Source organism: Leptopilina boulardi, unplaced genomic scaffold (genome assembly GCF_019393585.1).
Source record: "Leptopilina boulardi isolate dan_hultmark-lab unplaced genomic scaffold, ZJU_Lbou_2.1 LbouV2_325, whole genome shotgun sequence".
Lineage (NCBI taxonomy): Eukaryota > Metazoa > Arthropoda > Insecta > Hymenoptera > Figitidae > Leptopilina > Leptopilina boulardi.
Window position 1 is genome coordinate 751,919 of NW_026137891.1, and position 108,761 is coordinate 860,679.

Genomic DNA, 108,761 nt, shown 5'->3' on the forward strand with positions numbered 1-108,761 from the left:
TATATATATATAATGTGGCCCGCACGCTGATGAATCTTGTTCTGTAACGGTCAAATGTGACCTTGGTAACGAGAGGATAAAAACCTTATCTCAAAAACGAACTTTATTTCTCTCATTGTACTCTCATTTGACAAAATCAAATCTTTGTAAATTTTGCTGATATATACTTTATTTATTTATAATTTATTTTATTTTTACGATGTTATTGAATGTCTAAAATTATCGTTATTAACAAATGAATTTTACAGTTAGAAATTGTTTATAAAATTTTTTTAAAAACTTGCATAATTTTCACTAAGGTAAATTTTTTTCTTAACGCCTTTTTTGATAATATTCTAAAATAAAAATATAGTATTTTCTTGTCTATATGTCAGTTATTTGTCTTGAAAGAATATAATTTACTTGTGTGGGAATAAAATAAAAAGAATAGGAGGGAACACACTCACCTAATGTTTCTTATAGGCAAGGATGCTACGAGCTTTAATTATTTAATTTACTTTAATTGGAAATAATAAAAGAGAGGTCAATTTCCTTCAAATTCAGTTCTCTCTTTTTTTTTACCAAATTAAAGGAACTTCAATCCTCTCTAAATTTATCTGTATAGTTTTTTTTTTTTTTTAATTATTTGGAAAACTCTAAAAAAAAGTGTTTTAAAGTTAAAAAGTCTATAAATTTTTAATTAAAGGTTAACCGTTTTTTTTTTATTTTTTAATAGCAAATATACTTAAAGTAATATTAAAATTAACGCAAAAGAAGGTTTTTGTAAATAAAAAACAAAGAAAAATTATGTTCATCATTTTTTAATAAACTTTATACTAAACAATAGCGTTGAATTTTCTTACGTGTGTTAGTTCTTTTAGACTCTCTTACAATTATTATAAATCTATACATATACAATTAATGTTGTTATGCACTGCTACAAAGAGTGATTCACTGGGCGTTCTGCTCTCCCCATTTTAAATTTTCAATTCATCTTGCACTCTTTCAATCATTTTTCTCATACGAATATACATTCTCTCTTGCATACATATACAAACGCTTCACATATATAGCTGTATATATTTTTTATTTATATATATAACTCTGTTATACCAAACGACTGCTCTACAACGCACTATTTTTTTTTTTTTTTTGTTAATTCTAATTACAATTTAAAAAGTACAGGCTAAATTATGTTTACTGAGATCATACTAATACATCACAGGGTTACATTGACAATATTTTTACTTTTTTTTTTACTTTTTTTTTATTTTTTTTTTTTTTGCTATTTTTTTTTTCATTCCCTATAGACAGTCAGCACAAATACGGTTTGCAACGAAATAGGTGTTACAATTTTTCTAAGTTTCATCGGTGTCTCGTTCTTTTTTTTTTTTTTAATCACATCCATTTCGTTCCGAAATTCATTAATGACAAAAAAAACATAGCCGGTGGTTGATTGTACATTTTTCAAAAAAAAATTAATTTTTTTTTCTACAATTTTAGCTGTTTCAATTTATATTTTCACTGGTAAAAAAAAATTTTAACCTATTTAATCTACTACAATTTTGAAATATTTTGAAATGATATATTTATACTCTTGTGGTTCAAGAGTTTTTTTTTTGACCTTCCAAAGTAACCTCCACATCGGCTATATTTTTTTCGTTCTGCATTTTGTACGGTCCGCCGTGGGAGACGATCCTGAAAAAATAGCTTGTAACCACCAGTCGTATTTTTTGAACTATAATCTCAAAACAAAAATTAAAAAAAAAACCTAGCGCAACACAGGGAAATAACTTCAGAATTCTAAATAGAATTAAAACAATTAGACCGTGGGATATACACACACGAAAAAAAATTAAATCAACTATTTTTTTTTTAATTAAAATCATAAGACATTATTACTATTAATGCACTGGAATTTTATTTAGATCAAAAATTGTATATTTCATTATATAAAAAAAAAACAATTAATAATTTGTACAAAATTGCGGTTTTCTCTGCTCGCGCAAAATATTTTTCTTGTAAATCTATAATAAAAAACAGAGGAAAATGTATTCTTTTTTTTTAACGACATTATGGTTCATACATCTCGACTCACATTCAAACAAAGTCTTTTTTTTTCTTATTCAAAAAAAAAAAAGAAACAACAAAATAATATACACGGAAACGGGGGTAAAATTAATCTATAAACATACAATTTAATTGTTTTTTAATTTATATTATTATATATAGTTATATATAGTCAAATTTTAAAATTCATTTTTTTTTTGCCCAAAAATATTTATTAATATTTTCAGATTTTTTTTTCCAATGAAATTAATTTCATTAGGTATTTTATTTAAAAAAAAATAAATTTCTTTTGTGAAATTGTCTGTGAATTAAATTTTTATTAATTACTAAGAATGGGAGACAAGAAAAAGAGTGACGTCTATGACTCTACTGTTTTTCTTATCTCTCACACCATTTTTCCGACAATTTCATTTTAAAGTGGTGTTTTCCTTGAAATTCACAAATTATCACAATTTGAAAACTTCAAGGGAAAAAAAAAAATATATATTATCTTCGCGTCAACTACAAGATTTATAATGTCGTTGATGACGCGAAAATGTATAATTTCGTCTCGATGATGATTCAAGGAAATAAACATCGAATACGTCATCGAGACTTGAGAAAATAATAAAAAAAAAAAAAATTTTTTTTTTGCCTCCCCCGTTACCGCGTAAATGTCTCTCTCCATTTGCCTTTTTTAGAAGGCATTCGGACAAATAAAAATAAATGATCACTGCTCTCGACCACTTCCCAAGGCCTGTTGTAGAAGCGATAAAAATACAATATACTCTTTGCCTTAACTTATTTCAATTACTTGATCTAATCTATGTTCGCACGTTCGTCTCCTCAGCGTTGATGATATACTCTCTTTCTCGGCGCGCGTGCTTACAATTTACGAGTCAGATGCATTTTTTTTTTTTTTGCATTATCAGACAATTCAAAAAAAAAAAAAAGAAAATAATAATTTTTTGATGACTTAAGTCTAAAACCATTTCCATAAAAAAAAAGAAAAACAAATCTCTATGACGACCATTGGGATTTTTAAATCTAAAGCTTTTTTTCTCTCTCATTTACTCACATTTCTCTCTCTCTCTTTCTTCTTCTCTTTTAAAAAAAAAATTACCAAAATTAACGAAAATAACATAATTTTTAAATTTACACATTGTGCAATTAGAAATCGATTATTTACCTCAATGAAGTCCACGATTGAAAAAAAAAAATTATATTTTTCATTAGGAAAATAATTAATTTTCTGTCTAAAAAATTTTCTTTTTAAAAATTTGTTGATAGAGAAATTTTTTTAATCAAAAAATTATAATAATTTGCATGGAAAGATATTTTTTTCTTCTAAATTGTTGATCATAAATGTGAACTTCAAATTATTTCGAAAATTTATTATAAATTGAAAGAGAATAATATTGATGCATTCTCATTTTTCACACAGTCACTCCATTTTCCTCTCTCTCTCTCTCTCTCTCTTTTTTTTTTATCTCGCTACGCTACGTGAATGGCACAGCCAAAGGACCTTGCGCTTCTGTCCCATCTTGCTTTTGCCTCCTCTTGTTGAGTCGAAGAAGTGTGGGCGAATTGCGCGTGCGCGTTTGTTTGTCTCTTCGACGCAGAGAAGATGAGGAGAATCAAAAAAAGGAAAAAAAAAAAAAAAATAGAAAATAAAACCGAACAGAAGAACAAGAGGAGATGGAACACTGAGCGCCGCTTAGCTGCGTATTTGACCCGCGTTGCGAGCAACTTTCTCTGGTGGCTCCACCATACTCTTTGTGATCCCATTTATCGTGCGTTTGCGACTCTTCATAAAATCTGAAACAAACAAATATACAAATTTTTAATTCAAGAAAATTCAAAATATATATATTTTTTCTAAAATTACGAAAATTATATTAAAAAAAGGGAAACTTTTTAATAATATTTTAATAATAATAATATTATTATTAAAAATATTTAGTTTTTGATACCCATTTTTTTCGCTCTAAAAATTTCCCTTTTGTATACAGTAAATTTTTTATTTCGCCTATAATAAAAAAAAAACCGTTAATTTAACGTTTGTCCACTCTTAAAAGTAATCAAAGTCTGATTACAAATGGATGAGCCTCTGACATTTGTGACATCGATTCGCCATCAATATCATTCTCGAGTTGCATATTCATAAATAATTTATCTGCGTCATCGATCAACGGCAAAAAAAAAATTTTATTTTTCCTCAACGACTGTTTTCAAACAAAAATATAAAAATATTATGCACCCTATTGCAACGATAACATTCCTTGATGAATTTCAACATCTGTTATATTTTTCTAACCCTTATGTTTAGAGAGCACGCGCGACAACTTGAGGAGGAAAAAAAAAAAAGATGACCCTTAGAGATGCGAATCCCCCCCAAAAATTTGAACCCGCATGTAAATTCAAATTTTTACCCCTCCCCTTTAACCGAAAGTCATTCATCTTATTTCAATACGTGTTTATTAAAGTTTACATCAGAAAATGAAGAGATTTGAAAATTTTTTGAAAAAAACGAATTTTATAAATTAAAGGAGAAAAAATTTTGGAAAATTTATTTTCCTTTTTTTTTATAAATAATAAATAAATAAGGAGAGAAAAATAAAATTAATAATAAATAATTTGGAGAAAATTAAATTAATAATAAAATGTAAATAATAAACGGCAAAAAAAAAACGTTGATCAGTCCCTGAATAAAAATTTTTTTTTTGTCTTCATTTGATTATGCATTCCGAAAAAAAAGACAAGATACGGACTAGTGAGTGTATAAATTTGAATTTTTTTTTTATCATTAGACGCATCTTTATTATTACAAGGTTGCAACTAATGCCACTGGCTACACTAGACATAGTGTCAGCGCAGACGGTACCTTTAATACTCCCCCCTGATTTTAAATGCCATTCTGTCCAAAATGCTCACATATATATATATTTGTACACTATCACCCCAAACGAAGACTCAACTTATATAGAAACAGCTGATACCCCCATGTTCGTTGGGTGCAGGAGGGGGAGTCCGTCACGGGGGTGCAAAAGTGCGAGGGCAGCAACCCCATATGGATAGTAACAGCTGACGTCCTTCTCATTAATAAAAATACGTTACGAAAAATTCTCTACCCGACCCCTATCCATCTGAGAAAGTATTTTTGGTACGCGTAATTTACGTTCGTTCAAGAGACGCGACTGATTTGCCAGAATCATTTTCACTATTATTCTCTCGCACCCTCTTGAAACTCATAGACCACTCTCCTCAATTTTCAGCACGAGTTTTCCCTTTCTTTTTTTTTCATTTTATTATATATTTCTACTCGATTGAATTTGAAAACTAAAAGTGACATAATTTTCAAACGCTTTTGATGTCTAATTAGGTAATATTGTGTGAATTTCAAAAAAATACTCCCCATATATATTTCAGTTTTGAAACACCCTTAATTGGTAAAATGTCAATATTTTTTTGTATTATGGATTTGTGTATCATTTTTTTTTGGGGGGGGGGGGGAAGAATCGTTTTTTATATTTTCTTCTAAATTTGGATTAGGATTTATTTTTTATTTATTTTCTAGATGGCTAAGTGCATCCGGCAAATTGGAGAGGATGCACTTTTCTTTTTTTTTTTGCTAAGAGGGTTGTTTCAGACGTTAAAATGTAAACACAGGCATCGCGTGTTGATCATCGCCTGATGTATATGTATATAAGTAAATAAAGTTCAGGATTTATACAGACTCTTGAAAGCGGGATGCTCGCCATGTCATGAACAGAAATAGTCGAGTCGCGTGGGTGGTGTGCACGCGGAATAATAATAAACGAAATGAAAGACTTGGGGGGGGGTGGTAGTTGCAGATTAGTAGAACCAAATTCTATAATAATGACTAATAATTCCAATAAATAAACATGAAACAAATAAAAGCAAACAATCAATGATATTGCAAAATTTATAGACATTCATTTTTTATTCCGATTATTGAAATAAGAAATCAAGCGCGAAATCTAAATTTATAATATGCAAACTGAAGATAGTCGTTTTTTTTTATGATTTCAGCTCTCCCCCAACTGGAATTTATGGCAATTTATACACACTTTTAACAAAACATCAAGTTTTAAACATATGGAATGTTTGGCCTTCGATTAAGAGATCAACAGAAAGTGAGGTAGGACGAGAATCTTAAAATATCGCTATTTTTTTTTTTAATTTTAAAACCTTTTAACGTTATCGCCAATTATTTTGCAAATAGCTTCTCTGAATATTGATCGTTTTCAGAAAATCCAGTAAATCGTTTTTTTTTAATCAATTCTAATTGGAATTTTTTAAATTGAAAAATTCATTATTCTTTGCGAAATATATATATATTTTTTTAATAATTATCTCCTATGTATTTTGGCAGTAATGTTTTTTTCAAGTCAATATCTTTATAATATAGTCGTTGCAACAGTAAATCTCAGATTTGCAGTAATTAACTTATAAAAATGTGTGTGAGATTACAATGGAAAGAATACATTGAAATATTGAGAGATATGACAATGCATTATACTGAAAAAAAAGAGATATTACAGTTGCAAGGCATATATTAGTTTATACTTTAATAATCGAATCTCTTGCATTACATATGAGATATACACTTAGTCGAATGACCATTCGATAATATTTTATTTTTTGAACCCTGACTTTCTCTCAAAAGATATATATTGAATCAAAGTAGAATTAAAAGAAAAATTAATTTTAGCGAATATTAAATTTTACCCCAAAATTGAAACGCAAAAATGATTTTTTTTTCAATTTTTACAATATTCTACATTTTTTGCTCATTTAAAACCATTTTTTCAAAGTTCTCTTTTTTCTTGGTTAATTTTATACCATTTTTCACCACACTGATAAGACAAATGACGATATAATTTTCTTTTAAAGCATTATAATTGTTTTCAATAGTAACTTTTACTTAAAATTATCAATAAAAACAACTTAAATAGTTTTAATGAGTTTAAATATAGATTCGCTAATGTCTAATTAAACTAAGCTTATATTAAACTAATCGTTTTAATGTAAAAAAAAAAGAAAATTTTATATTCGTCAACTTTTTAATGTTTAGACAATCATTTTTTTCGAAATTAATACAATCATAAATTGATTAATGAATACGTAAATCGTTTTAAACGTATTTAAAAAAAAATAATTAAAGCATTTTTCAATAAAAACAAGTTCGAGAATAACAAAGAAATGTTTCTTTCATTAGATTATTCTCGAACAATTTTTATTATTGAAAATTGTTCAAATATTTTTTCTTTAATATTTTCAAATTTGGAGCAATTATAAAATAATTTAGATTCAATCAGCAATGAAACGTTTTTTACATTATAATTATCAATTAATTTTTTTATTCTCTTATTAATAACATTTGACAAAACAAATAAAAATAATGCATAATACTAATTGTGAATACAAAACTTTATAATCATTTTTTACAGTAAATTAAAATTGCAAATTCTAAAGATAAATTAATTTTGAATACAACGAATTAATCTGTGACTAATTACATGAATTAATTAAAAACAAGATATGAAATTAGTCCATTTTTCTCTTTAGATATCGAAATATTTTGACAAGTTGAGAAACATATATATATATATATTTATTTATATTGGACGAAATTTACATAGTGAAGTAAAAGCAAATATAATTTAATTTGCAAAAGTGAGTAAGCATCGTTTCTGGCAAATAAATAAAATTTAAATATTTAAACAGTACAGGTCGGTTTTAAATAAATTTGACAAAAAAAAACAGGAAAATTTATTCTTACCGGTAATGGAACTCTGTTTCCTTGAGGTGGTAGAAAGTGTTGGTGTGATTGGTTCCTTAATGCATTCATTTTTGTAGCATATTTCAGTGATTGTTGTGACATGAGTGACTTCTTCTAATGTCGTATCACCAATATCTGGTACTCTTGGTTCCTGAGGTGGTGTTCTCTCAGCATTTTCAGAAAAATTCGCAATAGGTGTTGACGAGATGAAACTTCTCGACTCCTGGCGAACAGTTCTTGGAGAAGCATGTTTTCTTGGAGTCGCCGGCGCATGTTTACGCAAGTAGGGCATGCCCCGAAGCGCATAAGGTTCCGGGACCACTTCTTGAGAGGAGATTGTTTCCCATTCGTAACGATCATTATCCTTGGGTATTTCTAGACGAAAGTCAAAACCCCATCTCTCGGCATCGAGAATCGATTGTGCTCGAAGCTCTTTCTCGGCAAGTGCCCTGGCTGCTGCATGATCAACTGGACCAAACAAGTCCCTCCTAACGCGGGCCAATGCTGCTCTACTTGGTGATGCACGTGCACCACCAAGATTACGACCCACTTCCGTCATCATTGCCGGATTTAACACTCGCGCGCTCATATTTATCACTGAGAAAAAAAAATTTACTTTTTTTTTTTATCTCGTAGTACCAAAAAAACGTTAATTAACGTTAAAGTTTTTTTTTTATTAAAAATTCTTTAAATTTCGGTGTAAATAAATATTTTCCCACTGCATTTGAATCAAATTAACAAATAAAATTTTCTGCAGACAAAATAGCCCTTAGAAAATGTGCTCTATGATTGTAGCGTCTCTTAAAAAATTCAACACGATTTCATAAGATTAAAAATGGCGGGAATCGCTTTTTCGACTGAATAAACGAGGTCTTTGAGAGATGGAAGATTCATGGAAAGTCTTTAAGAACCGCGGTTGTGAAGGACGGCAACACTGTCGACCTTTCATCAGCGTGGAGTCTTGTTTTTTTAACACTTGTTATCTCCTTTGATGCGATCAAAGAAAAAACCGCTCAATAAAACACTAAAAATTAATTTTTTTTTTCCAAAAATCCACATTTAATTGCGCACAAATAAACATACACTCCACTTGTGATACGTGTTTATTTCACTAATTGTGAAATTATAAAACTCGTCACTTAGATCTGGCAACGCCGCCCGCACTTGCGTGTATATGAGAAAGATGGAGTGATGTGTGTATATGATTCAAATTCAAAGGCGCATAAACGCGGGGTTCCAAAGTCGTCACAATGACGAAGCACAAGTTCTTATTAAACTTTTCCAAAAATTAATCACAAATAAAGTTTTCACTGGTTTTCCCACGATTATTGCACACGGCCCAAAACCAACAATATGCTGTGAAACTCTCACCACACGAGGTTGTAGGGAGGTGGCCGCGCACAACATAAAATTCCAATTAACTTTTTCAATAAATCAATGAATTTTCATTGATAATTGTAATGTTTTATAGACATCCAAGTTTTCCCGGGCTTAATTGTGTATGTTTATAAACGTTTGAACTACCGATTGCGCAGTTACGTGTGCGTGATAAGCACAACGAAAAAGAGCGTGAATATCACGTTAATCACGTGCTAAGCGCTCACAAGCGACTGAAGCCTGCGCAGGAAAACAGCGAGCGTCCAAGCCTCCAAACATTTCGGTTAGAATCGTCATTGTTCGGTAAGTTACGTTCTCCCACTATTCAAAGATACAAAATAACCGCCACTTTTTGTGTATACACTCGGTTCAACATGAGAGCATGTGGTTCACGCGAAATCAGAGCAGCCTCGGCATCAGCCACTTTGACGCCCTCGTTTTATACATATATATATATATAATATGAGAAACTAATTTTTTTATTTGTTATCTTATCTCATTTAATCATTTTATGACATTTGTTGACAATATGGAGAGAGAGAGAGAATAGTGTGTTCAGGATGGGATTCCAATTTTCAATCTTGCTTCTGAGATTTTCCGATGTTTTTTTTTATCTTTATTTATTATAGCTGATGATGACTTCTGAGCAAAAAAAAAATTCTTCCACAAGTTTAAATTAGAAATTTTATTTGAATTTGATTTCTTTTTATTCATTAATTTCTTTGTTTCGATAAAGTTTTATCTATTATATAAATATTGAGACTTAGTTATTTGACTTCTAATTTCTTTCAGTGTGATTGTGCAAAAAATATCAGTTATTAAAATTTTTGTATTTCGCAAAATTCAAATAAAATAGAAAATTTTTGGTGTGAATGCACATAATGGTGCATGAAGCAAATTAGCAGGTTAGCCAAGTATATGTCGACCAATCAAAAAAGAGTATTTTGTATTTGCCGCGAGAGACTAAATTTTGATTGGCTGACGTTTATTCTGCTAATTTGTCCTATGTGAACAAAGCCAACTTCAATCAGTGAAATAGTCACGTGACGCGAGAGTAGCGCTCCTGACGTTCACTATGGATAATACAGCTAATACTAACGGTCGAACATCGTCAAATGGCTTCTGTTTTGTTGGATATTTTTATAAGTGTCAAGTGCATTAGTTTCATTGAAGAAGTTATTTCATTTAAGAAGGAAAAGTTATTATTGTGTGTGGCAATTTCGAAGACCATTTTATTGTTAGTTCATCAATTATTATTTCCAAGATTTTGTAAGTACACACACGTTACCGGTGCCGTGCCGGTATACACGTGTTTAATTATCCAGATATTTTAGAATCGTTTTTCTATTGAAAGTATAAGTTCATTTTGTGTGTTGTTGTTTAAAATATTGACATATAATATTTATATTCTTTTTTTTCTTATAATTATTAGTTTCGAACTATAAATTTCTAACCTCAAAGTTAATTCTGTCAAAATAAATATTTGTTTTCTTCCAAATGGAACGAAATTTTTTATTTATCATTGACGTTGATAAAATAAATTTTTTTTTACAATTTTCTGACAATGAAAAAAATAACATAACCTAAAATCTTTAATCTCTCATATATTTTCTATTGATGAGAAAAATTGTTCCTTTTTTCAAATTAAATTTTTATAAAGCAGTGAGAAATTAATAATTATTTTTGCATTATATTTATTATGCTTTAAAATCTAACGAAAATTCTAAAAATAAATAATTTCATCATGAAAATACATATGTACTTGTTTACATATTGTCGATTGATTAATTTGTGAAAGATTATTTTATGAATCTATACTTAAAAATAAAACGCGATGTTTTTAAATGGTAATCAAAAAATTGATAATGTCATTCTGGGTGTGAGACGAAAATATATAAATGAAATCAATTTCAGTTAAATAACATCATCATTCAATTATTCAAGGTTTTTGACAATTTTTTTTTTTTTGACAACACATTTGTATCTTATCGGAATCCCCCCATACGCATATTACATATATATAATAATGTGTTCCTTCAATTTTAATATATATTTTTTTTTAATGCACATTATAATTTACATTTACTGATTATTTTATTTTTTTGCCAATGATTTATATATAACAAAATTTATTTGATACAAATAATCAATTATTTAATGAGAAAAAAATTTTATTTTCATTTTCTCATTGTTCTTTTCTTCTGTATTTCATAACAATTGATTTGATTAATGCAAATAGTTTGATCTGAAATATATTTTTAGGATACTTTTTTTTTGCAATGATTTGATAAGATAAAGATGTCTGCCATCAATTATCATATTTTTATAATGATGTTGTTTTGTTATTGTTCATTAATACTTGTTTTTAATACCCACATAATTCATTGTAATAAATTTTTTTAATTTCGTAATAAACAAAATAAGAATATAGATAAAATATTTTTAATAATAACAGGAATATAAATAATAATAATAATACAATTTTTGTAAAAATTTTCTGTATTAATTACATATAACAACAATAACAATAATAATTGTGGCAATAAATTTATTTCAAATTTGGCAAAAATTAGTAAAAACAGAAATATATTGCAGACATATGAGTAAGTTTAATTTAAAAATTGTAATAATTTCTGAATTACTTGACGATGAGAAATTTAACTATAAATTGCAGAATATAATTCTTTAATTGATGACATAAAATTAATAAGACAAATTAAAACTATTAATTGATAATTAACAATTTACATATTTCGTTGATGTTCAAGTTTTATTATCTTGAACTATGAGAAAATTGTCGCGCGCGCAACGATCACGCGAGTAAACAACCAAACATGAGACAACTCTCGTCGAATGTACTGTAGATAATTTCTTAAACAAGACCAATGAAATCGACGCATTAGAATCTCACTCTCCTCCCTGGTCACATTGGTTCGTGATTCAAAACTAAACGATTGCCCACTATATAGAAGGCACAACTGACTGAGTAATTAAATCTAAAAAAAAATACGCGTCTTAATTTTTATATAATTATCAAAAAAAAAAAAAAATTAATTAAAATATTATGCACTGAAAAAAAATTATTCTATTCAAAATTATCGATTAGTGGAAAATAATATAATCAAATAAATATTTACTTGAATTAAATAATTTTTATTTGAATTATTTTTCATTAATTGATCATTTAATAAAACAAAATTATTTACTAAAATTTCTATCAATCATTAAAATTTTTTGTTTGTTTAATCCATTGTAACTTTGTGATCTGTATATTTTAATTTTTTAGACTTTATCGTATATAAAATTTTTTTGATTTTTTAAAACTTATATTTTTGAAACACTTTTTTTTTATTAGAATGTTAAAGTAATAAAATTTTAATTCTTTTTATAAAATTAACAGAAATATTTCAATATAGATTATTATAAGAAACGTTTGAATTTAACAAATTTTTGTTAAGACAAAGAATTTTTCTTCCATTAATAATATAATAAAATAATTTAATATTTAAACCATAGAAAAAATTGTTTGATATTAATTTATTCCTCGACTATTATCAAATAAATATTTTATTTAAATCAAATAAAAGTGTATTTAAATTAATAATTTAAAAATAAATATATATTTAAATAGTCGAGTAACGGATATTTATTTGAATAAAATAAATTTTATTTTATTGTATAATATTTAATACCAAAAAAAAATCGATTAGTAATTTTCATTAATTAAAAAAAAAAAAATCTGATTAATCATGATTATGTCATATTGCACTTGAAATTTTGTGGTCAACAAGTGGAGTTGTGTTCCCAGGTTTTTTTCGCGGTTTGAATTCGTAAATCTCACGCGATATTCCAAGGAAGTTATGGGGGTGGTACCGGATGTCTTGTGCGAGATGAATGAAATCCCATAAAAACAATTGGTTCTGTTCCCCATGTCTGACACCTCTTTTCACAGTCTCGCTCTATACATATATATATTTTTTTTTATTCTTAAAACGTAAAAATCCGTTTAATTAAAATTTATAACCGTTTCTTAATCTAATGGAATTTTTGTTCATTTTGCTTTTATTTACTGAATTTTTTTTTTTTCATATAAAAATGCTAAAAAAAACAGGTGTTTCTTTGTGAAAACATAAAAATTTTAAAGTAGGATAAGAACTTCGGTGAAGTTATGATCAACGATTCAAAAAAAAAAATATTTTCCACTCAAAAAATAATAACTAATTTTTTGCCTACAAATTTTTTTCAAATAATTGTTGATCAAGAAAAGTTGCAAAAAAATTTTGTAGATCAAAAATAATAATAATTTGCATAGGAAAATATTTTTTCTTAATCGTTGATAATAAATGTTGTGAACTTCACCGAGGTGGATAAGAAATAATAAAAATACTAATGTAATGATAGTAAAAATGACAACAAATTTGAATTTGGAAAAAGATTATTTTTGATTTAAAAAGTGTAATTTAAACGATTAAAATTTCAATTTTTCAAGGGCAGGAAGAACCTTCTTTTGTGCTAATGCAAATGAAGTATTTTCTAAAAGTTACCTGTTCAGAAAACCGGAAGAGGCTTTAGACATCTGCATATATATACACTTTTTACTTCCAAAAAAAGAAGCACCTGTTTTATAACTCAAAAAATACACCTTTTGTGTATATGTAACTTAAATCTATTCTTTATTGTCTTCTTATAAAATACAGATAAAGTCAAAGAAATCAGGTGTAGATAGATTATAAATATTACGCACTTTTGGACTTTGAAACAAAATATTTGGTTTTGATTTTCTTTCGTTTGATGATAATAAGGTTATCTATATATTAGCTCGAGATTTTCGAAAAAAAGTGGTTTAAATGACAGAAAAAATAGTTTTCTTAAAACATTTTTTTTTTTCAAATTAAATTATTATTCCCTCGAATATTTATTAGACAGAATTCTTTTCTACACTCAGAGAAATGGTATATTTGTCTCCGAGCCTACTAACTCATTTATTTGTTGCAAATATATTTCATTTCATTGAAATAAAAAATTTATTTGAGCCAAAGAAAAATTTATTTCTGACAAGTAAAATTTTTATTTACGCCAAATAAATAAGTTAGTAGGCTCTGAGACAAATATACGTTTATTTAACTCAAATATATTTTATTTGGTTCAAATAAATCATTTCTCTGGGTGTAGTCGAATTTTCATTTGTTCGAATTTCATTTAATCGAAAATTTAAAAAAAAATGAATTCGGCTAAAAGAAAATTCTATCTGATTGAAATCTATATATTAAATAAAAATTCTAGCCATTGATTTTTGATGTGAAATTTATGTTCTTTAAGGAAGGATTCCATTCTTGTTTTTTCTTTAATGTAATAATTTAATATTGAAATTTGGGATATTCGAATTTTTTTTTTTTTTTTGTTTACGCCCACATCCACCTTACCTCTCGCGGAAGCAACGATCGTTATTTTGCAGAGCAGGACAATGATTGCGAACTGAGGTGTATACAGCCGGTGTGGTACATAAGCAAAAATCCCTTTGTCGTTCTCGTACGATTGTACGACTTCCGTGGGAATTCGCAGAACGGAAGTGCAATTTTTGCCAATAAGACGTTAGTACCTCTTCGGTGTAAGGAGGCTGTATAAAGCAATGCTTTAAAAAACGCCAGGTGCGCACCTCTTTTGCGCGCTTTGCATGCCACTTCTTTTAATTTCGAAACTATATATAAAAGAGAGAGAGAGAGAAAGAGCCAGGATTTAATCAAACGAAAAAAAATTTTTATAAATAAATTTTTTTAAAAATTATTAAAAAGAAATTTATCCAAAAATAGAAATGAATAGGAAAATAATTTAGGAATTATTAAAAATAAAAGAATACAATTTTTAAGAATCATCATATATATATTATAAAAATCTTGTAATAAATATATAAATTACGCAATGCTTTACACATATATTGCACTAATAATAATTAGAGAATTGATTATAAATAAAAAAAAAAATTTACCAATTGTAATATCCAAATTTTATAATATCACGTGAGAAATTAATTTCAAATTTTACACTTTGTTTCTTTATATAGTATAAGTTTTTTTTTTTTTGCATAAATAATATCCTCGTTTTGACTAGAAAGAATCTTGGTTTTTACATTTAGTTTCAAATGCATAAATATTTATATATACATCAGTTTCTCAGCCTTCTCGTTCAGTTCAATTTTAAACACATTTCGCGAAAAATTGCACCCTTAAATTTCGCTTTTTTCCATCAATTCTATTTATAAATTTCACAATAGATAAAAGTTATGAATTTAAAAAGTAGTAAAAAAAAAGCTTTAGATTTTATAGTCGATTCGTTTAATCTTCTTGTTTTTTTAATTTAATTTCTTCTTTTTCTTCCTCTTTTGATGTGTTCTTTTCAGCATTGACTTTTGTCCATTCATAATTGCCTGGTAATGGTTCTTCTTTTTCAAAATCAAAATTCCACTTTTCTTTCGCTTGTTGCAAATGAAGTTTTCTTTCTTCAGCTACTAAATTAATATTATTGTTTTTATTTGTTTCTTGTTTGTCTTCGTCATCAACAAATAATTTTCTTCGAACATTTCTTATTCTAATTGCTTCTTTGGCGTCATCGCAGGACATTGCAAGGCGTGCTCTGAAACAAATTTTCAATAATTCTTAATAATGAATTAAAATATGAAAAATCATTTATTCTTTTAGTTTGAAAATATTTTATAAAATAGGGACAATATTTAGGTTACGAGAATTTATTTGGTATAGAAAATTAAAAATTTAGTAGAATTCGTTTAATATTAGAAAAGTTCCATTTTAAAATGGAAATTTTTTTACAATTACAATAATTTTATTGTTTAAAAAAAAAATATGTTAAACGTGAATAGAAGGACTGTGATGATAAGTTGAGGTTTGTCGGTGATTGTGCCGTTAGTTTAAATGCACGTGGAATGCGTACACTGCACAACTTCCGGAGTACCTTGGCATTAACACAAGAAAGCGTTTATTTCACAATTTTTTCCTTTGTACATTTATACATATTGTACTTTCATATATATATATATAAATCACTTTAGTTGCATATTACAATAAATATATTATAAATATTATATAATTTCAGAATAACGTTATGTTATTTGAATGATGAAACAAAAATGCTGACATAAAGCAAATTATTGACAAAACGACTTGGTAACTTAATTAAATTTGAGTATCATCAAAAAAAAATTTTTTAAATAATATTTACGAATATTAAAAAAACATAACTCATATTTCCTGAAAGTTATATTTTTTTCCGTGAAAATTAATATTTTTTTTTCAATCAAATTAAAAAAAAAAAACTAAAAAATATTTAACTCTATAAATTTGTGCAAAACAAGTAAATAATAATATTTATACAATCAATTTGTCTTTAAATAATTAAGTTATATTCACCTATGCAATTACTTAATTTAGGTTGGTTAATTAAATATATATCGATAAACTCGAGAATAATAATAGTTGTCACACTAAAAATGCTTTTCTTTGAATAAAAACACTTTCAATGCGTTACCTTGAGGCTTTATAACAAAAGTACAAATGCAACTGCACATATATACACGTATCAGATAACATGAACAATAAAACTTCTCCTTGAAAACATAATTTCTAAAAATATTTTTTCTTTCGAATTCAAACGCATTTTAACAACAACAAAGTAAAATAAAAACAATATGACAATGTTAAAAAAAGCGTCGCGTGAGGTTCACATTTATAAAATCGACAATTTAGAAGAAAAAAATATTTTTCTAAATTAATTCTAATTTTTCTGGCTTTGTCAAAAAAATTTTCTTAACAAAAAATTAGTTATTTTTCAAATGAAAAATATTTTTTTTTCATAATTGAGAACTTCAGCGTTGCAAAAATATTAAAGTGTGAAGAATAAATTATTAAAAAATTAAATTAAAAGTACTTACGAAATAGGCAAATCTCGCATATTATTTGTCGAAATAAAATTTTTTAATTTACACAAAAATTTATTTAGAATGAGTTTTCACACAACTTGAAGGTTAGGAAACTTTGACATTTGTTTTTGTTTTTCTTTACCGTTAGGTACAAGTTAAAAATTTAGAAATTTGATTTATCGAGTTTTAGAAATTATTTAAATATCAAGGTTTTTTTTTGTTGTTTATAATAAAGTGTTAGTTATACTTTTTTATAAAAAAAGATTTTGAAATATTTTTGACACAAGAGACCGAAACTTGGCGTCACCGGTACGGTGGTGAAACGGAGACGAAACGAATGTTTGAGATCGATAATTTCAGTCATACGAGGGGGTGGCCTATTCATAAGGGTAGAAAAGTTGCGCGCGCAAACTCGTACAACGTGCGCCGGTACACAATATCCCTTTAATATTTTTTTTTTAAATCTCCATTTCGCGTGGATTTAAATATCTCGCAGCCTCCTGCTATTCCATTTTATTTAATTATTATCCGAGATAGTAAACTCTAAAATTAATTTATTAAAATTTTCATTTTTGGTAGAATTTTTATTTATTCGAAATTACAAATTATTATTTAAATTTTATTTAAATGAAATTGAATTTTTGTTAAATAATAATATGCAAACAAAAATTATTTTAAATTAAAATTTTAGATAATGAAATTCTGTCAAATGAAAATCTTATATCAAATTAATTTCAGAGCTTATTCATGCGTGTCGTTTATCGCTTTTACTTCCAATCAATTATTATTAATGACGTTCTGATAAAAAAAAAAAAATTGTACTCTTTAACAAACAATTTTTTTTTTAATTATTATAATTTAATAATTTTTTAAATTTGTAAAATTTTGTTTATTGAATTTTAGTTTAGATAAATGAAATTATCAAAATAAAAAATCGGATCGAAATTTTTTATTACTATTATAATCTTTTAATTACTTTGTTTTCCCCTTATTTACCAATTTCACGATTGGACTGACAATATAATTGTAGATCGATCTTTTGAACCCCTTAAAATTGCATTTCCCTTTTGCAAGGCGCTTAAAAGAAATTAATGTGAACACCTCGTGGGAGACGAAGATTCCCACTCGCGTGATTACCGCAGCTCAAGGGCGGTAAACTTTACTCTTGTGGGAATCTCTCATGTCTTTCACTTGATGTGTATACATTATTATTTTTTATTAAACGCAAAAAAAAAAATTTGTTTTCTACATTAAAATTATTTAATATTATTAATTAATACTAATATAATTAGTAATTAATATCAATAGAATTATTAATTAATATTAATATTAATAATTAAATAATAAATAATTAAATTAATTTATATTTTATAATATTTGAACTTAAATTAGTAAAATTTTTTTTTTTATTTGAACATTTCCGATTTTATATACGGAAGATATACTAAATTTTTATAGGAAGACTAACCTCTATTGTTGAATTTTGTAATCCTGTGTATATTTTGCGCGACGGTGTGGCAATATTATGTGGCGAGTTGCAACTAACAGATCGCGAGCAAAGCTGAAATACAACTGACCTAACTCAAACACACGTCTAGTTGAAGAGATCCTTTGATTTCACTTTCTTTACCAAGTCTTTTACTCTCAGTCTTTGGTACATAGCAAGATATGCTTCATACGCATCATATACCCCCCACTTTCTTCATAAAATCTTGGTTGGTAATATTTTTTTGCATTTCTCAGTTGCACTGCAATGTAGCCTATATTTTGTTTAAGAGACAGAGAGAGACATATTATATACTCTTCTGCTTGTTGGCTTATTTGCGAGAGTAACGGCCGACCGGTTATTTTATTATGCGGCCATTCATCCCGCCACGATTGCCATATTAGTGTTAAGTGTGTTATGTACTCTTCTCTCTGTCTCTCTTTTCCCTTTTAATAACAAACAATCCGTTAGTGTGCATTTTATTATTTTTTATTTATAATTGTAATTTGATTTTGATTTTTCAAATCTTGAACACAATTTTCTCCCTTAATGTTAATGATTTGTAATTTGAATTTTAAAATAATTAAAAAAACTTTTTGGTAATATTTCTTTTTGTAGACATCATTATAGAAAAAGTAGGTCACTATTTTTCCTAGTAGAAACTTTAATTTGCTGTACAATAAATCCTTGTCTAAAAAAAAGTCGTTAGAAGATATATAATTATATTAGAACTATTCTTTGAAATTGACCAAAAGTATTTATATATAGAAAATTTTTAGTTTGTGAGGAAAATAATTTAGTCATAGGGTGAATATCCTGTTACGGTTTTCGTTAGAGGTGAATGCCCACCAAATTTACAATATATATATAGTTGTGACTTGTAGAATTCATGATTAATAGTAGTACGTATATATTCTCGATTCATAATATTCTAAAGCATAATATGTCCACTTCTATTGCAAACCTCAAGTCCTCAATACATAAATTTTCTCCTCAAAAAGATGAAGAAACTTTTTTTCATAACTCAATGTCTACTTTGACGTTTCATTTTTTTTGAGAGGAACTTAATTTTCCTCTTCGAAACTCTGCCAACCAATCAAAATTTATCAACAAAATTATATGATTGGTTAATTTTTAAATTGGAGTCTAAATTTTTTTGCTAGATGTTAGAACAAATAAAAATTTCGAAGAAATTAATTTTATATATAGCTTATTCATGCGTCTTTTGTGAAAATTTATACATTTCACAAAGTAATGTTTATCAATTTTTTGCTCATGAGGTTTTATAAGTATAGAATTAATATACAATATGGAATTATATGCGTGCAAGGTTACACTTTTTTTTTTTTTTTTTTTTTGATCGGTGAACCAAAAAACTCTTGTTCCTCACGATCATGTTTTGCAGATCTGCGCTCGATCGTGAGAGTAAAGAGGGCGCACAATGACTGAATGGGAAGCAAGATAAAATAAATTTCTCACATGCACCTTCAAGAGCCTGTTTTTCAGGAAACCTGCTATGATTACAGGAAATGCATGCGGGAGATAAGAAATGGGACACATTTTTGGTTTATTTTCATTTTATGCATAAACTTGACTCTATAATATCTATACGTATAGGTTTAATGGAAACAAAGAACTGTACACAATCTCTTTTACTTCTATAATTTAAATATCGCGAGAAAACAATTAAATTTTTTAATCTTTATCCGAGTGCAAATTTTCATAATTTTAAAGTATTAAATAAAATTCTTATGTTTTATTATATAAATCAATAATTAAATTGAAATACCTTTTTTAAAAAATTTATATTGAAAAAGTAGCGACAATTGATTGTGATCTTAACACAAACGTGGCAAAGCGAAGACTGCAATATTGTATAATCATACGTGCATTGACAAGTACATACATGTTATGCAATCGTCAACGCAGTTTCCGCAACGTGATGATATATTTATAAATAATTTCTCATCACAATATATTGTCACCGGAAACTATCTCTTAACTCATTTATTGTTTTATTTTAATGTATGCGCCTTTTTAAACAAAAAAATAATTAAAATTTTAATTATTACACAATGCATAAACAATTGCAAGATTAAATATTAATTTTTATTTATGAAATAAAAATGAAATTAAATTTTTTCAAAAATTTAAAAATGATTTTTAATTTTGTTAAAATTAATTTTTTCATAGTCTTTTATGCGCATTATTTCTCTATTATATCTAGTGAAAAGTTTACGGATAATTAACTGAATTAATTAAAAAGTATCCGTGGAATAAAAAAGAAATCACGATAAAAATGATAGATCTGTTAAAGTTTATCTTTTCGGGTAATTTAAGTGATCCAGTGTAAACTAACTGAAAGGGAATGCAAAAGATGCCTTTGCTAATGTAAAATTAAATCAAAGATACAATGATAAGATGTATATGTAAAGAAGGAATAATTTGCATTTATACGAAAGACCGCGATGATAATGATGAGTAAAACCATAAAACAGTGCAGAATAGGAATTGACCCAAGTTGTTTTTTTTTCTCAAAGTGTATTATTTATTTCCCAAGTGTCGGAGCTTCAATTGTAATAAGTATAATTTCCGTTCAACAAGATATAACTCATTTTATATATTATATGACTATTCTAATTTGTTTAGAGAAATTTATTTACAGATTTTTAATTATTAATGTTTACAAAATTTTTGTGCGCATATTATATGTGTATAATATACACCAAAGTTCATATATGCACATTTCTCATAATGCACGCGAAATATGAGAAGTTTCTCATATCGTGCTTCGTTGCATTCAAAATATATAGAGCCTCTCATCTTCAACGAAACTAATTGTAATTAGTGATTAAAGATTGTGCCTTCTTCGACTAATTGTTCTCATTCCAAGCCGGTGCTAATAATATTAATCACTTTCATATGCCGCGCTCAAAAAAAAAAAACTCGATTTATACCATTATAATTGTGCACTCATACATTTGCAATATATATTATACATTATTCAACTTTATTTGGAAGAATTTCATTATAAAAATTATTTATTCTTTAATTTCCTGGAAGCGATAGAGGTTTTTACTTCAATTAGGCAATTTTTATAAATTAACGTGAAATATTCACGTGACACGAAGGTAGCGCCCCTAGCGTTCACTATCGGTATTACAAAACGTCGTACAGTCTTCTACTTGGCCAAATATTTTTCTACTACATTCGTTTAATTATTTTTATAATGAAATTATAAAATAATTATATTATTAAATATATAATTATAAAATTAATTAAAAGAACGGTTTTAACAAAAAGCAAATATTACATTATTCGTTTAAATTGTATTAATAAATCAGATTAAGAAAGTTATATATCTTCATATATATAGTGAATCGTTGAAAGCATTAAAATATTGAAATCTTTCCAAAGTCATAATACACATTAGTCATTAATAAATCGTTATTGAGTGTAATGAACTTATAGGGTGGTGCCGTGAATGGAATGTATATATTCATTCATTTCTCCACGGTCCGTAACATTTGGACGCGTTATATGCATTTCCTCCTCGATTTCCTCAGACATATAAACTCACACATATACAACATATGCTAAATCTGAGAGCAACTGTTGTTTCCTGCATGTAATCCACGAACCTTGAAATATATTCCCAAGAAATTCAAGAATGGTCACGGTGTTAGATGAAAAAAGAGAAAAAAAAACAGCGAGACGATCCAAAAAAGGTTGCAAGACTACTTTAGCTGCCCCTTTTGTGAATTTCGATGCAACCCCCTTATCTTCAAAAGACTACCTTATTTTACCTTCACTATGTAATTAGACGCGCTTACCTCCTGCAACTTGGAGAAAAAGAAAGAAAAAAAAAAAAGATACGCACAAGTGGCAAGAGCAATGCTCTCCAACACAGTAGAAATTACTTTTGTTGTCAAGCGGATGAGCTTCTACTCTTATCCTTTTTTATAAATCTGCTTTCTTCAACGAAATTTTGGCTGTTTCATTTATTATTTATATGAAAATTAAAAATATTGTTATGTGAAAATTAATTAATTTTACAGCTAGAGAAAAAATGAGTCAAATATTTACAGTATTACATTATTTTAATTTTTCTTTTTGCAGATTCCTATCCTGGATGGCTTGGAGTGTCACGTACGATAAGGACACAAAATTCACACAGACTTTTTAAAACTCGGTCTATTTTTACGGTTATTTTTCACATTTTCTGAATGGAAATTTAACTTGAAAGTAGGGATCTCCGAGGGCTATTTAGTTTGAAACAATCTTCTTGAAGCTGAAAATTCGCTATTAAGGTAAATATTTTAATTTATTGGAAAAGGCTGCCGAAACTGTCATTTTGTTTTGTTTTCGTGTCGTTATTTCGTTATGAAAATTTTTAAATTTGTTTGGAAATTATTCAGTTTATTTTAATTTTATGCACTGAAAAAAATCGGTTATTATGTCCACTTTGCCCCACTCTCCCCTAATATCTAATTACTTTTATATACATTAGATTTATCCGCAGCTGAAAAAAAATATTTTCCTTACAACTTAACGTGAAAATATGCAAATTAAAATACAACACCTGTATTTAACAGATATCAAAAATCATTTCCAAAAAAAAAAGATAATTATATTTTTTCTAAAAATAGACCACAATGACGTTTGGGTGAAAAATATAATGACCTCCCCCCCGAATATATAATCATAAAAATGTTATATTTTTCTACGGGGGAACCGGAAGGAAATGATTTTACAAATAGTTACCACCCTGTGATATATGAATATTTTTTTTTTTTTTTATAATATTGATTGCAATAAATGAGAGTATAGACTGTTCTTATATATATTTGGGATTCTCCCCTTTTTCTCTCCGGTGTATCCTATAAATGTATATATGGACTTTTAAAACGTTACTACACGAGTTCCCCTCGATTTAAAAGGCCCCTCAACCTCAGCATTTCCTGTAGGAGAGGAGACCTCTTTCCATCCGGGGTGACAAAACTCGTATATGCATAGGAAATCGGGGAAAAGTCAACGGACTCTCATCACGTGCAGCTAATCTAACTTTAGGGCCCGTGCCTAAATTAAAAAATATATATGTAACCTCGAGGCATGCATAATAATCATCTTATAACGAAATAGAGATTCGTTACGCGATCCTACTTTCACGCCAAACCCACATTTGTTTAATCCTTTTCTAATTGATAGGCAACATGAGAAATTTAATCCTCCAATTGACAGCTAAATATAAAAATGTCTTCATCCCTTATTGTAATTTCATGTTTCAATGTTGACATTTTAGCTTTTTTTTCATGCGGGTACTGATTTGTATTTTGGATTAGAAATGTACTTTATTCTTTTGATTATGGAAATTCAAATTATTTAAAATAACCGAAATTATTCACATCGAATTTTTTTGTACGGATTATTCATGCGTCTCGAATTATAGTTTTTCTTGAAATTTTTTATTTTTATTTATACACTGTAAAAAAATTAAGGAGTTAACGGCACCAGGAGTTGGGAGTTAAAAATCAACTCAACAAGGGAGTTAATAATTAAATTAACTCCTTAAAACTAACTCCCTAGGCATAAAATTAACTCGCAAAGCATTAACTTCCTACGCTTCAATTCCAAAAGGAGTTTTATAGCATCCCCTAGGGAGTTGAAATTCAACTCCTTTTTTTTACAGTGTATAATTTTTATAATTATGGAATTTTTTCAACTTTTTGAGGCGGGAATTAATTCAAAAGGAATTTTTTGTTTTTAATATTTGTGTTGTGTAGATGAATCATGAACTTGCTATTTCGTGTGCCGAACCACGGTTGCTTATTGCGCACTTGGGCGAGGTCAGTTTAACGAGACTTCAGACGTACACGTATTAGCTATATACATACCAGAGACAAGAGTTTACGTTTGGCCCGCATATATTTTAACCGCGATGACTCTGATATAAGCAATTAAAATTCGTATGCTCCATTTTTTTAATTTCAAGTTCATGATACATTCGCTATATACATTTATACGCTGACAATATATTAGCTTTCAAGTCGCATGTGGTATTCTTATACACATTATTTCATATGCTCGAGAAATTTAAGAACAGATGACAAAAAAAAATAAAAAGTATTAATAATTTTGAAGGCGAAAGAAATGTTTCTGAAAGTAATAATATTTCAAGGCTCTTGTAACTCTTTCTGGATTCGGGGGTCACTTGTCAACATTTAGAATTCTATTTTTCATATTCAAAAAAGAAAAAATATTTCTGTTTTTATGAATATTTTCACGTAAGTGAAAGATGAGATTCATTCTCTTTGTATGGTGAGGGGAAAAAAATTGAGAGGTATTTAAATTTTAAAAACACTTTACATTATAAGAATTTTGAGATCGTGTTTTAAATGTAATATCAAGTTTTGTATTATGTGTCAAGTTTGTCCTTGGAGATGAGATTCAGTTGATACAGTGTTCGTAAATTACAAAAAGAATGAGAAAAAAAAAATAGAATGGATCTTATAATATGTGGGCGCATTCACCATAGAATTTAAAACCCCATATAACTATATAAAGAAGCGCTAAGCGCTACGCGATGCGCTGCCCCGAGAAACCCAAGCCTTATTTCGTGACGCAGGAAGAGCGCAAATTAAATCCCGTATGAAATGCTATAGTTGGTGGAGAGTGTGTACTCTTGGTGTTACCGGATGGAGTAACCACAAACAGGACAAGAGGTACCCGTCATCGTATATCCCCTAACACTTTTCTCCTCTATATATGCATGTTACACAAAAAGTGTCTATGTATTTTCGGTAACTTATATATTGTACCGCATATTATATACGTTATTCAACTATACATGTTTCAACATAAAGAAACCTCTAAAAAAAAAACTATAAATTTTCAGTTCCTTTCGAGTTGTTTCAAAACGGAAGTAGGTTTTGTTTTTTCGTTTAGACGTTAAGAATGCAAATGTTCAAACCTTTCTTCTTTTGTAGAAAAAAAAAATTAACCTCTGCTATATTTAAGAAAAAATTCTGATTATTTTTCCAATGAAAATCAATACACCAAAGAACAAAACATTTAATTTAAACTATTGTTTTTTTTTCTAGGTATACGATTCGCTACAAGTAGAACAATTCTGGGTCAAATTCCGTTGATAGGAATAAATTTTCCAAATTCTCATCATCATCATTATGGGTATGTTAATTGTTTTCTTTTTTTACTTTTAAATTATTTTGCATGTACTGAGAAAATACAAAACATTTGAATCAATTCAGAGTACACAAAATAAATGTGCCGAAAAAATATTCACTGAAAATTTTACTGAAATTTAAAAATTCTTGAATTAAAATTAGTAAATTGGTTATACAATGTTAATAATATTTTAAATGAGGTTATATTCATAATAATTTTGTTCACCTGTGTCGAGCGGCAAGCATTTTTAAAAAAAAATCCTCTCCTTTTTTTCGGCACACCAATCAGTTAAGATGTAAACAGAAAATTTTTGCGGTATACACGCGAACAAAGATGATATGATGTAGTTATATATGAACCTTCGACAGTCAAATCAAAAAAGGAAGGTTAATAGTCATACCACTGACCCGCTCTTGAGAAGATTATCGCGGTAACTGAACCTATAACTGCACTATACTCTAAACGTTCTTGCGGCTTTCACAAGCCTTTAAAACTCATGTACTAAACTGCATTCCCCTTTTGATGTGCATCCATGTTAAAACTATATTTATACACACGAACAGCTACTGCTGCTTCTCTCCTCCAGTTAAGATTCCAAATGCCAGTTTCACTTTCTCGAATATTGTATGGCGAAAAAAAAAAAAAATTCATATACTTCCTCTATAGTTACATATATTTAAAATAAACATTATCATTCAAGAGATCATTGCTTTTTCTATGCTCATCTATTTTAATCTCTCTCATTAATGAAAACACGGAATTTTTGCCAATTTTTTGCTAACTTTTCTCATTAATATAGAAGCAGTAAATAAATTTGCTGTGGTTGCAAAAAAAAAAATAATTCCCTATCACATTATTAGTTGCCCTAGCAAAAATTTCTGCTGTAAATTTTAACTGCAAATATCAGTTTAATTAATTTCGATACTCATGAATAATGCCTAAAATTTTAGAATTTTCATTTCTTAAAATTTTATTTAATAGAATTTTCGGGTCCGAATTTTCTTTTAGCCGAATTTATATTTGTTCGAATTTGTATATAACCAAAAATTCAGTCACAGAATTTTTATTTGTCCGAATTTTTATTAGGTATAGAATTTTATTTTGCATAGAATTAGTTTCTTTCCGTGAAGATTGGGTTTTTCTTTTCATAGTGCGCTTTTGATTTTGAATTTTGTGAGGAAAAAAAGGAAAATACGATAATGATCCCAATCAAAAATTTACTACTGGCGCAGTACTGGCGCAGTACTGGTACCAAGTATTGGCGCCAGAGTTGGCGTAACTTTGGGATGATAACATTTTACCAGTATTGGCTATCAGAGTTGGCACCAGTACTGGTAACCACTGCTGGTTCAGTACTGGCCGAGTACTGGCAGTTTTGTAATTTCTTGTATACGAAAAGAAACTTTAACTGTAACAGAGATAAGTTTCACTGCAATAGTGAAATCTCTGCTCCAGGTAATACGTTTTTTTTAGGAAAAAGTGTGTGAAATTTTTAGTAACCCAACACAAATTAAATATTACAGTAAAACCCCGTTTATTCGAGCTCGCTTTATCCGAGGTCTCGATTATCCGAGGTGGTGTCACAGTAGGAAATTCTGCATTATCCGAGTCTAGTCCGCGTCATCCGAGTTATTTTTAATTTTAGTTTTTTATAAATATGAGTATATTTTTAATAAATTCAAATTGTTTAAATTATTATGGAATATTTACAATATTATTTTCCCGTTTGTATTAAATAATAATTGTTTAAACAATAATAATGTTAAATTGTAATAAATATTTAACAATTCGGATTATTCGAGTTTTCGCCTTATCCGAGGTAGGTCCTGTCCACATTAGCTCGGATAACCGGAGTCCTACTGTAATTAAATTAGTCAACTAACTAATTAATATTTTATTATATAAAATCGAAAACACCAAGAATTTTTATTCTTTATTATAATATATATATTGCAAATTATTATTTTAAAAAATCAAAAAATAAATATAAAAATATGTTTATTGTAAAACTAAAGTTCTGAGAAAAAAAAGTATACGTAATTTTTTGTAGCATTATAAATTTTCGGGTAAAAATTTTTAAGTTTTTTTCAAAAGTATATAATATATATTTTTAATCACATATATATTTGCATTAAAATGAATTTTTGAAAAACTTTTTTAAGAAAATAAAAGTTGTTTTTTGATCTATAACAAGTGTTATCAAGAAAATTTTTTAAAATTTTTATTTAAAAAAATATAAATTTTTTATAAACAAATTTATTTATCTTTAGTTTGATCGCTTAAAAATTTTTTCTGGTTTATTGCATATCTGAAAACAATAAGAAAATCTTGCAAAATGTTTTAGACTTGGTCTCAGGAAATTTTTTGTTTGAATAATTTTATCCACAGAAAAGCAAAATAAAGTACATTTTAATTTTGAAAATTAAAATCAAGGTGAAAAAATTTTTATAAACAAAATATTTAAACAAAAAGATTCATCAGGTTCACTCTAGAACTTTTTGTAAACTAGTATTAATCAAAAAGAAAATCTATTTGATCCAGTACTGGCCCAATATTGGCTCAGTACTGGTTTTCCAGTACTAGCAGGGTGGTACTGCACCAGTACAGATACAATGAAAATACCAGTACTGGTTCAGTACAGACTGCCCAGTCTCGGCAGCCAATACTGAACCAGTACTGCGCCAATAGTGAACTATGGTATAATACTGAAATTTTTGGTTGGGATGTATTTTGAGTATGGAAAATAATCTTTGCATCAAAAAGCGACTCTCTCGTGTCCTTTTCAGTTGATTTTATTTATAGGTTTAGTTTCGCCCCTTATGTTAGAGGGAGAGCAGACGCAGGACCCTTTTTTTAAAAAAAAAGTTTTGTACACACGCGACAGGAGTGGAATTTTGTGTGTGACATATACATGAACAGATGGAAAAAGTCTATTTTTGACGAAAACGAAAGCATAAGGAAGTCTTACTTTATTTTTGTTAATTCTTGTTCCTATAATTGGTGTGACAGTTCCTTGCTAAGTTGATTGTATTTGGTTCGTCACGTCGTGTTGTAAAATACTTTTAGGTATATATATATATATATAGGGCTTCCAGGACAATAGTCCGTTTCAGATTACTTCTCGAGATTATAGCGATTATAACTTTTTAAAAAAACTTTTTTTTAAATCTTTTTAAATGCACTTTAAAATTCGTTAAACATCAATTTTAAACATTTATATTTTATCTTTTCTTTTCAAAATCAATTATACTGTAAAAGGAGGGGCATCTTATGAGATATAGTCATTTTTAAGTTATTTTCAAAAAATTATCCAAAAATATTTTAAAGTACATTAGTAAGATTGAAAATGAAAAAAATTAGATACATATTGTAAATGTTTAAAATGTGACTATTTTAAAAATTTTGTTTTTGCACTAAAGAATTCCATTTTCTCAACATTTAGAAGGAATTCTTTTTAATTAAATCTAAAACTATAAACAATTTTTGAGCTGATATTTGTTCAGAAAATTGTAAAATAAAAATTTTCTTAACTAATTTATACAGACATATGCAGCCTCTGAAAATTAAGATTGCAGATTTTAATGTCACCCGTAATTGTATAAAACTTCAGTTGATATTTTCTAAGAATTAAAACAGAAATTTCTATTATTACAATTTTAAAAAAAAATAATTAATCAGATTGTGCAGTAGGGTAATTTAATTTAAAGATTTTATTTTTGATCCTTGGAGAAATAATTTTTAATGAAATAAAAGATATATATGGGATGTAATTACAGGCAGATATTTGTAATTGAGAAGCTTAAGTGATTTGATGTATAAGGTTAAAAAAAATCTTTGGGTGGTTGCGGTTTTGTTCGGTGACTCGAATGAAGTAAATTGAAACTGAGAAGAGTTGTATGTATATATAAAAGAGAAGATGAGGAAAGCGAGAGATGTTAAAATATATATGCGCGTTGATTTTTGAAATCGTTTTTTGGAAGCACTGAATCGGAACAACTGAAACAAACAGAGAGAGAGAGAGAGTGCCATTTTCGTTCTTTTTATTCACGCTGGAAATGATTTCACGGTTCGTAGGACTTCTTCAGACAGGATCTAGGCGAGGCATCCTGTCAGTCCTTTTTTTTAAACATTCATCCTGATCAATGTTTTCTTTGTTTATCCAAATCAAAATTCATTTCTAAAGTTAGGAAAATCACACTAACTTTTCTTACTCTGCGCGCATGTCAATCAAAAATATATATTTACTCCTTGATATTTTTCATAATCCCCCAAAATGATTTTGATTTTATTTTTGAAATTAAATTCCATTTGGTAATTTTTGTTGCAATCAGTAAAATCAAATGGAATCATTAGTGTATATACTTTCAATTTCTCGCACGCGGTTTATTTCGAAAAAAAAATCATTTTCTCTTTCTCATTAAATTGTATATATATAATTGAGGATTATTAAAAGAAAGTCAAGAAACTAAGATCTTGCAGGTCTAGACGTGTTTCTAGACGGTGTTGCGAACCGAGTTTCTTGAACTTTAATCGAGAGTATATAATATATATTCCTGACGATTTTAATATGTGCTAGCTGGACATCCGGGATTATTAACGGTTACTGTGAACCGCGACGACGAAGCAAAAATTCAGTTTCAATGTCTGAATTCACACTCGTGTATTTCTATATATGGTGTTATTATAATTATAAAAACTCGCATAGCAACAGAACGACTAGAAAAACAAAATACCTGGCGCGCTCTCGTGATTTCCTGCAATGTCATTATCCCCGCGCGCGAACTTATAATAATTGTAATATCATCATCATCATCATCATCATACCTGTAAGGATCATGTGTCGTTGGTGAAATTTGCTTCAGCAAAAAATTTGACCCCTCGAATTTAATGCGAAATTTGATTTTATAGAATTTAAAAACTATTGTTTCTCTGTTGCCAAGTGCTTTTTTTTCTTTTGTCAATTATCTGACATTTCATATATTTATAAATTATATAAAATTTGGCACTTTTTTTTTTACAAAATCTAATTTTAATTTTAACAAAATTTGTATTTGATATATTGAGAGAACAAAATAGTTGAGGCAACTAATAAAATGGTTATACTAATACCATTTCGGTTAGTAAACTATACTGCTGCTAATTCGATAGTCAGGGATACCATTTATAATAGTAAAAAGATAAATAGTTACCGTTACCATTTTATTAGTAAGGGGAACTTACTTTAGTTAGTACCAACTACTAATAAATATTGTAACTATTCAAAACTATTTACATTCACTGAAAAAAAAATTTATTTGGATCAAATAAAAAGTATTTGATCCAAATACATCATTTACTTGTCTATTATCCAATAAATATGTATTTGAACCAAATACACATTTACTAAACCTAAGTATTTTATTTTATCGTATCAAATAAATAGTTATTTGAATCAAATACAAAATATTCAAATCAAATAAATGGAATATTCAAAGCTAATAAATAATTATTTAAATCAATTGTGAAAATTATTTCATTCAATACTGCATGTTTTTTGATTCAAATAAATATTTATTTGCATTAATAAAATATTTTTCTTGAAACAACTAAAAATTTTCTTGAATCAAATATTCGATTATTTATATCATAAGTAATTGTTTTAATTGAAACTAAAACCTCTTTAATTGCGGCAATTATTATTTTATTTGATCCAAATACATAATTTATTTGCATAAAATGTAAGAATTTTTTGATTCAAATAAATCAAAATTTGAATTGAATAAATAACATATTTATTTACTAATTCTTCTATTTCTTAATTAAATTCTTACTCAAATAAAAAAATGTGATTTCTACATACTACGATCGGATATTTTCATTTTTCAACTAATTCATACATAGAATTAATGATTAAACGCAAACCTGAGAAATAAATAAATCTAACGCATGGGGGGAATCGAACCTACCTACGCATTATTTATATTAAATAATTTAATTAATTAGAATTAATAAATTTATTGTATCAAATACTTTTTATTTTTATCAAAAAAATGAAATATTTGAGTGAAATAAATAAATTAATAGTTGGAAGTAACTCATTATTTTCGTTTCAAATAAACATTTAATTGATTAAAATATTTTTTTATTTGTCTTGATAAAATAGTGTATTAGTATTAAATAATGAATTATTTGTATTAAATAATTCAATTTATTTGAATCAATTACATAAATTTATTGTGTCAAATACTTTTTATTTGTATCAAATAAACGAAATATTTGAGTTAAATAAATGAATGAATAGTTTCAAGTAACTCATTATTTGTATTAAATAAATTCATTTATTTAATTCAATTAATTATTTAATTGAACCAAATACGATTTATTTGGTTCAAATAAATGCGATTCAAATAATTCAAGTTATTTGAATCAAATACATATTTTTTTAATCCAAATAAAAAGTATTTGAACCAAAATTAATAGATTTCGTAAATAAAAATGAAATTCAAATTGTTTATAATATATATATATATATATATATATAGAGTAGGGATGATTCTTGGACGTGAATATCGTGAGACAGACGGTGTTGTATGTACCAGGTAGTGGTTGTCGGTCTGTTTTTGTGGTATCGTGGTCCAGTGATCACAACTCGTGAGATTTACCCCTCAGTGAATCACACACGTCACTTTATACTTGTACTTTTAACCATCTTCGCATAAACGAAATAAGACTCGGAAATTTATTCTTAAGTTTTGAAATTAATCCACGTTTCAAAACACACTCGCTGTAATGTGATCAGATAAGAATAAAAAATTATATTTCACTTTTACTCTCACTTTATATATAAATATAATATTGTAGAAAAAAAAAATTCTGCAAGGATAAAATTTTTTGAAATTTTTATTTAAATTTATTATTTGTTAGAATAATAATTAATTTTTAATTATTCATAGTTTTAAATTATTAGGATAATTTATTGTTTGTTATTCTGTGTTTTAATTATCTCCATTTTTTGTTGAGATTAATGTTTTTCTGGGAAGAAAAGATTTTTTGTAGCAAAGATTGATAGTTTTTTTTTTTTTTTTTTTGTGAATAATTTTATTTAAATCTGTGAAAAAGTGCAGAAATGAAATGAGAAAATAGAATTGCAAAAATTTTTGTACGAATAACCCAGCTGCACATAACTGTTTACATTTATAGACACGTATATACATTTTGCTCGCACGTGTCCCCTGTTTCTCTTTCTTTTAAGTTTCTTTCCTCGCAGACTCCATCAGCAAATATGCACCTTCTTGCACTCGTATCCGGTCTGCAGATTCCGCACGTTCGCTTTTTTTTCATCACTTCGCGCGGCACACGACTAATTTTAGATTGCGTAAAAATTCAAAGTTAAAGCCCAACTGTGAAGTACTGCAAAAATAATTCCCCTTTTTCAAATATTATCGTTCTTCCTTTTCACGCGAGAATAAAATTTTTAAATCATTTTTTTTTTTTTTTCATGAAAAAACAATTTTTCCAAGAAAATGTACATCTGCCTTTTGAAAAGGGTAAAATTTTCACCCGTTTCATGATAAAAAAAAAAAAAGTAGTTGCAAGAAAGGTTTTTTGATCGATGAATAAAGACGTGATGATTTTTTTACGGTAGTCTTAGAAAGGGCGGAATGCGTAAAAAATTAGCATGACGTTGATCATCATCGCAGTGTTCTCCTATATGGCTTAGTATTTTAACGATCGACTCCCTTTTGCGAATGGTCGATCGGTTTGCGATCGATCATATTTTTTTTCGCGCCCAAATGAAGATTGATCGTCCCCGCAACTTTGAACCACATGATATTATATGCGCGCATAGATTAGTAAAGGGCCATATACAGCGTTATACATTATGAGTGTGATTATGTATCGATTTTTTTTTTCTTTAACTGACAACAAATGTCATTTATACCTGAAAAATTTACTCCCCTCTTAAAAAAAAAATTTATATATAATGAATAAAAAGACTCATGCATATATATATATATATAGAATACACAGATGATACTTAATTATTAATTAAACAAAATTACATTTTAAATTAATTGTTTTTCATTCTCATTTTCATTTCCCATTTCATTTTTTTTTATATTAGAAATGGAAATTATGTCAAATAATAATTCGAATAAATAGAAATTCGGCTAAAAATAAAATTCTGTCAAAAAATAATTTGAACAAATAAAAGTTCTGACAAATGAAAATTTGAAGAAATATAAATTCGGGTAAAGAAAATTCTAGGTGAAATTAAATTCTATCTAATAAAAATTCGGACAAATGAAAATTCGAAAAAATAGAAATTCTGTGAATGAATTTTTGGTTATATAAAAATTTCGTAAATATATAGAAAATTGTTTTAATGAAAATTCGGTGAAAAAATAATTCTAACAAATATAAATTCGGGCAAATGAAAAGTCGAAAAAATAAAAATTCTGTGAATGAATTTTTGGTTATATAAAAATTTCGTAAATATATAGAAAATTGTTTTAATGGAAATTCGGTGAAAAAATAATTCTAACAAATATAAATTCGGGCAATGAAAATTTAACGTAAAATTAAATTCTACCTAATAAAAATTCGGACAAATGAAAAGTCGAAAAAATAAAAATTCTGTGAATGAATTTTTGGTTATATAAAAATTTCGTAAATATAGAAAATTGTTTTAATGGAAATTCGGTCAAAAAATAATTCGAACAAATAAAAGTTCTGATAAATGAAAATTTGAAGAAATATAAATTCGGGTAAAGAAAATTCTACATGAAATTAAATTCTATCTAATAAAAATTCGTACAAATGAAAATTCGAAAAAATAAAAATTCTGTGAATGAATTTTTGCTTATATAAAAATTTCGTAAATATATAGAAAATTGTTTTAATGGAAATTCAGTGAAAAAATAATTCTAACAAATATAAATTCGGACAATGAAAATTTTACGTGAAATTAAATTCTACCTAATAAAAATTCGGACAAATGAAAAGTCGAAAAAATAAAAATTCTGTGAATGAATTTTTGGTTATATAAAAATTTTGTAAATATAAAAATCGGTTTAATGAAAATTCGGTTAAAAAATAATTCGAAGATTTATAAATTTGGATAAAGAAAATTGTATTGTAAAATTAAATTCTACTTAATAAAAATGCGGACAAATGAAAATTTCTAATAAATATTCGTAGTAATAAAAATTCTGTTAGTGAATTTTTAGCGCAATTATAAAAATTCTGCAATATAGAAAATCGATTAGATTGGAAATTCTATCAAAAAATAATTGGAATATAAATTCAGCTAAAAGGAAAATTCTATTAAATAAAAATTGGAAGAAATTAATTTTAGACATTATTCATATCTAAAGAAAGGATTAGGGTCAATCGAACCAGTTTTTTTTTAAATAGAATACATGTATAGAGCAGGACATATTAGACGATTGGGAGATAATAAAAATTTTTGCGCTAAAAATGTAGTCGTGAATGCTGCCTTAATTGAAGTGTCGGTTGAACCCTCAGTTGCTATTACCCCATGGTCCGAAGTATATTATAAACGCGCGTGCATCGTACATATATGATGTTTTGGGGTATTAGGTAATTTACATAACTAATGTGACATGCAACGCAACGCGATTTTTTTTTTTTTTTGACAAGAAAGATGGGCGCGTGTTCAGCGGTTTCCGTTGCGAAAATGCCACTTGGCGAGTTCATTAGAGGAATGATAATGGCATTGTGTACGCAGCTTGTGGCCACTGATATTTACCCCCCTTTCAAAAAGCTTCCAGGCTACGCGTTATTATTTATTGCACGTGGTCGACTATATATGAAGGAGCCGCGGGCAGGGTCCAGCAAAAATTTTTTTTACTCTCCTTTTTTTTTGGCCAAGTTCATTAACGACTATACTTTTGCCTCGCTTGGCTTCTTTTTTTTTTTTTTTCTTTGCCAAGAAGCGTTGCGCCCAGTAGCAAACATTTTAGTGTCTGTATCAAATCGAAATTTATGATTAGGTCGAAAAGGTCATTTCAATGTTTTAGTCGTTCCTATATTATATATGCCGCTTCGAGAGAATTTATTTTGCTTCAACTTTTTCACTCATTTCTTGTGGAATTCTTTATTTCATTTTTGTTCTTTATGATCATCAGTATATATACCCAGGTGCGAATTTCGGTCGGCCGCCAGAGTTGGTTCGTCGGCCCATGGTCGGCCCAACTCTGGCTGCCGACCGGTCGGCAGCCAGAGTTGGGCCGACCATGGTAAATATTTGCACCCAAAGTTGGGCCGACTATGGCTGCCGACGTCGGCAGTCACAGTTGGGCCGACCATTGCAGCCATAGTTGGGCCGACTATGGGGGATTATGGTCGGCACAACCTTGGCAGCCATAGTTGGGCCAACCTTGGCTGCCATAGTTGGGCCGACCAGGGGGGGTAAAGGTCGGTCCAACTATGGCAGCCACAGTTGGGCCAACCATGGCTGCCATAGTTGGGCCGACCATGGGGGTAATGGTCGGCACAACCTTGGCAGCCATGGTTGGCCCAACTGTGGCTGCCATAGTTGGGCCGACCATTCTTCCCCATAGTCGGTCCAACTATGGCAGCCACAGTTGGGCCGACTAAGGGGAAAATGGTTGGCACAACCTTGGCAGCCATAGTTGGGCCAACCTTGGCTGCCATAGTTGGGCCGACCATGGGGGACAATGGTCGGTACGACCTTGGCAGCCAAGGTCGGTCCAACCTTGGCTGCCATAGTTGGGCCGACCATTCTTCCCCATAGTCGGCCAAACTATGGCAGCCACAGTTGGGCCGACTAGGGGGAGAATGGTCGGCATGACTTTGAAAACCGCAGTTGGGCCGACTACGGGGAATGTAGTCAGCATGACTGGCAGCCGAGTATATCGATGGTCGGTATATCAAGGATTACAGAATTATTTTTCTCAAAAGAAACATATAATATAATTTTTATTTATTTTGAAATTAAAAGTTTTATATAAATAATTTTCTTATCTAAATTGTTTTATTTTTAGATTAATTTTTTTTTCATTATTATAATTAACATTTTATTTTTATTTCAATTTTCTGAAGAGACAGTCGGCCCGTCCAAGGCCCATAGTTGGGCCGACCATCATAAAGTAAATTTCTCTCCTACCATTGACAAATGTAAAATGTTTTTGTTAATTTACTTGTAATTGATTAATTTAAAAAGAAAAAAGGTTATATGTGATTAATTTATTATTTTGAATTACTAACTTTAATTTTTTTCAAGCTGTAGCTTATAACATTTATTTTTCTCCGTGACTCATATGTCATTGCGTAGTGTAGTGGTTAGCGTATTAGACTGCGGTGCGTTAGGTTGCGAGTTCGATCCCTGCGAGCGTTAAAAATTTTAATTTGTATATATGTATGTTTACGATTGCGTTTAGTGTTTAAGTATATAAAATAAATGTATAATGAATTTAAAATGATTACTAATATATGTTATTTGTATAACAAATTTTTATATTTTAATGTTTATGGTCGGCAAAATTTTAGCTGCCAAGGTTGGCCCAACCATGGCAGCCATAGTCGGGCCGACTATGGCTGCCGACCGTCAAGTTGGATGGTCGGCAGCCAAGGTCGGCCCAACTATGGTACCCATAGTTGGCCCGACTTAGTCGACCATAGGTCGGCCGACGTTATCAATTCGCTAGTTGGCCCGACCATCGGCAGCCATAGTCGGGCCGACCAAGGCTGCCATAGTTGGGCCGACTATCATAGCCGACGGTCGGCAGCCATAGTCGGGCCGACCATGGCAGCCATAGTTGGGCCGACCTCGGCTGCCTTAGTCGGGCCGACTATGGCTGCCGACCGTCAAGTTGGATGGTCGGCAGCCAAGGTTGGCCCAACTATGGCTGCCATGGTCGGCCCGACTATGGCTGCCGACCGTCGGCAAGGATGGTCGGCCCAACTAGGGCAGCCTTGGTCGGCCCGACTATGGTACCCATAGTCGGTCCAACTTAGTCGACCATAGGTCGGCCGACGTTATCAATTCGCTAGTTGGCCCGACCTCTGGCTGCCCGAGGTGGGCCGACCATGCACATGGTCGGCCCGACCATGGGCCGACCGACAATTCGCACCTGGGTAAAGGTTGAGTGATAATATTTTTTTTGGTTTTAATATAATTTTTATTTTAATGAAATTAATTGATTTTAATTATACTGGTTTATTGGTATTATAAAGTATATATGCAAAATTTAAATATTAATACTTTTTTGGTTAATTAAAAAAAAAACCATTAGGCCACAAATTGTAAAACATCTTTAATCATTAACTTTATTTTTGAATTATACACAAGATGTGAATTTGTATTTAAAAATAATTGTTTTTTTTTTTTAATATTTGTATTTTTTAATTTGTATTCTCCGATAATAATAATTTCCTTTTTGTTTAATTAAAAAAAAAGTTTTAGAAATTGATTTTCAAGATAAAAATTGTTTTTTTTACTTAACATTTTTTTTCTGTCAATTTTATTTGGGAATTTTTAAATTCAAGTTTGAACATGTTTCTATATGAATTTTAAAATTTTTATAAAAAAATGTTTTTTTTTGCATTAAATTTAGAAGGTGTAAATCGTACAGCTGCTGATTATGATGATAACATATATTTCTTTGGAAATCGTAACGCACATACGTATATATATAAATATGTGGCACGCGACTAAAAAAATACGAGGAGATAATATGATGATGAGCAATTATGCATTATCTATTCATATATAGTAAACGTATTTAATATCTCGGGGGAAAAAAATATATATATCTATTCATTATACAAATTTCAATCTGCTAATTAATTATTTTATTTAATTTTATTAATTTCAAACAATTATTTTTATTTACAAAATCATCAAACAATTTGTGTACTAAAATAAGATGTAACTATTATTAAATTATTAAAAAATTTAAAAAAAAAATTAAATTTAAAACAGTAAAAAATGACTTAAATTATTGAAATTAAAGAAAATCTTAAAAATTTTGTTAAACGAAAATTAAATATTGAATTTCATTTTGCGTTTTTGTAATAACACAGAAAATTATATAAGGTATTAAAATAAGCTGCAACGCTTATTATTTTAATCCAATTTTGCTTATTTTAATACCAAAAGGCATTAAAATAATAAGCGTTGCAGCTTATTTTAATGCCTTTTAATTTTCTGTAAAATTCGTGACTTTGTTTTATTTTTCATTTGCAACAAAAACGTAATTAATTTGCTTTAAAAAAAAACAAGTCCCTGATATTTTTGTTTTAAATCAAGTTTTTTTTTTTTTCTTGATGAAATGAATATTTTTTTGCCTTTGCGCGGTGATCATTCATCATCCAACCCTTATTATACTCTCTTTAGTTGATACATGTAATTAAAAGGGTATACAGTTAAACATGAGTCAATCTATCAATTTTGAACAAACCCATAATTATATAATCTAAAGTAAAAAAAGAAATCCCTTTTCAAAAATGATTCCATTGTTCTTGCGCATTGAAATAAAGCTATTGAAAAAGTAACACCATAGCAAGGTAATATATTTTTTACCCTTTGCTTTAATTTGAAAATGCGTTTAAAGAAATAAAAATTGTTAATTACCTATACACTGAAAAAAAAATTCTGGTTAGGCTATATTTAACATTACTTTCTAGTTATGTTAACCAGAATTCTAGTTGAATTAACTAGAATTCTCGTTAAAATAACCAGAATTCTGGTTAACCTAACCAGAATCAAAATGTTAAATATACCCTAACCAGAATTCTGGCTATTCTAACTAGAATTCTGGTTATTCTAACTAGAATTTTTTTTCAGTGTATCAATTTATTTATTTTTACATACGTTTCTTATAACTACAGAGGCAATTATATATTTACAAACCATTTATAAAAATATATAAATATTTCAAAGAATAAACCATAAATATATAGTTCAATGAACTTGAATTCAAAGAAATTGAATCAAAGTTAAATCCCATAAACACAATCAAACCACAGTATATATAAAAGCACATAAAATCTGTCGTAATGTTTGCTTGACACTCAAGTATACACAATTTTTGCTTATATACTCTCAATTCTTTTTCTCATGTGAATCGTTTTTGCCAAAAGGGTTTTGAAAAATAGACAAAAAATATACCGAGAATTATATTTGTCTTTTTTTTAAATAACATTTATTTAATTATTAATAAATATTTGAAATAAATAATTTATAATTATTATTATGAGGTGCATGAATATAATTTTCATAATAATTAACAAAATAATCGACTTGTTTTCGTCATATTAAATTTTTTAAAATACAAAATAATATGTATTTGAAAGACTAAAAATTGTATTCTTTAATGAAATTTCCCCCTGAGGGTTTAGAAAAAATAGCGTGCAACATTTTTGAATAATAAAGAAGAAATGCCGTGTTAATAATTTAGCGCACGCTTTTATTATATTGGAGAAACTGACACAATGTAATTTTCTTTTGGTTGGTATTTTTTTTTTTACCAAACAATGTATATATATTATAATATCGTGTGTGTTCTTCATCACTTTGCCGCGCGTGTTTTTAACCTGTCGTTCATGTTCTTTAATCTTAATCATCGTGTAATTTATATATATATATAATATACATAACTTCGAAGAGAAAAATTTTGTTTTCAGTTTCGTTAAAATGTTAAACTTGAAGAATTGAGTTTTTTGCGCTAAATTTAAAATTTAAAGTATGAATTTTTTTTATGTATTTTTTTCAATTTGATTATTGTGCGCAGTTCTTTTAAAACGTAAAATTCTTTGAAATGAAAATTCTACATGGAAAGAAAATAAATATATCAAATTTTATAAAAGCATTTACAAATTTTGTAAAAGTATTTTCAAGTCATGGAAAATATTGTAAAAAGCGAAATTTTCATATAAGAAATCAGGGTGTCTATATAACAAGGATTGAGAAAAAAATTCCTTGATTTTTCCCTGACTCCTCTCTGACATTTTTTGATTTTTCCCTGACTTTTTAATAACCTTATTTCTGCTTTCTTTGGACAAAAATATGGTTACTGATATATTTAACAATAAATTAATTTCTAATGCTAGTAACAAATTGTAATAAAAACCATTCAAGTTTTTTTAGATTAAAAAATTTTTTATAATTCTTAAAAAATTTTAATTTTTGTAGAAATTTACAGAAATTTCCCTGACTTTGAATGAAATATTCTGAAATTCCCTGACTTTTCCCTGACATTTCCCTGACCAACAAAATTCCCTGACGTTTCCCTGACTTCCCTAACTTTCTCTGACCGTTAGACACCCTGGAAATACTAATCTTTAATAAACTTTTATGAAATTTACAATAGTTATAATAAAATTTGGTAGAACGTATTTTGATTAATTATTAAAATGATAGTAAATTTTATTAAATCCTGTATAAAGTTTATAAAAGTTTATTAAAAACTAGCAAAATTAAACGCGCGCAAGCACGCCAAATTAGGTATGTAATTGTTTGTTATAAACAAATTAAAATGAATATTATCACTAATAATTTAAATTTATTAGAAAATTAATACATATTAAATTATAATAATAAAAATTATGTTTATATAATTAATATTTACACTGAAAAAAAAGTTCTGGTTAAAGTTACTAGATGCGTTTGGTTAAAAAATTTCTAGTTATTTTAACAAGAAAATATAGTTAAAAAGACTAAACAGTTCTAGTTAAATAAGTATGGTTAAATTATTCTGGTTAAAATAATTCTGGTTAAAAACGCGCGTTCGCGGACACTGCATAGCGTCTGTTGTTCTTTTTCGAATAGTTTATCGTGCGGATCGCAAGAATGGATGAAAAAGTTAACCAAGCTCTGGAAAATTGGGGTTTGGGAGAATTAAAAGATCTGTTTAAAGGTTGGTTAATTAATTTTATAATATAAGTGAAAAAATTGTTGACGAACGGCAAACCCGTTCGTGTGGAAAATAGTTTGAAGGTTATGTTGAAAACGTGCTCGACACATTTTATCAGAATTTTAGTTCTGAATAATCATATTTAAATAAACATTATTAAGAGAATTGCAGTGTAAAGGTGTTATTGTTTGATTGCATTTATATGTACATAATACAAATTTTTTTAATTCATATTTTATAATATTTTATAATATAATATAATAATAATAAATTTAATTAATTCTCTGATTAACTAGAATTTCTGGTAAGATCAACCAGAAATTTTTTTACCAAAAATTTTTAACTAGAAAAATTCTAGTAAGATTAACTTGAAATTCTGGTTAAATTAACCAGAATTTTTTAACCAAATTTTCTAGTACTTTTAACCAGAAAAAGTAGTAAGGGTATATATAACTTTTTATTCTGGTTAGATTAACCAGAATTCTGGTTATTTTAACCAGACTTTTTTTTCAGTGTAATAGAAAATATTTAATAGAATTGAAACGAAACTAAAGTACGCAACGTTTATCAACAAAAACATATTTTTTTTAATTTAGATATTACGTCTAAATTACATATATGAGGCGCCGGATATTATAACGATACATAAAATTTCTACAGCGGTATTCGTTGGCCCCTGGCACCTTAAAAATCAATTTTTAAAAATCAATTTTTTCAAATTACTATTTTGTACGAAATTTCCTGGCGCATCTTTTTTCTTTTCATAAATTTTTCTGTATTTGTAACAATTTTTGAGAAAAAAGCAAAAAAAACTAAATTTTTCTAATATGTATCACTTTTAATTAAAAATTTCATTTTAATTCGTTATAAAATGTTAAATTCTGAATACTTTTGCATACAATTTACAGGATTTATAGTTTAAACTATTCTTTGAATGATCCTTAATAAAAATTCATTTTTAATTTCAAAAAAAAATTATTGTTTTTGCTGCTCAGTGCTGCAAGGCTTTATATTTTTCAAAAGCTTCATTTATCTAGGGAATTTTCACTGAGGATAAATTTCCTCTAAATAAAATGTTTATTGATAATAAAAAAATGCTTATTAAAATAAAAATTTACAAATATCTTTATTGTGTATCAATAAACATTTTATTCAGAGGAAATTTGTCTTCAAGGAAAATTCCCTACATATAACCGTTTGAAAAATATAAAGCCCTATTCTAACACTGAGCAACAAAAAAATTAATAATTTTTTTTCTAATTAAAAAATGAAGAATTATTATTAAGGATCATTTAAAGGATAGTTTAAACTATAACTCCTGTAAATTGTTTGCAAAAATATTTAGAACTTTTCATTTTAGAACAAATTAAAGTAAAAATACCGCTGTAAAAATTTTATTGTGTCGTTATAATATCTGGTGGCTCATATTTAACATAGGCGGAATATTTATCTGAAAAATGCTTTAAATATTCCGCCTACAATAAATATATATGTAATTTAGGCTCAATATACAACTTTAAAAAAAATTTTCGTTGATAAACGTTGTGTACTTCAGCTTCGTGAATTGAATATTTGAATTTGAATTTGAATTTGGAATTTTAAAGAAACTAATTCCGAAATTCGGAAACTTGGCAACTTTGGCAAAAATGAGAAAAATAATTGTCAAAATTTGACACAAATTTGATACGTCATAACATTACAATTCAAAAAACACGTGAAATCAGTAGACCAACTTCAAGTTAGGGCAGAAGGACAGACCAAGCATTTTATTATTATATAATTAGTATTTTTTATATGGAAATTTCGCTTTTTACAATACTTTCCACAACTTGAAAATACTTTTACAAAATTTGAAAATGCTTTTATAAAATTTGATATATTTATTTTCTTTCCGTGTAACTAATGAATTTTATAGAATGTTCATATTGCACCCCTACTTTAATTCCCTTGAAAGGAATATTCAATCAGCAGAACATTCAATTTTCTAAACTGGCAAAATTAGTTGGAATTATCGAAATTAATATTTAGATGACAAGCATTAGAGAGAGAGGAATAAACCGCAGCTGCGCTCATGAGGGAGTTTTTTTTTTTTTTTAATCTTTAATGTTGAGCGCGGCATATTATAATTAACTGTGCCATGTACAATCCACCCCCATGTTCGATTTAGAAGAAAAAAAAATTCATGAAACTAAAGGTAGTGACCCATGGATGGATGGGTATATGTACATACACGAAATAAACATGTATATATATACGTATATATACCCCCATGTCAGACCCCCATGGCACGCGTCCAGGTGGATCCGTCCGTTATATATATATATATAGAAAGTGATCCATCGCGAGTTACACTATTTTTCAGCTGCCTAATTTTCGGCGATTTCGTTCTGATCCACGTGACGATTACTGGCAAAAGGGATGCCTAACCACCCTTAGCTATACGGAATATCATTAATGAAATAACATCCATATATATATGTACTCAATGACAACTTCAGCAGGGTATATATATACTTGGATAGCACACATCACGTCACGGTGCGTGATTATTAGTTATTTGTCTGGCCATTTATCATGGCTTCCGGTTTTTTCGATTTTTTTTTTTTTATATTTTCCTTTCGCATATTTTAAACTTTTAATCTCGCTTTTAATTTTATTTACACCGAAAAAATGTAACTCTATAAATTTAAAAATACACTGAGAAAAATGTTTAGTCAGAGCAACCAAAATTTGGTTGGGCCAACAAAAAAATTTTGTTGGTATTTAAGCAACCAAACGAAACTAAACTACCCATCCTTGTGAGAGATTTAAGCTAACTATTCTCTTAAGCTATGAGCTGAGAGCGAATCAAATTATTTGGTTGTTGCAACCAAATTTTGGTTAGGACAACAAACGATCATTTGGTTTTTTAGACCAAACTGTTTTGTTGTGTTAACCAAATTATTTTGTTGTCGTAACTAAATTTTGGTTGGCCTAACCAAATGTTTGGTTGAGATAACTCTACGACTTTGTTTCAGCCAACCAAAATTTGGTTACAATAACCAAAATTGCCTAACCAAACAATTTTGTTGCAAACACTAAATTTTTTTTCTCAGTGTATCCACCTAAAGAAATGATGTATTTGTCTCGATATAAATAATTATTTGTTGCAAATAAATATTTATTTGATTTAAATAAAAAATTTTTTATGACAAATAAAAGTTTTATTTACAGCAAATAAATGGAATAATATAGGTTCTGAGACAAATATACGTTTATTTAACTCAAGTATATTGTATTTGTAATAATTTGTTATATTAATAATAGTAATAATAAATATTATTATTATTATTATTATTATTAATATTAATAAATATTTTATTTTAAAATAATTGTTTACTTGACTACTATCAAATAAATATTTTTTTGGAACAAATAATTTTTTATTTGAATTAAAAAAAAACTGTATTTGAATCAATAATTTCTGTATTTTAAACAAGGGGCCGTCCATAAATTACGTAAGACTTTTAGGGGCGAGGGGGGTTCAAGTATTTCTTACGACCAATAGGAAAAATGGCGCTAATGCATGTAAAAAATCTTACATAGGGGAGGGGGGGGGGTTCAAATGACCAGAAAAAAGTCTTACGTAATTTATGGACGACCCCCAATTACCATTTTATTGACACAAATAATAATTATTTAATAGAAATAAATATTTATTTGCTCTTTAATTAAAAAAAAAAAATTCTAATAGATATTTTTATAAAATCTTAGTACGGGTGTTTAATAAATAATTATAGTAAAAATGGTTACAAATACGAATTTATTAGAGTCATTTAATTCTTAATAATCTGATAACAAAACAGTTATTTACATTTTTTTTTTTTTTGTTTGATTTTATGAACTTGTTAAACGATAATCATAAAAGGTTATAGCAAAGGAATTTAAGCTTCAGTTACAAAGAATAATACAATGATATTATTGTTATCAATACTTAGAAATTGAGAAGTAATTCTTTATCTAGTTCGAGTTCAGAAATAAAATTGATCCTTTGAATCGTTGGAACTACTATAAGTATAAAATATATATATATATGATTTTAAAAATGATAAAAAAATTTTTTTTTACTATTTAAAATTTAATTAATTATTTATTAGAATAAATATATTTGATATAATTATTTCTGTAGGAATATATAGACTTAACGTTTTCATTGTGAAATCAGAACGAAGATTTGACTCCTTAGATAGGCAACCAGCCATACGTGTCGGATTGAAAAATTGTGCCCTTTAAAAAATTCCTTCTTAACTATAAATATATTATTAATAATTTATTTATATCAAAGTAAAATTAACTTTATTAAAATTTTTTAAGTTATTTTATTTAAATAATTATTATTATATAGTAATTGTTATCTAAAAAAAAATTTTAATTATTTTTATTATTTCTTTTATTCGATTTTTTCTATTAAAATAAAATTAAAGGTTTTTTTGAAATTGGAAAAGGATTTAATCTCAAGGAATAAAAATAATAATATAATACAATTTTTTTTTGATGAAATAGAAATCATTTATTATTCTTAATTATCTAGATGACTAGAAATTTCCTTAATGTCTAAATTCAGATATACATAGGACTTGCTTCGATTCGCTTCTTTTTGAATTCGAAGACTTAATTTCATTTATAATAATTAAGTTACTCTTTGGAGGCGCTGCATCGTTGTTCCTCTAAGAACCAACAGTTTCAGGCTTTTGGTGGAACATCGTGGCATAATTCGTCTCAAAAAGAATTCAAAAAAAAAAATACACTCAAATTTTTGATTACCACAAAAGAATTATAATATTGTCTCGTGATAATCAAAAATAATATTTTATTTCATTTCTTAAACGTTTCTCATTCACTAGCCTTGTAGTGAGGAAAATCGAAAAATTAATTAACGTAATTAAAATGTGACATAAATCAGTTTTATTCTTTGAAAAAAGAAAAACTGTTTCTATTATTATTTGTTGTAAAGTTAAAATATGTAATAAATTAGAAATTACACTTTTTTTATGGAGTTAGCATTAAAAATAAAATTTGGTTTTTTTTTCATTTACAATAAAGATTTCGAGAAACGTTTTGACGTCCTAAGTTTCACGAAGGTCCACCCAAACCTCCATTAATCACCGTGAAAATTATTTACAAAATAGTACAATAATTCGACATTAGTACACCACTACCAGAAGCTTTAAATGTTGCAAAATAATCAAAAAAAAATTAATAGAAACGCTATATTACAATGTGTTAAAAATGTGAAAATAAATATACAAGATTTTTTTTTTGTTTCTTATAGTGTAAACGTGATCCACGAATTCTTTGGAAGAAAAAAATCCGTTGACACTAATAAAAATATATCTCTCGATTTTCCTATTGATATTTCAGTTCAATGATGACGGCTTATTTTCCGTATTTTGCTGCTTATTGCAATTGGAGTTTTCCAAATTATTCGATGATTTTTTGCCTACTTCGCTGAGTTTGCGAGATTTCCAATAATCTGTAATCAGAAAGAAAAAGAAATTGCATTTAATAAATATGAAATCAATTATTATTAAAATTTTATTTAAAAAAATTATTTTGTCATTTTCGTTGTAATTATCGATTTTGAAAGACAGAAAAAAAACCACTTAAAATTCTATGCGGTTTCTGCGATGTGACTTGAAGAATCAGAAACTAGATCAAAACAAGGAAGGGTTAAAAACAAGGTCAAGATTCAGACAATAAGGCATGTGCTGTTCAGTAAATGGGGTGCCAACTGAATTGAGAATGAATGGCAAGGTCACTAAAGACGTAAAAGTCGTTAGATGCCCCTTTACTTCAACCGTCAAAACTTGATCGAAATCGCCTAAAGCAAAAAAAAAAAAAAAATCTTAAGAATTTTCGATGTCAATTTTTATATTTTTCATATTATCATAAACTAATATTTTTTCAATTTTAAAAATGTATTATTTTCCAAACATATTTTTGTTTTTTTTTAAAATTATTTTTACATTGATTTATTTTCTGCATTCTTAGTTTTAACAGGGTGTCTACTAGTCCTGAAAGTCGTGGAAGTCCTGGAATTTGAATTTTTGTCCTTGAATTTTTTATATTTTACTTTTAAATTTTCAAAAATTTATAATTTTGTCAATCAAGTTAAAAAAAATTCATTAAATAAGTAAAATGAAAATTTACTTAAGTAATTAATTAATTTTTTTATAATTTCTGAAAACAATAGTTAAACTAAAAATTTTTTTTATTCCTTAAGGTCATACAATTTAATGTCCTGGAAAAATAAGTTTGTCCGGGAAAGTCCTGAAAAAGTCCTGGAATTTTAATTCAGATTTTTAGTAGACACCCTGTTTAAGACAATTGTTAAGACAAGTGATAAGTGAGCTGAAATGAACATAACCTATAAAATTATAAAGTACGATTGGACGAATCAAAATTATTTCAAATAAGCGCGCGCTTCTTCGTCCAATCGAAACGACTTTAATCGATTTTGAAGGTTATGTTACGTCACAAGTGCCTTTTTCCTCTAATGAGATTTATCATAGCGCATGCGCAGTTGCATTATAGATTATTTATTTATTTATATAATTCTCAATTATTCTAAAAGATTATAAAAGGTTAACACAATATTAATTCTGTTTACAAATTATTTGTTTCAGATAGAAAAGGTGATTGGAAATTTAGCAGCGTTACTTAACTTAACCGCGAATAGCTTCGGGAGTGTTCGAATTTTCTAAAATCGCGATCGATTATAATAATTAGTGTAAAAATTTTTTTTTTTTCGTTTTGAAAGTGATTTCAAGTGGGTTCGTCCTTGAGGATCTGTTCCATCAACGGGGGAAATTCATATCGGTGAGTCTATTTTGATTTTCTGTAAAAACTTATGTTCTTTGTTAAGGAATGTATAAAAATTTCGATTTTTAAAAACCAAATTTTTGTTTTTTTAAAAAATATTTTTCTGAAAATATTTTGAATATTTTGAGAACGTGAATTTTTCTACATATGACAAGGTCATTGTAATAAAAAGGTAGATTATTTTATTGCGTAGTATAGGTAACCTGACAAAACTATATTATTATATATAAAATCTCCACAACAAAGGGTCGCCCCACAAAACTACGTCGTCTTTGAGATGGTAGTAGGGTTCCACCCCTATTTTTGGTCAGGTAGCACCTGAGACCTTCCCTTCCTTTTTCTTTGCTTCGGTTTCTCCTCTTTTTTTGTCCCCACTCTTCTTCTTCTTCTTCTTCTTCTTCTTGGCTCTCTCTCTCCCCTATTTTGCCTTTTATTTTCAAAACAACACGTGGCAGGTGCAGTTCACAATTTTGCCAAAGGCAATCTCTTGCTGCAGATTTCGCGTTCTCCAATCGCTACAATACCTTCAAAAACCGGTCGTCGTCGTCTGCAATTCGTGTATATAGCGAAAAAGGGTTTAAAAAGAAAATTAACAAACCGCAATTAAATTAAACTGAAAATTTCAAAATTACTTTAACGTAATTTAAGAAAAAAAATTTATCCAGAAAAATTAATTTAAAAAATAAAAATTTTTTCGTTATTCCTCTTTTGAAAATTTTTTGTTCTGAAAAGAAAACTATTTTTCGAAACATGTTTTTGCAAAGATTTACCAATACCATATGTTGGATAAAAAAAAAAAAAAAAATTTCCTTTATTTTGTCTCATCGCGAGTTTGTTAACGGTCAACGCCATATGGCGCGCGAACTATTTTTCCTTTTTTAAAAGATCCGTTGAGAGAACAGAGAGATTTCTTCAACATCTGTTTTTTTTTTCTTATTCCTTCTGCGCATCTTCATTTTAAAAAATGTTTATAAATTTTTCCGCAATTGACTTTAAAAAAACAATCATTGATTTTGATATTCAAATTGAATTTTTATTTTCTAACGACTTTTTTTTCAGGCGCGCAAAATTTTCTTTTTCTTTCCCCCCCAAAAAAAAGAATAAATTCAATTTTTCATCCGTGAAAAAAAAAAAAATCCAGATGCAAGTCTAGGACAAAGAACGATCTGAAAAGTGCGTCTACCTGTGCGCGCGTGTGTGGATGAAAATCCCATGTGAGATTTTATATAAAGAAAAGACGCGTTCACCTAAAACTTTTCTTCGTTGAGTTTCTTTGTCCAAAAAGTGTATATATCGCGAGACTCGAACTACCACCACTACTTACGAATTTCTTTTACATTTTTTTTTCTATATATATATGATTTTTGTCTGGAAAGTCTTGCCAACGGACTTTTACCACTACAAGCAAAAAACTCCTCATATATATACATATATACACAAGGGATTTTTCCTTACGCCTTATGTGTCTCCAAGACAACAATGATCGTCTTCTTTATATATACATATATATATAAGAAACGATAGCGTGAATTCAGGTCGTCAGAATTTCCTTTATTCACCCGCGATTTACACACATAAGTCGTTTGGGTATTATAGGGGCTCAAGATAAAGAAGTATCAAAGTTCGATATAAAATTCACTATTCTTTTCAAAAAAAAAAGAAAGAAAGAAAGAAAAAGAAAACTACCAAACTTTTCTTGAAGTCACGCATTATAAACGCGTGAAGTCGATGAAACACCGAAACAAAATTTATTTACGACTTTTGACCGGAATTTATCGACTCGGAACTAAATATGTATACTAATTATCATAAATATTCATTTTCTTTAAATTTTTAAAAAACTGAAGGTTTTTTCATTGAGGAAAACAATATTAAAATACTGAGAAAAATTAATCTCTAAAGATATTTAATTTGAAATTTATGCATAAACTTAACTAATTAATTAGAAAGGGATTTTTTTAAATTCCACTCTATAAATAATAAATTATAATATTAATAATAATAATAATAATAATAATAATAACAAATAATTTTAAAACAAATAAATATTCGCTAAAACCAATAAAAAAACATTTATTTTTATGTTTGTTACAATTTTTTTTAATCCAAATTAATTTTATTCAATTATTTTGAGATTAATTGTCTATAGAAATATTTTTTATTCTTTTAAATTTCAGTCTATAAATAATAATAATAAATAATTTTTAAACAAATAAATATTCGCTATTTTCATTCTTGATTTTCTTTTATTTAAATTACAGAAAATTTTCATTGAATTATTAATGAATAATAATTATATTATATTATTATAACAAACTTAAAATAATTAATAAAAATTAATTTTGTTTTAAAAATATTACACTCAGAGAAATGGTATATTTGTCTCCGAGCCTACTAACTCATTTATTTGTTGCAAATATATTTCATTTCATTGAAATAAAAAACTTATTTGGGCCAAAGAAAAATTTATTTCTGACAAATAAAATTTTTATTTACGCCAAATAAATAAGTTAGTAGGCTCTGAGACAAATATACGTTTATTTAACTCAAATATATTTTATTTGGTTCAAATAAATCATTTCTCTGGGTGTATAACTAAACATAATATACTTATTTTTATTATTATTATTTATAAATTTAATTTATGTTAAAAAAAATTTTCCGTGATAATTCGTTTATGTTACTTTCTTTTTTAATTTAAAAGTTGATTTTTATACAGAAAAAAATGTCATTTTAACAGTTAATAGAATATTTCTATGGACAATTACTCTCAAAATAATTGATAAAAATAAATTTTAATGAGCCAAAAGTTTTGAACGTTCAAATGAATAAAATATTTTTGTTTAATCTATAAAGTATTAAAAATTATAATGTCAATGTAAAATAAAACAGTAAATTAAATAACTTTTTTTTTTAGATATTTAAAACAATATTTTGTAATAAAATTCGTACTTAAAGAAGTTGCAAAAAAATTTTGTTCATTTGAACGTTCAAAATTTTTGGCTTATAATTTTAATCAAAAAACATTGTAACAAATATAAAAATAAATTTTTCTTATTGTTTTTTTTTTAATTTTATTATAATAAAACCGAATTAAAACAACGAAGCTGTAGTACGCAACGTTTATATAATAAACGATTTTTAAAGAAATAATTTTTAAAATGAAAAATTCTCTAATTTTTTGCCTAAAAAATATTTTTTTTATAATTTGTTGATTAATGAAAACTACAAGATATATTTTTTAGGCAAAAAATTAGAGAATTTTTTTATTTTAAAAAATTTTTTCTTTAAAAATCGTTTATCATAAACGTTGCGTACTTCACCTTCGTATTAAAGCATTTTAAATAAAAGCGCCTATTTCTACCAATGATAGATTTATAGTAGCGCAAGCGCAGTTTTAATTTTCTTCCGTGATTATTAGAAAATTGATTTGATATTTAGTACAATAAAAATAATTATCGATTAAATCACTAAAACACATCAAATTGATGAAAAGAGTCTTAAAATATAACAACAGATATTATAATGAAAAAAAAAAAATACAACTTTTTCATTCTTCGAATTCGCATAAAGTTTTAACCTTTTTCTTTTACGACTTCTGACCCATTGAAAGAATGCACTTGAAGAAATCGTAATCTTGTTTCATAGTGCTTGGAACGATCTGCGTGAAACGATCGCGCATCGAACATTTTTAACACACGTGCGAGATGAGAGAAAGAGAGTGCGTATTACCCCGTCACAACTGCTTGACCATAATCGAAAGAAAAGATTGTTTAGAGGCACATATATACCCCGAGGAAGAGTCATTATAAACGCTTTTTTTGCCAACCCCCTCCCATAAAGTCCAACCACATTAAAAACACGATAAAAATGCTTTCAACAAAATATTGGCGTGTGTAAATTTTTTTTTTTCTTTTTACAAAACCATATTCTCAAATTGCCCTTTAGGCGAACATATAACGTAGACATTTTTATGTTATGAAAAAAGTATATCATAAAATAATTTCATTTTTATTGTTCAATTTTGACAAAAAATTTTATACGGGCTATGATTTTTTTTTTTTGGTACAATGCGAGAGAAGCTACTCAAAAAATTTCGGAGTAATTTATTTTGATTCCGTGATGCTTCTAAAAAAATTCATTAATTATGAGTAGAATTATTTTTTTGTCGAATTTTTAATTTTTCAAATTAGTATTTCATTTCTATTTAACTAAAATTCTATAGAATTTAATTGTACTTGACTAAACTTTCATAGAAAATATTTTTCCGATTCTCTATAGTTTACTAAATTTTTATAACTGAATTTTTAAAAACTAGAATTAAATAAATAAAAAGAATAAAAAATTATTATTGAAAGAAATTTTCAAAAATTTTTCCCACCGCAAACAAAAGTCAATTTTTCTCAAATAAGAATTTTTCATGTAATAAAAGCAAAATTTCTAAAGTGAGAGTGAGAAAGGTTAACTTTTATGATAGTGAATAAATTATGCGACTAGCCCCTTAGGGGGTTCGGGAAACATGAGCGAATGAAAATTGAGAACAGCGGGAAAATTCGAGGGGTCGTCGCGCTGAGTCGCATAATTTTTCCCACCAAGTTTTGTTTTGTTGGGAAAAGAAAAATAAACCCTGGGAATATATTTGAAAGAAATTTTTTATTAAATAAAAATTATTTTTTTTTATTTAAAAAATATATTTACAAAATCAAAAAATTTTTTTTTTATTTAAAAAATATATTTACAAAATCAAAATTATTATTTTCGTATCAGTATTAAAATGGGTTAATTTTTAATATTTATTTCGAAAGTTGGCTTATGAGAAAAAGTAGATATTTCCGCATCGACCTTGAGAAAAATTGAACCCCGCATAATAAATATAAAGAAAAGATTTCTCTGTCCTCGGAAAAAGGGATGCGAAAATGGGTTGACAATATTTTGAGCATTAATATTTTAGTGTCCCCAAGGTTCTTGACAGGTGTTAAACGTCCTTCTAAAGGTCCTGGACTAATATCGCGTGTGTTCATGTTCACAGTGTGCCTGATTTAATCGTGGGAAAAGACGTTCGAGCGAGTCTAAGTAAAGGGCAAAACAGGTGTCGCGAAAGTGCTCGTGCATTGTTTCGGTCGGTTGATTTTTCAAGGGTCCCTACACAACAAACAACACTGGGAATATTTTTCACTTGGTCAATGTGCATAGAAATTCGCTCTCCTCTCCTCGTGGGAGTAAACTATCCGGAAAGTAGGGAAACCAGTTCACTTGTTCATTTTTCCTGTCCGTTACCGTAAAGTTGAGTCATTTATCACTCATTTAGATAGCCGTGATTATATATATATATTGTCCGTTATAAAATTTTTTTTTTAATTTTTGCATTTTTTTCTATTTTTTTTTTTTATTTAATGATTCGAAATTTGAAAATTATTATTAGATTATTAACCTTTAAACTGCTATAGGTGCTAAAAAGTTACTTTTTACCCGGTCTGTCAGACCTATTCCTTTTTTACATTTTTCCAGTGATTTTAAATAATAATAGTAATAATAATAATAGTAGTAGTAATAATAATGATAATAATAATAATAATAATAATATTAATAATAATAGTAATAATAATTATTATTATTACCCTACCAAAAATTACCAGAGTTCACTACTGGCCCGGTACTGGTAACAATATCACGCCACTACTGGTAGTACTGGCGCTGTACTGCCCCAGTAGTTAATTTTTGATAGGGTAACTGTCGTGTATATTTTTTTTTTGTTTTTGTTTACATAATCACGAATGAGAAATTTTAAAATAAAATTTGAATTTTAAATTTTTAAACAAAATTGTCACCTAATAGTTTTTTTTTTTTAATTAAATGTGAAGTTTATATTTTCTAGTTTAAAAAAAAATAATAAAGAAAAACTATAGCAGTTTATAAAGATTTAAAAAAAAAAATTGAACGAAAATTAATTAAATATTCATAAATCTGAAAAAGGGTTCCCACAGATTGTTATTTAAAAAACGAATTATACAGGATAACTCTAATTTAAAGATGCGTCGCGTCGGTTGGGGGAACTTTTTGATTTTTATCAAGACGGATAGCCTATATATCGCCCTTTGAAATCTTGAGACAAGGAAATAACCGTTGCGGGTATAGAATAAGGGCGCGAGAATCAAAATCCAAGAAACTTGAGAATCTTGTAAAATATGTAATCATAGTTTTTAGATTTGCAAAATTATTGTAAAATATGCGTGGAATGTGAGTTTCACTCCCATATAGAAAATGATCCTTCGACAAAAGGTGAATCAGATCCTTTCAAATGTAAAACATTGGAATGCAACTTGCAAGTCAAAGCGCGTCTATATATATATATATATACATTTTTTCGCATGATTCATGGAATGTGAGTCATTTTTTAAACTCATTTTATATTTATGGCTGTTCAATGTGCTTGTGCTTCTAGATCATCGTTTTTTAAATATATTGGAATAAATTTTTTTCTTTGAAAAAATACTTTCTAAATTTTTGAAATAGTTGGAATTTAGCAGCTGATAAACATTTCAGTAAGATTTTCATTGAAATTCAGTTATATTTTATATTGAAAACGAGTAAAATTCTTCATGCAAAAAATTTTTTTATCTGAAACAGCGATATTTTTCTCTACAATAGCTAATACTTTCGCTGTTTTAGTGAAACATATCGCTATTTCTATTGAAACTTATCGCTATTCTAGTGAAACTTATTGCTGTTTCAGGTAAAGATTTTTTTTTCGTGAACTACTGGTTTAAACAGATATGTATGTTTTATCACACTGAAAAAAAATTTATTTGATTCAAATACTCGATTACTTGAGTATTATCAAATAAATATTTATTTGAAACAAATAATTTTTATTTGAAACAAATAATTTTTATTTGAATTAAATAAATTGTATTTGAACCAATAATTTCTGTACTTGAAACAAATACCATTTAATTGACTCAAATAATAATTATTTCATACAAATAAATATTTATTTGATAATAGTCAAGTAATCGAGTATTTGAATCAAATAAATTTTTTTTTCAGTGCAGTAGTCGGTACAACAGATTTTACTGTTCAAATTAGTGATAATTCTACTTGTTTTCAGTGGAGTATAACTGAATTTCAGTGAAAATATTATATTAAAGTTCTACAGTTACTAAATTTTAACTATTTTTTTTTTAGTAAAAAATTATAGAATGTTTAGAGAGTTTAGTGATAGTTAAAATTGTAACAGTATTGTTTATTAGAAAATTTCTTAAAAATTTTCTTCTTCTAAATAAGGCCTTTTCTGATAAATTTTACTAGTTACGTAAATATTGCAAACTATATTTTATAAATCGATTTGTTTATTTATTATTTTTATTTATTTACTATTTATTTATTAATTATTTACATTCTAAAAAGATTTTTCAGTTCCTAATGTTTAAAAATTTACAAGTCTATTCTATGGAATTATTTTGTTATTATTTATTTATTAAAAAAACATTAATTTTTTTCCATTTTCGGATTAAAAAAAGAAAAAAAGAAAAACAATGCTGTTACCATTACAACACTATCTATAGGAAATTAAATAGTAATTTTTTTTCCATTTTTGGAAAAGTATTCCTCCAGTGCTTTTCATTATGAAATGGGTCAGAAAAAAAATGTGGTCTCGTGTCTTTTGAGTGAGAGAAGTATGAAGTTTTTTTTTTCTTTTTTTTTTTTTTAAAGAAACGCGGTAGCTACTTGACTGGACTTGAGAATGATGCGTAAGACGAGAAGTAAAAGTGAAGGCTCACAAAGAGAGAAAAGAGAAATCATGGGAGGGGTAAAGAAGGTTGTCAAAAGAGACAGAAAAGGGGGATATTGAAAAGGAAAGAGAGAAAGACAGAGAAAAAGATAGAGGGGACAAAGGTATATATACGCAAAGAAAAACAGGTTCGAGCCACGCGACTCGCTTAATACGCCTCTGCGCCTGTGTAACTGCTTTCCCGTCAAACCTAGGAACACTGCCGATTATTTCCCGCCAAAACGTGTTCAGTTGGCGGGCGTAGGCAATATATATATATATACATTAAAAGTTTCAATGTGCGACCACCATTGGCTTCAATAATTGGTATCGCCCACGGAACCTCGGGAACGAAAATTTTTCCCTATTTAGGACCTCAAACGGTTTTGGTTTTGTCAATAGAATTTGTGTGGGTTGAAATAGTTTGAAAACAGTATAAAAAGTCAAGGTTTTCTTTTTTTTTTTTGGGAAAATTTAGATCTGAGAAGATAGGTAAAATTTTATGGTGGATTTTTGTTGATATTAATCTTACAAATTTTAATCTTCTAACAAAAAGCAATTTTTTTTTTCTTTTCAAATTTGTTAGGCAATTTTTTATTTTCGATTTTTGAACTAATTTTAATTTTTCGAATTCTAATTTTAATAATTTAATTTTTATATTATCAATTTTGTTTTTAATTAGTAGGGTCGAAAAACAGTTACTATTAATTTATGTATCAATTTTTTAATTAGAAATTGTTTTTACAATTAAAAATTGAATTTTTTTTAGACAAATTTTTATTTTATTTTCTTTTTGATTATTTGATTCTAAATAAAATCTTTTATATTTTTTTTTATATTTATTTTTAAAGTAAAGAAAATTCAAAATTTTTGGATAATTTTCGATATTTGAAGACTTTTCTCAGAATAAATAGAAAATAGTTTCTTATGTTGATATATATATGTATATATGTTGAATATCATGCGAGACAGGAAGAGGAAATTTCCATTTAGCAGCTTGGCTTTTTGCGTCTATATTCAAATTTCGAAAGAACCAAGAAGCCACTACAATTTTAAATTGCAATTCTTTCAATTCGAACCCAAAAATTTAAAATAAAAATCTATTTTTACAATTATCGTATTTTACATTATCATAAAAAAACAAAAAAACAATTTTCCCAAAATTAATTTTACACCAAAATAATTTTTTTTGTAATTTTTTTTTAATATTTATTATTAATTTTTAAAAATTAATAATTTTCTGAAAAAAAAATTATATATTTTTTAAAATTTATTTGTGTACACACACACGATAATATTTAGAATTAATTTCATCACATAAAATTTCAAAAATATGGAAAAAATTATTAATAAATAAATAAAATAAATAGAAATAAATTATTTGCCATGAAAAATTATTAAATTTACTGATTAGAAAAGGGAGAAAATTGATTTTTTCTCTCAAACATACATACATACACACACACACACGGTGAGAAAAATGCCACGCCGACAGAATTTGTAGGCGGGAACGACGACGACGATCGAGCCACGTGGTTTTCATGCGAGTAAAGAAACTTACGGATTTTATTAAAAAAAAAATAACGTATTGTTATTTTTCGAATAGTTCCAAAAAAATGAAATAAATTTAAGATAAAATAAAAAAATTTTTTTTTTTTTTTTTGAAATTAAAAAAAAAAACTTACCATGAATATTAGTTTGCCTCGAGTATGGACTGCATCTTTTTCGTGGTGATCTCTCAACTTTCTCAAACCTTGGAAGAATATTTTCCTTATCATTCTCTGATCTAGGATCAACTCCCCATTTACTGGCAAATCTTGTTCTCTCAATGTCCAAAGCATCTTGAAGAAGATCCATCGTATCCTTGGTGCTTGGACTGCCAAACAAACAGCGTGGCACCCTCGAATTTATCGTTGGGGGTAACACAGTAAAATGCAACTCCCGGCAAAATGATGCCGCCAACATTTTCTCTTTTTCCTGAATTTTTAAATTTTTATAAAAAAATCCTTTTTTATATGAGAGAGAAAAACGAAAACAAAATTTGAGTCACTACTCAATAATTCACTGTAACAAATTTTTTTTTTTTGTTTTTTGTTCAAATGTTTTTTACTCCGAAAATTATTTTTTTTTTCCGTTCACGTTTAATGGATACGATTTGAGAAAAAAAGGAACGAGATTTGACACGTATTTTTTTTGTTGTTGTTTAGAGTGATGATGAAAGTCTATTTCGAAATAGATGTAATGTCAAAGGCACTATTCGTTAGAACCTCATCAGAGGAAAGACGGGAGAGTTCTGCTTCGATCATAACGCTCAAGAGTCCGTTCGAAACCACGAGGTCGTCCCTTCCCATAGATTTTAAGTTTAAATTCTATTGGTGCGCTGGAAATATGCGCTGTTAAAACGCGCGCCAATTTTATCTATAGCCAACGTATTATGCTAATAAGCATAGAATCCAGGGCCGTCTATATTCTTTTTTTTTATTGTTTTTCAAACATTCCTATTTTGCTATATTCTGATCAACGAGACAAAAATATCTCTCCCCATACGTAATATTTTGTTTTTTTTTAATTCTTCTGTTTAAAAAAACAAAAAATAGTAAACTATGAAAAAACTAGTAAATCACAAAAAATAGAAAATAAAAAATTAATATAGTAATAAAAATATTGCTAAAATAGTATAATAGGTAAAATAGTGTAATACTAAAATAGTACTATAAATAACTATAATAGTAAATAATAGTTATTATTACTATTTTCGGTATTTAAAATTTTTTTATTTTATACATTTATTTCTTTTTGACAATGTGAAAAAATTTAAATTTTAAATTTTCACGAAATTGAGTTATTAAAATTGTTTTTTGAAATCAATACAATAAACTAATTATGAATTTTGTAAAAAATAGAAAAAATTAACAGAAAATAAAAAGTGAATTGGTTTCTAAAAAATAGTACTACACTCCTGAATAGAGGATTGACGAAGAGAGATAAGGGTGTCTCACTCTAATTTTTTTTTTGCCTCTCTTTCTTTAAGTAGCATGCCTTATAGAACGATCACGAATTGAATTGTGTCTCGGCAATATTGAATCATGAATATCTTTAGTTTATAGATATTTTTTCACTTGAGATAGAGAGAAAAGGAAAATAAAAATCCTATGGATTTTGATTTAGAATTATAATATGTATCATATAGTATAAAAAAAAAAATTCGACGCTCATATATAGCGTGATTGTAGTGACCGTTGATGCCGGTGTTCAAAATAAATAAGCCAATCAGAAATAAGCTCGTGTGGCGCATGTATGAGGCGGTAAAATTTTTCGCGGGACAAATGACATTTAAATGAATAGACTTGGCGCGATTATTTTCTATAAACACAAAACTATAATCATTTGAAATTTTTATTTATTTTTTTTTAAATTTGCTATTTTATCACTGGTGGAGAAATAAACAATTTTAAATAGTAGAAAAAATATATTTTATCTCAGGAAATAAATTAATATTTAGTTGTAAAAAAATATTTATTTGTTTTACATTTTTTGATTTGGTACAAATATAAATTTTATTTAGTTGAAAATAAAAATGCCATTTGTAGGAAACAAAACATTTTTATAATATTAATATTTTTAATTTAAATAAATTATTATTATTATTATTATTATTATTATTATTATTATTATTATTATTATTATTATTATTAACGTAACGTAAAGTAACGTAACGTAAAAATTGATTATTAAATTTTAAACAACTTCAGAAAATAATATTTATTTGATCAATATACGAATTTGGATGAAATGTTTCATTGGTGAAAAACAGGTGTTATTTAGATGCACTAAATAATTTAATATGCAATTTTTACAATGTAAATAGTGGTACCATCATATGCAAGGGGATATAAAAAACCTTGAATGAAACGAGTTACTTGGTTCAGTTGTTTAGTGGGTTTGTAGGTAAAAGTTTGAGTCTTCAGTATAAATACATTCATCGTTTATTTCATTCAAGACACAATTTTTACTTCTTGCTTCTATATATTTCCGGTTATACTGTTTATATACATTTTATATTACATTTTATTATTTTTATTTATTTATTTTTTATTTTATTTATTATTTATTTTAATTTTATTTATTTATTACTGTTTATTCTATTTTTTATTTATTTTACAATTTTTGATTTTTAATCTCATTTTTTGAAATAATAACTGTTATTTTAATCTATCAAATGGAAAATATTTTTCATTGACAATAAAATATTTGGTTAATATTTGTGCAATGTAATTTTTTTTTTTTTTGTTAAGACAGCAAAAAACTTTTTGTTTGTTGCGTCAAGTATAAAATTTAAAATACTGACATCACATTTAATGTATAAAAACTTTTGTCAGAAAATTAAAAGGCATTAAAATAAGCTGCAACGCTTATTTTAATGCCTTTTAATTTTCTGTGAGACTATATATAACCAAAATTTATAGTTAATACAAGAAAAAATGTTATCGTTTGTACAATAAAAAGAATTTTATTGTACAAATATCGACCAAATGTTCTATTGTCAAAATCAACTATATTTTTCCTCAAAAATGGTTTCTATGAAATGAATAAATAATAATAATAATAATAATAATATAATTTTCTTTTCAAATATATATAGAAATAAAAATTTCTTTAAAAGAAATTAACATTAAATATTTTTTTTTTGTATTTTATTTCTGTTAACCATATTTTATATATAAATATATTTAAAATTAATTAATATTTAGAAAAAAAAATTTGATAAGATATTTTAAATATCGAATTCTCTAAAAAAAAAAAAATTATCGTACACAATATGTTATATTGTTTCAACATACACAACTTATCCATTTCTTTGAAACAAAAGTAACATATATAATAAAATGCTGATTGAGCGCAAGTTTATTTTTCAAAACAATTCAAGCGTGCGTGTTCCATTTAAATTTTACCTACCAACATTTCTTTTCATTAGGTTTTATTAAATAGAATATATCGCTGAATCGAAATTATCCAAACATATGTATATATATATATATGTTCAGGTAAATTGCGATTGTACAATATATATAATATATATATATATATATTGTTCATTGTTATATATATGAAGTACACCTTGCAGCTTCACTATATTATATTCGTTTAAACAAGGGCTCGAAAAATATATGCTTTGCCGACTATATCACAGAAACTCATATGGGGGTAAATTTGACCGTTACAGAAAAAGCTTTCAGCTTTGTAAACGCATCATGCGGGTAGATAATGCATGTATGCTCACAACCATATGCACAGGTGGACGTTTCGTGACTATATACTATATATATATATGACCGAAAAGCGGAACGATGAGGCTTGTCCTAAATCCTATATGGTATATAACGTCATTCACGGGATTTTTTTTTTTTTAATTTTTTTATCCAGGGAAAGCATAAAATTAGATTCAAATTTTAATTAGGAGAAAATTTTAGTACTGGTAATATACAAATTAAAAAAAAAAAAATCGTTCTATTTTATTTTTTTAACGCTACGGTTCTCAAAAAGGGATAAAATATTTTTGATTTGATGAAAATTGTGATTGATCAATTTTAAAATTCGCGCCAAAATCTTTCGTTTGGTTCTTTATTCGGTAATTTTCAATTTCGGTCAAAATAAAATTCGTCGTTTTAAAAATTCTATCAAATAACAATTTGGACAAATGAAAATTTGAATTTCTGTCATTCAAAAATTCAAATCACTTAAAATTATATAAATCTTGATTGAAAATTCGGTTATTATTTTTTTATCCAGGGAAAGCAAAAAATTAGATTCAAATTTTAATTAGGAGAAAATTTTAGTACTGGTAATATAACAAATTAAAAAAAAAAACAAAATCGTTTTCTGATAATTTTATTTTTTTAACGCTACGGTTCTCAAAAAGGGATAAAATATTTTTGATTTGATGAAAATTGTGATTGATCAATTTTAAAATTCCCGCCAAATTCTTTCGGTTGGTTCTTTATTCGGTAATTTTCAATTTCGGTCAAAATAAAATTCGTCGTTTTAAAAATTCTATCAAATAACAATTTGGACAAATGAAAATTTGGATTTCTGCAAAAATTCAAATCACTTAAAATTATATAAATCTTGATTAAAAATTCGGTTATTAATTTTTTTTTTTTTTAAATAAACAATAATTAATCAAATGGCAAACATGATTGAGGATGAGAATAACTTTTAAATTTCCGGGTAAAAGAGTTGTGCGTGTGTGACTCAACCTCCGTCTGAATCATCATGAGGATTCGATCGCGTCGCAAAAACATCAAAGGAATCCCATATATATACTTTAAAAAAATGACCAAAAAGATAAAATGACAGAAAAGGAAGTTGAGACAAATTCCAATTTCTTCATTCGTCGCCTAAAATATTATTATTGTTCTCAGGCTCGATTGAGCAGAAATCGTTCGCAGTTACACAACATAAAAATTTAGTCGCATATGTGTGATTTATTAGTGCTTAGAAAAACCCCTTTCAACACATTCTGAAATAATGTCGTAGTCCCTCTTCAAAAATGTAATTAACAAGGTTAAAAATTTTTTTTTAAATAATACACTACATTTTAAAATCCTTAGCCTTACCCTATGAAAATTCACCTATTTTTGAAAAAATTTGCAAAGAAAACTGTTTCTTATTAACAATTGGAAAAAAAATTTTATTTTATCATTTTTTCATAAACTACCCGAGTCTTAATATTCAGTTATAGGCAAAAGATTTCCATGTTTAAGTGGCTGTGCGGACTGCGTATACAGTTTGCGTCCCAAGGGTCCTGGGTTCGATCCCCCATGCGTGGGAGATTTTTCTAAATTATTCTCAAGTATTTTTATATTCTTAATAAATTAGATAAATAAATTCATAATTAATTAAATAAAAACAGTTCTTCTGGTTTTCTTGCAAAAAATAAAATCCCCCAACTTGTTGTGGAGATTTTGCAAACCGCCATTAAGTGTTTAAAAAACCAATACATATAGATATCCGTTGGAAAATTGAAAAAAAAAAATTCACCAATCAAGTGCCCTTGTTCTCGTTGATTTCCGGTACCGATCCTCTAGACCGGAACTCAATCTTTTAGAGGGGATGTGACGTCACGTGACCCACGAATCAGGAGGATTCACTTTGCGGGGGGTTCCACCAGGATGTAGTTAATGTTTGGCCAGTTTTTGACCCCCTGAAGACGATTACCGTGATAATTTTCCATGTTCTGAACAATATAATGAGGATTTCGCAGGTGTTTCATAGACCACTGCACCTATATTGACGAGGTTCAATTTCCGCCTCTATATTTCCTTTTTTTTTTTTTTTTTTTTTTTTTTGTCTAAAGCAGAAAAGTGAGTAGTTAATTGACCACCAGTAAAGGGTTTTAACTGTCATGAGCTTTGATATGGGAATATTAATTTTTAGGGTGGGTAACAGTCATTTATTTTTGATTAATAACTATTTGTATTTTGCAAATTTTTCAACTCTCTTCCTGTATTATAAATTATTGATTTCCTTTTTTTTATGACTAAATTTATCATAAAAAGTATTTTATTTTTTTGTAATTCTATTATTTTTTGATTTCTATTTCTACAGACTTTTATCGATTTTTTATGTTTAAACAAATTTTATTACATCCCGTTTCAATTAAAATAAAATTATTTATAATTTATAAATTTATTATTAAATTATTGTAAATAATTTCTAAATAATTATTATAATAATTTTTCCTCTACAAATTCACACAGTTAGAAAATTAAACCATACATTAATTTTTATTGTAAATTAGGATGCACTTGAAGAGGATTTTAATTATTGTAAATTTTAATTTTATGCCAATATTATAGATTTCAAAATTAATTTAATTTAAGACTTATATCGCCTTATTTGGAAGCTATATAATATGAAGGTATCTTGGAATATCATAACACTCATTAGCCACGATGTTGAAAATTTAACGATTCGTTTTAGTTTTTTTTTTATTTTATATATCCAGATGTACATTAATATTATATGTTTGAGAAAACATGGGAGAATCTGAGTTTATCGTGACACTGGTATCTTGTATATGATGTTTTGGTATAAGTACTTGTAATTATTATTATTATTGTCAATCATTTTTAAACACTCGTCTTCCTTCGATTACGATTTTTTCGAATTTTGCAAAATAAGTGAGAATAAGCAAAATTATATAATATTCATTTTATTTAAATAGTTTTTTTTTGAAAATATTTCGAAAAATAATTTTTAATGTTTTAACAATTATATGTTAATTTTATTAATAAAAACTGTTTGTTTTTTGTTCCAGGTCAAGCTGAGGCATGGAATGCAGGAAATATTTAAAACTACGCAACAAATATGGTAAGTTTGTCTTATTTTTTTTCTCCAAAATTGCCTGAAATATAAAAAAAAAAAAAAATTGAGAATTCAAATCCGGATGTAGAAAGTTCGAAATATATATTTTCCTTTCAATCATTTTATATATAATTCGAATCGATTCGTTTGAATTGAAAATAAATTGATTCTGACACTTTCATTGGGGCTTATTTTGAAAATTTCGGTAAAAAAACCAGCCCCCAGCTTTCTTAATTAAACAATAATATATAGGATTTTCATGATGAAAAGAGGAATATTTTCCTTTACCACTTTCTTGAACAATAAGATTGACTTCAAAAGTGAAAATCAGAGAAAGACCTTTAAATCATTGAGCAATAAAATGTACATCTGCATTCGAGGCAGATGTTGCTTCGTCATCGAAAAGAGTTTATCTGTATGTGTATAAACTGGACCTTAGAGTACTTCTACCCTTTTGCCAAAAAGAAGCTTACTGACTAAAGCTGTCCAATTTTCTACGTTCCGGTATATATATATATATATCTTTACAGCTATATGTTTCTTCAGATTTGAATGTGTATAGTTATTTTAAATCACAGTATCTTTTCCAATGTTGCTTCCATAGTCTAATATGCGACTATACTTTATATACGGGTTACACAAATGTTGAGAGAGCAAAAAAAAAAGGGTTTACATCTACAAGCACAAGTTTCTATCTCACGCATCTGTCTATATATAGCTAGTGGTCTTTAAAAGCACGTACACGTCCCAGGTGCGTAGGTGCGATATTTTCAACGGTTTTTGCAGGTAAGAAAGCATTTCCTGCGGCCGCAACGTTCACCTTTTTTGGGTGAAGAGAAGTCTCTTTCTCTCTCTCTGGTACCAACCGGATGGTGCGTGCTCAAACATATATATATATATATTTTCTAGAAACTTGATAAAAAAAATTTCTTCATTAATTGGAAATGTATTTCGTCTAGAATTATTTTCATTAGTCCGAATTATTCAGTCCAAATTTCACTTGACATAAATATTTGCCATAAATTTCTCTCTGACATGAAACTTTTGTTTAGGAGAACAAATTGTTGAAAGTTCGAAAGTTTATTTGAGCAAATTTTTCAAAAATTCGAATTTTCATTTTATTGAAAGGACAGCAAAAGGTGAAAATTAAGAACATTTAGAAATTCGATCTCTCTCCTCTTTCTCGATAAGTTATTATTTCTTGTTCTCACGCTGTATAAATATATTTTTTTGCATTATAAAATAATAAATTTTTTTATTACTTTCTGCATTGCAATTGCAAATGTGTTCTTCTCTCGATATCAAGGAAATTTTATCATCTGTAATTATATCGTGGCATAGAATCGGTCTCGATATCGCATAAATGAAAATCAAATCAGGTGCTGAAATATTTTGACGAAGAATTTCATTTTCTTTTATACTGCAATTATGGTGTTTGTGCGCTTTAGCCTCGCGGAATTTAATAATTTTTTTTTTTTTTTTTTTTTTTTTTTTAGTGCCCATATACTTTACATGCCTCGATGAACAGGTGGCACACAGAATGAGATTCGCATTCTTGAAATGAGTGCATTTTATCCTGCGCTGAATTCCCCTTCGCGTTGAATGAATATACTGCGATTTTTATGTGTATAAATAATAATATTCCACTGAATTAGATTTTATGATAAAATGAAATATCATTTAGATAATTATTCTTCTAAAGGAAAATTGTAATAACGCGAAATTTTGATTTAACGGAATTTTTTTATTCAAACAACGTAATTAATCAGTGACAGATTATTGACTATCCAAAAAAAGAGCATATTTATTTATTTGCGAGTAGCACACACACTGAGACCTGGGATTTCATAGTTGTAAAATAATTGCACGGAAAAATATATAGTTAAAGTAATTTTATTCCTATTTTCTATTTCTCTCTGTATGGTAATGGATTTTTAGTAGTAATTTTTTGCATGTAGATTTTAGTTAGTTGTTACCAATGGTTGTAGAAATCATTAGTAACTTTGCATGTAGTTTTAGTTGTAGTTAGTTGTTACCGATCGTTGTAGAAATCATTGGTCATTTTTGCATGTAGTTTTAGTTGTAGTTAGTAATTACCAATGGTTGTAGAAATCATTGGTAACTTTGCACGTAGTTTTAGTTGTAGTTAGTAGTTACCAATGGTTGTAGAAATCATTGGTAACTTTGCTTGTAGTTTTAGTTGTAGTTATAGTTGTTACCAATGGTTGTAGAAATCATTGGTAATTTTTGCATGTAGTTTTAGTTGTAGTTAGTAGTTACCAATGGTTGTAAAAATTATTGGTAACTTTGCTTGTAGTTTTAGTGGTTAACAATGGTTGTAGAAATCATTGGTAACTTTTGCTTGTAGTTTTTGTGGTTACCAATGGTTGTAGAAATCGTTGGTAACTTTGCTTGTAGTTTTAGTTGTAGTTAGTAGTTACCAATGGTTGTAGAAATCATTGGTAACTTTGCTTGTAGTTTTAGTTGTAGTTAGTAGTTACCAATGGTTGTAAAAATCATTGGTAATTTTTGCATGTAGTTTTAATGGTTACTAATGGTTGTAGAAATCATTGGTAACTTTGCTTGTAGTTTTAGTTGTAGTTTTAGTGGTTACCAATGGTTGTAGAAATCATTGGTAATTTTTGCATGTAGTTTTAGTTGTAGTTAGTAGTTACCAATGGTTGTAAAAATCATTGGTAACTTTTGCTTGTAGTTTTTGTGGTTACCAATGGTTGTAGAAATCGTTGGTAACTTTGCTTGTAGTTTTAGTTGTAGTTAGTAGTTACCAATGGTTGTAGAAATCATTGGTAACTTTGCTTGTAGTTTTAGTTGTAGTTAGTAGTTACCAATGGTTGTAAAAATCATTGGTAATTTTTGCATGTAGTTTTAATGGTTACTAATGGTTGTAGAAATCATTGGTAACTTTGCTTGTAGTTTTAGTTGTAGTTTTAGTGGTTACCAATGGTTGTAGAAATCATTGGTAATTTTTGCATGTAGTTTTAGTTGTAGTTAGTAGTTACCAATGGTTGTAAAAATAATTGGTAACTTTTGCTTGTAGTTTTAGTGGTTACCAATGGTTGTAGAAATCGTTGGTAACTTTGCTTGTAGTTTTAGTTGTAGTTAGTAGTTACCAATGGTTGTAGAAATCATTGGTAATTTTTGCTTGTAGTTTTAGTGGTTACCAATGGTTGTAGAAATCGTTGGTAACTTTGCTTGTAGTTTTAGTTGTAGTTAGTAGTTACCAATGGTTGTAAAAATAATTGGTAACTTTTGCTTGTAGTTTTAGTGGTTACCAATGGTTGTAGAAATCGTTGGTAACTTTGCTTGTAGTTTTAGTTGTAGTTAGTAGTTACCAATGGTTGTAGAAATCATTGGTAATTTTTGCTTGTAGTTTTAGTGGTTACCAATGGTTGTAGAAATCGTTGGTAACTTTGCTTGTAGTTTTAGTTGTAGTTAGTAGTTACCAATGGTTGTAGAAATCATTGGTAACTTTTGCTTGTAGTTTTAGTGGTTACCAATGGTTGTAGAAATCGTTGGTAACTTTGCTTGTAGTTTTAGTTGTAGTTAGTAGTTACCAATGGTTGTAGAAATCATTGGTAATTTTTGCTTGTAGTTTTAGTGGTTACCAATGGTTGTAGAAATCGTTGGTAACTTTGCTTGTAGTTTTAGTTGTAGTTAGTAGTTACCAATGGTTGTAGAAATCATTGGTAACTTTTGCTTGTAGTTTTAGTGGTTACCAATGGTTGTAGAAATCGTTGGTAACTTTGCTTGTAGTTTTAGTTGTAGTTAGTAGTTACCAAAGGTTGTAGAAATCATTGGTAATTTTTGCATGTAGTTTTAATGGTTACTAATGGTTGTAGAAATCATTGGTAATTTTTTGCATGTAGTTCTTAGTTAGTTGTTACTAATTGTAGTTTCCAATGGTGGCGGGCATGTAATGCTTAATTTTCCTCTAAATTTCTATTTGTATATATCCTAAATAATTTTCTCAAATCTATAGAATCCCAGAGGTTTCAGTGCGTGTACAACTCGGACTTGTCCAATTTTTTCATTATTTATCTCAAATACAATTAATTGTGCTTTGCTATCAATATAACCTTCTAAATTGATAAAATATATTATTTCCCTTTTTATAATTAAAAAACAAATAATTTAAATTCAGTTTAAAAAAAAGTTTTACTTCTGTGTAAGCAAAACTCCAAGAACAGTGTTTTGATTGAATCTGTCGAATTGCAAATTTTCACGTGGTATATCTGATGTTAAATGTGAATAGCAATTTACCGCCCAGAAGGTTTTTTATGCGAATAAGAGAGAGAGAGAAAGAGTAAGAAAGAGAGGAGTAAAGAGTGCCGACAGAATCGTCTTTGGCGGTAGTTTCATTACTTTGAATGGTTGAACTCAAAGAGAGGCCGCTAAGATTGTAGATCATCTTCATTTTCAAGTCTCCTATTTTCTAGAGTCCTCTTCTTTCACTCAATCTCAGAACTTTGTGAATGTAATGGTTTAAAAGAACAATGGAGAATTACGCTTTTCGTTTGCTGCTATGTATATAAGCAGATGCTGCCAGGTGCTTGTGGACTCGATTGCCTAAAGGGTAAAGTTTCAATTTTTATTTTCTCTCTTTGACTCTCGTTTATACTTTCTTTCGTCCTCTTCTTTTTTCGTCTTCGTCTTCTTCTTCTTCTTATTTTCTCGCGACATATCTTGCAATGCATTTTTCAGCTGCCGATTTTCGATATTGAACATTAATACTGTAAAATTAAAAGTACAGTTTACGAAATTTTGAATGCCTAATAAAAGATGCAAATTTTTGCACAAACCTATATATATCTTCTTTAGCGTTTATATAAGTTTAGAATATATAATTATTTGTTTAAAAAAATATATTTTATGAAAACATGTAATGTTTATCGCTTATTAAGTGACAGGCTATTGAGATTTATTATAAATGTTTGATAGACAATTTTTTTCCGTTTAGAAAGCATTAATGTGACGTGAAGAAAATTTATGATCAACTTTGTATGGAAATGAGAAAGCAGAATCATGTATATTTTTGAAATATATAAGTGTTGAATTAATAGTACATATATACGAACATTTTTCATTCTGTTAGTAAGATGAAATTATAGTGCAATTAACCCTTCACTCCCACAGTGTCTTTGATGTATATTGCAATTACTCGGAATACACATAGCGCACATAAAATTTACTTTAAAAATTAATAATACATACTTTTATCATCATATATATATTTTTCACTAAATATATTTGATGATTCAATTACTTTACAAGAATTTAATATTAAATGTTTTTTTCGAATTATTTAATCAAAAAATGAATTTTTTTTTATTTATTTCTTATTGATATAAGAAAAATAAGGGACAAAAAATATTTATCCATATAACAAATGTTCGTTATTATTGTACTTTTACAAAAAAAAAAATTGTACAACCCTAAATATTTTTTTTTTATATATATGGGGCGAAACATATGAATAATATTTTTAGAAGGGCGAAACATATGAATAAAAAAAAACACCTCTCGTTTATTCGATTCAAAAAGGGAAGGCAAAGAAAATGGATAGCAAATGAAGGCAAAATATTATATCTATTAAATATAGGTCGTAAATAAAATTTTCAAAAAAAAAGTATATAACTTTAGGGCAAACAGCATATTGAAAATGGATATACTCTTTAAAAAAAAAAAATGAACAAAAAAGATTTACGATCACACTTTCGTTTGAAAATTCTCCCTATAAAAGGATCGCATATGGAGTAGTTTAGAACAAAGAAATCTTTCTTTCAGAGAATTATGTCAAATAATATTTATGTCAAGTGGAATTTGGTTTACCTATAATCTACTCTTTTTCAATCCCCCTTATTTTAATATATATAGGCTTATTTAGATCTACAAATCTAAAAGGATTTGTAAAGATTAAATTAAAAAAAAAAAAAAATTTGCTAAACTAGAACTTGTAAAAAAAACATTCCTATTTGAAATCCGTTGTAACATCAGATAAAATTGGATGCTGGGGTATAAAGTCTGCTTGGATACACGAATTTCTCTAAATATCTGATGCCACAACAGAATCGCCCTTTTTTTCCACAGAGAGAGAGAGAACAGCTGTTCCACCCCCTCCTCTATATAAAAAGGCGAAGCGCTCAAATTCTACCGGGTTTCTATCTCGAACGGCTATCATGTTGAAGGATTCAAGGATGAGAGGTGAAGGAGGAGGAGGCAGAGGGTGGTTAAAATCGCTCCGGAGAGACGCAGCTGGATCATAAAATAACGAAAAATACTTTGGTCACGCCTTTTTGCTTATATATTATATATACGTGTGCCTCTGTTTCGCGATTGAACATCGTGGGGGTGTCGATTATAAGACAAATACTAATATATCTTTTCAGAGGTCTAAGAACAAAAACTATTCTTTTTTTTTTTTTTTTGGGTAAAGAAAACGTGTGTTCTATCGACAGCTGACAATGTCAATTAAATCTTGATAGAACCGCCCGCTCATCATTTTTATAGCGCAGTTAAAAAACAAAAAAATAAATCTTTACTACACAAAAAAAATTGAGTTCATTTTTGTTGCAGTTCATTCTGAATTCCGTATCATAATGAACAACAACTAACTTCAAGTTACTCAAAATGAACCGGACCCGGATCAAATGTCAGGTTATGTTAGTTTCTGTTGAAATTCAAGATTTTAATATTATTATGTTGGCAACAACTGCAACTTATGTATGCAGCGCCACACTGGCGGAATATTCAAATTGAAATAGTAGAAATATTGTTTACTTTAATTTAACAATAAAGAATAATTATAGTTAATGTATAATATAAATATAATAATAGATAATATATGATAATTGTAAAATATACAAGAATTACAATTAAAAAAATGGTATGGGATAAAATTAAAATAAGTTTAAATAAAAATTTATATATATATGTATATATATATTACATTAATTATATTAATATTTATTTAATATTAATAATATTAATTAATATTAATACTTTTATATTATTTGATTAGAATTATTTATTTATATATTTCAAAACTGGACTGTGGATGTAAAATTATTAAATTATAAATAATGTAGTAATTATCAGGTATTATATTATTATATTATTATTATATATTATATTATTAGGTATTTATCAGTTCAATTATTAAAAAAATTATTGTTACACAAATTGTAATAATTTATTTTCTGGAGAGTAAAGATGTTCAATTAAAATATATATGCTTATTTCATTATGATAATTTTTCTTATATGAGAGATAATAATATTTTACAATTATATAATTATATTATATTATATGTATTATAATACATTATATAATTATAAATATATATTATTAATATATGTTATAACAATCATTACATTATTATAATGAATAACACTTTATTTTTGGTTATAGTTTCAAGTTTAAATTTGGCGCCATTATCTTTGGTTTTTAGACAGTGGCGCCGTTAAATTTCGTGTTGTATGGTTGGTATTTATTTCTGTCAATTCAGAAGTTTCTAACCTAAAAATAATTTATTTTGTTTTCTATAAATTCAATGAATCGGATTTAAGAAACAAAGTTTTTTCAACTGTAATCTGTTTGTTCATTGAAAACAATGATTTTGATTAATGATTTTATGATAAAGTGCTTCTTAATTGACTATAATTGTCATTTTAACTTGAACTCAAAATGAATTGGATCTAGCTCATTTTAATGCTTTTTGCCTGAAGTTCAAAATGAGTTTCTGGAGGTTCATTTTTGAACTTAGTTTTTTTCTATATATAGAATTTATATTTGTTCGAATTTTGAATAAAAATTTTGAACAAATAGAAATTTCGACAAAAAATTCTGTAATATTTGAAAATCGGTTTAAAATACCAAAAAAAAATTGATTTTGAATTCTAACGTTAACAACATTACCAAGTTTTTCACGCCTGCAAATAATTAGGTTTCTCTTTTCATGATAAAATTTTTATTTTCCCTTCACTGAAAAGCTAATCGGTTGGTTTTTTTTTTCCCACAGTCGCTGCGATAAATTAAAATAGATTTTCAAAAATTATATAACGGTCGTTTTTTGAGAGTTAATTAAATTCACTAAATACAATTATATTATTAGTTATCATTTCTTTCCCCCGGGGTTTCCCATTTTTTTTTTTTTTTTTTTAATTGGGGAGGAAAGCGTGATCTCATTTTCATTTTTTTTTTTAAATCCGAGACCATGTGGTAGTCATTTAAAGTCCAGGGGAACCCTAGAATATATACATTTAAAATCCATCAGTAACCCAGCACGCTTCTCACGTTTCCTGATCGGGGGTGGTATAGTTGAAACTGAAACGTGTTTAAATCACGTTTGTTTCCTGTAACGGTCAAAATTTTGAAAATTTGTCAAATCATCAGCATTTTTGAAAAAAAAAAATCTTTATCCCCCAATTTACAACTGAAAATGCAAATTAAATATAATTTTTTATACACTTGGAAAAATATTTTCAAATAGTTACTATTATCAAATAAATATTTATTTGTTATAATTATTTGAATCAATTAAATTGTATTTGTTTCAAATAGAGAAATTATTCGCAAATATTTAATTCAAATAATAATTATTTTTATTAATTTATTAATTCAATTAGATATTTATTTGATATAAATAATTTCAAGAAAATAATTTTTTTCAGTTTAAAATTTTTTTTTTTTATTTAAATGTCGATGAGGGATGAAAAAAAAATTTTATCATTCGAATCTTTATTGACATTGTAAAAATAAAAATTAAAAATTTGTTTTAGGCAATTGTTGCTTATCTCAACATTAGAAATAAAATTGTATATACAGTGGTGTGAAAATATAATAAAATTTTTGAAAAAGAAGATAAAAGGTTCTTTTTCACGGTTTGTTTAACTTGCGCACATATTATATGAAAAGAACAAGAGTGTTTACTGATACTTGTACTTTTTCCCACTTTTCATACCTTCTTCTCTTCTCTCAGCCCCAAAAGTCTGGAAAGAATGTTGACCACACATATATATATATATATAGCGTTTCGAAAATGTGAAGACGCAGATGGAATTGTTTAATGAAGTCTGGCCAAGAGTTGCACCTGCCACTCTTTTCGTGGCATCGAGAGAAGAGAAGAGAGTCCAATCGACCGTTACGGCCCTTTTGGCTCCCGCCAAGAAACTGGCGGGAATCTTGCAATATTTAAAGCCCGCGAATTTTCTCAACGACTCAAGGTGATCGTCTCATTAATAAAAACCGCTTTTTTTAAACTTCTTAATGTGACTTTAAGAAAGAGAGCCCTTATACCAATTTTTATATGCATATGGAAGTCATTCAATACAGGAAGCAGGGTTTCATCACCCCAATTTTTATACATCTTAACTGATGGTCCCCTCAGTCCACTTCCGACTTGGTTTCCTATTTTTTTTTTTTTTTTTTCCAAGATTAACTGTCTTCATTTTTTTTCACTTCGTTAATATTGATAATTGTGACCTTTTAACACCTTTATGGTGATTTTCTTTTTTAATGTAATGTTTTGATACACGCAGAGAAATTTGTCTCGAGAGCAAAATAAATATTTGTTTCAAATAAATTTTATTTGGTTTAAATAAATTTTACTTTGCTTTAAATAAATTTAATTTTGCTTTAAATAAATTTTATTTTGCTTTAAATAAATTTAATTTAATTAAAAAAAAAAAAATTTTTGCTTTAAATAATTTTATTTGTACTATAAAAATTTTTTTATATATTTAAAAAAAAATTTTTTTGAAAAAAGAAGTGAATAATTTATTTATTTTTCTCTATATATAATAAAGCAAATATATCAATATATGTTTCTTTGATGGAGATATACATTGTAGAACTCTCAGAAAATTACATTTTGAAGTTCCTGATGTAAATTTCTGAAATTTTGAAGTCCTTGACTTGCAAGTTTCCCAGTTTGAATGACAATTGAAAAAAAAGGCTAAACAAAGATCATTGAGGCGGAAATACAAATGGTTTCTCAGAAGGAAGAAGTCGCGTGGCATAACTCATTATTTGAAATTTCAAACGCGTGTGTTTCATACAATTTTTTTTTTTTTTTTTTTTTTTAATATAACTTCCACGAATTTTGCACTCGATTCTTGAAAATCGTTACCGTTCAAGTATTATTGGAGTCATTCTATTTTTTTACCCCTTTTATTCAGCCTGAAAAAATTTTTTTTCAGATACTTATGAAATAAAATAATATTAATGTATTAATATTATAATTTATAGATTATACCATTAAAAAAAATTCGACGAAATATAGGCTATAATAATAAATAAATAAATATTATAAGAATAATAATAATAAAAATAATACCTAATAATTATTATTTTTATTATTCTTATTATTCTTATTTTTTATATTATTATTATTATTAATAATATTATCGAAAAAAAATTTTTTTTTAAATAAAAAAATACAAATGTAAAACAAAAAATATTAATTTTCATGAAAGGTTAAAATTTTTGTTGTCAATGAGGAAAACTTTCTCTGCGTGTATGCGGAGTTCATGACGTTGAAATTATTATGAAATTTCACGGTCATGCAACCTGTGCGACAATTTTTCTATATTCTATATATATATATAGAATAAAATTTGAATGAGATACACTTGCAAGAGTGGGAGGAACCTTGAGAATGATGTCCCTCTTTTTCACAAACGCACGTGACTTTAATTCTATTGCAAGGGCGGCGCGCACACCTGAACATTTTACGTGGGTTCCCAATTTACCCCATAAGGACCATAAAGGACTCGAACATTTATCTATTTCTATAACTAGATACACGACATAAAAACCATATATATAATGAAATACAGAGAGAAAAAAAAGAGACCTTTAAATTTTAAAGGGACTCGATGACTTTAACGCAAGCTGCAACTTTATCTTTCTCTCTCTCTCTCTCTCTCTCACTCTCTTTCGACAAAATTTTCAACAGCTGACGAAACTCATTTTTCGTCTTCCTAGACAACTTTTATTTTTTTTATTTTTATTATTATTCTTATTATTTCCAAAAAATTTTGCACATTTTTAAAAAGGTGTAATTTTTTAAGGACAACAAAAATTAATTATTTATTAAAATATTTATTTATTTCTAAAAAATTAAAAATTTAGGAAAAGTTATTATTATTAATTATTAATTTCATCATACTTTTTAAAAAAAATTTTTATGTTTCAGTCGATATCTATAAATGACAGCCTGAAGGATGGGGATTCATCGATTGGTAAGTCAATTTTTATTTTATTTATTTATTAACATGAATAATTTAATTTTTATTTTATATTTATAATTAATATAAAGTTATATTATTATTAATTATTAAAAAATTAATTATTTTGAAAAATTTTATTTTCTATATTAAAAAAATTGTTTTTTAAAAAAAAAACCTCAAAGTTATTTGTGTATTTCTTTTGAAAAATACAAAATTTCATCATACTTTTGAAAAAAAATTTGTTTTCTGTTTCAGTGAATACCTACGTGACAGCCTGATCGGTAAGTTGATTTTTATTTTTTTTTATTTATCATCAAGAATAATTTTATTTATATTCTATATTTATAATTAATATAAAATTATTAATTATTAATTATTAAAAAATTAATTATTTTAAAACAATTTTATTTTTTATATTGAAAAAATTGTTTTTTTAAAAAAAACCTCAAAGTTATTTGTGTATTTCTTTTGAAAAATACAAAATTTCATCATACTTTTGAAAAAAAATTTGTTTTCTGTTTCAGTGAATACCTACGTGACAGCCTGATCGGTAAGTTGATTTTTATTTTTTTTTATTTATCATCAAGAATAATTTTATTTATATTCTATATTTATAATTAATATAAAATTATTATTATTATTAATTATTAAAAAATTAAAATTATTTGATAACAATTTTATTTTTTATATTGAAAAAATTGTTTTTTAAAAAAAACCTTTTGTATTTCTTTTGAAAAATGAAAAGTTTCATCATACTTAAAATTTTTTTTTTTTATGTTTCAGTGGATGACATGACAGCCTCAAGGATAGAAATTCATCGATCGGTAAGTCGATTTTTTTTTGTTAATTATCATACAGTGAATAATTTAATTTATATTTTATATTAATAATTTAAAAATATATTTAAAAAACGAACGTTAACAATTATAATGAATTTCAGTATATAAAAGATCATATTTTTATATCATATTATTTTGAGGTTAGAAAAAAAAAATTAATTAATATTTAAAATTTACAATCTCAACATTGTGGTTAAAATAAATCTTTTTTTTTCCTAAAAAATCGCGAATAACGTGACTTTTGAGGATTGAGCTATTAAATGAAAAAAGTAATTCAAATATAACAAAGGCAATTTATTTTCACGAAAATCTGGACCCATGGCGGTAAATCTTGATTTCCTGAGTCTGAACTACTTTGAAACCCTGAAATCTTTTATGAAAGAAAGAGCTATAGTACAATTTTCGAGTTAAGAACTGACCAGAAGTCAGTGATTGGCACGTACCAAAATATCCTAAAAGGTTCCTTTTTCTATATATACCTTAAAGGATCGCCCGTCGTTTGGTCCGAATCGATAAATCTTATTTTTAATCCTTGAATAGTGAAAAAAAAACAGAAAGAAAAAATATAATATAGATATAATTTTTACATTAATATGCGATTTATAAATAAGCTCTAAAATTAATTTGTCAGAATTTCACAGAATTTACAATTTAGCCGAATTTTTATTTTTTCAAATTATTATTTCTTTGAATTATTATTTAATAGAAATTCCATTTAACCGAATTTTTATATTACAGAATTATTACAGAATTTTTATTTTATGGATTTTTTATGTCATCGAATTTGAATTTAGCAAAATGATTATTTCCTCGAATTTTCATTAGACAGAATAGTAATTTTAAAAAAATTTTATTTTACAGAAAAAAAATATTTCTTTCCTAATTTAATTTTCATATCCGAATTTACATTTGCCAGAATTATTAAGTCGTTGAATTTTTTATTTTACAGAACTTTAATTTGTTTCAATGAATATCAGTCAGAAAAATTTGAACACTAATTTTACAATTGGTAAATTTGTTTTGCCAAATAATTTATTATGAATTAATTATTATGAATTATTATTATTATTATAATTATTATATTAATTTATTATTATGAAAATTGTGTAAAATGAAAATTCGTTGTTTTTAAAATTCAGTAAAATGTAAATTCGAATAAATGACAATTTCTTAATTAAATAATAAAATTCAGAATTAAAAATTTTTTTATTTCAAGAAAATAATAATTCTGTCAAAAATATTCAAATTTAATGAAATAACAAACATGTAAAATAAAAATTCGTTTAAGTAACAGTTCTGTAATATAGAAATTTATAATTTTAATATTTAATTCATAATTTTTTTTTAATTTTCATAATTTTTCATAATTTTAATTTTTTTATTTTATTTTTTTTTAGTTATTTCTAATTTTGTAATATAATTTAAGCTATGTACTGAAGTTGCCCATTTATCGTCCAATTAGATCGCGGGTGTTAATGTTATAAATAAATAAATAAATAAATAATTAAATAAATAAATTAAAATTTACAATAATTTGTAGAAATAAAAATTCTATTAAAAATAAATTCTAGATAATGATTTATTTTATCTAATTTATTTTATAAATTTTATTTTTATAAAATTTTATTTTTATAACTTTTATTTTTATAAATTTTATTTTTATAACTTTTATTTTTATAAATTTTATTTTTATAAATTTTATTTTTATAAAATTTTGTGTAATGAAAATTCTATGAAATTAATTTTAGAGCTTATTAATATATTTATAACCGTTAGAAGAATTATAATTTCTGTTATTGAATTTACACACGTTTAATTATAACATGTGTACTATTTATGTGTAAATAATAATCGCACGGCATTTATGACTATACATATATATATATATAGCACGTTTTAGCATCAGTCGTAAATTTGTAAATTGCTCGAAATGAAATTAGGGTGAATGTTCGCGTGATGCGTATTGTATTTCCGACCCCCGTGGGAAACAAATTAAAAAAATGATAAGCCAATTGCTTATATTGGCCGTTTAACCGTCATGAATCGATGAACCATGTCTTTAAATTAGAAAAACCGTATATATATATACAAATAATCACCGTGAGAATTTTACATTTTTATCATCAGCTGCTTTCTTTTCTTTTTTGTTAATTTACTATGAAAATTTTTTAATGATTTACAAAGATTTTACTATTCTTGAATTTTTTTTTTTCGTAAGTAAAAAATTTCTGTTCAAAATTTATGAGAAGGTAGATCTTATCTTTGTTTAGAAAAAAAAACTTTCAAGAATTTTTTTTTTATTTCAAAATATGAAAATCATCTTTGAGATCAGATTAAACGTTTCCCCTTGAAATGTATCCGATTTTTTTTATAAATTGAAAAAAATTGTTCGGTATGGAAATTTTTTTTTTTTTTTGATCGAATATAATTGAGAATCACTTGTTTATGGATATGTGTTATATACACACGCGGAACTAATGTTGAATCGCGTGTAACTTGGTCACAAAATTAAAATGATAGAAAAAAATAACATAACCGTTACACCCCTCATTTAACACCTGGATATCCCTATCAGAAAGCAGATGTTGTTCAATCTATATGATATCAATTATTGTAATACGGGGTTATGACCATCTTCATCATTGTTGCCTTATCGAAAAATCATCGAATTATATATATGTGTTGAGAAAACAGTAGATAACAGATCGTCCTCTTTGTTGTGATTCGTATTACAAGTATATTTATCATAATCTCTTTAAAAAGAAAAATCACCTAACGTCCATAATTTAAGGGAAAAAAAAAATGCAAAAAAAAAATTTATTTAATTCTTTATCGATTTTTAGTTTAAAAATTTACTACTAATTTGCTATTGAATTAAAAAAGAAACATTTAAAATTGTTGAAAAATTTTCTTAATTTAAAGATAATTTTAAAAAAAAATTATTTTTAATTTTTTATTAAATTTTTCTATACAAATGTTTTGTAATAAAAAAAAATACAGTTTTATTCAAAAAAAATTTGGCGACCAAATGAAAATTATGATTTGATTTGAAAGAAATTTTTTATTTAACTAATTATTTTATATATTAAAAATTCTCTTTTTTTAATTACATTTTTTTATAATATCAGAAAAATAGGGATACTATATTCAATTTCAAATATAATATTTTCGAAAATTTGTTTATTTAAATTTTTTTAAAAATTGTTTATTAAAAAAAACGAATGTTATTTTATGGATATTTTTATAATTTTACTTTATTTTAAAATTATAATAATAGAAATAAATTTAAAGCCTGAAAATGAAAAGTCTCTTAATCTTTACACAATTTTCTGAAAACTTTTCAATTTCTTTTTTTTTGAATACAATATAAAGTGCGTTAAAATAACATTAAATTGTCATTTCTCACTTTGACGTTTTACATTATTTATATATTGAGTCATTTGAGATAGCTGTTGCTAACTGGATTTCAGAAAAAAAATTCTTTTTTTGATTCAGAAAAAAAAAATTTTTTTAAATAAAATCAAAAAAAATAATTATTTTAGTTATTTTAATTTTATTAATGACTTAAAAATTATTTTTAACATTAGTTGAAGAAAAAATTTCTTTTATTTAAAATAACGCTCTTTTAATAATAATTGTATATATATTATAAATTTTATTTTGAAAATAAAGTGAAAAACAAATTTTTTAGATTATAAATAAAATTTTTTTTGGTGCAATTTTTTTTTCAATACCAATAAGTTTGTAAATACATTTTTTTTAAAAAGAAAATTGGAGCGTACGATGAACCTTATTTCTCACATTAAAGACTTTCATCACGCAATGGACATTATATATTATTTTTTTTAATACCATTTGTAGAGCGGAAGATTCACACGAATGTGCAGATGTCATGATAAGTACCAAAATTTAGTAACGTATAGGGTAATTGGGGTGGGCGTATCCGTGACGAGGGATGGACCCAGTATTTTTTTTTTTTTTATTTATTATTAAATGATTGGAGAATATATTTTCGCGAGATATATTGAGCATTCATTTTTTTTTGCTACATAAATAAATAAAAATTTTTAATTACATATTCTTGATTTTCCATGTAGAGCATAATTTAATTACCTCTGCTATTAAAATTTTTATTTTTCAATTAAATAAAAATTAAAGCATAATTTTCATGATTAATAGTGAATAATTGTTTAAATAATTAATTAATATTGTTTAAATAAATTAATTAATACTAATTGTTTAAACAAATTTGAAAGAAGTTATTAATTTTAAAAATTTGATCACAGTAAAAGCTAAATTTGAATTTTATAATAAATAAAGATAATAACTTTTGTATTTTTTTTTTTATTAAATGTGTATGCAACTTATTTTTTCGAAAAAGGGACAAAATTATGCATACTATATGGAAAATCAGTTTTATGTTTTAATTTTATCTTGTACATTAATTTTTAGTTATAAATATAAATAATAAATAATATTAAAAATATGTTGTCAACTTAATAAATATTGAGCAATTAAAAACTAATTATTAATATAATTTTTAAACTTTATATAGTTACAAAAAAAAAGATATTCTAAATTTAAGAATATTATATTTTCACTGTAAAAATAAATTAATGCAGATTATATTCTTAAATTTAGAGTACTGTTTTTATTTTTTCTTACTATATAGAGTCTTGAATTTTTAAGCTTGTTTAAATCTTCTTTTCTTTTTTTTTAATATATATTAGTAAATAATCCTTGAGTGAAGACCAATTTTATTTTTGCTTACGAAATTTTTTTTTAAGCTTTAGTAATATTCCATGAAGTTACTTTTCTGGAATATCTGTTAACGATAAATATTATTAGTGTTATTCCCACCAATGCTATTAAGATAGCTGCCACAATTATACCAATATTTTTCGTTTTTTTCTTATTTGTCATAATTTTGACAGTTGGACAAATTTCCTCTGTAAAGAAAAAATTTTTTTCAAATTAATATATATATTTAATATAATTAATATTAATATAATTATAATTTAATTTTTGACACAATTTTTTTAGGGCCTAATCTAAAAATTAAAAAAAAATACAACTTACCTTTTTTTTGTAAAGTACTATTTCCATTAGTATTGAATGCAATAAGTTGAATGTTATCAAAAGTAACTGTCACGCCATCGGCTTTTATTACTTGTGCATTATTGCATATGTATATATTATTTGGACTCGTAGTTTGGAACAACATTAAATTGTCAGTAGAATTTACAATCAAATTTTTTTCTAAAATATAAAAATTTAAAATGTCAAAAAAATTTTCATATTAAAAATATTACACGACCTATAGGTACTTCTTTTAATTAATTATATTAGTTTTTTTTAAATATGAAATGAAATTTATACCTGTGGCATTTGGAAAATTAATTTTATCCAATGCAATGGAAACAGTTAAAAATTGAACATAATGAACATCACCGTCGCGTACAATTTTTATTGAAAGTTCATTGTCCGATGATGTTAGTCCCAATTCTTCTGATTCTTGCCATATTAATGTCATAATTGATATTTTTTCGCTGCACGTACCATTTACAGTTGCATTTAAAGGAACTGTTAAATTCTTTGTAACGATCTAAAATAATTTTTTTTTTTTAGTTTTCAATATATCAAATTAATAAATAAATTACAGTAAATTTTTTCCTATAATTCAGAACCAAGAACCAGAATATACTTCGCAGATGAATTTTGCTGAATTTATTATACCATATTTTAAGTCATTTAACATCAAAGAAATATTTTTTCAAAAATATCGTTGCAGCATCTGAAAGTATATACTATTCCTTGGCTTTCAAATGGATTTTTAAACTTTCAAAAATTTTTATTTGGCTCTTTGAAATTGAAATTTTTTTGAATTCTCTGAATTAAAACATTCACCATTCAGGAAATTCAAATTATAATACAGCCAAATAAAGATTTTTTAAAGTTTCCAAAAAATTTTTTTTTTTAATGAAATAATCTCGAAAATCTGATGTGCTGGTTCAATTCTGAGATTAGATTCGGATTCATGTCAAAAAATATAATCTGATCCTTTGTTCTGAAGTAGAAGAAAATTTTGTCGGCCTGCATTAATTTAATATTCATTTTAACAAAATAAATATGTATTAAAAATTTTCTCTAAACGTTTTGCACGATATGATTAATATAGTTTCAATAAAAATAAAAATATAAGCAAAAGATTAGGGTTACACACAAGAATTAGGCCTAATGAAGGTTAGATTGAATAGGATTAGGCCAAATATATTTTTTAAAAATTCTGTAAGATTACAAATGGAAATTCTATAAAATAAATATTTCCTCTTAATAACTTTACTATCACAGAAAATTAAAAGGCATTAAAATAAGCTGCAATGCTTATTATTTTAATCCAATTTTGCTTATTTTAATCCATTTTGGTATTAAAATAAGCAAAATTGGATTAAAATAATAAACGTTGCAGCTTATTTTAATGCCTTTTAATTTTCTGTGATTGGAATTCACTGTTAATTTGAAAGTATTAAATTGCAACGAATTGATTCCAATATTTGGATCAAAATATATAATTTGATTCAAATATTGGGATCAATTTGATCCAATTCGGTATCAAATTGATACTTTCAAGAAAACAGTGAAATGATTCCTCCCCTTTTTTCTGAATAGAAATTTAGGTAAAAGAACATAGAAAATTAAAAGGCATTAAAATAATCTGCAACGCTTATTATTTTAATCCAATTTTGCTTATTTTAATACCAAAATGGATTAAAATAATAAGCGTTGCAGCTTATTTTAATGCCTTTTAATTTTCTGTGATTTCATGAAAATTCAAGTAAATTAGGTTATGCTCTAAAATCAGGTAAATTAGGCTCTAAAATTCTTGTGGATTATACAGAGAAAACTTTCGAGATTATTAATTATGCTTTTATATTTTGAAATGGATTATTAGAAAAATGTACCTTATCATCTTTTGTCTTGTAAGGTATTGTGAGTGTGATATTCATTTTAGTCAAAGTGCAAGGAACTTTAGTTGCTTCATTAATAAGCACATAATTAAATTTTTTTACGTCCCAAACATTAAGAGTTGTCGATTGATTTTTAGGCTGTTGTGGTTCATCTTTCATTGTAGTTTGATTGTCATTAACTTCAGTTGTAGTTTGCGGTTCATCTTTTATTGTAGTTTGATTGTCATTAATTTCAGTTGTAGTTTGAGGTTTATCTGTTGCTCCTGTATTATCTGTTGTTTTATTTTTATTTGAATTAGAATTATTGGGTAATTTATTATCAGTTATATTTTTTTGGGGAATTCCTGATGAGGTGGAAGAGTTTTTCGGTGTTTCTGGTTGTTTTGTAGTTGAATTGTTAGTTTCTTTTTTATTGTTAATTCCTGGTGTAGTGGAAGAGTTTTTTGGTGTTTCTGGTTGTTTTGTAGTTGAATTGTTAGTTTCTTTTTTATTGTTAATTTCTGGTGTGGTGGAAGAGTTTTTTGGTGTTTCTGGTTGTTTTGTAGTTGAATTGTTAGTTTCTTTTTTATCGTTAATTCCTGGTGTGATGGAAGAGTTTTTTGGTGTTTCTGGTTGTTTTGTAGTGGAATTGTCAGTTTTTTTCTTATCGTTAATTCCTGGTGTGCTGGAAGAGTTTTTTGGTGTTTCAGGTATTATTGTAGTTGGATTGTCAGTTTCTTTTTTATCCTTAATTTCTGGTGTGGTGGAAGAGTTTTTTGGTGTTTCAGGTATTATTGTAGTTGGATTGTCAATATTTTCAGAATTTTCATTTTTTTTTGTTTTACTTGTGTCATTTTTATTTGTACTTTGAGTAACTCCTTCTGTTTCTCCATTTGTGGTTAAAGTACTAATTTCTGGTGCAAGAGTTGTTGTTACTGTTGGTGTAATGTTTAAATATATTTTTATTTTAATAATTTATTTTGATATTTATAATAATTATTAATACACAATTGATATTAAATTCAATGCAATTATCAATTTTCATTGAAACTAATCTAAATTCTATTATTATTATTATTTTCTTTATATTTAGATATGAATAAATATTAAATTTAAAAAAAATTTAAATTATTTTTATTTTTAGTTATGAAATTATGGTATATATAATTTAAAAAATTTGAAGTGATAACACGTACTTTTGTATTTTTTTTTTCTATAATTAGGCAGATAAAATAAACTTGAAAGCCTTCGCAAAATGATATGCGAAGACAATTTTCTATTGTAGTCTATATCGAGGAAAAAAATGTTTAAAACTTAATTTTGAAATTTTTCTCTAGAAAAAAAAATTAATTCTCAGGTATTTGACAATCAAAAAAGAATTTTATATCTAAATTGAAAAAAAATTAAATTATATTTATGGGACAGTTAATTTTTATTTATTTATTTTTATTTTTGATTACGTTTCAAGTTTAAAATATATTAAAACTTATAACTTACTATCAACAGCTATTCCGAAGGAAACTAAACAACAGAGTAATAAAATCCTCTTGAAAGCCATTTTTTAAAAACTTTTTTTTTCGACGTAATTATTAACCTATATTGTTTAAATATTACTTTTAAAAAACACTGCACATAAAAGCGTAGAACACTTTTAAAAAAAAAAATTACTACAATTCACAAAACTCGAAGAATAATATTCCTATATGACGGTCGATGACAATTTAAAGAAACTGAGAAACAAGTAATGCATTTACCTTTGTAATTATGAAATAGTCTTCGAAAGCTAATTACCCTAATCCCCACTCTATTCCATCGGGTCAGTGTAAATTTTTATCTATAAGTATATACTTACAATGCTGTATACAACTAGTTTATTTACATTTATTTTTTTATTTATTGTTTTATATGTATAAAATTATTTTAAAATATTTATATAAAAAATATAATTTTATTATAATAAATATGAAAAAAAATTTATTTATTAATCAATTATAGCTATATTTGATTATAGTCAAGTAACAGATTATTTGAATCAAATTTTTTTTCAGTGATATGAAAAAAAAAACCACCTGCATACAATTAATATTTTTCGCTAAGTTAATTTTTTCTTTAATAATCAGAATTTTTTATTTCCGATTGTGTCCTCCCTTTTTATATTATGCGTTCAAATAAAAGTAAAAAAAAATTAAATACAGTCAATTGACTGACCGAGCATTTGAAAAGAATTCAAAGTTGTCAACTCATGAAAAAAAAGGGGTTTTTTGTATATGTAATTGCAGCTTTGATTGGTTTGAAATAAGCATTTCCATCCCCCTTTGGAGTCCATTATATGCCCAGGCCAGTAAATTTATCAACATTCACTATATGAAAAGTAAAATTTTCAAACAGAAACCCTTTTATATATATATATATATATATATATATATATATATATATATATATAAATAAATATCTGTAATAAGGGGTGGAGTTGCGGTTTTCGAACCCATAATTTCGCGTTACGAAACCAAAAGCAGAAAAAAAGGGGAGGGGGGGAAACAAAATAGGAAGCGGTTGCACCCACATCACGTGGTTCTCTCTTTCTCTATATTATACATTTAGGTTATCTGAATTTTTTTTTTTTTAAATACTATACCTTTTGTTTACATATAAGCAGCTGCCGAAACTATTTTAAACTAATAATTTGGTAAATTAATTTTTAATTATAAAACAATTAAATAAGAATTGTCGAATTTTTCTTTTTCTTTCGTCACAGAGAAAATAATGCATTCTTTTTTTTTTTTTTTAATTGAATATTAAAATGAAATATTTCATTATGGTAAATTAGCTTTTAATATTGATAAAAAAAAGAAATAAATTTTTGTCAAATCAATGAACAATAGTTTCTTGTTTGAAAAATTAAGTACTGACAAAAAATTATTTAATTCAAATAATTACTTATCAAATAGTAGAAATAATTTATTTCTATTTAATAATTATTATCTGAGTCAATTAAATTTTCTTTTTTTTTTCAAATACAGAACTGGGTTTTTTTTTCACAAATGAAAATGTAAATGATAATTATCATTGAGTATTTCAAGTTAAGACGATGCGTCATAAAGAAAAGACAAAATTTTTTTTTTAATTATCTTTAATAATTTGAAAATTTAACTACAAAGTAATTATTTTTTAATTAATAGTATATATAAACATATAATGTTACAAATCGGACTATAACTTCAGATTATTATTAATCAATAATAATGATCAATATAATTTCAAATATGAATAGAATTAATATTAATAAATTATAATTATTAATAAATAAAATTATAAAATATATAAATTAATAATAAATTATAATTTTTATAGAATTTTGGCAATTTTTAGAACAAGAAAAATGTCAAAATTCTATAGAAATTATAATTAATTAATTAGGTATTATTAATTAATATAAATTTATTAATATAAAAAATAGAAATAAAAAAATAGAATAATAATAATATTATTAATTTTAAGCCTGTTTTCACCACTTTCTAACCGCTTAAATAATAATAAAAAAAATGAATGAAAATAAAAATTATTAACGAAAATATTAAAAAGAAAATCCAAGATAAAAAATAGTAATTATTGTGTAATTTTATTTCAGTTAAAAAAAAATGAGGAAAATTAGTAATAATCATATGCGTCATTTTAAATTTTGTAAAACGTTAAATTGATAAAAAAAAAATTCCAGCTGCAAAATTTTCCCCAAATATATATTTTCGGGTTTAGTGATTTTTTTTTCTTCATTTTTTTCCTTAAGAAAAAAACTGTCAGATTTCATGATTCAATATATCGAATTTAACTAGCCTGAAAAATGGAAAGCATTGAAGAGGAAATGACCGACGAGTAAGCAGCTGGCATATAATATGAAAATGCGTATTTTTGACGACATTTTTATCACGCGATCTTGACACACGTTTATACAGTCAATGCTCGATAACGATGACGATGACGATGATGATCAAGGGGGGTAAATATATATACACTACTTGAGATTTTAATCGGTAAAAATCGATTTTACGCAATCGACCATCTGTTTCTATAAATGCGTGCAACAACCCCTTCGATGATGTTTCATGGCCGAGTGGTTGGCCACAATGAATTTAGACAAAGTTAAAAAGTCTAACCAACATTGCTATGTCATTCTCTTTTTTTTTTCTTTTTTTTTTTTCATTCATTGACTCCCTTCTATGATTACGATATGTTACATTGTGTATTATTATATCTGGACACAAATTTTCTTTGCTTATCGCGCGTCCCATCTTGTATGTTTAACGTCTCTATTCATTATTATAAAGAGAGAACTCCCCCCCCCCTTTTCGAGAGAAACGGATTTCTTATTTAACGATGAAATTTTAGCGTGACGAACTAATGAGCCGAGTTGAGAAAAAAAAAATTCACCTTCTTTTATTTCGAATATTGAGAAAAAAATTTTTTTACTTAATACTGAAAAATATTTGATTAAAAAATAATCGGTTAGTTATCAAATAAATATTTTTAAATAATTATTATTTTTGTCAATATTAAATGATAATTCTTTCAAATACAGAAATTATTTTTTTTTCAAACACGGAAAAAAAAAATTCACCTGAAATAGCGATAAATTTCACTGGCACAGCGATATATTTCACTAAAATAGTAAAAAAAAATTTTCGCTATTCCAGAGAAACATATCGCTGATACAGATAGAAAATTTTTTTTCCTGAATATAAAAAAATGGTTGGAATTTATTTAATTCAAATAAAAATTATTATCAGTAAATATTTATTTGTTTAGAATAAAAAATTTTCCAAAAACTAAAACAATTAATGAACTGGATTTATAAAAAGACAAATAAAATATTGAAAATATTAATAAAAAATATAACATATAATTTACGTATAATTTTAATATTGAATTATTTATTAGTATAAATATTTTAACCGTTGAAGAATAATTTTTTTTTTTTGAATTTAAAAAATTCTCACGTTTAAATATGTCACGTGTATTTTAATTAGATTCTGCATAAATAAATTTAATCCCAAAAATGAGTGGGATTTAACAAAATTTCCCACAAATCACTGCCTAAAATGAGAGAGAGAGAGAGAGAGAGAGAGAGAGAGAGAGAGAGAGAGAGAGAGAGAGAGAGAGAGAGAGAGAGAGAGAGAGAGAGAGAGAGAGAGAGAGCGAGAGACAGGAAATGAATGCATAGTTTTCACCCCCTTTATAGTTTCTCGTGTGTTTCGAATATTTTGATACGCATATGCTTTATTTTTATGACAAAGTTGCCAGTACGTTATTTTTTTCAAATATTCAGCTCAATAAATATTTATTATTTAAATTATAAGTAGAAATGAAAATTTCAATTTTCATTTCATTAATTTATTTATTATTACAGTAATAATAACTTCTACAGTAATAATAAATTTAAAAGAATTTTGAAATTTAATTTTTTAAACAATTATTTTTTCAGATGAATTTTTCGAATTAGAGAGAATTTTTTTTTTAAACCAATTTTTAATTTAAAAAAATTTTTCTGAATGTTTTTTTTTTTTTGCTGAAATACAGAATTCTGCTTAATATTTGGTTAAATTACATTTTTTTTAATTTGGTTAAAAAAGAAATGGAAATAAAAATTCTGTGAAACAAAAATTCGGTAAAAATTCCTTTAAAAAATAAGTTCAAATGCTAATTCAAAAAATTGAAAATTTGTTTAAGAAATATAAAAAATTCTTTAAAATGAAATTAATTTAAAATTCATACGCCCTGAAAATTAAAAAATTTTGTTTCGATTACAAAATTTCATAATTTTTATTGAAAAATTTAAAATTATTTTAATTTTTTTTTAAAATTATTATTATTTTTTTTTTAATTTTTGAGAAATTGAAAAAAAATTATAAGGTTTAAAAAGTGAATTATATAAGGGAAAGTTTGATTTAATTTCGAAGTTTCGGATGTATAGAAGAACATGCACGTGTGCATGTAGAAGGTGACTTATTTTTACAAAGGAAGAAACTGAATAATATACATAGGGTTTTAGTAACGCTTATGAATAAGTTCAAGTACCGTATAATCACGATGATACGCCGCTAACCACGTCTTAAAATCAAAAAGTGTATTCGCGACACTGACAAACATGTAAAAGTGAACTCGAAATTAACAGGTACAAGAAGGAAGTATATAGACGCATTTATGAATATGTATATAAAATCTCCTCCTAAAGCAATGTTCAGCCATGCATCATTCCTTTTCCGTTTTTTTTTTTTAAATTGACCCTCTGTTGCATATTTTACAAAATAACAATGCACAAAGAAATCCCAAAATTTAAAAAAAAATTCGAAAAAATTTCTATTTTGGTAATTATTGTGCGCCAGAAGGTGGTTTAAATAAAAATAAATTGGCACTTAAAAATTCTTTTTGATTATAATTCTTAGATGAATAATAAACATTTCTCAATAGTTTTTAAAATCAGTTTACGTGCCCGATTAAAATAAAATTGAGTTTTTATATAAAAACAGTGTTTTATGGGGAATCAGAATTTATTTAATCTAATAAATACTGTAATAAATGATAAAATAATTACTTATTTTCAATTTTACATATAAATAATTATATTGCTGTAGTGTTTGTGTCCGATTTTAAAAAATTAAATTATAATGTTAAAAGAACGATTTTAAGAGTGACAAAATTTATTTAAGAGAGTCGAATGATCTCTGAAATTTTCTGGCAAGAAGAGACCTTTAATTATCGCTCTATAAAAACGGCACTAAACGTGAAAATGATAAACATTGATTTTAAAATACTTTCTTCTCGAAAGACGGACATTTTTTAGAAAAGCAGCTAGAGATCCTTATCTTATATAAATTTCCTAAATCTGTAAGATTATACGAATCCATAAAAAAACACGATTGCAAAACGAAAAGTAATATAATGACAGGTTCATTACCTCCTGCCGCCGTCAGATGGCAGCAGCATGCAGGGCGCACAAAGTCGCAGCTGTTATTAGATTACTTTTCTACTTTTTGTTTTGCAACCATCTTTTTCCATGGATTCGTACAGTCTTTTGGATTTAGGAAATTTATAAGATGAGGATTTTGGCTGATTTTGTTAAAAGTTTTCGTGTTTCGAGAAAAAAGTATTTTAAAATCAATACTATTTCACGTTCAGAGCGATCATAATTAAAGCTCTCTTCTTGACAAAGAATTTCAGATACCGTTCGACACTCTTAATGCATAAATATAAAAACGAAACAAGAAAATAACTTCATTGTTAATAAATTTATATGAACCCAAATCTAAAACATCTATTATCTATACGCATATAAGTATACATTAAATAAATTCTGGTTCCTCATAAAATATTATTTTTAAATATTTAAAACTCAATTTGTTTTAAATTGGGCACGTAAGCTGATTTTAAAACCTATTGAGAAAAGTTTTTTATTCATCTTAGAAGCATAATCAAAAAGAATTTTTAAGTGCCAATTAATTTTTATTTAAACCTCCTTCTGGCGCACCGTGATTATTTATTTAAATAGTATTTTTATTTCAAATACAAAAAATTATTGATTCAAATACAGTTTTATGTAATTCATTTTCAAAAATTATTTAGTAATTATTTATTTAATAGTCAAGTAAATAAATAAAATAAATTTTTTTCAGTGAACTATAAAGTTTAGTATTTTTTTATGTTTAGAATTAAATATCCCTTAGATATTTAAAGGTGAATAATAATTTTTTTAATATGTGACTCGTTAAAGAAAGATGATACAAGCATTAAAAGCCACAGAATTGCATTAATTAAAAAAATTATTTTCCCTCACTGCAATAAGATTCCCCATATGAAATCTATTTTACATTTCCTCGTACTGTAATTTCCTTAAATTAACGCGTATAAAGGTTACGCCTTTTCCTCTCCATTGAAAAAAAAAAAAAAAAAAAAAACCAGTTAACTTCCATATAAACTTCATGAATTTATGCAAAGTGTATTTCTCCCTTTCTTGCACTTAATATTTTTAGAAAAGTTGCTCTTGCAATAAAAAATATTTTTTTTTTTATTTAATCAGTATTGAAATTGACCGTAAAGATTGTACTGACGATAAATCTTCACACAAGTAATTCTTTCTTTTGTCTTTCAACGTAAAATACATAAATTTCACATGAGGCAATTAGCTTCCGCTTGACCCTGAAACAATCAACCCTGTTAAAAACCGTTTCTCTTCGTCTATTTCAAGTTTGTATTATGTTGGTCATGTTTATTGCAAGTGAGAAAATTTATGTTCCGTAAAACGAACACAATATGATCATTCCTTATGTTCGCGCCAATTTTTCTTTTCCGCTTGTGGCGGTCTTTTTTAACAGGATGTGCAAGCAACGTCTCTTCGATGGAATCCTTCGAAAGCTAGTTTCCTGTTAAAGGTGTGTGTTTAGCTTCCGCAATATATATATATATATATATATAGTAAAAATGACTGATCGAATGGCACGTGAGTGAGAGACTCTTGTTTGGCTTCATTTGAAAGTATCAAACAATGAACAGTCTCAAATTCTATAGGGACCATATAGAACGAAATAAGACACTCGATGTCAGGGCAAATTTTTTTATTTTTTCTTTCATTCTTTCTTTTTCTTTTACTCTTTATTATATCGAGATCATTGCAAAGATCGTATTTTTTTTTATAGATAACCCACAATTTTTTCAATAAAAAATTTTTTTTGCCTATAATTTTTAAAAATTTGACCAATCTGAAATTATTACAAAAAAATTGGGGACTTTTTAAACTTAATCTCAAAATAGTTATTGATTTTCAATCATTTTCAATGAAAATTAATATTCGAACAGATAAATAGTCAAACTGTTAAATTAGTATTCTAATTTTTTTCCTGCATTTTTTATTTTACACACAAAAAACAAATACTGAAACCGTTAACATCTTAAAATCAAAATGCCTTAAAACTAGTGTAATTTTAATCTTAAAACTAGATTAAGTCAATTTTAGGACTTAAAATCATACACTCAAGGCTGAAATTCAGTAAAAATGGTTCTAATGTTAACGGTTTTAGTCAAAAGTGAACTGAAAGTAAATATTATTTTTTAGTGTGTATATATTGTGAAATTGTGTTTAAAATTTTATTTTATCGAATAGCCAAAAGATCGAATTTGAATTTTCAAACGTTATCGCACTCAGAAAAAAGATATGTTTGAACCAAATGTACCATTTTTTTTAATATTTACCCAATTTTTTGGTTAGTTCAAACAAAATTTGTTTAATTCAAATAAATATTTATTTGATCTAAATAACTGTTTGGTTTATTTTAATAAATTTTTTGAACAAAGAAAAAATTTGATTGAGCTAAATAAACGTTTGGTTTATGCAACCAAATGTTTGGTTAACTGTATATCAATGCATTTATTTTGTTGATTTAACCAAAATTTGGTTGCTTCAAATGAATTTTTTTTTCTGAGTGCGAATTACCAAAAGGGGGAATTACTAAAAATTCTAATTTTCAAAAGTACAAATTATCAAAAGAAGGAAATTTTTTGGCAAATCTTAAGATTATTCGGAAAATTTTAACCAAAAATATAATAAGAAAATTATTTTTATCCCAAAGATAATTAAATCAGTTGCAATTTGTGTATTGACCTATGACAATAGACGTTGTTAACGTGAATGTAAATTTTCTATAAATTTTAAAATCAAAAAAAAATTTTTGGTTTTTATTTCCACTTTAGTATTTTTTTGATATTTACTAATTTATTTTTTTTTCTATTTCAGTACATTTTTTTCGGGAGTGTTCGAAATTTTTAAAATCGCGTTCGCTTAAATCTTTAGAGAAAAAAGTATTTTGTATTAAAACGCAGTTTCCGGAAGTGTTCGAAATTTTTTTAAATCGCCGTGTGTGTTTCCATTTCAAATTCAAAATGTGACATTGGTTTGCAGACTAAGGTTAGAGTTACATTTTTTTTTTATAAATTATAAGATAAATAATTACATGAAATTCTTTTTCGATTTCTTTTTAAATTAGGAAAAATACCATTTCCCATTGGAAATACATTTTTTCCTAACAGAATTTCAGGAACTTCTTATTTTCAAAATTGGAAGCTTTTTGAAAAAAATGTTTTTTTTTAAATTCTAATTTAGAATTTGAAATTAAATTTAATAATTTGTTTGCTATAATACTGGTAAAAAATTTAATTGTGTTAAAATAACATTACTGCTTCTTATTTGAATACAATGAAAAAAAAATTTATTTGATTCAAATAATCGGTTACTTGACTATTATCAAATGAATATTTATTTGTATCAAATAAATATTTACTTGAACCAAATAATTTTCGAGTCATTTAAATGGTATTTGTTTGAAATACAGAAATTTTTGATTCAAATACAAAAATTTTTTATTCAAATATAATTTATTTAATTCAAATAAAAATTATTTGATTCAAGTGAATTTTTATTTGATAACAGTCAAGTAACCAATTATTTGAATCAAATAAATTTTTTCTTCAATGTACCATAATTAAATTTGTTTTGGGAAAAATTTATTTGTTTGCCCCATAGGAAAAAAATTGAAACAGTTTAACAATTTTTTTTTTTTTTTCCAACAAATTTTAAGAATAATTGAGATATAATATCGATTTCATAGACAATTTCACAGTCTAATTGTCAGTTTAGGGCGATTATTGCGACGATACACGAGTCTCAAGATGGTCCGTTGTCTCGATATTATAATATTATATATAGTATATAGGTGTTGGTTCTTCCTGGTGCAAAGGTAGCCTATTAGTTCCATGCTGGGGGCACCGTGAACCATATGCTCTTCTTATTTTTGTGTTGATCAAGTACACGCATTGAGCTATCGAATTTTTCTTTGAAATTTAAGACTATACCAATATAATACATAATTCTCTATCAAGTCACTTGTAAGGCTTCGTGGGAATTGACATTCACCTTATGTTACAAAATTTTTCACTGCCCTTATGGCAACGCGTGTGTGTAAGTCGTATGTCATCCCACGTGCCGTTACTCTCATGTCTTAAAGATTTATTCAAGACGTTATCAATAATTCACCTTTTTTTTAAACTTCATTTTATCACACAAAGAAATTTCATTACGACACCGGTTATGGAAAAAACTTGAAAATTAGTTAGAATTTACAATTTAGCCGAATTTTTATTTCTTTCAATATTATTATTTAAACCGAATTTCTAGAACTGTTACAAAAAATTTTCATTTCATTGAATTTGTCCAAATTATTATTTGCTCGTATGACAAAATTCATTGAAAATTAAAAAATTTGTTTAATGAAAAATTTATTTTAAAAAATAAATACAATAAAAATTATTTATTTTTTCAAAAAACCGAAATTAATTTTTAAGACAATATTTATTTTTTTTCTTCAATGAAACCTTGTTCTGATATATATATATATAATAAGAAAATAACAATAAGCTTGTTTATTGTTCATTGTCGAAAAATTTCACCTGCTCATTGCTTATAGATAACCCCACTGAAAAAAAATCATCTCTTAAAATATATTAATTTACTAAATGATTGTTTCAGTTTTAATTACTTTTAAAATTCTTAAAAAAATAAATATAATTATCAAAAATGAATATTAATTAATTTTTTTGAATAAATGGTTTATTATAATTAGATAAAAAAAAATAAGATAAATAAATTAGGCCATTCACATAATAAAACTGTTAAAAATTGTTTTAAAAAAAATTGTTAACTACCATATTATTTATGACATTAATTTTTGTAAAAGTTAATTGACTTAATGAATAACTATTATATTTTTACGTATATCATTAACTTTATATTCTTAAACATTTATTATAAAATTAATGACATTAATATTATAAAAAATTTGAATTTCAAAATCTAATATGTGATTTTAAATAATTTTTTTAATTATTTCACATTCACTATAAAACAATATTTTAATATATTTGTTTACGTAAAGAATATAAACATAAATAAATAAAGAAAATAAATAATAAAACAATATAATTATTCAATAATTTAATTAACTTTTATTGAGATGTAAATTAATATTAATTTATCGATAGTTATTAATATAAAAATTAAAAAAAATAGCATTAATTTTTTTTTTATTTAGAATTTATTAAAATTATTAAATATAAAAATCAAATTAAAAATTATTTTGTAAAAATTTAAATGTCGGTAAATAATAAATATTGTACGATGCTGCCACGGTGTTAAATGTAGGAAACTTCTTGAGAGGTACCAGTAAATCAGGAAGATTTCTACCTTTACCCCTTATGGTATTATCAACTGATGGGAAATAATTTTATTTTTTAAAAATTATTTTATTACACTTAAACTGTTTTATGAAATTCATTTTTAAAAAATTTTTATATAAATAAAATATAAACAAGTTTATTGTTATAATTAAAAATGTTCAATTATTCTTTCTCTTTTTTACTTTTCTTTTATCAGTTTTTTTTTAAACGTTAATTTATAACTATAAAATAATAAATAAACTTTTAATTAAAAAAAAATAAATTAAAAAAAAATAAATTTAAAAAAATAAATAAATTTTAAAAAAAAGAATATATTTCAGTTTAATATTGTAAAATTAATATGTACATGAAAGCATAAAACTGAACATAAAGTGAAATAAAAATGCATTCATTACTAAAAAAAAATTTCCATCTTTTACATTTTATCAGATGGCACAGATTTCTAATAGACTAGTTTATCCGCAAAGTAATCTTTAATCTGTAACAGTGAATCAGTAATTTATCTAAACTAGTAATGAAAAAAAAAAAATAAAATAACTAGTGACAGGCATTGTTTGTTGTATAACGTTAAACGCATCGTTACCTTCATGGAGAAAGTCTAATATACTAAGCAGACTATATACTAATCTTACTTTTAGTCTATATATGAAACGCACTCTTTAAAAACATTAAACCAATTTACAGAAATTTTAAATTATATTTTTAATTTCAAAATTATTTTCCAAAACTCTGTCTGCTCTCTAAATTTGAATTAGTTAAAAATAAATAATTTATTATTATCTTGGCTGACTTTTTGCTTCAGGAATTAGTTAAAAATTATTATTAAAAAAAAATTACTAAATAGATAGTAAAAAAATAACTAATTATTATTTTTAAAAAATATTAGCGTTTCTAAAAACAAGTTTTGAGAGTTGAAATTATTTATATATTTCTCATTTAAAAAATTTTTTTTTTTTTTTATAATTTTTAAGATAAAATATTTGGAAGGGCTCTAAAAATAACTATTCTTTTCTATGGGTCATAAACTTATATTATGGAAAATTTCAATTCCTGTTGAAAATAAAAAGAAACTTGCCTCTCTTTATATATATATATATATATATATATATATATATATAGACATTGAAAAAACTGTTTTATCAGGCGATTATAACTTCTGTTGACTCAACAAAAGAATTATTTTACAGAAGTACAATACTTTTATGACCTCCATAAAAAAATCATTTGAGAACTTTACCTGTCGAGAAATTATTCACTTCTTTTAAGTGAATTTTTTTTTTTACTTCAATGTTAATACATATACAAAAAAAATTATTTGTAGCCAAAACAAAATTTTCCATTTTGTGGACGAAATGAAATTTTTTATTTTTGACAAAAAATAAGACAAAAATTTATTGTTGATATGCATTTTTTTTTTTTCCATCGTGGATAGACTTTGTATATAGGAACACGAAATTATAAATTTTTCATATTTCCCTGGTTGCATGTAAAAAAAAGGAAGGAAAAAAAATAAACTTGGAATTGTATAAGGGGTCATATAATGTTGAACCGTATATAGATATGCATGAAGAATATTATATAGGAACAGGAGCGTAGGATAGTGAGGAATATTTTGTATATATATATATATATATATATATATATATATATATATTTCTATATAGTGTATATATACATATATATTTTGTACAGAAACGCTGTTTCCGATGAATTTATCATCCGTTGCTATTTACATTTGAATCGATAATCGATAACCTCCTCGCGTACATTGGTATATATATTTGCCGGTCGTGGACCCGACATTGGACACGCGTGTGCACCTCAACTTTGACATTGCCCGTACATATCAATACCGCACAGACGTATATACTAACAATACATATTGCCCACAGATATTCTCAAAATTCTTTCATTTTACTTCTACATATTTATATATATTTGAAAATATCATTTCAAATATATTGTTGGTATATATAACAAAAGTAATGGCAAAAGTTACTTTTCGTGCCAGCAGTGATATTCAATTTGTCCCAATATTGATAGAAAGTTTCATTAGGGACGCATAAATATTCCCCGCATATATATTTAGACATTAAAATTTTTATTAAATACACTGAAAAAAAATTCTAGTTAGAATAACCAGAATTCTAGTTAGAATAACCAGAATTCTAGTTAGAATAACCAGAATTCTAGTTAGAATAACCAGAATTCTGGTTAGGGTATATTTAACATTTTGATTCTGGTTAGGTTAACCAGAATTCTGGTTAGGGTATATTTAACATTTTGATTCTGGTTAGGTTAACCAGAATTCTGGTTATTTTAACGAGAATTCTAGTTAGAATAACCAAAATTCTAGTTAGAATAACCAGAATTCTAGTTAGAATAACCAGAATTCTGGTTAGGGTATATTTAACATTTTGATTCTGGTTATTTTAAGGAGAATTCTAGTTAGAATAACCAAAATTCTAGTTACAATAACCAGAATTCTAATTAGAATAACCAAAATTCTAGTTAGAATAACCAGAATTCTAATTAGAATAACCAAAATTCTAGTTAGAATAACCAGAATTCTAATTAGAATAACCAGAATTCTAGTTAGAATAACCAGAATTCTGGTTAGGGTATATTTAACATTTTGATTCTGGTTATTTTAAGGAGAATTCTAGTTAGAATAACCAAAATTCTAGTTAGAATAACCAGAATTCTAGTTAGAATAACCAAAATTCTAGTTAGAATAACCAGAATTCTAATTAGAATAACCAGAATTCTAGTTAGAATAACCAGAATTCTGGTTAGGGTATATTTAACATTTTGATTCTGGTTAGGTTAACCAGAATTCTGGTTAGGGTATATTTAACATTTTGATTCTGGTTAGGTTAACCAGAATTCTGGTTATTTTAACGAGAATTCTAGTTAGAATAACCAAAATTCTAGTTAGAATAACCAGAATTCTAGTTAGAATAACCAGAATTCTGGTTAGGGTATATTTAACATTTTGATTCTGGTTATTTTAAGGAGAATTCTAGTTAGAATAACCAAAATTCTAGTTACAATAACCAGAATTCTAATTAGAATAACCAAAATTCTAGTTAGAATAACCAGAATTCTAATTAGAATAACCAAAATTCTAGTTAGAATAACCAGAATTCTAATTAGAATAACCAGAATTCTAGTTAGAATAACCAGAATTCTGGTTAGGGTATATTTAACATTTTGATTCTGGTTATTTTAAGGAGAATTCTAGTTAGAATAACCAAAATTCTAGTTAGAATAACCAGAATTCTAGTTAGAATAACCAAAATTCTAGTTAGAATAACCAGAATTCTAATTAGAATAACCAGAATTCTAGTTAGAATAACCAGAATTCTGGTTAGGGTATATTTAACATTTTGATTCTGGTTATTTTAACGAGAATTCTAGTTAGAATAACCAGAATTCTAGTTAGAATAACCAGAATTCTAGTTAGAATAACCAGAATTCTGGTTAGGGTATATTTAACATTTTGATTCTGGTTAGGTTAACCAGAATTCTGGTTATTTTAACGAGAATTCTAGTTAATTCAACTAGAATTCTGGTTAACATAACTAGAAAGTAATGTTAAATATAGCCTAACCAGAATTTTTTTTCAGTGTAGAATTTAAAATTTTGATTCGATAAAGAATTCTAATTGAGCAAAATTTCGAATTTAAATCAAATTTTATTTACTTGAAATTTTATTAAATGAGAGAATTTAACGAATTTTCATTTACACAAATTTGTTTGAATTTTTAAAACGACGAATTTTGTTCGAAATTGAAAATGATCGAATAAAGAATCATCAGAATGATTATGGCACGATATTCATTCATTACGATTTATTTTTTTGCTGATTGAATTTTAAAAATCGCTTCAAAATCCATTCGGTCATTTGTAATTTCGGACAAAGGAAGATTTAATTTGAAATTCTATTTAAAAATTCGAATCGTATTCGAATTATAAATGCGGATTCAAAATTAAAGTTGGCTCTAAAAATTCTTTTTAAAAAGAAATTCCTTCAAATTTGTAAAAGGAAAATTCTAAATAAGATAATTTTATCTGTTATAAAATTCTATCTTGATTTTTTTATGGGATGTGCGCCCCTCTGATTATTGTAACTATTTTTCCCCATAAATTTTTTTTCTAAACAATTATTTCTTTATTACTATCATAAAAATATGAATTTTTTTTTTTATCCATCATTAGAGTTCGAATTTTTTTCTTTTTCAATTAAATTTTCATTCTGAATTTAAATAGACTCGAATCATGGATATATGAAAAACACAAAAATCAAATACATATACGTATACGTATGGTATGATATCAATTTTTTTATGTCACTGCGGGACATTCGTTCAATTTGCAATATTAATTTTTTCAAAAAAAAAAGAAACAGATAAAAAAAGGGGGTTCCATATTTTTTTAACGACCAAAAGACAAACATCTGCCTCAGGGTAATTTGCCATGGGTGGTTTATCACTGGTTATAAAACAACAGATAAAACTTTGTATAAATGTACATATACCGTAAATGTTATATATATGAGTTTGAGATTACGGTCATGACAACCCAAGTGGGGTCACTGTTTCCGCAAGTCTGTAGCATATACATGTATATGTATACGCAATTCACAAATACATATGGGACATCTATATATGTATAAGTATATACGCAGAAATGTGCGTGTGAAAAATGGGTGCATTATCGTGTAACACGTGCGCCCCTCAGTGTATGTCTCTGGTTAAATCAATTATGTATTTGTATAAATGAAGGTGTGTGCATGCATGGCGACACATGCATTTACAATTATGCATATAACGTAGCATTCGAATTCTGAATAGATGCTCATGAAACGGCGTCGAGAGAGAGAGAGAGATACTTGGTAAGCGCCGGGAGGTGTATACGATTTGGGACCCTATACATATACACATATATATGTGTGTTCGACTCCAGAATTCATAAGTTATCGTACCAGCAACGTATTGCCTCGATCCGATAAGCTATTTTCAGCACAAAACGAGGTTCCATGACATATCCAATCTCCTGGTTTTTCATTTCAATTTCGTTTTTTTCTTCCTTTATTTTTTTTTCAATTAAAATTATATTGAAAATCACTTTTGTATTTGCGTTTCGTTGTGAATCTGAAACGATATAGTATAAAATATTGTTAGCTACAGATTAGATCGAAACAAAAGGTGAGGCTTAATTTAGTTTCGGATTAAACGGAAGTAGAAGGTTGAAGCTAAATTTCAATCGAATAATGCCGAAACAATGAGAAGTTAAACACTCGGATGCATCCGAGGGTAAATTTCGTTCGGATCATCCCGAAATAAAAGGCGTGAGACTTAAATTTGTTTGTATTAACACGAATAACAAAAAGCTTGTGAGTGGAATTAGTTTGGATTAGCCCGAAAAACATGTGCGATTGAATTTGCTCTTTAAGAATTAGTTGGAAACAAAAAGTTAGGATAAATTTCGTTAGGATTAGCCCGAAACAAAAGGTGTGAGGCTGAAATTAGTTCGGATTAACCCGAAGCTAAAGGTGTGAGGTTGAAATTAGTTTGGATTAACCCAAAACAGAAGGTTTTGTTGAAATTTGTTTCTGATTAGTCGGAAACAATTAGTTAGGCTAAATTTCGTTAGGATTTGCCCCAAACAAAAGGTGTGAGGCTGAAATTAGTTCGGATTAACCCGAAGCAAAAGGTGTGAGGCTGAAATTAGTTTGGATTATCCCAAAACAGAAGGTTTTGTTGAAATTTGTTTCGGATTAGTCGGAAACAAAAAGTTAGGCTAAATTTCGTTAGGATTTGACCGAAACAAGAGGTATGAGGCTGAAATTAGTTCGGATTAACCCGAAGCAAAAGGTGTGAGGCTGAAATTAGTTTGGATTAACCCGAAACAGAAGGTGTGAGGCTGAAATTAGTTTGGATTAACCCAAAACAGAAGGTTTTGTTGAAATTTGTTTCTGATTAGTCGGAAACAATTAGTTAGACCAAATTTCGTTCTGATTAACCCAAAACAAAAGGTGTGAGGCTGAAATTAGTTCGGATTAACCCGAAGCAAAAGGTGTGAGGTTGAAATTAGTTTGGATTAACCCAAAACAGAAGGTATGAGGTTAAAATTTGATTCGGATTACCTAGAAAAAAAATATGAGACCGAATTTACTCTTTTTGGATTAGTCAAAAACAAAAAATTAGGCTAAATTTCGTTTGGATTAACTCTAAACAAAAGCCGTGAGACAAAAATTTCTTTACATTATCCAAAACCAAAAAGTAATTAAGAAATTTCTTTCTAATTAGCCCGAAAAAAAGATGAAACTGAATTTACTTTTTTCGGATTACTTGAAAACCAAAACGAAGCATAAATTTTGTTCGGATTATAACCCTAAAAAAAGCCGTGAGGATGAAATTTGTTTAGATTATCCGCAAAACCAGAAGGTTGATTTTGAAATTTCTTTCTGATTAGCCCGAAAAAAATTTAAACTGAATTTATACTCTTTTTGGATTAGTGCGCAACAAAAAATGACACTAAATTTCGTTTGGAGTAACCCGAAACAAAAGGTGTGTGAGGCTAAAATTTGTCTCGGATTAGTCTGAAAGAAAAAGTGAAGCTATATATATTTTGTTCGCACTATTCCGGAAACAGAAATTAATGCAAAATTTAGTTTCATATTATACACAAGAACGAGTGTCAAATGTAGATTAGGACAAATAAAAATTTTCTAAAATTTTAATTATATATGCCAAATAAGAATTAGTTTCAATTAAGCGAAAAAATAGATCTAATCTTCAGATTTGGTCCGCACATAACAAAATGTACAAATCGAATTTAGGTCAATTGAATATTTCTATCGATTTGAAATTTCAAAGAAAATTTATTTATATACCTCTTGCCTGAATATATTTGAAAAATGTGGAAAAAAAAAACTTGAGGGAAAATTGTTGTTTCGTTGAATTCTACTTTCGAACTAAATCCACATATATATAGAAAATGAGGGTGGTAACCCTGTATTCGGTACTTTTCCATTCTTCATACTAGTGTTTACTCAAAATTCAATCATTGGGGGATAATCTGCGTTTCCCTTCAAATAGTAGTTATGCGCCTTCCATAACATATAGTGTCTTTTTTCTTTCCGCGTATTTGTGTTAGTGTGTGTGATATATACACAACTTCCCTCATTTTGCCATTTTTTTCTAATGGGTCACAAGGACCGCACGTGTACTCACACACTTTGACAAAAAAAAATAAGAGGTATTCAATGTTGATCCATCTCACAGTGTTGTTGTGCGCCTCATGTGCGAATTCCCACACTATGTATAAGCTGATTATTATATCATAAAAGGTGTATACTGTTTAGTAAATCGCAAATAAGTGCTAGTCTCTTCGAATTTTTGAAAAATACATTCTTTTTGGTGTCCAAAAAAGCTACACAGAAAATTAAAAGGCATTAAAATAAGCTACAACGCTTATTATTTTAATCCATTTTGGTATTAAAATAAGCAAAATTGGATTAAAATAATAAGCATTGCAGCTTATTTTAATGCCTTTTAATTTTCTATGTACTTTTACCTAAATTTCTCTTCAGAAAAAAGGTGAGGAATCATTTCACTGTTTTCTTGAAAGTATCTATTTGATACCGAATTGGATCAAATTGATCCCAATATTTGAGTCAAATTATATATTTTGATCCAAATATTGGAATCAATTCGTTGCAATTTAATACTTTCAAATTAACAGTGAATTCCATAGATTTGATTAGAATTTACACATAGCCGAATTTTCATTTGTTCGAATTATTTAACAAAAATTTAAATTTAACCGAATTTCTATATTTCAAAATAGTTATTTAAACGAATTTTTCGTTGACCGAAATTTCAAATGACCGAATAAACAACCGACAGAAACACAGAAAATTATAAGGTATTAAAATAAGCTGCAACGCTTATTATTATTTTAATCCAATTTTGCTTATTTTAATACCAAAATGGATTAAAATACTCTCTAAATCTGAATTAGTAAAAATGTTCACTAATTTGAATTAGTGACTCACTTTTTGCTTCTGAATTAGTAAAATTTTACTAATTATTAGTAACTTTTACTAACAATTAGTAAAATTTAACTAATTCAGAATTGTTAGTAATTGTTAGTAAAAGTTACTAATAATTAGTAAAATTTTACTAATTCAGAAGCAAAAAGTGAGTCACTAATTCAAATTAGTGAACATTTATACTAATTCAGATTTAGGGAATAAGCAAAATTGGATTAAAATAATAAACGTTGCAGCTTATTTTAATACCTTTTAATTTTCTGTGAACATTTTGCCACGAATTTCAAAATTTACCATTCAAATGAAGATTCGGTGGAATGAAAATTCTGTTAAATGAAAATTCGGCTAAAAGAAAATTCGGATACTGAAAAACACAGAAAATTAAAAGGCATTAAAATAAGCTGCAACGCTTATTATTTTAATCCATTTTGGTATTAAAATAAGCAAAATTGGATTAAAATAATAAGCGTTGCAGCTTATTTTAATGCCTTTTAATTTTCTGTGAATCTATTAAAATAGTAAAAAGAAATTTGTAATAAATTTTAAATTCAAAAAAAAAAATATTATACATTCTTCAAATCTCTTTGTTAAAAATTTAGAAATAGAATTTAAAAAAAAATCATTTTGGTATCGTTAAAAAAAAAAAAACTTTTTTTGCAATTTTTAAGTTATTCTCCTGTCGTAAAACCGTACATATTTATTATAGACACTGTCGAGGATATTCTCTGCTTTCTAATTCTTTCTAATTACACATCTTGAAGGTTTGTCATCATTGTCGTTGTCGTCGTCGTCGTAGTCTATAACGGCGTTGTAATATAATCTCCTGTAGAGAATACAAATTCAGAGAATTAAATTATAAATTACGTTTCGAATATCGGTTAAGTCTGCAATGGAGTTGATTTATTCTAATGTATAGGGTTTAAAGAATATATATATAGGGAAACTTAAAACCAAAGGGGAAAAGAGAGACATGAGTAAGTGAGGGGGAGTTCTTTAATAAAAGATAGGAACTTTAGGAACGCGCGTTTGGTAAATGATTGGCATCAATGATGGCGATGCTAGCAAATTGTTATAGTCGTAATTGATAACAATTTGTTTTCTCATGTCGTCAGTTGGCTTTTATTATATTATGTCGGGGACACTGAACTAAACTCTTGTATAAATAACAATCATGGAATGGGAATTTTTTATCATTTTTCCCCTAAATTAATTATTTAAAATCATAAAAAATAATGCAAAAATTTTTGATTAATAAAATTACGATTAAAAAATTAGTTGACGAGACTTTAATTCTACAAATTCTTAATTCTTCTTTTGGCCGAAATTTCAAAAGGTCGGCTTGAATCATCAAAAGATCGAAATTATTAAAAATTCGAATCAGCAGAAAACCGAATTATTAAAAATTCGAATTACCAAGAGACAGAATTGTTTATTTATTCAAATTTTAAAAAATTGAAACTTTTTTATTTTCTATAATTAAATTTTTTTTTTTTTTTTTGATAAAAATATACAAATATTTTTGGAATTTTACCGAAAAAATAATTTTGAGAAGCAAATAAGAATTTGGAAAATTTTCCCTAAAAATAATAAGAAAATTATCTTTATACCTGCATATGTTTATATTGAGGTAGAAAGGGTATCTTAAGGTAAATGTCACAACATTACTGATGGAAAATCCCAAAGATAATTTTAAAAATCAGTTGCAATTCGTATATTGACCTGTCCATAGACGTTTTTAATGTAAGTGTAAATTTTCTATAAATTTTAGAATCAAAAAAAAAAAGAACGAAAAAATTTTGTTCTAAACTAATTTTTTTTGTATTTCAGTATTGTTTCGGGAGTGTTCGATAAATTCTTAAAATCGCGTTCGCTTAAAATCTTCAGAAAAAAAGTATTTTGTTTTTTTTAATTAAACGCAGTTTCCGGAAGTGTTCGAAATTTTTTAAATCGCGTGTGTGTTTTCATAACAGATCTTCACGTCCAAAATCTGACATTGATTTGCAGACTAAGGTTAGAGACGAGATTTTTTTTTATAAATAATAAGATAAATAATTACATAAATTTTGTTATCGATTTTTTTTTAATTAGGAATTCTTTTTTAATTATTTTTAATTATTTAATTAATTTTTTAATTTTTTAAAATTATTTTTTAATTATTTTTATTAAATAACAATTTAAGTGAATTAAATTTTATTCTTCTCAAAGATACAAAAATTATTTAAATACTGTTTAATTGAAATAAAAATTATTTAGTTCAAGTAAATATTTGATAATCAAGTAACCGATTGTTTGAATCAAATAAATTATTTTCATAGATATGATTATCTATACCTTACTAATGATAATATTATGTATATATGAGAGCAATTTTTCTACATTGAATAAATTCTATAGAAATCTGCTTTTTGTAAAAAAAAAAAATGGATTTTCAAAGGAAATAGGACGAAATCTCTCTATATATAAGAAAAATGTTAGAAGTTAGATCCTGATTTCAATGGCGAACAGTCTGTTTCTATTTTATTTTTTCGGGACAATATATAATGTGTCGGTCTTTTGGCATCGGTAGCGTGTCGTACCACGTGAAAGTACATCTTTTTAGTGTTGCTGTTCATTCTGCATCATATAATATACTGTGTTCACTGTTATATGGTTGAAGGCTCGCTTTTCAAATGTCCCTGTACATTATTCCAAAAAAATAAAAAAGTGTGTCGAATTCAAGTACTGATTGCCCGAATAAATTTTTAGATACTCCAAATGCATTTGCATAACTCTCAATCCAAAATAAAATTTTATTTTATAATATATTTTTTGACTTTTTTATCTTTTGAATGTTAAATAATTTCTGTACTTTAAATTTGTTTAAATAAATAAAAAAAAAATTTTTTTTTGTATAATAGTCAATTTCAAATAAATTTTAGTTGGTATTTCGCGATAAAAAAAAATGGTTGTCCCTATTCGCGAAAATATGGATATATTTATTAAAATAGTGAACATGCGTGATATATGAAATGAAGGTTTTCTATCGGAAATTGTATCAAGGCTCGATGATCCATAGTCTTATATATATATTCGAATCGAATATAAAATGACGTGCTTCGACAAGGTTGTTCAATGGATAAGTCGAGTATAAATATACATATATATATACATCGAACAATAATGTTTGCAATTCAATATAGAATAGGAAGCATAGAATTACTCTCAAGAAATTGCAGGTTCTATATCTATTTGTTCGAAAAGGAATGGAAAGTTCGTTTCAGTTTTAATCAAGTATATATAGAGTTTTCCATTTTCTCTATTCCACTCTCCTTAGATAAATAATGAAGAAAATGCAAAAATACTTTATATACCTTTATCAAACGTATATAAAAAAAAAAAGTTTTCTTTCTAATCTTGTAGTTTTTTTTAATAATCTTTTCCAGAAAGAACAAATTTAATTTCCAATTATATTTTTGCATTGTTCTTTTTGATATAAAGGAATAAAAAAATTAAATTTTCTTTTTTAATTTTTAGAGAGACATTTTTTTAGAGACTCTCGTAGCATATTTTGAACTTTTTGAGAAGCCATGTTAGTTACTTGAGAGTACCCGCATTGGTGCAAATGGTCTTATTGTTAAAAAAAAAAAAAAAAAAAACAGAAAATAAAAAAATCTTGCGGTTTATTCCCTTTGGAAATTTGATCTCATGTCTTATGGTTTCACAACGGCTGAAAGCTATTTAAATATTGAGTCTATTTTACAAACACTAAAAATTAATTCAAAAATATAAATTACTATTAGAATTTATTTTGATCAAAAAAGAGTTTTCGTTAATTTAGAGAAAAATGTGATTAAAAAAATTTAATTATAAAGAAATATTTTTTTAATTTCCGAGTTTTATATAAAACTAGCAAAATTAAAGCGCGCCAAATTGAGTATTTAATTGTTTGTTATAAAAAAATTAAAGATTAATATTATCAATAATAATTTAATTTATTAGAATATTATTACATATTAAATGATAATAATGAAAATTATATATGTTTACAGGCCTCGGATTATACGACTTTTTCCGACTTTTTTTTAAAAAATACGACTTTTATCGACTTATTTTAATAAAATGCGACATTTTTTTTTTACATTTGAAAAAAAAATGTAAATAAAATATATTTTTTTAGTATAAAATTTATATCTTCTTCAGATCTTCTTCAATTCAATTATTTAACAAATTTTGAACTAAAATGATTCTTCATTAAATTAATTATTTTTAATAATTTTAATGAAATACATCACAAATTCAATTATATCAAAATTATTTTTCAATTAAAATTTTTATGAAATTTAACAATTGTTTATAATAAAAAAAAAAATATCACAATAAAATTGAATTATTTTTTAAAAAATTTCAATTCAAAATAAACTAAAATTCAATTATTTTTTTAAAAATTTCAATTCAAAATTAACTAAAATTCAATTATTACCGGAAATTTTAATTCAAAATCAATTAAAAATCCAATAATTATTATCCAAAATTTTCAATTTAAAATTTAATTATTTACCAAGTTTTCAATTTAAAATGAAATAAAATTCAATTATTTTCTAAAATTTCTATTCAAAATTAATTATCCAAATTTTCAATAAAAAATGAACTTAAATTAAATTATTATCCAAAATTTCAATTAAAATTCAATTATTTCCCAAAATTTTCAATTCAAAATAAA

General features: G+C 26.4%; 4 protein-coding genes and 1 long non-coding RNA gene across 9 annotated transcripts; 1 reads left to right on the forward strand and 4 right to left on the reverse strand.

Moving 5' to 3' along the window:
- Positions 1-784: 784 nt before the first annotated feature.
- Positions 785-9,455, reverse strand: LOC127284446 (uncharacterized). Its single transcript, XM_051309884.1, has 2 exons — positions 7,835-9,455; positions 785-3,846 (listed from the first exon to the last, which is right to left on the reverse strand). Exons 1-2 carry the CDS (start codon positions 8,421-8,423, stop codon positions 3,746-3,748), a joined length of 690 nt encoding a protein of 229 aa, XP_051165841.1. The 5' UTR covers positions 8,424-9,455; the 3' UTR covers positions 785-3,745.
- Positions 9,456-10,305: 850 nt separating this feature from the next.
- Positions 10,306-64,744, forward strand: LOC127284510 (uncharacterized). The gene is made up of 5 exons (XR_007843492.1): positions 10,306-10,480; positions 22,747-22,937; positions 25,728-25,815; positions 48,359-48,551; positions 64,646-64,744. It is a non-coding gene; the product is annotated as an uncharacterized LOC127284510 (long non-coding RNA).
- Positions 15,071-26,315, reverse strand: LOC127284508 (uncharacterized). Of its 5 annotated transcripts, none has more exons than XM_051309966.1 (2): positions 26,038-26,315; positions 15,071-15,841 (listed from the first exon to the last, which is right to left on the reverse strand). In XM_051309966.1, the coding sequence occupies exons 1-2, from the start codon at positions 26,055-26,057 to the stop codon at positions 15,544-15,546; spliced, it is 318 nt and encodes a 105-aa protein (XP_051165923.1). In that variant the 5' UTR covers positions 26,058-26,315; the 3' UTR covers positions 15,071-15,543. The 5 variants fall into 5 exon arrangements, with proteins under 5 accessions (XP_051165923.1, XP_051165927.1, XP_051165926.1 ...); XM_051309970.1 differs by lacking the exon at positions 26,038-26,315 and adding an exon at positions 20,417-20,502; XM_051309969.1 differs by lacking the exon at positions 26,038-26,315 and adding an exon at positions 18,610-18,766.
- LOC127284507 (uncharacterized) lies at positions 46,217-58,627 on the reverse strand. The gene is made up of 2 exons (XM_051309965.1): positions 58,011-58,627; positions 46,217-47,205 (listed from the first exon to the last, which is right to left on the reverse strand). The coding sequence occupies exons 1-2, from the start codon at positions 58,288-58,290 to the stop codon at positions 47,090-47,092; spliced, it is 396 nt and encodes a 131-aa protein (XP_051165922.1). The 5' UTR covers positions 58,291-58,627; the 3' UTR covers positions 46,217-47,089.
- Positions 64,745-81,228: 16,484 nt separating the features above from the next.
- LOC127284511 (proteoglycan 4-like) lies at positions 81,229-85,477 on the reverse strand. Its single transcript, XM_051309971.1, has 5 exons — positions 85,225-85,477; positions 83,743-84,662; positions 82,160-82,385; positions 81,860-82,039; positions 81,229-81,729 (listed from the first exon to the last, which is right to left on the reverse strand). The coding sequence occupies exons 1-5, from the start codon at positions 85,283-85,285 to the stop codon at positions 81,563-81,565; spliced, it is 1,554 nt and encodes a 517-aa protein (XP_051165928.1). The 5' UTR covers positions 85,286-85,477; the 3' UTR covers positions 81,229-81,562.
- Positions 85,478-108,761: the final 23,284 nt, after the last annotated feature.

Excerpts from the sequence above, each read along its gene's own strand:
- LOC127284446 (XM_051309884.1), bottom strand. The coding sequence starts at position 8,423 with ATGAGCGCGCGAGTGTTAAATCCGGCAATGATGACGGAAGTGGGTCGT. Across the intron at positions 3,847-7,834 it reads GAAACAGAGTTCCATTACCG|ATTTTATGAAGAGTCGCAAA; the intron begins GTAAGAATAAAT and ends TGTTTGTTTCAG.
- LOC127284507 (XM_051309965.1), bottom strand. The coding sequence starts at position 58,290 with ATGTTGGCGGCATCATTTTGCCGGGAGTTGCATTTTACTGTGTTACCC. Across the intron at positions 47,206-58,010 it reads GAGGCAAACTAATATTCATG|ATTATTGGAAATCTCGCAAA; the intron begins GTAAGTTTTTTT and ends TTCTGATTACAG.
- LOC127284511 (XM_051309971.1), bottom strand. The coding sequence starts at position 85,285 with ATGGCTTTCAAGAGGATTTTATTACTCTGTTGTTTAGTTTCCTTCGGA. Across the intron at positions 84,663-85,224 it reads CTTCGGAATAGCTGTTGATA|TAACAACAACTCTTGCACCA; the intron begins GTAAGTTATAAG and ends TTACACCAACAG. Across the intron at positions 81,730-81,859 it reads TAGTACTTTACAAAAAAAAG|AGGAAATTTGTCCAACTGTC; the intron begins GTAAGTTGTATT and ends TTTTCTTTACAG.
- LOC127284508 (XM_051309966.1), bottom strand. The coding sequence starts at position 26,057 with ATGCTTGCCGCTCGACACAG. Across the intron at positions 15,842-26,037 it reads ATGCTTGCCGCTCGACACAG|AGCACGCCTTGCAATGTCCT; the intron begins GTGAACAAAATT and ends AATTTGTTTCAG.